This window comes from Thermothelomyces thermophilus, chromosome 4 (assembly GCF_000226095.1).
Source record: "Thermothelomyces thermophilus ATCC 42464 chromosome 4, complete sequence".
NCBI lineage: Eukaryota > Fungi > Ascomycota > Sordariomycetes > Sordariales > Chaetomiaceae > Thermothelomyces > Thermothelomyces thermophilus.
In genome coordinates, this window is record NC_016475.1 from 1,071,240 (window position 1) to 1,185,876 (window position 114,637).

Here is a 114,637-nt window from a genome sequence, read left to right on the forward strand (position 1 = left end):
CAAGCAGACAATACTTAGGGGAAGGCATGTCCTACAGATCTACCACAAGAGACGGATAATAGCAGGCAGACTACTACGGACTCTAGAAGAGGCGGTATAATGACATCGATATCGCGATAGGAGGAACGAGCTAAACCACCAATAGCTATTCTCTCTGTTAATGAATACGGAGCACTGTAATTAGAGTAGTAGGTTGAGATAGGAGAAATCGCTAGCATTGCTATAGACGGAACCAAGTTCGTATACTATTAGAAAACCGAGAGATAAGACAAGACTAGGGAAGTACCGAAGGAATATAAAGGATACCTAGCATTCGAACCGAAACATCTAGAAGGACTACTAGAACACGGCCTATAGGATTATAAGATTAAGCTTAAGGAAGGAGTATAACTAAAGTTCTTTAAGATCTATTATATAAGCTAGACTTAGAACAAAGAACTTAAGCGATATTTAGAGGAGAACCTTCGAAGAGGATATATCTACCTATTAATATTGCTAGTAGGCTACCTAATCCTATTTATGCCTGAGAAAGACGGAAAGCTATAGTTATCTATTGGTAACTTAACGAATAGACCGTGAAAAACTAATACCCGTTACTACTAATCTTACGGCTCTAAGATTAGTTAGCAGGAGCCTAATATTTTACACGTCTTAACTTGCTATCGGCTTATAACTATATATAGATTAAAGAAGATAATAAGTAGAAAACGGCCTTTAGGATACCCTATAGCTACTACAAGTACCTTATCATACTATTTAGACTTATAAACGCGTTAGTAACGTTCTAAGCCCTAATTAATCAAGCTATCTACCCCTTTCTCGATAAATTTACGGTATATTATCTCGACAATATACTTATCTTCTCTAAGATAATAGACAAACACTAAAAGTATATAAAAGCAATGCTAGACGTGCTATATATATATAAACTATTAGTTAACAAGGAAAAGAGCGAATTCCACGTTAGGGAAATGGTATTTTTAGGATATAAGATATCCCTAGGACAAAATCGGATAGAACCTTCAAAGGTTAAAGCTATTAAGAATTGGCTATGACTAACGTTAGTCATAGAAGTACGAAGCTTTATCGGATTTACAAACTTCTACCAGATATTCATTAGAAATTTCAGAGCGATTATACGACCTTTATATAAACTTATTAAGAAGAGCGCTAAATTCTAATAGGAAGAGTAATACGAGCAAGCATTTATATAGATCTGTAATGCTATTACCGAAGATCTAGTACTAGTACTACTAGACCCTAAGAAGCTATTTGAGGTAAAAATAGACGCTTTAGACTATACTATCGGGGGATAATTAGAATAACGAGACGAACAAGGAAAGCTATATCCTATAGCCTTCTTTTTAAAGAAGCTCGATAGACTACGTCTTAATTATCTAATCTATAATAAGGAACTATTTATAATTATTAAAGCTTTTAAGGAATGGCGATTATACCTTAGTAATACAATTAAACTAGTACAAGTATATATAGATTATAAGAATTTACGATACTTTATAATAATAAAGGAGCTTAATAGATAATAAATACGATAGGTAGAATTCCTTACGGAATTTGACTTTAAGATCTACTACAAGAAGGGCAAAGAGAACGTATAAGCGGACATCTTAAGCCGACGAACAGATTATACGGAAGGACAAACGGAAACAATACTACTATTGTTTAAGGAACGAATAGACAGAACGCTACATTACGAAACGTAGATACCTATAGAAGATAATCTACTTGACTTGTTCCTAGAATGTTACGTAATCTTTCAAGAAGAAAGGATTAACAAGATATAATATTAAGTAGTACCTAGACTAGTAGTACCTAACAGAGTAGAAGAAAGAGATAGGAAACTCTAGTACCGAGGTAAAGTATATATCTATAATAGGGATCAATAGCTATAAATGATTTGAGAACTCTATAAGTCGAAACTCGGAGGATATAAAGGAGTTATAAAGACTGTTATATAAGTTAGGAAATACTATGACTTTCTATAGTTAACGGTACAAGTTAAGGAAGTCGTACGGAACTACGACATTTGTAATCGAAGCAAAACGGCACAATATAAGCTATATAGGCTACTTTAGCTACTGCTAATAGCTAACAAACTATAGAGTTTAGTTACGATAGACTTTATTACGAAGCTGCTAGAATCTAAGGATATAGCTATAGGAGTAATCTACGATAGTATTCTTACTATAGTAGATTACCTAACTAAATAGGTATACTTCTTTCCCCATAAGGAGTCCTAGATAGTAGAATAGTTAGTAGACGTAATCTATCGGCAAGTTACATTAGTATATGCTTAGCCGTAAGAATAGATTACTAATAGAGATACCAAGTTCGTATCGAAGTTCTAGTAAGTGTTAACATAACGATTAGGCATTAATAGTAAGCTATTCATAGCATATTACCTATAGATTAATAGACAAACGGAGCGACTAAACCAAGTTATTAAGCAGTACCTCCGCTTTTACGTTAACTACTAGCAAGACGACTAGGTTATACTATTATTAATAGCATAACTCACTTATAATATAATACTAACGGAAATGACTAAAGTTACACCGTTCTTTGCGAACTACGGATATAAAGTAGACCTTAGGCAAGGACTAGAGGTTATAGTGCCGAGAGCAGTAGTTAAAGCAGAACAAATATATATATTATATAAGAAGCTCAAAAAGGAACTCGAGTTTATTAAGACTAGAATAAAGAACTACTATAATAAATATAGACTCGAGGGACCTTGCCTAGAGAAGGGAGACAAAGTCTACCTAATTATACGAAACTTATGAACCAAATAACTAAGTATAAAGCTAGACTTTAAGAAGGTCAGACCCTTCCTTATCAAAGAACGAATTTTGACATCTAACTACCGACTATCGTTACTATTATCTATATAACTATAGACGGATGTTTTTCATATTTCACTTCTTGAACTAGTACCAAAGAACGCTAAGGTTACTATATATATCGAAGCAGAAGATAAGGAAGAAGAATAGGACGTTAAAGAAATTCTAGATTTATATATTATTAATAGGGAACTATAGTATCTAGTCAAATGGCTTAATTTTAGACTAGAGAATAACTTATAGGAACTAGTTAAGAACTTAAACTGCCCTAAGAAACTAGAATAGTTCTACTAGCAGAACCCGGATCGACTATAGGCACTAGCTTAGACAAAACGGCCAAGTCGGCCTCTGACAAATCTAGGCCTAAAGAAGACTAGTCAAATAGGACGTTAGCACCTTAGGACTATACGTCACTAATAACGCGTGCCTTGGAATCCCGTACCCTCCGTTCTTTTGCTTCTATTTCCTCTAGAAACTATATACCTCGACGAAATAGCTCGGAACCCTGCTCCTTTAAGAAACGTTTCTAGCGACGAAGACGAGCTAATCGACCGATAGCTATCTGAAGTTAAGTCTGAAGAACGAAAAGGGCCTCTTTAGCATTAGCCTCTTCTTATTCTATACGTTTTTGTTTAGATATAATCTTTGTTATTATAAAAGATTAGCTATAAATATAAGGTAACAAACTAGGTTACAAACAAGCAGACGCTACGTTAGAACTATTATAAGAACGACCCTGATATACGTACTCGTTATAGCAAGAAGAGCCTAACGCTATACGATAAGCCAAGTTCTACTTAAAATACTATAAACACGGTATAACGTCTACGCCAGAAGAATCAATAAAAGAAGCAAGCGCGGTACACTATTAGGATTTTAAAGATCGGCGCTTAGAGATATGATCTACTATCTTGTTAGCCACTAGTAGTACAGAAAAAAAGGAAAAATTATAAGGTATATATAGAAAAGGATATTAGCGCTATTTAAGACAACCTAAAGAGGGCTTTCAGGTCGAAAGCCTTAGAGGGAGGGCATCGTGTCACAAAAATATATATATAGATGCCGCCTAAGCCACTAGCATAAACGGGCCAATCAAGCTAAAGGAATGATGGACTAATCAAGATAGGATCACACTTAGTAAGAAATGATCCTAGCAGAGGATCACTAGCTTACGATATAAGCTAGGTAAGCCAGTATAGAGGATTACCACAACTGCTAGTAATCCTAGGATTATATATATATATAGATAGTCACTTGTTATAGTAGACTCTAAGAGTTTACTAGTAATAGTAACCTACAATTACAGTACTTATACTAAGCATCGCTAACTACTGTAAGAGACAACTCTAGTGTTGTTATAAACCCTTTGGCTTTACCGAATCCCTTAGACGACCTGCCCGCTTGTCCCGCTTAATCTACCTTCGTCTGAACCCTTTTAGAAGAAGTCTGAGTTAGGTTCGTCATAGGACTATATAGGCCCTACCGACCTCCCTAGCCTTCTCTCCGAAGGCTATAGCCACCTATCACTTGTTAGCCGAATACTAATCCTTAGTAGCCTTATCTTTAAAGACTACTACTATATCCTATAACGAACCCGGCTTAGACTTCTTCTAAAAGGGTTTAGACGAAGGTAGATTGAGCGGGACAAGCGGGTAGGTCGTCTAAGGGATTCGGTAAAGCTAAAGGGTTTACAATAATACCAGAGTTGTCTCTTATAGTAATTAGCAATACTTAGTATAAGTACTGTAATTATAATTATTACCACTGGTAAACTCTTAGAGTCTACCTAACGAATGACTAGCTAGCTATATATATACAATTGTCTATCCTTCTTTAATAGTTATTACTAGTACTATTTCTCCTTTTACCCTATAATTCCGCGTTATTAACGGTAACATGTTATTATCACTAGTGAAGACCTTAGTCTTAGCGGTGATAATCTTCTGATTGGTCCGTTAAGTGATTGGCTGTCGGAATGTCCCGCGTCCTGGCTATAGCCTGCTAGGCTGTCTATATACTTATCTATAATACGATGCCCTTCCTTTAAGGCTTTCGACCCGAAAGCCCTCTTAGGCCATTTTAAATAGTACTAACACCCTTCGCTTATAAGTACTATATTCTTCCTATTTCTACGTTATAGTCGCTATGTTGACAAAATGCTAATAGAGAAACGAAAGTCGTATTTTACACGTTACTATGCTTCCTTTGCTCAGAACATTACTAAGAACGGTTTTGTTATTATACCTTGCTCTTAGTACGTATTATAAGGCCTTGTCTATAAAATGATTACGTATATAAAGCGTTACGAGGCTTATATTTATCAAGGTTGTTCTTATAATGGCTTTAGCATCCCGCTTTCTTCCTATAAGCTCGTCTCCCCTTTCTTTTTTTTTTTTAAGTACTATAATTCCTAATATTCGTTCTAGTAGATTATATTCTTTAGGAGTAGCATTATATTAAGGATGCTAAACGTTATACCGAACTTAAGCTAGATAAATCCTAATACTATCTAGAAGAAGCCTAGTACGAGTTATCCGAAAAGCTTATACGGCTCCGGCGTCTTCGTTAGCAGAAGGAGTTTTTAGTAGAGAAAGGTGCCGATATAGTAGTATGTAGTTTATCGACCTTAGACGAGTTAGAGGCGGTTAAGCGGTAAGAGCAGTAAGAGGCACCTATTATACCCTTATTAGAGATTAATAATGCTATCGATGCTATTGACTAAGGCGTCGTCTTTGGTTCTGTCCTAGGTTTTCCTTTAGTCGATCCGGGTTCTGCCGGTAGAACTGTTCCAGTTTCTTAAGGCAGTTCAAATTCTTAACTAGTTCCTATAAGTTATCTTCTAGTCTAAAATCAAGCCATTTAACTAGATACTACAGTTCCCTATTAATAATATATAAATCAAGGTTTTCTTTAATATCTTATTCCTCTTCCTCATCTTCTACTTCGATATATATAGCAACCTTAGCGTTTTTTAGTACTAGTTCAAGAAGTAAAATATAAAAAATATCCGTCCGTAGTCGTATAGATAATGGTAACGATAGTCGGTAGTTAGATGTCGAAATTCATTCTTTGATAACGAAAGGTCTAACCTTTTTAAAGTCTAGCTTTATACTTAGTCATTTAGTTTATAGGTTTCGTATAATTAGGTAGACTTTGTCTCCCCTCTCTAGGTAAGGTCCCTTAAGCCTATATTTGTTGTAGTAGTTCTTTATTCTAGTCTTAATAAACTCGAGTTCCTTTTTAAGCTTCTTGTATAGTGCGTACATTTGTTCCGCTTTGACTGCTGCTCTTGGCACTATAACCTCTAGTCCTTGCCTAAGGTCTATTTTATATCTGTAGTTCGCGAAGAACGGTATAACTTTGGTCATTTTCGTTAGCGTTATATTATAAGCGAGTTATATTATTAGTAATAGTATGACCTAGTTGCCTTACTAGTAGTTAACGTAAGAACGGAAATACTACTCGATAACTTGGTTTAGTCGCTCCGTTTATCTGTTAGTCTATAGGTAATATACCGTTAATAACTTACTATTAACACCTAATTGTTATATTAACGCTTGCTAGAACTTTGACGCGAACTTAGTATCTCTATCGGTGATCCATTCTTATAGCCAAGTATATACTAATGTAACTTGCTAATAGATTACGTTTACTAGCTGTTTAGCTATCTAAGATTCCTTATAGGGAAAGAAGTATACCTATTTAGTTAGGCAATCTACTATAGTAAGAATACTATTATAGATTACTCCTATAGCCATATCCTTAGATTCTAGCAGCTTTGTAATAAAGTCTATTATAACCAAGCTCTATAATTTATTAGCTATTAGCAGTGGCTAAAGTAGCCTATACAGCTTATATTATACCGTTTTGCTTCGATTGCAAATGTCGTAGTTCTATATGACTTCCTTAACTCGTGCCGTTAACTATAGAAAGTCATAGTGTTTCTTGACTTATACGACAGTCTTTGTAACTCCTTTGTATCCTCCGAGTTTCGACTCGTAGAGTTCTCGAATCATCTATAGCTGTTGATCCTAGTCGTAGATATATACTTTGCCTTAGTACTAGAGTTTCCTATCTTTTTCTTCTACTCTGTCAGGTACTAGTAGTCTAGGTGCTACTTAATACTATACCTTGTTAATCCTTTCTTCTCGAAAGATTATATAGTATTCTAGGAACGAGTTAAGTAGATTATCTTCTATAGGTGTCTATGTTTCGTAATATAGCGTTCTATCTGTTCGTTCCTTAAATAACGGTAGTGTTATTTCCGTTTATCCTTCTATATAATCTGTTTGTCGGCTTAAGATATCTGCTCGTACGTTCTTTTTACCCTTCTTATAGCAAGTCTTAAAGTTAAATTCCGTAAGGAATTCTACCTATCATATTTGTCGTCTATTAAGCTCCTTTATTATTGTAAAGTATCGTAAATTCTTATAATCTATATATACTTATACTAGTTTAATTATACTATTAAGGTATAGTCGCTATTCCTTAAAAGCTTCGATAATTATAAGTAGTTTCTTATTATAGATTAGATAATTAAGATATAGTCTATCGAGCTTCTTTAAAAAGAAGGCTATAGGATATAGCTTTCCTTATTCGTCTCGTTATCCTAATTGTCCTCTAATGGCGTAGTCTAAAGCGTCCGTTTCTACCTCGAATAGCTTCCCAGGATCTAGTAATACTAATACTAGATCTTTAGTAATAGCGTCGTAGATCTATATAAATGCTTACTTATGCTGTTCTTCCCATTAGAATTTAGCGTTCTTCCCAGTAAGTTTATACAAAGGTCGTACGATTGCTCTAAAGTTCCTAATGAACATTCGGTAGAAGTTTGTAAATCTAATGAAGCTTTGTATTTCCATTACTAACGTTAGTCATAGCTACTTCTTAATAGCTTTAACCTTTAAAGGTTCTATCCGGATTTATCCTAGGGATATTTCGTATCCTAGAAATACCGTTTTCCTAACGTAGAATTCGCTCTTTTCCTTATTAACTAATAGTTTATATATGTATAGCATGTCTAGCACTACTTTTATATACTTCTAGTGTTCGTCTATTATCTTAGAGAAGATAAGTATATTATCGAGATAATATACTATAAATTTGTCGAGAAAGGGTCAGATAGCTTAATTAATTAGGGCTTAGAACGTTACTAGTACGTTTATAAGTCTAAATAGTATAACAAGGTACTTATAGTAACCATAGGGTGTCCTAAAGGCCGTTTTCTACTCGTTGCCTTCTTTAATCTATATATAGTTATAGGCTGATAGCAAGTCAAGACACGTAAAATATTAGGCTCCTGCTAACTAATCTTAGAGCCATAAGATCAATAGTAATAGGTATCGATTTTTCACAGTCTATTTGTTAAGTTACCAATAGTCGATATATAACTATAGCTTTCCGTCTTTCTTAGGCATAAATAGGATTAGGTAGCCTACTAGCGATATTAATAGGCAGATATATCCTCTTTAAAGGTTCTCCTCTAAATATTACTTAAGTTCTTTATTCTATGTCTAGCTTATATAGTAAATCTTAAAGAACTTTAGTTATACTCCTTCCTTAAGCTTGATCTTGTGATCCTATAGGCCGTATTCTAACAATCCTTCTAGATATCTTGGTTCGAATGCTAGGTGTCCTTCGTATTCCTTTGGTACTTCCCTAGTCTTGTCTCGTCTCTTAGTTTTCTAATAGTATACGAACTTGGTTCTGTCTATAGCGATGCTAGCGATTTCTCCTATCTCAACCTACTACTCTAGTTATAGTGTTCTACATTTATTAATGGAGAGAATAGCTATTGGCGGTTTAGCTCGTTCCTCCTGTTGTAACGTTAGTATCGTCATACCGCTTCTTCTAGAGTTTATAGTAGTCTGCCTACCACTATCTATCTCGTACGGTAGATCCGTAGGATATACCTTCCTTTAAGCATTGTCCGCTTACGATCCTTACGCGCTTCCTATCTCGCTAGTTAAATATGACTCCGTTTAGGGTTATAGGTAGCTACTATTCTTCTAGCTAATGTCTAGGTTATAATCTTCATACTATAGTAACCCTAATATTATATCTTCATCGTTACCTATATTTATAATATTAAATATAACTACTATAGTCTTCCCTACTATAGTGATATTAATTAGTTTGGTCTCCTTACGTACCTATTATATCGGAAATAGCCCTTTAATTATATTATGCTTCCGCTTTATTCTCTAGGGTATTTATAGCTAATTTATAAGTATTAGCGAAATTAGGTTTATCTTTGCTTTACTATCTACTAGTATAAGCATTTCGTATTGTTTCTATTATACTATTATCTATAGTCGCTTGTCTTGCCGCCGTTGTTCAAAGATTGCGGCGATTTCCTATATTTCTGCCGGGAGGTCTTAATATAGTAGTCTTTTACGCTAGTTCCTCCTATACTACACTACCACTTGCCGCTATATAGGCGTTAATAGTTCCCGGGCCCCTCGAAGGGCTCTAACCCGTTTCCTAGGTCAGTACTAACCTCTTTAGTTATTCGGCTAATAGTAGCTTCGTTAATTGTACTTATTTCCATAAGCCATTAAGTGCTTATAGCTTCCTATTATTAGGTCCGTTCTGCTTTCCATCATATATACTATAGCTTTATCTAAAGCTCCTAAATTCGCAACTTCTTTTCGTCTATATAATAGAGGCAATCTTTACTCTAGTACAAGTCTTATATGTCTTGTTCTATTCTATAGTACCTAGGCCAGGCTCGTTTTAGAACTATTATAATGCCTTCTAGACTCCGAGCTTCGATTTTCTAGAGTAACTTGGCCGCTCTATTCCCTACGTCATAGACCTATTCCATAGGGCGTAAGCTTCTGTCCCCGTTTTCCTATTAGGTCGGCTAGTAATTGTTTTCGAATTTGTCGCGGAAGTAGTATCGGCATTCGTATGCTATACACTAGAACTAGGGCACTTGTGTATATGCCTTATGTCGAGGGTATAGTCGCGTAGCGTCGCCTAGGAGGTATTAGAATTCTTTCCCGAATCCTTCTTACTATATATAGACTATAGGTACTCTAATGCTAAGATAGGAGTATTTCTTCTAGTAGCTTTCTTATATATGCTCGTCTTTTCTACGGCTCGTATATATAAACTAGTATTCTAGGTTCTGTACGTCATTATTAAGTTGCTAGTTATCAAGGTACTCGGTATAGCTATTAGGCCTATTATATATTATAGGCTATTCTCCTTTAATAGTTTTTACGATATATTAGAGTTCCCTTATCTTGTCCCTTATTTTATCGCTCTACTAGGCAAGTCGAGTTAAGCATCTATCCTATTTGTGTAGCTCTATATTAAGTCGGAAAACTTTATCATAGTACTATTCGATTCGTTCCTAGAGAAATAGAACATTAGGTCTAGGTCTTTCGTTTCCTTAGGTATCGGTTATCTACGATCTATCCTACCTCTATATAACTATAAAACCCTACTACCTTAAGGCTAGGAGAATCGAAATTAGTAGTGCGTACTCTCTTACTATATCCTATTTAGTAAGACCTATCTTTAGGTCTATAGTAACCAGTTCGGAGTACGGTACTTATTTGTCTTTACCATTGCTATTATATCTAAGACTATCTATATTACTACCCCTATCTTTATAGCTTGTGGCCGCTACTTTGATAATATTCTTAGTAGTTTCGTTAATAACTGTAATTTCCTTTCTAGGGACTGTCTTCTACTCTTTCTTCGGGCTTCAACATTCTCGCTTATAGTGCCCTTTCTTTCTATAGTTATAGCAGGTAACATTAGACTTATCTTTAGTCGTCTTCTTCCGGTCCTACTTCTATGCTATGTCTATATCTATAGCTCTAGGGTATATCTTATATAAGGTACTAATATATACTCGCTTTTTCTTATCGTTAGCCTTAACTATAGTTCTATTTATTTGACCTCGTTTCTATTACTCCTATATATAGAGTCGATCATCGATTCTAATAGCCTATATAATATATTTATCTAGGGTCTTAGGCCGATCGTACTTATATAGCTTATCTTTAACCTTTTCCTTTAAGCTATTATAGAACAATTATATTAATGCCTTATCATTAAGCTAAGACTTAAATATATTCTATCTAAACTATATAGTATAAGAGGCTACTAACTTAGTCCGTCGGAGATTAGTAAGTCTTTCTTATATATAAATCTTCTTATCTTTATTACTAAAAACCTTCTAAAGCTCTTCTTCAAAACGGTTATAGGATCGAAAGACTACCTACGTAAATACGTCTTAGTCGTCTTTGTCTTCCTTAGTAAGATAGTCATTCTATATAGGTTTAAACTATCTAAATGCCTTACCCTTTAGTCTTATAGCTATATAGAGGATTTTAGCTTTATCATCCGGAAACTTGTTATCATTAAGCCGGAAGTAGGATTAAAGGTTTGTTAAGAATCCTACAAGATCTTCCTTAGTTCCTCTATATTTACTAGGTAGTTTGATCTTAATACGGCTCGCTTTAGTAGTCTCGAGTGCCTTGATTTTGGTATAGGCCTCGTTAACCAACTTCTATAAGTGCTTTTCGCCGTTTTCGAGTTCCTTAATTCGGGCTTAAGTAGCCTTATCTCTCTAGTCTAACTCCTAGATCTGCTACTAGAGTTGACTAAGCTAGGCGAGCAGCTATTTGGCTGTAACGTTAGTAGCTATGTCGATGTCAAGGTCGAAGTTACCTCCATTCTAAACTATAATAGAATAAAGGGAGTGGTAATAACGTATAACGAACCTAGCTTAGACTTCTTCTAAAAGGGTTTAGATAAAGGTAGATTAAGTGGGACAAGTAGATAGGTTGTCTAAGGGATTTGGTAAAGCTAAAGGGTTTATAATAATACTAGAGTTATCTCTTATAATAATTAGTAATGCTTGGTATAAGTACTATAATTATAATTATTACTACTAGTAAACTCTTAGAGTCTACCTAATGAGTGACTAGCTAGCTATATATATATAATTGTCTGTCCCTCTTTAATAGTTATTACTAGTACTATTTCTCCTTTTACCTTGTGATTTTGTATTATGGACGGTGATATGTTATTATTACTAGTGAAGACCTTAGTCTTGGCGGTGATAATCTTCTGATTGGTCTGTCAAGTGATTGGCTGTCGGAATGTCCCGCGTCCTGGCTACAGCCTGCCAGGCCGTCTATGTGCTTATCCGTGACACATCCCTACTTAGGAGCTTCCTAGCCGTGACGGCTCCCTAGCGGCTAGAGGCCCCATTAACTGCTTAGACAATCTCGGCTGGGGTTTAGGCTTTAAGGTCCTTCTATAGGCCTACGTTCCGTATTATGACCTCCCGCAAGGCCTATAACAGCACTACCTTAGCCGACGGTAGGCCTCCTTAGGGGCCTATTATCCTCTATTACGGCCCTACGGCTACCTACGCCTAGGTAGGGTAGGGGGTGGCCTTAAAGGCTTCTTTAAGCCCCTTTTTAACTTCTTCGGCTACAAGTTTCTATAAGTTCGGAACTAGGCCTATAATAGTGGTCGTAAGGCCCTATAAGAGCCTATCGGCGAGGTCCTATACATTACCCCGTTTAAGGCCCGGTACAAGGTCGACTAGTTACACGACAAGACCCCTTAGCTCCTTAATATCTAGGGCAAGGTAGGCCTACGGTAGGCCCCCCTTTAATTGGTTCGAAGCTATAGGCCTCCCTACTTAGTAGCTTAGCGTTAGGCCTTAAGTTAACGTCGCGTTCAGGGGCGCTAGGTGGTCTATGCGGTGAAAATTTTGACGGGCGCGTAAGGTACGGCCGGATTACGGTCGGGTCCGGTTCCTACGCCTGCGATGCCTGTTGTATACCCGTAACGGCTCGCGCGTAGTTGAAAGTGGTACCGTTAGATAGCGTTTTTCGAGAGTTGTCTAGCGATGGTAGTTTCGTGTGTTTTGGTAGGGTATTCGCAAAGATATAAGAGAAGCTCCTTTAGCGCTAGGTAGGTCCAATATATTCTACTAGTTAGGCAAGATTAAGGAAGCTTATAATACTCGCGTTAGCGTGTCCGATGATACGTTAGGTATTATATTGTTACCTTGCTAGGATAAAGGTAAGGGTAAGGCTATTAATCCTAGCGATAGCTAATAGCAGTAGATAGGGAGTATTAGGTAGTATTTTATTCAGCGAATTTAACTTATTTTCTACCCCCTAGTTATATAAGCCTATAACTAATATCTTAAAGATTAAGGAGAGCCCTCTAGCACTCGAAGGCTCATTAGCTAAGTCGTTTGGTAAGCCTATTTATTAGTATCTAACTAGTTAATAGATATATAGCTTTAAACGTTCCTTTTACTACTTCCTAGTATAACTATATATTATAGATATCTATATACCATAGGCAAGTATTAATACGTTTGTTCTTAGCTATGACTAGTTAAATAGTTTGCTAATTATTATAATAGATGTTCTAAGGTTCCCTAAGCTCAAGATCAATATCTATAAATAGCCTTTTAAATGCTATAGTTTCTTTTACTATAAGGGAAAGCATTAGAAGTTCTACTTTAGTGCTTAACATTATAATAGTATCCTAGTACGACGCCTTCTATATAATAAGACCTCTAAATGGGAAGAAGATATATCCTTATAATAAATACTATATATCTAGATTATCTACGTACGAAGCGTCCCTAGTAATTATAAGCGTTAAACTTTCTAGCGCTTGCTCGCCTCTATACTAGATTAATAGGTAAGAGCTCCTAAATAGATATCTTACTACTTGCTATACCTCTAATAAGTAGTCTAGTCCTAGGTTAGTTAGATATTAAGAAAGTACTAAATAGGTATATATAACGTCTAGATATAGTATAACTATATAGTATAGGATTAATCTAATAAGCTCCTGATACTCTTTAATCTATATATTAATAATGCTCCCTTCGAACTTTTTAAGTTCTTCATAGCTTAAAAGAGTTAGTTTATATACGCTAGGTATATCTAGTCTATGTCTTCTTACTACTTTTCTAATATATTAGTTATAGATTAACTATATCTTATATATAGGTTGATCTCGAATCACCCTAATACTAAGAAACTAACTAAAATTACCCTGCTTATAGACATTATATTAAGCTTTAATTCCTTCTATTACTAGCTCGGCCGCTATAGTATTACTTTCATAGAAGAAGACCAAGAAATCGTCGATATAAAAGATTAGGATAACCCGTTTGTAGTAGCTTAAGAAGAGGCACTTCTCTTCGCCTAATAGTTCTATACCTAGATCTAACAGCGTTTTATAGAACTCCTTATACTATAAGAGTAGCAAGTCTCTCAAGCCGTATAGAGCTCTCTATAACTCTATATATTTCCTTAGCTACTTAAATCCTTCTAGCAATTTATAGATAATAGGATCGTCTTCCGGCCGTTTAGCGTTAAGAAACGCTTACGCTACGTCGAACTGCTTGACCTCTAAGTCGAAGTATATGGCGATCGCCATCATTATATGGAATAACTATACCGCTAGAGTAGCTATGTATATACTTTCTACTAAGTTAATATCTTATAGATCTCCTTATATATAGATCTTTACCTTATACTTCTCTAAGAAACCGTCCTTGTTAAACTTATACGTAAAGACCTATTTTAGTAGGATGGGTCGTACTTTCGCCTACTTATATGGTACGATCTTCTATATTCCCCTACTCTCTAAGTTATATATCTCCTTACAAGCCATATCTTTAAACTATTATCCTAATAGGTAGTTATATAGGTCTTGCTAGTTAGTAGGAATACAGGTAAGATTGTTAATATACTAACGTAGCTTGTTTAGGGCTGCTCTAAAGTATATAGTATCCTTCTATTATATAGTAGTAGCAAACACCGTATATATTATTTAAAAGCTCTAGTCTCCTAGGTAAGCTTCCTATTAATTAGGTAGGTAAGTCTTATAGAACTATTACTAGAGTTCCTTCGTTATATAAATAAAGGAGTAGTAGTAATTAACCCTCTCTTTATTTTATAGCCATTCGCTTAACCAGATAGGGTCCCTAGGCTTACGAGCCCTCCTCCTGCCTCTGCCTCTCCTTATGGGAGGTTACTAAGTAGCTTCTCCTTTGCTTCTACCTTCTAAAGGATATATTAGCTGATCTAGACTTCGTTTAACGCTCTACTCCTTTATCCTAGCTAGATATAATATATTAGTAGTACTATCCCTAGCTCCTAGCTCTTCTGTCTACTTATCGTATATACTAGATTCTTTCATAGAAGGTATTCCTCTATTAGATTTAACGGCTCCCTTGCTCTCCCTAGCATCTAGTTAGCTAGCTAGTGACTGGGAAGGCCCTAATTTAAACCTTCCTACTTCCTAATAGATATCCCCTTTATTAGCTGGTATAAGGTAAGTTACTAAGGGCTTAAGTATATATTTAGGGGTTAAGAGTCCTCTAAAGCTTTCTATCTATTTAGTAAGTTTGTCTATTACTTACATCTCTACTATAAGAGTCTCTAGAACTAATTTCTTACTTATAGGCTATATATTAGAGAGCTCCCTTACCCCCGAGTCTTGACCTTATTAGAAAGGTTAGTCTACCACCAGACTCTCTTACGATAGAGGTAGCTAAGCCACTATAATAGAGTCTTCTACTAGTTACTAGGTCTATTATAACACTTCCTAGAGAAAGTCGGTATCCTAGGAATCTTTGCTAAGATCGAACTAATTGACTTCCTAGCTCGCTACTACTAGTAACGACTCTATTAGCTACTCTTTACCTAGACGGTAGAAAGTCTTTTTATCGAAGTAAACGTTATGAGTTATAATGACCCCATCGAGCTCGGGTATTTAAACGTAATAGATACTAGATATATAATATCCTATAAGATACCCTATTAGCCCATATAGTAGCACCTTAAAGTCCTTTATATACTATTTAGCTTTCCTATCCTTATAGAGGATATATACTTAGTATCTATATATAAAGATATTACTCTAGTCTAGATATAAGTTACTAGTTAATATAATTATTAAGCTAGGTTTATACTAACGAAAATACTATTTAAACTAGCTATAGAGTACCTTATTAGGAGTTCTAAATAAGTAAGTATAGCTTAGGCTTATTATATATAAGTATATTATAGCTTATATACTTTCTAACTAGAGCTTTATAAGTAGATTTGTACTATTAAGTATCTTAATTAAGTATAAGATTAGTTCTTACCTTACTTACCCTACTAGTCTATTAAGCTTATAAGTATATAAAGGTAAGAGTTTAAGATCAATACCGCTCTCTATAGCCTAAGTCTAATAATATATTAATATACGCCTTACTAAACTAATCGTCGTAATATCGTTATCCTACTTGATCTTATAGATAATAAGCCTATATTAGCATCTTATCCAGCTCTCGAAATTCTAGATGACTCCCATAATTTGGTCTAACGACTTTATCATTAGGAAGAAAGGGAAGAGCTTCCTATTATACTTATTAACAATCATAAGTAACTATTATAATCTATTAATTGCTTTAGGATAGTCAAATAGATCCTAGGCTACTTACTAGAATAGGCATATAGACTTCTACTTAGGTAGTATTTTCCTAGAGATAACCTTACTTATATAAGTATAAGTATAGCTCTTATATTTAATATATACTATCCCCTTAATATAGACGTTTCTAGCATTATTAATAAGCGCTTTTAACGCTTCTAGTCTAAGGTAGCTAGCTCTTAAGTGCTAAAGATCCTTGGTATTCTCTCTTATAGTAGGTAACGCTTATGTCCGGGACCTTCTACCATACGTAGCAAACACGTTCTATAAGGATATACGAACGTTTATAATACCTACTTTACTAATTAAGACGTAATCTAGGAAGCTCGAGTAGTAGAAAAGTAGCTTATATTCGAGGAAGGTAAGATTATACTTATATTCTAACTTATAAAGGATAATACTATTTTCTAGTGTTCTAAAACGTAGTAAGTAGTCTAAGCTATAGTACTAAGTACCTGCCTTAAGTAATGGAGCTTCTAAGATAATATTAATATAGAATCCTTTAACGATAGCGATATCTTTAAGTATTAGGCTCTTAGTATATAGTCTATATAATCTATCTAAAACGTTCTTAATTACCTAAGTGCCCCTCTTACTAATAGGAAAGGTCATTATACCTACTTTAATAAACTTAGGATCTCTTACCTTGACAAATGTCCTAGGCAAAAGGAACTTCTTGTTATTAACTAAGTAGGTTATACTATATAAGTCTGGTAAAGTGCTTTCTAAAAGAAGATAGTATTATAGAGCGACTATACTAAACGCCCTATAGTAAATTAAGAGCTTACCAAGTAGTTAAAGGCTAATAATTAATATATTAAAGGAACTAGGGTATCCTACCCCTAACTACCTAGAATAGGATAGCTCTCTCTACTTAGCAATAAGTTAACTCTTTAGTCTAGCCTACTTCGGCTTGTCAAGCTCCTAGCAAATCCTCTTATACTCTCTATTAGAAAGGTATAAGCGTTGCTTATTACTATAGATAGCTTACTTAAGCATATAATAGTCTACTAGATCCTATAGATATCTTAGACGCTTATAGGGACATCTCGTATTACATTACTAACCGTTATAAAAGTCTCTATATAAGTATAACGAACCTAACTCAGACTTCTTCTAAAAGGGTTCAGACAAAGGTAGATTAAGCAGGACAAGCAGGCAGGTCGTCTAAGGGATTCGGTAAAGCTAAAGGGTTTACAACAATACTAGAGTTATCTCTTATAGTAATCAGCAATACTTAGTATAAGTACTATAATTATGAGTTACTATCACTAGTAAACTCTTAGAGTCTACCTAACAAGTGACTATCTATATGTATATATAATCCTAGTGATCACTCCTGATCATAGTGATCGTAAGTGATCGTATAGTAGTGATCACCCTAATCGCTAGTAAGCGTAGTGATTACTATGCTTCCTATATTGTAATTAGTCCTTTTGTTCCTTTGGCTTAATTAGCCTATTTATGCCGGTGGTCTAGGCGGCATCTATATATATATTTCTATGATACGATGCCTTCCCTTTAAGGCTTTCGACCTAAAAGCCCTCTTTTAGGCCGTTTCAAATAGTGCTAACATCCCTTACATTCCTTATACGTGTTTTTCTCCTTAGCCCTTTGTTACCCTTCGTACTATTAATTATGCCGTCTGACGCGCGTAGATCCCTAGCGTCTATTTGCCGTAAGCGTTTAGCTTAGTTTATTTCCGATTACGGGTTCGTAGTGATAGTATGTTCCCATTACGCAAAGTATAACCGAGTGTGTAAAATGATTGAAAAATCTCGTCGCTACAAGGCTTATATACGTTAGGGTCGTGCTTATAATGGTTCTAGCGTTTTAGTTTCTTCTTATAAGTTCCTATTTCCTTATAAGAGCATGTCTCTAATCGTAACGTAGTAGATCGTATTATATACGAGTAACGTCATTTAAAGGCTAAAGAGAAAGAGGCCGAAGCCTTGCTACGAGAATATTAACGTAAAGCTTCTAAGGTATTAGCCCGTCTAACTTAGGTTTGTAAATAACGAGAGTTCCTAGTAGAGAAGGGGGCAGATATAGTTATATAGGGTTTATCGAATCTAGATAAATTAGAGGTAGTAGAATAGTAGGAATCGGGGGCCGTCGTATAACTTAACGGTGGCGTTAACGTTATTAACTAGGGCGCTATTTTTAGTTCTGTCCTAGGTTTGCCTTTGGCCGATCTAGGTTCTGCCGATAGAACTATTCCAATTTCTTAGGGTAGTTTAAGTTCTTAACTAGTTCCTATAAGCTATTCTCTAGTTCGAAATTAAGCTATTTGACTGGATACTATAGTTCCCTATTAATAATATATAAATCTAGAATTTCTTCGACGTCCTATTCTTTTTCCTCGTCTTCTACTTCAATATATATGGTAACCTTAGCGTTTTTCGATGCTAGTTCGAGAAGCGAAATATGAAAAACATCCGTCTATAGTCATATAGATAATGGTAATGATAGTCGGTAGTCAGATGTCGAAATTCGTTCTTTAATAACAAAGGGTCCGACCTTTTTAAAGTCTAGCTTTATATTTAGTTGTTTAGTTTATAGGTTTTATACGATTAGATAGACTTTGTCTCCCCTCTCTAGGCGAGGTCCCTTAAGCCTATATTTGTTATAGTAGTTCTTTATTCTAGTCTTAACAAACTCGAGTTCCTTTTTAAGCTTCTCATATGGTATATATATTTGTTTTACTTTGACTGCTGCTCTTGGTACTATGACCTCTAGTCCTTGCCTAAGGTCTGCTTTATATCTGTAATTTATAAAGAACGGTATGACTTTGGTCGTTTCCGTTGGCGTTATATTATAAGCGAGTTATACTATTAGCAATAGTATAACCTAGTTATCTTGCTAGTAGTTAACGTAAGAGCAGAGGTATTGCTTAATAACTTGGTTTAGTCGCTCCGTTTGTCCATTAGTCTGTAGATAATATGCTATTAATAGCTTGCTATTGACATCTAATCGTTATATTAACGCTTGCTAGAACTTCGATACGAACTTAGTATCTCTATTGGTGATCTATTCTTATAGCTAAGTATATATTAATATAACTTGCTAATAGATTACGTTTGCTGGCTGTTTAGCTATCTAGGACTCCTTATAGGAAAAGAAGTATACCTATTTAGTTAGGCGATCTATTATAGTAAAAATACTATTATAGATTACTCTTATAGCTATATTTTTAGATTCTAGTAGCTTCGTAATAAAGTCTATCGTAATCGAGCTCTATAGTTTGTCAGCTATTAGTAGTGGCTAAAGTAGCCCATACGGCTTATATTATACTATTTTGCTTTAATTACAAATATCGTAGTTCTATACGACTTCCTTAACTCGTGCCGTTAACTATAGAAAGTCGTAGTGTTTCTTGACTTATATAATAGTCTTTGTAACTCCTTTATATCCTTCGAGTTTCGACTTATAGAGTTCTCAAATCATCTATAGCTATTGATCCTAGTTGTAGATATATACTTTGCCTTAGTACTAGAGTTTCCTATCTCTTTCTTCCACTCTATTAGGTACTAGTGGTCTAGGTACTACTTAATACTATGCCTCGTTAATCCTTTCTTCTCAAAAGATTACGTAGCATTCTAGGAACAAGTTAAGTAGATCATCTTTTACAGGTGTCTACATTTCGTGATATAGCGTTCCGTCTATTTGTTCCTTGAATAATAGTAGCGTTATTTCCGTTTGTCCTTCTATATAATCCGTTTGTCGGCTTAAAGCATCTGCTTATACGTTCTCTTTACCTTTCTTATAGCAGATCTCAAAATTAAATTCTATAAGGAATTCTACCTATTATATTTGTCGTCTATTAAGCTCCTTTATTATCGTAAAGTATTATAGGTTCTTATAATCTATATATACTTATACTAGTTTAATCGTACTACTAAGGTATAGTCGCTATTCCTTAAAAGCTTCGACAATCGTAAGTAGTTCCTTATTATAGATCAGATAATTAAGACGTAGTCTATTAAGCTTCTTTAAAAAGAAGGCTATAGGATATAGCTTTCCTTATTTGTCTTGTTATCCTAATTGTCCTCTAATAGTATAGTCTAAAGCGTCCGTTTCCACCTTAAATAGCTTCTTAGGATTTAGTAATACTAATACTAGATCTTTAGTAATGGCGTTATAGATCTACGTAAATGCTTACTTATACTATTCTTTCCATTGGAATTTAGCGTTCTTCTTTATAAGTTTATATAAAGGTCGTACGATCGCTCTAAAGTTTCTAATAAACATTCGGTAGAAGTTCATAAATCCGATGAAGCTTCGTACTTCCGTAACTAACATCGGTCGTAGCCAATTCTTAATAGCTTTAACCTTTAAAGGTTCTATTCGAATTTGTCCTAGGGATATTTCGTATTCTAAAAACACCGTTTTCCTAATGTGGAATTCGCTCTTTCCCTTATTAACTAATAATTTATATATATATAGCGTGTCTAGCATTGCTTTTACGTACTTCTAGTGTTTGTCTATTATCTTAGAGAAGATAAGTATATTATCGAGATAATATACTATAAATTTATCGAGAAAGGGTTAGATAGCCTGATTAATCAGGGCTTAGAACGTTACTAGCGCGTTTGTAAGTCTAAATAGCATGACGAGGTACTCGTAGTAGCTATAAGGTGTCCTAAAGGCCGTTTTCTACTTATTGCTTTCTTTGATCTATATATAGTTATAGGCCAATAGTAAGTCAAGACGCGTAAAATATTAGGCTCCTACTAACTGATCTTAGAGCCGTAAGATTAGTAATAACGGGTATTAGTTTTTCACGGTCTATTCGTTAAGTTACCGATAGTTAACATATAACTATAGCTTTCTGTTTTTCTTAGGTATAAATAGAATTAGGTAGCCTGCTAGCAATGTCAATAGGCAGATATATCCTCTTCAAAGGTTCTCCTCTAAATATCGCTCAAGTTCTTCGTTCTATATCTAGCTTATATAGTAAATCTTAAAGAACTTTAGTCGTGCTCCTTCCTTAAGTTTGATCTCGTAATCCTATAGGCCATATTCTAATAATCCTTTTAGATACTTCGGTTCAAATGCTAGGTATCCTTCGTATTCCTTCGGTACTTCCCTAGTCTTGTCTTGTCTCTCGGTTTTCTAATAGTATACGAACTTAGTTCTATCTATAGCAATGCTAGCGATTTCTCTTATCTTAACCTACTACTCTAATTATAATACTCTACATTTGTTAATAGAGAGAATAGCTATCGGTGGTTCGGCTTATTTCTCTTATTACGATATTAATATCATTATACCGCCTCTTCTAGAGTCTGTAGTGGTCTGTCTATTACTATTTATCTCTTATAGTAGATCTATAGGATATGCCTTTCCCTAAATATCGTCTGCTTATAATCTTTATATACTCTTTATTTTACTAGTTAAATATAACTCTATTTAGGGTTATAGGTAGCTACCATTCTTCTAGCTAATATCTAGGTTATAATCTTTATATTATAATAACCCTAATATTATATCTTCATCATTACCTATATCTATAATACTAAATACAACTACTATAGTCTTCCTTACTATAGTAATATCAATCGGTTTAGTCTCCCTATATACCTATTACGTCGGAAATAGCCCTTTAACTATATTATACTTCTACTTTATTCTCTAAGGTATTTATAGCTAATTTACAAGCGTCGGTAAAATCAGGTTCATCTCTACTCTACTATCTACTAGTACAAGCATTTCGTACTATTTCCATTATACTATTATCTATAGTCGCTTGTCTTGCTGCCATTGTCTAAAGATTACGGCGATTTCCTATGTTTCTGCTAGGAGGTCTCGATATAGTAGTCTCTTACACTAGTTCCTCCTATACTACGTTACCACTCGCTACTACACGGGCATTAATGGTTTCTAGGCCCCTCGAAGGGCTCTAACCCATTTCCTAGGTTAGTGCTAACCTCTTTGGTCATTCGGCTAATAGCGGCTTTATCGATCGTACTTATTTCTATAAGCTATTGAGTACTTGCGACTTTCTATTATTAAGTCTGTTCTACTTTCTATCGTACGTGCTATAGCTTTATCTGAAGCTCCCGAATTTGCGATTTCTTTTTGTCTATATAATAGAGGTAGTCGTTGCTCTAGTACGAGTTCTATATGTCTTGTCCTATTCTGTAGTACCTAGGCTAGGCTCGTTTTGGAACTATTGTAATGCCTTTTAGATTATAGGCTTTGATCTTCTAGAGCAATTCGGCTGCTCTATTTTCTATATCGTAGACCTATTCTATAGGACGTAAGCTTCTATCCTTATTTCCTTATTATATTGGCTAGTAATTATTTTCGAATTTGTCACGGAAGTGATATTAGCATTTATATACTATATACTAGAACTAGGGCACTTGTATATATACCTTATATCGAGGGTATAGTTATATAGCGTCGCCTAGGAAGTATTAGAATTCTTTCCTAAATCCTTCCTATTATATATAGACTATAGGTACCTTAATGCTAAGGTAGAAATGTTTCTTCTAGTAGCTTTCCTATATACGCTTATCTTTTCTACGGTTTATATATATAAACTAGTATTCTAGGTTCTATACGTCATTACTAAGTTACTAGTTGTTAAGGTACTTAATATAGCTATCTAGCCTATTATATATTTTAGGCTATTTTCCGTTAATAGTTTCTACGATACGTTAGAGTTCCTTTGTCTTATCCCTTATCTTATCGCTCTACTAAGTAAGTCGAGTCAAGTGTCTATCCTATTCATGTAGTTCTATATTAAGTCGGAAAACTTCATTATAGTACTATTCGATTCGTTCCTAAAGGAATAGAACATTAGGTCTAGGTCTTTCGATTCCTTAGGTATCAGTTATCTACGATCTATCCTGCCTCTATATAACTATAAAACCTTACTACCTCAAGGCTAGGAGAATCGAAATTAGTAGTACATATTCCCCTACTATGTTCTATTTAGTAAGATCTATCTCCAGGTCCATAGTAACTAGTTTAGAGTACGGTGCTTGTTTGTCTTTACCGTTGCTATTATGTTCGAGACTATCTATATTATTACTCTTATCTTCGTAGCTTATAGCCGCTACTTCGATAACATCCTTAGTAGTTTCGTTAATAACTATAATTTCCTTTCTAGGGACTATCTTCTACTCTTTCTTCGGGCTTCGACATTCTCGTTTATAGTGCCCTTTCTTTCTATAGTCATAATAGGTAATATTAGACTTGTCTTTGGTTATCTTCTTCTAGTCTTGCTTCTATACTATATCTATATCTATAGCTCTAGGGTATATCCTATATAAGGTACTAACGTACGCTCGCTTTTTCTTATTATTAGCCCTAACCGTAGTTCTATTTATTTAACCTCGTTTCTACTACTCTAATATATAAAGTCGATTATCGATTCCAATGGCCTATATAATATATTTGTCTAAAGTCTTAGGCCGATTATACTTATATAACTTGTCTTTAACCTTTTCCTTTAAGCTATTATAGAATAATTATATTAACGCTTCGTTATTAAGCTAAGACTTAAATATATCCTATCTAAACTATATAGCATAGGAGGTTACTAACTTAGTCTATCGGGGATTAGTAAGTCTTTTTTATATATAAATCTTCTTATCTTTGTCGCTAAAAACCTTCTAAAGCTCTTCTTTGAAACGGTCATAAGATCAAAAGACTACCTACATAAACACGTCTTGGTCGTCTTTATCTTCCTTAATAAAATAGTCATTCTATATAGGCTCAAACCATCTAAGTACCTTGCCTTCTAGTCTTGTAGCTATATAGAAAACTTTAGCTTTATTATCTAGAAACTTGTCATTATTAAGCTAGAAGTAGGATCGAAGGTTTGTTAGAAATCCTACAAGATCCTCTTTAGTTCCTCTATATTTACTAGGTAGTTTGATCTTAATACGGCTCGCTTTAGCGCCCTCGAGTACCTTAATTTTGGTATAGGCCTTGTTAACTAGTTTCTATAAGTGCTTTTCGCTGTTCTCGAGTTCCTTAATTCGGGCTTAAGTAGCCTTGTCTCTCTAGTCTAACTCCTAGATCTGCTAATAGAGTTAACCAAGCTAGGCAAGCAGCTATTTAGCCATAACGTTAGTAGCCATATCGATGTCGAGGTTAAAGTTACCTCTGTTCTAAACTATAATAGAACAAAGGGAGTAATAGTAACGTGTGACAAACCTAACTTAGACTTCTTCTAAAAGGGTTTAGACGAAGGTAGATCAAGTGGGACAAGTAGGCAGGTTGTCTAAGGGATTTAATAAAGCTAAAGGGTTTATAATAATACTAGAGTTATCTCTTATAGTAGTTAACGATGCTTAGTATAAGTACTATAATTATAGGTTGCTATTATTAGTGAACTCTTAGAGTCTACCGTAATAAGTGACTATCTATATATATATATAATCCTAAGATTATTAGTAGTCGTGGTGATCCTCTATATTAGCTTACCTAGCTTATGTTGTGAGCTAGTAATCCTCTGCTAGGATCATTTCTTGCCAAGTGTAATCCTGTCCTGATTGGTCTATCATTCTTTCGGTTTGATTGGCCTGTTTGTGCTAGTGGCTTAGGCAGCATCTATATATATATTTCTGTAATATATAACGAGGTACTTGTAATAGCTATAGGGTATCCTAAAGGCTGTTTCCTACTTATCGCCTTCTTTGATCTATATATAGTTATAGGCCGATGGTAAGTTAAGACGCGTAAAATATTAGGCTCCTACTAACTAATCTCAGAGCTATAAGATTAGTAGTAACAGGTATCGGTTTTTTATAGTCTATTTGTTAAGTCGCCAATAGTCAATATATAACTATAGCTTTCTATCTTTCTTAGGTATAAATAGGATTAGGTAGCCTGCTAGTAATATCGACAGGTAGATATATCCTTTTCGAAGGTTCTCCTCTAAATATCGCTTAAGTTCTTCGTTCTATATCTAGCTCGTATAGTAAATCTTAAAGAACTTTAGTTATATTCCTTCCTTAAGCTTGATCTTGTGATCCTATAGGCTATGTTCTAGTAATCCTTCTAGATACTTCGGTTTGAATGCTAGGTATCCTTCGTATTCCTTCGGTACTTCCTTAGTCTTGTCTTGTCTCTCGGTTTTCTAATAGTATACGAACTTGGTTCTATCCATGGCGATGCTAGCAATTTCTCCTGTCCTAGCCTACTACTCTAATTATAGTACTCTACATTCGTCAACAGAGAGAATAGCTATTAGCAGTTTAGCTTGTTCCTCCTATTGCGATATTAATGTCGTTATACCGCCTCTTCTAGAGTCTATAGTGGTCTATCTACTACTGTCTATCTCTTATAATAGATCTATAGGATATACCTTCCCTTAAGCATCGTCTACTTACGATCCTTATATACTCTCTATCTTACTAGTCAAATATAACTCCGTTTAGAGTTATAGGTAGCTACTATTCCTCCAGCTAATATCTAGATTATAATCTTTATACTATAGTAACCCTAATATTATATCTTTATTATTACCTATATCTATAATGCTAAATATAACTACTATAGTCTTCCTTGCTATAGTAATATTAATCGGTTTAATCTCCCTATATACCTATTACATTAGAAATAGCCCTTTGACTATGCTATACTTCTGCTTCATTCTCTAAGGTATCTGTAGCTAATTTACAAGTGTCGGCAAAATTAGGTTTATCTCTACTCTACTATCCACTAATATAAGCATTTCGTGCTATTTCTATTATACTATTATCTATAGTCGCTTATCTTGCTACTATCGTCTAAAGATTGTAGCGATTTCCTATATTTCTACTAGGAGGTCTCGATATAGTGGTCTCTTGCGCTAGTTCCTCCTATACTACGCTACCACTCGCTACTACGCGGGTATTAATGGTTTCTGGGCCCCTTAAAGGGCCCTAACCCGTTTCCTAGGTTAGTGCTAACCTCTTCGGTTATTCGGCTAATAGTAGCTTCGTCGATCGTGCTCATTTCCGTAAGCTATTAAGTACTTATAGCTTCCTACCATTAAGTCTATTCTGCTTTTCATCATATATACTATAGCTTTATCTAAAGCTCCTAAATTCGCGATTTCTTTTCGTCTACGTAATAGAGGTAGTCATTACTCTAATATAAGTCCTATATATCTTGTCCCATTCTATAGTGCCTAGGCTAGGCTCGTCTTAGAACTATTATAATGCTTTTTAGATTATAGGCTTCGATCTTCTAAAGTAATTCGGCCGCTCTATTTCCTATATTGTAGACCTATTTTACAGGGTAGAGGCTTCCATTTTCATTTCCTTGTTAGGTCGGCTAGTGATTATTTTCGAATTTGTCACGGAAGTGATATCGGCATTTATATACTATATATTAGAACTAGGGCACTTGTGTATATGTCTCGTATCGAGGGTATAGTTATATAGTGTTGCCTAGGAGGTATTAGAATTCTTTCCTAAATCCTTCCTATTATATATAGACCATAGGTACTCTAATACTAAAGTAAGAGTGTTTCTTCTAGTAGCTTCCCTATATATGCTTATCTTTTCCGCGGTTTATATATATAAACTAGTATTCTAGGTTCCGTACGTTATTACTAAGTTACTAGTTATCAAGGTACTTAGCATAGCTATTAGGCCTATTATATATTATAGGCTATTCTCCTTTAATAGCTTTTATAATATATTAGAGTTCTCTTATTTTGTCCCTTATCTTATCGCTCTATTAGGTAAGTCAAGTTAAGTGTCTATCCTGTTTGTATAGTTCTATATTAAGTTAGAAAACTTTATTATAGTACTATTCGATTCGTTCCTGGAGGAATAAAACATTAGGTCTAGGTCTTTTGATTCCTTAGGTATCGATTATCTATAATCTATCCTACCTCTATATAACTATAAAACCCTACTACCTTAAGGCTAGGAGAATCGAAATTAGTAGTATATATTCTCCTACTATATCCTATTTAGTAAGACCTATCTCTAGGTCTATAGTGACTAGTTTGGAGTACGGTGCTTATTTATCTTTACCGTTACTATCGTATCTAAGACTGTCTATATTACTGCCCCTGTCTTTATAGCTTGTAGCTACTACTTCGATAACGTCCTTAGTAGTTTCGTCGATAACCGTAATTTCCTTTCTAGGGACTATCTTCTATTCTTTCTTTGGGCTTTAATATTCTTGCTTATAGTGCCCTTTCTTTCTATAGTTATAGTAGGTAACATTAGACTTATCTTTGGTCATCTTCTTTCGGTCTTGTTTCTATACTATATCTATATCTATAGCTCTAGGGTACGTCCTATACAAGGTACTAATATATACTTGCTTTTTCTTATCGTTAGCCTTAACCGTAGTTCTATTTATTTGGCCTTGTTTCTACTACTCCTATATATAGAGTCGATTATTAATTCTAATAGCCTATATAATATATTTATCTAGGGTCTTAGGCCGATTATACTTATATAGCTTATCTTTAACCTTTTCCTTTAAACTATTATAGAATGATTATATTAATACCTTATTATTAAGCTAAGACTTAAGTATATCCTATCTAAACTATATAATATAGGAGGCTATTAACTTAGTCTATTAAAGATTAGCGAGTCTTTCTTACGTATAAATCTTCTTGTCTTTGTCGCTAAAAACCTTCTAAAGCTCTTCTTTGAAACGGTCGTAGGATTAAAAGACTGCCTATATAAACGCGTCTTAGTCGTCTTCGTTTTCCTTAGTAAGGTAGTCATTCTATATAAACTTAAACTATCTAAGTACCTTACCTTCTAGTCTTATAGCTATATAGAGGACTTTAGCTTTATTATCTAGAAACTTATTATCATTAAGCTAGAAGTAAGATCAAAGGTTTATTAGGAATCTTATAAGATCCTCCTTAGTTCCTCTATATTTACTAGGTAGTTCGATCTTAATATAGCTTACTTTAGTGGTTTCAAGTGCCTTGATTTTAGTATAAGCCTTATTAACTAACTTCTATAAGTGCTTTTCGCCGTTCTCGAGTTTCTTAATTTAGGCTTAAGTAGCCTTATCTCTCTAATCTAACTTCTAAATCTGCTAATAGAGTTAACTAAGCTAAGTAAGCAACTATTTAGCCGTAACGTTAGTAGCTATATCGATATCAAGGTCGAAGTTACCTCCGTTCTAAACTATAATAGAACAAAGGGAGTAATAGTAACATGTAACGAACCTAATTTAGACTTCTTCTAAAAGGGTTCAGACGAAGGTAGATTGAGCGGGACAAGTAAGCAGGTCGTCTAAGGGATTTGGTAAAGCCAAAGGGTTTATAATAACACTAGAGTTGTCTCTTATAGTAATTAGCAATACTTAGTATAAGTATTGTGATTATAAGTTGCTATTACTAGTAAACTCTTAGAGTCTACCTAACGAGTGACTATCTATATATATATATAATTATAGTGATCACTCCTGATTACGGTGATTGTAAGTAATCGTATAGTGGTGATTACCCTGATCGCTGGTGAGTGTAGTGATTACTATGCTTCCTATGTTGTAATTGGTCCTTTCGTTCCTTTGGCTTGATTGGCCTGTTTGTGCCGGTGGTCCAGGCGGCATCTGTATATATATTTCCGTGATAATAAGTCTCTACCTCTCTCCTTACCGCTCTTTTAAGCTATAGGAAGTATTAACGTATAAGTTATTAAGAAGATTATATACTTCCGAGAGACTCTAGGTTATATATTATCATTAATTAGGATCTTAGCTATTATAATAAGGATACTAAGCTCTAGAAGTAGCTACCCTATACTATTAATAAGCTCGATTTCTATCCTCTTATTCGCTACCTAGGTTAGTAAGATATGTATAATAATGATATTAAGAAAGATATAAAGTCCTTATATACCCTATACTTCTAAGATATTATATTAGATAGCTTGCTAGAAGGTAATATTAAAGTTATAAATCTAACACTATAGATTAACTCCTAAACGCTTAGCTATATTAAGACTAGTTATATATTATACCATAATTATTATATAGAGCGTTATAATAGATAGTATAAGTATAGAGCAAAGCACCTAGATAATCCCCCTAATAAGGTTAATATCCTTCTTCCTATACGCTTTTATAGCTTTATAAAGTTTAGAATCTATAGTATATACTAGCTAGCGTTATAGCTATCCTATCCGCTTACTAACATCTATAGTATATATAATATCTTTATGAAAGGAGTCTTATAATTACGCGAATTCGGCTATAACGGCTACATTAGAAGGTATCAAATCTATAGATATCAAGGGCGATAATCCTTCTTAGATTTACTCCTAAGAAGCTAGGATAAGGTTATTTCTAGCTTATTTACAGGTTAGGCACTATAGAACTTCTAGATCTAGCTCGCGGTCGCTATTAAGGTCAACAAATCCCTATATACTAGTAAATTTAGCCTACAATTATAGTTTAATATACTATAAGTTCTAGGAACTAGGCCCTATAAGGCGTGTAAAAGTCTTAACTAGGATCTTAGATATAATAGACGCGTCGTCGAAAGCGTATTAAAGCAGGGTAAGAGAGTTCGTAATAGAAGAAGCTACTACTAATATTGGAGATACGTCGGTAGAGGAGTAGTCAAGGCGCCGGGCTTATAACTGCCGAACGTAGTAGGAGCTCCGGGAGCGTTAAAAGCAGTCTGTAGTGGGTGGCTGTACGAAGGAGATAGTGCCTTGTTAAACTATCTATAAAGGAGACAAAACGACTAATATTTATAGACAAAGGGACTGGCTAAAGCGTTGGTAACGACGCCTTATATGCTGTGGTATGTATGTGGCTAATACTCTTAGAAGCTCTATAGCTTCTGACAAGTATACTTATTAGTATAGTGGTATAGGATTAATAATAATAATAATAATAATAATAAATAAAGGAAAAGGTTAATGCATTTAAGAGCGCCTTACGTGCTGTGGTAAGCGCGTGGCTGGTGCTTTAGAAGCTGTAGCGCTTCTGACACCTGTGAAGGTTGTATAACGGCAAGCAAGACATGAAATACCGCGAACGTAGGATCCAAAAAGGAGTGGCTTCACTTTGGTGTGTAGGGAAGCTTGTCAGCGAACCATTAGCCGCTAAATTTTTACAACAGCGTGGGGTAATGTCATGTAGTTACAGCTGAGACTGATTCAATTTGAATCGGTCCCGGCACATCGTCGGGAACAGCGCCCGTGCATCCTTATAACTCCAGACACTGCTGTCACGAAACCCCTCTATTCCGAGAGCGGAGTCCACCCAGAAAGTAGAGAGGATCTGCCTCTGACAATTTCCCACCGGAGCGAAAGAGTTGGACCATATCAACGACCATGCAGCCTACAGCGGGTCCGGTGGTCATATAGGGCTTGCCGTATCATCACGAATGCTTAGCAATGCACTCCTTCTTGTGCCGCTTCCAATCTGCCCTCTGACACGTCCGGCCACAATACTTGACCTTCAGGCACTTGGCAAATGCCTTCAGCTCGCCACCTTCCTTCGACTTCTCCCTTGCACAGCTGCGGCACCCGGTGACCCCGTCCCCCTTCTCCTTCCTCCCGTCCTGGCCCAGCCCGGGCCCAAACGGCTCAACATCCGGCATCACATCCTCCACCAAAACACTCGCAAACAAAGGCGAGATCGCCGCTCTTACACAAAACCTCTTCACCACCTCCCACATCGGCACATCCGGCTCCCACCCCGCCGGAAACACCCCTTTGCCACACCCACACACGACCTCTTCGCCCATATCCACCGACACCGGCGCCCTGTACCTGCCCTCCTCCCCAACCCGGTACTCACATCCGTCCCGGTGCGCCCACTCCCCGGCGCGACACCGCTCCACCCACGCGGGCAGCACCTCCTTCCATAGCCTTAGCTCGTCCGCATCGACCGTGATGTATACCCCCCCCCCGCCGAGCGGGTCCGCGACGGCCGCCAGGAAGCCGCGGTGTTCCAGCACGGGCATGATGCCGTGCGTGAGCGGGAGCACGGCGCAGTCGAGGAGGACGGTGCGGCGGGCGAGGTCGAGGCGCAGGGTCGAGGGGAAGATGAGCATTGTTGACGCCGCCGCCGCCCTCGCCTTGGTTGGGATTGTGAAGCGCGAAGATGGATTCTCTTCTTGGGGAGGCGGGGTTGCGTGTATTAGAGTTGAGACCTGCGAACTGCATGAAGAGGCAGTGCAGGGATTCTTTCAGGGCGATGCGGGCCCGCTCTGGCCGGGTCGCGGCGGCGAGGAGGATGGGGTTGTTGCGTAGGCGGGCTTCGCGGGTGGAGAACATTTGGTCGGTGTGGACAGAGAGGAAACTGAGCGCTCTTGGGTTACAGAGGGAGATGACGGGGGCGGTGGGGAGGGAGATTTGTGGGGTGTTCCAGAGGATTGGGACCGGATCGTTGGTGTTGTCGGGACAGTTGGAGAATAAGAGAGGCGAGGTGAAGGTGGCCGAAGGGTGAACGGCAGGGTTGGGCATGACGATGGCGATGAGCTCGATGTATGCAGATTTGCGGGCGATACGCATTGTATAGGACTCGGCGACGACTGGGACGGGGAAGGTGACTTTGACAGGGGTCTTGTTGATAGTGATCGTGAAGGTGCATGGCGAGGTCGTGGTGGATTGGACTGGGCAACTACCGAGGAGGGCAGACTTCAGGGCGTCCGAGACCACGTCCAGCCGGGCTGTCATGCAGGCAATCCTAGCCGTGTTCGGGTTGATCGTGACACTGACTGTTGTCCTGACCTCCGAGTTTTCAGGAGCCGGGGACGCGAAAGCGTCCTTGGCAAACCCTGCAACGACGATTGTCCCTGCCTGGTTGGGAAGATCTTTGCTGATGTATACATGGTTGGTATCTCCTAGATTTGTCTTGAAGATGCACAGGTCGACCCCTAGGCGACGGATGAATCTGCTGGCAGTCGTTGGAGTGCTTTGCATACAGAAGCCCACAATCGCGGTCCGTGGCTCGAGAAGAAGCATCCAGGAAGGGACTCTAAAGGAGACAAACAACGGACAGTTGCCATGCCAGCCCTGGTAATCCTCGGTAATGACCAGCTCGAAGGCATTGCTAAAGGGGATCCCGCTGGGGGAAAGGCTGCCAAAGCCAAGTTGTACAGCGGCGAAGTAGTTCTCCCAGCCAACATATCCACCAGAAGAGTCACGAACCACGCCATGAACTGGTATGGTGCCCACAGTCGAGAAATCCGGATCGGTAAACACCCGGAGTGCGGACCGCGGTACCTTCAGCGTGATGCAAACCGAGGACGGCATGTCTTGCCAGTGGGCAATGCTGGGAGCCCCCTTCGGTGCCGTGCCCATCCCCATATCGCGCTTGGCAAAGCTCTTGAACGTGTCGACGGAGTGGATATCCAGGAGGTGCATGTACAGGTACAGCTCCTGCAAGAAGAGACACCCAATAAGGTGGGTGCGATTGGACTCTATGCGTGCCAGCAGGATGTCCATGGCTCGGTCCCAGCTAGCGACAATGCGCTTCTTGACGAGAACCAGGAAAGAAACAAAGCTCGCTCGGGTGTAGGTAGGGAGCGAGGCGTGCAAAATCGACTCCGGATTCATGGTGGCCATGGAGAACATCCTTCCTATATTCTCGCCGGGGAACATATCGACGTACACTCGGTATAGCAGAGATGCCAGCTGTTCGTCATCCATGTGCAAACGCTCTATGTGGGAGGCCGAACTGCAAGGCGGCCGCTTCCATGTGATTCTCGAGTACAACTGCCTCAGTGGTTCGACAGTCGTTTGTTGCAGGGACTGAATGAAGCCCATCAGCTGCTCGTCGCCGATAGACGAAGGGCATGTGTTTGTCCAGTATTCGACTGGAAAGAGGCCGAGGAGCAGGGAGCTTGTCGGGAGGTGCCCGCCAAGAATCTCGTCGAGTTGTTCCTGGTACGAGCGCTTCCGCTGCACTAGGGTTTCAGTGTACAGACTTGACGAAGCATCACCGTCGAGAAGGGGCGAGGCAGCGGTCAGCAAATTGAGTCCGCCAACGTGGTCGATGAGGTTTGAGGTGTCGATGACGTTGAAGGAAACCGGAGCAGTTCCGTCAGTGCCGTAGTCGTCCTCGACCAGCACGAGCGGATCTAGGCTAGTATGTCGACTCCGATACCAGCACACGGTTCTGTCAAACCCGGTAGCACGCCGATTCTGAAGCGTATAACAGAACGGTATAGCATCGCCGGCGAAGAAACGTAGTCTTACGTTCTCCCGGCCTCGCCCCCTGAATGTATCGCTCCACGTGCAAAGCTCGGCTCTGGCAGCTGCCACAACGTCCTCTAACTTCGACACCCTCGGCTGGTCTTGAGATAGCGGCAATTCTTAAGCCAAAGGGACGTAGGCGGTTGAAAGATGGAAACCGAGCAGGGGATCGATAGCGTAGTGAAGCCTCACGGTGGAGTCGGGGGACACGAACAATGGATTCGCATAGGTGGCTTGGGAGCGGACCATGTGATCCATATCCACGGTTCCGTGCTTCCAGAACTGGTCGTGTAGCTCATTCAAGTCCAGCCCCGCGAGCATGCCGGCGGGTGTGGCGGATCGGAGACCAGATAATATTACGCCGGTGCCGCGTCTCTTTCGGTTCCGTGTCTCGATGGCCGTCTTGAACGTCTTCTTCATCCAGGATTGCCGCTCCGTGGCTGTAGAGATGTAGAAGGCCCAGACCTCGGCAACCCTGGTCAGAGTTCCACGGTCGCAGAACGCGACGAGGTTACCGTAGTCGCCCTCTCGCCAAGCTTCGAACGAGGTGGCCAGAGTGTGCAACTTCTTGGCCTGTTTCTGCAGCCGGTCATGGCAGGCCTTGTTGATAAATACGTGATGGTACAGATCCCAATTGTCGTTGTTCCACTGCCCGTTCGAATCGTCAAGAATGAGGGTAACAAGAAGAACGTTTCGGGTTGCTAAGCGTTAATAGGTGGCCGATGGGCGTGTAGGGACAGAAGCCGCGCCAGGAACTCCTCACCGATGATAGCGGGCTCAATGTCACAGCATGTGATATCCATTCGGCGAGAACCTATGTAAACTCCAAGTCATTGATTAGTCAGTTATACCAAGCTTCCGTCAACGACGACCTACCGTCGGAGTGGACAGTGAAGAAGATATTGCGGACGTCGCCACATCCCAGGAGCAGGATGTTTGCATCCTTCTCTGGGGGCAGGCCCTGTGTCAGAAACACTGCGGGTGTGTTGCCGATGGGATAGAAGTGCACCCAGAGGTTGGCATATCCAGGAGTCAACATTGCAACGGCTGGCTGAAGTTGGTCTCGGAGGCGGCTTTGATCGAACTGTAGGATGCTCTGGAGCAGCAGTTCTGAGGAGCGCGCAGGAACTTTTAAGCAGTCGGTCATCTTCATGCCCCTCTGGATGTTGCACAAAAAACATACAAACAGCTCGAGCCAGTCAGACTTTGGGAAACCGTTTGTTGTTGTGCCAGCCGTCGCACCAGTGAGGCCTACCGCCAGCTGGGCCATGCCATCAATGCTACGGCCCAACGAACTGCAGTCGCCCTTCCGCCCTTTCAACCACTTTCTATAGCGCACTGCCGATTTTGACCGCCTCGTCAACCCTAGATCGCAATCTCGGTCGGCAGCTCCTGCTCCCATATTCGGACCCGCCTGGCCTACTTTGCTGGCTGGCATCCCACTTCAACCTTTCAACTGTGATATCGTCGCCATCTCATGCAAACGCCTGACGGTACTAGTCCAACCTGACGACCACTTTCCTGCAGCCTACCCTATGAGGCACTGAGGCTACGAGGAAGCTCCGTTTGTCTGGCTTCTCAGGGCGACCAGGTGTTCGAATGACTGCGCTGATGAGGATAAGGAGAAGGGAGCAGGTAGACATGACTGCGTTTCGGCGGTCTACGTGTCGCACTCAGCCGGTCTAAAGGCCGAGCTTTCAGACACGCTCAGAGCCACAAGTTTCTCACACATCTACGGCGTGTTTACAGACGCAGTCATGCCTCACCCAGTCGCTCAATCGGCGCATCGAAAGACCTATACGATACCGATTTATCCAGTACTACGAGGCCAACAACATTACCCCATTCGGCCTTCCTCCCCATCTTACCTACCTGCTCCAGCCCCGATCGCTGAGCCGTCGCTGCGATGTCGCCTACGGAGCTTTACTTGGCTGTGCCCCTGGCGAAGGGCTTTAGGTGCAAACCTTGAGGTTCCGTGATTCTCGGCGCACGTCTAACGACAACGAAAGTCCACCATCCGCCAGGCGATGCGAGACGGATGGGAGAAAGCCTGCGAAACCGCCAAGCATGGTAGGCAGCTGTTCTGACTCGCGGCACGGCCGGGCATTTGGAAAGGGCAAAACTTGGAAGTTACCAATCAGACTGAAACACGTCGCGGTTGGTTCTTGGGTATACGTCCCGTTCGTTATTGCTGACCCAAGACCTAGAAGGCACAGCTGTAGGGTGGGCCTAGGTTCCCATTGGCTGAGAGAATAGAGCTCCAGACAGGCCTCTTTGCCTACTTGCCCACCACAGCCTCCTTGATGGAAGATGAGAGGTCTGGTAAAATCAAGATAGTTCAATAGTTCGATGTCTCCAAGTCGTAGGTTCCTGTAAGCTGGCCCTATAGCTAGGTACAAGAACGGGGTACGTATAAAGAGGGCTCCACCCAACAAAGCTAGGACCTACAAAGGCTTATCTAAACATCTGTGTGTGCACTCGTGTGCGGAAGTGCGATGCATTTTGCACAGTATGAGCCATTGAAGAACATACTCATATGCTGATTCGTTGCAAATTTGCCTTGGATGCAATTTTGGCAGCTACAGTTATTATCTAGAGCCCACTTGTGAGTGCCATTGTGTTTCCATGTAGGAAGAGGAAACTTCGAATGACAACATGCGAAGCGAGGCCAACACAACACTATAACAGGTATGTCAATCAACTATATTTCGTTTAACAGGGCCATGGGACTCATGAAACGAGGGAAGTAGTAATTACGGATTAGTGCTCATTGGCATTGGCTCTGCTCCTGCTCGTTTCAAAGTTGACTTGTCCAAGATATCGCATTGCTTCGAACATAATATCGTGCGTAAAAAATGGGTTAGAAACGGCACCGGTCATGTCCCAGTTATACGCAAAACACGATCCGGGAAGCCATGTACTGTACATACATAACCTTTTTTTGTCCTGCAGCCTCTGTTGGGGCTTTTTGTTGCCAGCCGCGGGGCCGTCAGGTAGCCGCAGCGGGGGATATGCAGTTGTTGAACTTGTTGGTTCGTGAACCAGGCAATTACCGCAGCCTAATCGTTTAGTCTCAAAAATTTGCAGGCGGCCTTTGTTCTTCTTAATTTCCTGAATTTTATCTTTTTCCAGATAAGAGAAGGGACCGACAACAGAACTTTTCTCCGGCGGTGCCTCCAAGAACGTTCAGACAATTGCAATGGCCCCGTCAGAAGCAGAAGCCAGTCAAGCGGCCGAGCAACCAGCCTCTCGCTCGCGCTCGCGGGCGTCTTCGGTCGGCGCTCAGTATCGAGAAGGCGAGTACGATACGATCGAGGACGTCCGTACCACGTCTCTCTATTCCGCCTTGTCCGGTCTTCTCACTTCCGGCAAGTTCTCTGACATGATCGTTCGCTGCGGCGGTCGCGAGTTTAAGGCTCACCGCGCCATTGTTTGCCCGCAGTCTTCCTTCTTTGACAGGGCCATTACGGACGGGTTCTCAGTAAGGGACTTTACACAATATTAGTCTTGTCTTGTGTTCTTTTTATTATTCTTTTTCACGATTTTTAGTTCTCTTTTTATCGTCTTCTTTACCTCTTCTTTTCTTTGTTTTCTTATCATGTTCTGATGCTAATACCTAGCGCGAATTAACCGGTTTAATTAACTAATATCTCACCAGGAGAGTACAACAGGTGTCGTGGAGCTGCCCGACGACGATCCAAACGTCCTCGAGCGTTTCCTACAGTTTCTCTATACCGGAAACTACGAGGACGAAACCATCTTGGACTGGCATAAACCAGCCGAGGTCAGCATGATGACACCCGAGGAAGTTGCTGAACTGTTGGCGGAGGTTCCTGGGGTTAGTGTCACCGCCCCCGCTGCTGAGCAGCCCCTCAATGATGCAGCCTCGAGCTCTTCGGCGGCAGCGCCCCCGGAAACCGCAGGTGCCGCGGACACGGCCAATCCTCCTCCACCTGGCGGGAACAACGATGATGATAGTGACACCGAAGACGGAAGCTACCGGTCACGACTGTCCAACGGTGAGCCCGGCGAACCGGAGGAACCCGCGGAGGAATACAACGAGTTCGACGCGGAAGACCCCGAGGAAGACTCCTCCACGGATGACCACCGGAGCAAAGATCAGATCAACCGACGACATTCTCAGCTTCTCCGAGAACTAGGGGATTCGTTCGCGGCCGAAAGGCAGCTCTTGAACGAGTTGCGGACCCGGCAAAGCCTCTTCCTACCGCTGCGGCTGTACGTCATGGCCGACAAGTTCGACGTGCCCGCCCTCAAGCTGCTGGCCCGAGACCGCTTCTACCGCGCCGCCGAGCTGGCGTGGAGGGAAGTCGAGTGCTTCCCGGACGTCGTGGACGAGCTCTACACGACCACGCCCGCGTCCGATCTGGCCATGCGCGAGATTGTCTGTCGCCTGGTCGGATGTAGCATCAAGGACGATGAGCAGAGGGAGAGGATGGCGCCCGTAATGCGGAAGCACGGAGACTTTGCCGTCGGCGTCCTCAACTATTTCATCGAGTCTGAGCGGCACATCTGGACCTGATCTTTCGAGCCCTCCTGTCGCCTGGCTTCTCGCCTGGCTTCTCGCTCGGAAATGGAGGGATGGCAGTGGCGCTCATCTTCTTCTTAAGTATTAGATCTCGAATATTAGTTCGGATATCAGCTCTCTATTATTAGTTGCTATCTATACGTACATATAAATCTCCTTAACAAGTAAACTCCGCAAGACAGACCAGGCCGTCAAGGCATGGCAATTGCGGTTTCACCGTCGCAACACGGGGGAGATCTCGGTTTTCTGCTGGGTGAGCAGCGCCAGCCGCCACGGCAGCGCGTTGTAGTCACCCTCGTCCTTGGCCGGGTCGAGGCCCTGGTAGAGGAAGCGCAGCGACTCCGACACGTCGATCGTCAGCGTCTGATCGGTCAGCTTGCGGATCACCTCGCCGTGGCTGATGCTCCTCATCCACGAACTGTCACGCCAAGACTATATATAATTCCCGAGGACCAGACTTGTTTCGTGATTAAGGTATGTCGCGTAGGATGACGGTGATCGGTTAAACAAAGCCATCTAGGACTGGGATATGCTAGTGGTGGCAGTCATTTCCCCAGAAATGCACGCCAGGAACTGCATGGCTTGCCTGTGGCACGGGCGACCACCCGCTGACGGCGAGCTGGGTGGAAAAGGGGCTCATCAAGACCAACTGGGACACCTTTTCGCTCGACACATCCACCTTTGTCGCCAACGGCACGCGCTACCTGGTCTGGGCGCAACAGGAGCCGTCGCGGCCTGACGAGAACTCGAGCATCATGATCGCGCCCCCTCGAGAACCCCTGGACGATCGGCGGCACGGCCGTTGCCATCTCCCGCCCAACCCTGCCGTGGGAGCGTATCGGGTACAAGGTCAACGAGGGGCCATACGTGATCCAGCGCAACGGCAAGGTCTTTCTGACGTGCTCGGCCAGTGCCAGTGCGACGGACTCCAACTACTGCATGGGCATGCCGACGGCGACGGAGGGATCGGACCTGCTGAACCCGGCCTCATGGAGCAAATCGCAGAACCCCATCTTCGCCAGCAATCCAAAGACCAATCAATGGGGACCGGGTCACAACTTGTTTGTTGTGTCGGAGGACGGGTTAAGCGACATCCTAGTGTATCATGACCGCGGGTACAAGGATATCCGAGGCGACCCGCTCAATGATCCGAACCGGCGGACAAGGATGCAGAAGCTGTACTGGAAGGAGGACGGAACGCCAGACTTTGGGGTGCCCGTGCCGGAAGGGAACACACCAGTGCGGCTGCGGTCAGCCGCAGGGTTGGGCCAGGACGTGAGGTACTACACGGGCAGCGACGGTCCGACGGACACGCCGGCGCTGGCTGATACCCAGTTTCGTATCGCCAGTCCCGGGTTGGCGGGCGGGAGTATGGTCAGCCTGGAGTCGACGAGCAACCCGGGCATGTTTGTGCGCCGGGCGGACGATGGAAGTGCGCAGTTTGTAAGCAGCGATGCGCTGGGCTCGGCTTCTGCCAAAGCATCGGCCAGCTTCAACCTCGTCCCCGGGTTGGCCGACGTCTCGTTCGAAGCGTCGGATGCGAGTGACCAGTATCTTCGGTTGGAAGCAAGCGGACGACTCACGACGGTACAGGCTGGGGAGGATGCCCAGGAGCAGGCAACCTTCTTTTTGGAGTAGCTCGATGTTGAAGCGAGTGATTAGGAAAGGAACTGAAGAACTGAAAGTAGAGAACAAAGTGGGGGAGTGAAGCGACCATCCAAATCATCCCAACTCAGTCGCTCCTATCGCGAGCCCACTATCATTATCGTGTCGCCACCGGCAGATCGGTGACGGCCGGCTAGTTCCTGTAAGACAAGACCGGCTTTTATAGTGGGCGACGCTTCTCGGAGCCTGTCGTCCGGAACCGAGAATACGGGTCGGTGCCATCTCCGATGCCGTTTGCGCAACCTTTCATTATCAAAAGGGTTCCGGTCCGATCACAAGACAGCGCGGAAGGAAAGGGGTTCGGGCGGTCTGTATCGGCTTTCTCGAGGTGTTGCCGTCGTCCAGGTCCAAGGGCCGAGAACGCCGGAAAGGTCCCGAGACGCGCTTGCTTACCCCGCATCACGATAAGCTACGGAGCGGGTCCGGTGGGGCGGGAGTCGGACGGAAATCCTCGGCTCACCACGGGCCTCCTCCTGATATCAAACGATAGGAAAGCCTATCAACGCCTTCGAGACGAGACGCGAGCGATGCAAACATGGTTGGTATAAAACAAAAGGCTGTAACCTTCGAGGCAGTCACGGCTCTTTAGGTTCCTGCGATGGGCGTTTGTCGACCACGGCGGGTCTGCAATGGGGGAGGCCGAGACCCATGTGGTGTGGTGTTATGTGCGAATCCGTAAGTACTGCGTCTTCTCCGAGCTCGAGGTGCTGTTGTGGAGAGTTTGGACCCCACATTGCAGGTCTGCGGAGTATATCGAGAACTTGGAAAGACCTGCCAACCAAGAGGAAGCCGCATGTCCTAGCTCTTACTACCAGGCCACCATCTGGCACGCAGGCCTGCGGTTCGTCTCATGTAGCGCTGTGTTAGGTAACCTAATGCTTCTAACGGACCCAAAACAGGCGGTCACTTGACCTCGGTTGCCGTCATCAGGGGCTAGGCGGACCGGGGCACCTTAAGCCGAGAGACACTTACACCGTGAATGACCGCCACCAATAAATAGCCCACCCGGTGGCTATTGCTTCCCCTGTTTGAACTTTGACCAACACAAACCAGCCCAAAAAAAACCGTTGCTGGGATATCAATTGAAACCCATTCCAACGTGTCTTACGTCAGGGGCATGAGATCTGCCCCGGGCCCCACCTTTGTTTACCCACACACACGTTGCTGCCGGCCGGGAACTCCAGAGACCGGAAGGGGGGCACGGAAATAAGGACCCGAACTCACGGCCTTCTAGAAGTCGGGCCCAGGGAAACGACGTCCGGCCCTTGGCCAGCGGCACAACCTTTGCACGAGACCCGAACCCATCAGACGGGACAGGCCAGCCAAACACGACCACCAAGAACCCACCAAGCATCGGCTTCTCCACAGCACCATTCCCCAAGCCGCTGCATTTGCCGTGATGCCACCCCTGCTCCGCGCGACCCCGCCGCGGGCGACCAGCGCCAGTCGGGCCCTCCAACGGCACCATCGCCATGCCGCAGCGGCAGCCGTGACCGGGATCAGCCGCCCTGGAGCGCGCCGGTTCCTCTCATCAACCTCCCGGGCCCCCGATGACGGTTCGTCCACCAGCAGCACGATAAATCCGGCCAACTCTGTCCTGACGCGGCCGCCCCAGTCCGCCCCTCTGGTATCGGCAACACCCCTGCTCAGCACCAACCCCACGACGCTTACCACCACGCACCCTTCTCGTACTGCTACTACCGCCGCGACGCAAGCCCGCTGGTCGTCGACGGTTGCCACTGACGACAAGCCCAAGATGTACACCGCTTCGTTCGCCTTCTTCGAGGCGCTATGGGACGCAGGCGTGGAGCACGTCTTTGTGAACTTGGGGTCCGACCACCCCAGCATCATCGAGGCCATGGTCAAGGGCGCGCGGGAGAAGAAGGACCAATTCCCACGGATCATCACCTGTCCAAATGAAGTCGGTTCATTCCCGTTGTCTACTTCATTTCCCCCTCAACCCCGTCACACCTTGCTAATAAGCGCAAATTTGAACGCTAACCAAACCCGGTGGCGGTGGTGAATTATCCAGATGGTTGCAATGTCCATGGCTGACGGCTACGCGCGGTTGACCAACAAGCCGCAGGCCGTGATCGTGCACGTGGACGTGGGCACGCAGGGCCTCGGCGCGGCCGTGCACAACGCCAGCGCGGGTCGGGCGCCGGTCCTCGTGTTCGCGGGCATCTCGCCCATCACGCAGGACGGGGAGCTGCGCGGGTCGCGCACCGAGTTCATCCACTGGATCCAGGACGTGCCGGACCAGAAGCAGATCGTCGCTCAGTACTGCCGCTACGCGGCCGAGCTCAAGACGGGCGCCAACGTCAAGCAGATGGTCAACCGAGCCCTCCAGTTCGCCCGCTCCGACCCCCAGGGCCCCGTCTACCTGTGCGGCTCGCGCGAGGTCATGGAGGCCGAGATCGAGCCGTACCAGATCAACCAGGACCAGTGGGAGCCCGTCGAGCTGGGCGGGCTGCCGAGCAGCGCCGTGCGCAAGATCGCCGAGGCGCTGGCCGGCGCCAAGGAGCCGCTGCTCGTGACGGGGTACGCCGGGAGGAATCAGGCGGTGCCGGGGGCGCTGGTCGAGCTGGCAAATACGGTCAAGGGGCTGAGGGTGCTGGACACGGGCGGTAGCGATATGTGCTTCCCCGCGGACCACCCCGGGTGGCTGGGGTTGAGGTACGGCGTGGAGGATGCGGTCCGGACGGCGGACACCATTGTCGTGTTGGATTGCGACGTGCCCTGGATCCCAACGCAGTGCAAGCCGAAGGAGGATGCCAAGATTTTCCACATCGACGTTGACCCTCTGAAGCAGGTCATGCCCCTGCATTACATCCCCGCGCGGCACCGGTATCGAGCAGACGCGCTGACGAGCATCGAGCAAATAACGGCGATGCTGAAGTCGGATGCCGGGTTGAAGGCGCAGTTGACGGGAGAAGAAAGCGACAAGAGGTGGGCGGCTCTGCAGGAGTCATACAAGAAGCGCTTGGAAGCCATCGAGCTCCGGTCTCAGCCGCTGGCGAACGGCGAGTTCGGGACGACCCATCTCTGCGCGAAGCTGAGGGAGCTGTGCCCCAAGGACACCCTCTGGGCCATCGAGGCCGTCACCAACACCCTGTTTGTCCATGACGGCATCCGACCGACTCTCCCTGGGCAGTGGATCAACTGCGGCGGCGGTGGCCTCGGCTGGTCCGGTGGCGGCGCCCTGGGTATCAAGCTCGCGACGGACCACGAGGCTCGGCGCAACGGCGAGAAGGGCAAGTTTGTCGTGCAGATCGTCGGCGACGGGACGTTCCTCTTCTCGGTACCGGGCAGCGTATACTGGATCTCGAAGCGGTACAACATCCCCGTGTTGACCATCGTGCTGAACAACAAGGGTAAGTTATGAGGACAGCCTCGCTTACACCTCTTGTTTCTTTCTTTCGAGAAGCTGCTGACATCTGTAGGCTGGAACGCTCCGCGCAGGTCGCTTCTCCTCGTGCATCCCGATGGGCTTGGCTCCAAGGCGACCAACGAGGAGATCAACATCTCGTTCGAACCCGCCCCCGATTATGCGGGCATTGCCAAGGCGGCGGCCGGCGGAGACCTGCACGCCGCGCGGGTCGACAAAGCGGCCGACCTGGAGAGGGTCCTCAAGGAGGCCATCGAGGCGGTCCAGAGGGGCCAGACAGCGGTGGTTGACTGCAAGGTCGCAATGGGTTGCTAATTCGGTCGCTTATGCCCCGAACGCATGGTTCTGCACCTCATCTCTATATGCAGGATGCCGCGTGGGGGTCGTACAAGATAGCTACTTCCCCCAAGCACCTACGGAATACTGAAGTGGTGTAATCCGTATGCACAAACACTAAGGCGGTGGGAGACTTATAACGGGCCGAATGCGGTGAGCCGGTTCTTCTGTTTCCAAAGTTGCCGGGGGTGTGAACCTCCAGGTTGGGTCCCGGTTTGTCTTTTGATTGTTATCTTCGTGGCTCCGAGTCTTGGAAGCGGCAGTAGCGGTGCAGGATTACCTATGTCATATTGCCTGCTGCATAATTGATGTCGAATCAGCGAGAGGCATGCAACTCGAACCAGCATCGTTGGCGCTGATGAGCCTTGAGAGTTGGGAGGTACCCCGCGCCGCGTGGTATCCATGATTGAACTTGGCTCTCTCTGAGTGGTCCGGAGATCATCACGCCCGGCCGAGACCCTGCAATTTGTTGATTCAGTTCAGCGTTGATCCATGAAATTCGTCCGAATCCATGCTCCACTCGTGCTGTTTCCCTTATCCGTCCTCCTTCTCGGCGCATTTTGGTTTAAAAATATACAATCGTTCCCAGAACTTACGTCAGTTAAACTCGTTTCTGCGAGAGCCAGATCCGAAACCGCAGGGCTCCGCAACGGACGCGGCATTGAAGTGGCAACAGCGCGCCACGGGGCGAGAGTCGAGGCTGGGTTTGGAGATTTGGAGAAGGTCCAGACCTCCTCGGTCGCAGCCTGGAATCGCAGGCGTGACACATCAGCTCTAGCGGCACATCGCACGGACCACGAGGGGTTTCGCACAAATAACCCTGCAAGGTGAATCTGCCCCGCGTTTGACTTCCTGGGATTAAAGACAGTTTCAGGCCTTGGGTCAGTTCTTTACGGATTACCTCCATCCTCCCGAACAGCCCTTAACTCGACCGAAGCGTTCCCCAGGGTAATAGCCCCACCAGCACTCAATCGAGTACATACTAGTACAGTGTGAACCTGGACCGTGGGACCCTGAATCCACCCGCGACCCTAGCGGGCCGGCCAGGAACGACGGACCCCTGTTTGCACTTCAATTTGCCCCTTCCTGGCATGCTAGAACCCCACTTGCACGGCGACGGATTTCTCGTTCGCATCACGAGGCATCCCAAAAGGCCGGTCGGAAACGCGAAGACGATGAGATTGGAGGTGTTATATTGCGGGAGACCCATATCCGTGGAGTCGTACTGGCCGACTTGACGTTGAATGAACTCGTTACGGTCTCGTCTGCTCCTCGGAAGATTCACGGAACATCGATCCAACGATAAAAGGCGACGAGCCCCGACCGAGAATTCCCGCAGCACCACATCACACCACACCTGGCTTTAGGGCAGCCACCGTCATTTAGGGTCACGGCGCGGGGGGTTACAACTTTGGTAAAACGACGCGTTCGGCGAGAAACCGTCCCGTGCTCGTGAGATGGCCGAAGGAGAGACCCAGCCCGAGGCCCCGGCATCGGGCAATGGAAGAGACTCGAGTTCGGCCCATACGCCGCCCCCGCCTCCCATCCCAGCCGCCGACCCGAGGCTACAAGACGTCACCAATACCGGCAGCCATGCGTCGTCGCCTGATGTCGTGGCCGAGATTGACGACATATTCAAGGTTTCCCCGCAGGCCGCCCTGAGGTTGCTCAGTGCGGGCATCGAGGCGCTGGTGAGCATGACGGGAGACATTCCCCCAACACCGCCGCCTCGGAGCCCGACAATACCACACATGAGAGGGATGGAAGCGGAGAAGAAGAGCATTGTGCGGTCAAACTCGGAAAAGAACCTGGCACGACTAGCGCAGCGGGGGAGCGCGTCCAACTCGCCCCTCCCCGGGCGTTCACCACTCCAACAAGCCCAGTCGTCTTCCGAGCCTGTGCCTGCGAAACCGCCACCCGCGACGGCACAGTCGCAGGTCATCGACGGAGTACGCCTCCGCACGACCGGTCCCGCGCCGCGGACGCCGCCGTCCAGCTGTTCGGGATCGCAGTCCTCCCAGCCGCTCGCGCCGTACATCATTGTGGGTGAAAACTCGCAGCCGCTTAACCAGCAGCACAGCGCCATCACCCGCAAGTTCTACTGCCGCGTCCCGCCGCCCATCTCCATCACCGACTACTTGCTGCGGATGCACCGCTACTGCCCCATGTCGACGGGCGTCTACTTGGCTACGTCGCTCTACATACACAGGCTGGCAGTCCTGGAGCGCGCCATCGTGGTGACCAAGAGGAATGCCCACCGTCTACTGCTGGCCGGCCTGAGGGTGGCCATGAAGGCCCTGGAGGACCTCAGCTACCCTCACAAGCGGTTCGCAAGGGTTGGAGGCGTGAGTGAGAGGGAGCTGGCGCGGCTCGAGATAAGCTTCTGTTTCCTAACCGGGTTTGAGCTGGCCGTGAACGCACACCTGTTGAGCCAGCATTGGGAGCTACTCCGGCGGGGGACTGAGTGCTGGAATGTGTTGGACGACGATCTACAGCCGGATGTGGGATTTGTGAAACCCGAAAAGCCGCCTGGCGCGAGCGATGTGAAGGCGGAGGCCTGAAGTGTCTCTTGAGAGAGCATGATATCGATCTCTTTCACCTCGCTCCCCGTCCGGCTCTGGCGGCGCTTAACCACGCAGCCATGTCATATGCGTGCTGCTGGACAGCGTACTTAATATTGGTAATGTCCAATTCCGTGGATCGCGTCCTGGCTGCGTCGGGGATTGTCAGCGATCGATCCCCAGCCACGAACATCTGGGCGACTGTCCACTTGGATCAAAGGAGTAACTACCCAAGTACCAACTCACTCGATCCCTGTTTACGAGGTAGGTACCTTTTACCTCATAGACTGACTTGATAAGTTCGATTGAACAAGCTCGCGAACTGCATCCCGAACACTTGAGAAAAAGCAATGATATCAGCGGTACGTCAGGAAGCGTCTGTCTACGATCCATCAATAATGGCCCAACGTCATAAACCCCTTTCGTCAGGGACTTGCCGATCACCTACAGAAACACTTGGCATATAAGCTCTTGATGCCTTTTCCAACTTAGTCTCTTGACGGTGTCTTTATTGTACTGGTGTTCGAGTATTGCAGCAGCGTAACTCCCTTCTTGAATTTTAAGCCTCATCCTGCCATTCGAAAGAGAAAGGTGAACAGAAACCGCGATCATGGACGAAGGCGATATCCCCAAGGAAGTCCCTCGCCAGGAAGAATTTGCCGGCGAGCCTGAGAACATCGTTCGCGGTCACAAGGCCAACCTCTCCAATCCGCGTACGAATTCCCTTCTTTCGGTCTCCAGTCTAACTCCTTTCCACCGCACACACCGGTGGTGCATGACTGACCACCGTAACGTCGGGTTGAACAGAAACGTCCGACAGGGCCAAGGAGAATTCACGCAGGGTGCTCGAGTCGTATGACGAACCATATGACGCATCACAGGCGAGCCACGGCACCGCGGAGCAGGGCGACAAGGATCCTGGTAATGTGGTGCGCGGGCTCAAGGCGAGCATTAGCAACCCGGGCGTGTCGGAGGGGGCGAAGAAGGCAGCCAGAGAGAAACTGGGCCAGTTGGGAGCGTGATGGAGACTCGTTATTGTTGATGCTATCTGGAATCTTTTGAGATGGATCGACAGGTGTAGTGTGCGATCGTAAGATCAAACCAGATCAACAATTAATATGAAAAGTTTTGATTCATCCGATTGTCATACAGCAAAAATCGTTCTTTTTTTTTTTTCTTGTCGTCTGGTTTCTCTGATCATAGAGTTGCATTGTTAGCGTTTTAGTTAATTATACTTAAACTAGTTAGAGACTCCTATGTTTCTTTTTTTTTTTCCCTTTATTCTTTTGTTCTTTTTTTGTGGTTTCCTCTCTATCTATTACCGCCTACTGATAGCCGTGAACTCCAGCTTTCTGTTTTAGTAAAATGAACTCTTTTATCTTTGAGTCAAATAGATACACCCGAGTGGTCAGCAACTGGAAGCGGTCTCGAGTGGTTCTGAGTGGCAAGTAATTAACCAGACCCTTGAAGAAAATGCAAACACAACAAGTTTAATTAGATCCAATGTCGTAAGAGGCTGACTGGAAACCCATCCATTCACTCTTACCTTCTTACTAATAAAGCCGTGTCGTCAACGTAAAGAACCCCTCGATCTTGCCCCTGGATTGTGATCGCTTGGACATCGAGGATCCATCACGTCACGACGTGCAACCATGACAATACAGCGCTTCTTCGCCATCGTCGATCCCCCAGGCCCAATAATGAGCTTCACGATGTCATCGCACGTCATAGAGATAATCCCCTTCTATAACTAACACCCTCCTCGCAGCGCTATCCAGAAGGGACATCACCAAAAAAAAAAAAAGCCAGCCCGCAATTCCATCAACAGCAAGCCACATAAGCGATCGCATCCATCCAAAACCCCCTTGAAGTCACCAGAGAAGAGAAAATGACCGAGTCGGCCCCGTACCAGAGAGACGACAGGCTCGGCGCAGAGCTGTCGCGCGACGCGCCCTCGGGCCAGGTCAACGACCCGTCCTACAAGACGCGCGGGACCGAGGCCGTCCCCGTGGTGGACGACGACGCGCCGATCGACGACCCCCTGAAGCCTGGCAGCGCAGACTCGGACAGGCAGCTCGGTACGCGGTAACTTTGACCATGGCTGTTATGCTTCTTTTATTATCGAAAGTAGCTGCCGATAATCAAGTCGACTTATTATGCTGATGATTTACGGCGGCAATGTATAGAGCAAGACGAGCGAGAAGCCGTTGACAAAGGCAACGTCTTGAAGGAGCGGACTCGCAAGGCAAAGCCGACGGGTACCTATGCTGAGCCGTCGGATGCGCAGATGGGGTTGAGGGAGGAGCGATAAAGTGGAAAACATGGGCGTGTTATAATAATATTGATCGTCTTTTTCTGGGCTTGGATGCAAATTACTTCGTTTTATAAGAAAAATAACATGAGAAAGATTCCGATGAACAACTATTACATGTTGTAGCGGTCTTTGGCCCCTTGACGAACACGAGTTTTCACGCTAGAGTTTTGCAACGCCTGATTAATTAATTAAGGTAGCTTGAAAAAACAACAGCTGTGGGGGTTTCAGTCACATTTACCAGAGTTGGATCATCCTTCTCTCCGCACAGACGCAGAACGCGGATTAGATTTGATTATGATAATATGCCAATCTAACTGCTAGAGATGAGCCTTTCAACCTCATCTGGGTCTTTCAACGTGGTCGTCAAGTTCTCAGCCCCGGTCTTGGTGATGACGAGATTGTCTTCGATGCTGTGTCAAAAGTTAATTATTAATGCTTGGAGACAATATACACCCCCCCATGAAGCCGAAACTTACCGAACACCACCGACATCCCAATACTTCTCCAGGACGTCCGCGTCGATGTACTTGGAGTGCTTGGGGTCTTTGAGGAAGGGGTCAATGATGAAGTTGCAGAAGTAGATGCCCGGTTCGACCGTCACCACACTCCCCGCCGGCACCTTCCCCCTGATACGCAGGTAGCGGAACAGGGGGTCTTTGTCCGCGTAGTTGGGGTTGCCGCCGGTGTCGTGGGTGTCCATTCCGAGGTAATGTCCCAGGCCGTGCGGGAAGAAGGCGACGCTCGTCCTGTTTGCGAGGATCTCGTCCTTGTCGCCCTTCAGGATCCCCAGCTTGAGGAGGCCATCGATGGCAATCTTGTGGGCTAGCACGTGCACGTCTTCCCACAGCACGTCCTCTTTGAGCGCGGCGATGCACTCGAGCTGCATCTTGAGCACGATATCGTAGATTTCCCTGCTTTCCTTGCTAAACTTGCCGTTGATGGGGAAGGTCCGGGTGATGTCCGAGGCATAGCAGTTCCACTCGGCGCCGGCATCCAGCAGCAAATTGAGCTTGCCGGCCAGCGGCTTGTCGTTGTGCACATAGTGCAGCGTCGCGGCGGCCCTCCCGCTGGCAAAGATGCCGTGGTATGCCTGTTCGCGGGCGCCGGCGGAAATGCTGGAAGCGAGGAAGGTGGCCTCGAGCTCGCGCTCGTTCTTGGCGTGCCTGACCTGCTTCATGACGGCGTGGTGGGCGTCGGCGCTGACGGCGTTGGCCTTGGCCATCAAGGCGAGCTCGAACTCGTCCTTGACGACGCGGCAGACCTCGATCGCCTGCTTGAGGACGTCGAAGTTGGTTTCCCCAAAGCCGAGAAAGGTGACCTGATCTGACACTTGGCCCGGGATCGCGAAGACGGTAGCCTTGGACTTTTGTTTGGCGAGGTGGGCCAGCTCGGCGTTGATCTCGTTCGTGTACTTGACGTCGTCCACGTCCCATTTCTCCAGAGCTTCCTGGGCGGAGACGGGCAGGCCAGACCAGATGACGCTGTCAGGGTCGATTGGGGGGATGAAGAGGGTCGTCTTGGCCGAGTCCATGTCGTGGACTAGGAAGGAATCGGCCAGGGGACAGCCCGTGAGGTAGTAGAAGAAGCGGCGCTGCCTGGGAAGCCGTCTCAGCTCCTCCGATCACAAGGGGGCGACCTTGGTTGCACAGAAAATGGGGAGGGCATACCGGAACGGTTCGGGCTCATCGTTGTCCTCGAGCAGCTTGGTCATGCGGCTTTCGAGGTAGATGACGCCCGTCGCATCCGGCACCTTTGTGCGGATGTAGTCGACAACGCGCTTCGCGTGCCGTTTGGCGGGGTACTTGCCCTGCAAGATCCTGTCGTAGTCCATGTTCCGCAGTCCTCTCAATCCGCTCAGGGCGCGACGCTGTGTGGCTTGAAATGGTCGTGCGGCCCGAAGGATTGGTATTCTCGAAAGAAAACCGAAGGAACCGAAGGCTCGCATCGGAAGGAGGGGCACCGAGGCTGGCCGAGAAAGAGCTTGTCTGTCATCTGGCAGGAGCTCCTCAGCGGGGCATGCGGGAGCTGCGGAGTGGGACGGTGTGTGCCGCACTCCGGTACTTCTTGGCACGGCTTCCCGCGGCGTTTCTGTGGATCAATCGAATTACTGTGTAGGAGCTTCCAAGAACTTTCAAGCGTTAAAAAAAAGGGTTTAAAATTTCCTTGTAGGCCCTTACCTACTACTCGACATATATATATACCCTTCTAGTAGTCATAGTCCATAACTCTTTAGGAAGTCGTCTACCTACTATAATATCCAACTTCGTTACGATAGGTTTCATGAAATGCACCAGCATTCTAATTATAGGAAGATGTACTGCTCTCCGAAGTACCTAGGAATTTATCATAATATGGTACAAGAATAGGTGGTCTTATTCGATAAAACAGTTCAAAGCCTCTCACTAAATTTCTAGTCACGCTAATGAATGGACTGTAGTGCGATGGGAAGTGCGGTGCTTGCTGATAAGATATCTGGGTACGTTAACGTGCGGACAGTACACAGATGATTCGCGAGGAAGAGTCGTGGAAGCAGCTTAGGGTCAGGTATAGCTAGGTAGGGTCACTGAACGCTGCAGCCCAACATGCCGATCTCACCACCATCCCTCAAGCCTGACTGGGCCATATTTGAGCGTGAGACGTGTAAAAGGCTCGTGAACCCGCTGGCTGCTGGATGGATCACCGTCCTCGAAGAAAGAATTTGGTGGAGTGAGGCTGAGATTAATAGCGTTGGATGCCACTTTTCAATGTGACCATGTAATTAATTTACCTGGCCCAGCTAAATAAGGTAACCTGATTTACGTGCCTAACGGGCGACAAGCACGTGGCACTACAAGACAGATTCCACGCTTTCAGTTCTCCTATCCATGCCCGTAGGGCAAGGGGACAACGGAAGAAGTTTCGCGAATGCCCTGAGAGCCGCAGACACAGAGCCTTCCGGTCGGTCCGATCGAGTTATAAATCAGCACATTGCGAGGTCGAACACCAAGACTATGGTCCCTACCTTCCTCACATGGTCTCATAGCCTACCCTTCGTGTCCTTTCAAAGTACGGTCGCGCAGTTCCTTGACCCTCGCGCTTGATCTTCCAACATGTCCTTCGCAAGCTATTCGTTTGATGGGACCGTCCAGGCAATTCCCCTGGTGGAAACCAACCATCAGAGAGCCCTCCGCCCAGTCTTCATCAAGCAGCGCAAACTGGGCGGCAAACGGGGCAAGACTTTGCGAGCTTTTTCCAGGTTCGTCCTAGTACCCGTTGTCGAGATCGCCTTAATCCTCGACGACGACGACGACGACGACGACAGCGACGCCGACTATGACGACGACGACAGCGACGTGTCCACCGTCATCGATATCGGCCTCGCCCACTGGGGTGTACAAGTGGGAGACTATCTGTGGGAGCTTCACACCGACCGGAAGCATGCCAAGACGCTCTCGATGCAGAGACTCACCAGGTCGCAAATTTGGAGGGCGGACGTGGGAGAAGAGGAGGTCGGCAACACCAATATGACTGATGTAGAGATTGACAGAGCAGGTGAGAAGGTGCCCAAGAAACTGAATTCTCCCTTGGGCGTCGTCAATCTAATCACTTTGCCAAACAGCCCATGCTGCACTCGAGAAGATGAAGACGAAGTGCGGAGGCAAATACAGCCAGGTTGGCAATAACTGTCACGATTTTGTACGCTATATCGTTGAAGAATTGAATATCTTCTATGATCTCTGAGGTTTGGGTTTAGGTTTTTTTTTTTTTTTTTGGCGGGGGCGGGGGCGGGGGGGGGGGGGCCTGTATTGTAATTAATAATAGTACAGTACATCCGTACATGCTTCCGCAACAGATGTGGGTGTTCAGGACTTAGGCACCTCAGTCTGCCTACCTAGCAGGTCCGCCTGGTCTCAGAAATGGTCCAAACGGCGAGCGAAATTATGGTTCGCGTCAATCAATACATGTGTATTGCAAGACCTGATCTACCAGTGGAAGGTGCCATTGGGCAAGATGCCTGTGTGAGTGCTGAGTGCTGGCTGATGCCGTGTCACTCTCAAAACGTAAGGGTGGCGCCAAATCTCGAATGCGTGCGTTTTGATGAACAGGTTGGGCCGCAACGATAAACCAACTCATCGACAAGGCTGCGGGATGTTGTCTTCGAGTCCCAAAAAAGCCATCATAGATTCGTAGCCCCAGGTCTGCTATCCGCATTCATTTACAGCCCAAGCCGAAACTCTGTCCTCCTCACGGTGTCGCTCATTAATTACCCACCTTCCTAGTCTACTTCTTAACACAGAATTGCGACCTACCCTTACCTTAGCTTATTTATTACAGGGCGGCTGATGGCGCAGACAGCACGCCGATACAAAGACCGGGTGCGAATTCCCCCATGAGCCCCCCTCCGGCGGCGCAGGAAAACCTCCCCGGATGAACGCTATTAATACCTCTAACGACGGTAGACTCCAAGGGCACTGTGGCGAGCGAGTACGGCCGCCCTGAAACTCGTCGCCAGAGCTGTGACGCTGCCATACTACCAGCTCTTCCGGCAGATGACCCTTCTCCCGGTGCGCTCCATTGCAGCCAGCGTCAGGGATGGCGACGACCCCGAAGTCATCGCCAAGAAGCTGCGTCTATGGAGGGAGAGAAAGTCTGCCGAATTCCAGATAGTTCAAGTCGCTGTAAGTGGGCAATGTGCCGGTAGATACCGTATTGAAGCGTCCATCAAACAATCAGATCTCCTCCGGACGAACGGGGCCACTGATGCCTGGCAAATATTATTAACACGCCCACCGCCAGGGAACCCTTCTTGCCGCCGCCGTCATCGGCTCCTTCTCGTGGGACGGCAGCCAACAGCCGCACTGGATCGGCCCCGCGGCTTGGTATTGCTCGCTCATCCTGTCCTTCTCGGCGGTGCTCCTCGCGTCCTCGCAGGCCTCCATCTTCCGGGCCGTCAGCGACTCGGTCAGCCGCGAGCATGGCTTCTCGCTCGTCCAGGAGCTAGCCTTGGTGATGGCGGTCCAGCGCACGGAAGATGACGCGGAGCTGCCGCTTACTCGAGGCTTGGAGTCTGCTCGGGTGCGGTGGAACCTCGTTTTTATCTGGCAGGCTCCGACCATGATGATGTCGTATTCTATCATCGGGTTCCTCGTCGGGCTGGTAGTCTACGTGACTGCTCCGCTGTACAACCAGGAGTCTTTTCATGGCTCGAGCAAGGTGAGATTCCCTCGTGTTTGCGGAAGAGGCTTTTTTTTGGACGACGTCTTCTAACGCCGGTTGTAATAATTAATTAGGCCGCCGTCGTGTTTCTGCTGTGCGCGGGCATCTCGGGCTCCATGTTCATGTGGTGTTCCTTTTGGGGATACAGATTCGAGGATCCCCAAACGAGAATCTTCTAACTTGAAGTTGTTCGAGTTTATAATTATTGAGACCAAATCCGAGACTTTGCCGGCATTGGCGGGAGGGATTTCATGATGACGGCCCAGTGCGAGGCACGCGCCCGCGGCGGGGTGCAGGTTAGAAGCGAACTAATTACACTCATCGATATCCTATAGGGTATCAACACTTTATATGTTTTCGACAAGCCAGCTGCGAACATGGTTATGTCAGTATTTGATCTTAACTATTAGAAATAAGCTACTGCTGCAATGAACTCTCAGGTGTTGTTCATTTTGAACTCAATATGATGGTCCGGTAGACGTCGGCAATGGCCCATGTTTTGGACTTACTTAAATTTTGGTTTCCGAGACCGAACAACAGCGGAGCATAATTTTAGGTTGGTGTTTCTCTTCGGCCTCCAGGTGGACCATGTTCCGCTGTTTCTATCTTGAGTCCACACAGTTTTCGATTCCCACAGCAATCTTACTCCACGTAGATCTGCCGCCGCAACTTGTCGTTTCCCGCCTAGGGAATCGCGGCATTCCTGCTACCCGTACCTCAGGCAGCTAATTCCACTCTCCCAACCTCGGTGTCATTTCTGCCCGAGGCACAAATGCATACACACTACCTATCTTTTTCTGCCGGCAGTAAGCACCACAGTCTTGCCTCCGTTTCCAAGGAAAACGGCCGCTTGCTTCGTAGCAAAATGCTCACCCTTTTCATAACAACATTATAAACCTCGTTCACTATACGGCGCCAACTTCCCTTTGAGTCTCTCAAATTTCGCGATTCTCTAGCGTAATTATGTTCATTCCCTTTTGAAGTTGCAGGTTTTCCCTCTATTCTCAACTAGCCCTATCGCTCTTCTTTGTTACAACTAACCCCCATGGCCCGATCACCGTATTCAGTCGCTCTCCCTTTGCTCTTTCCCGGAATTACATAGCCCTGGTTCGTAGTATGGAAATTGACGCAACTTCATCGGGGATGCCGTGACTGGTACCTCCCTTTTCCGCCCCCTCAACATTTAAATACCACACTAACACGAGGTTAAAGAAGCAACCTCTAGCTAGCCATCATTGGTAAGTGAAACGTAGGAGATTCTGGACAAAGTAGAATGTAATAATACCTTAAGACACTGACGAGATACGCCGGATTATGGAACGCTGATCGCTGACTCTGAAGCTAGGGTACTAAGGCCATTCGCACTCTAACCGAACATTAGAGGGTAATTAACATTAGAGGGTAATTGTGAAATATTCTTCTGATCATTACGTTTAAGTCACACTACACACCAAGACGGTAAAGCCAGCATGGCAGAACCCGGTGAACGGTGCTGAACACGTGGAGAGGAGAGTGGATGGCTAAGAAAGGAAACGTCATTGGCAGCCGAGTATTATCAGGAAGGTGAGGGAATGAGGAGGCAATGGAGGCTTCTCATCCGTAAGAACCAATCTGTGATGCTGAACCTTCCTACCTGGTGTAGGGCAGAGACTCTCCCAGACTGAGACTGAGAATGAGGACGTGTTTGCTGCCAAACCATGATCAAGTCATTGAGTCCCTTGTTGTTGCAATCTTCCTGGACCGTTAGGAAGTGTCCTCTGACAGCTCAACTCCGGCTCGGCCTGGGAGATCGGAACGTCTTGTCAATTATTTATATATACGACGCCCCCACTCCCTCCGGGCCCCCCACTGGCTGTATCAAGAAAATCCAGACACACCGGACATTGGACCGGAGACATCCGAGTGGGGCAAAAACTGGGAGGATAAGGGGTAAGAGAATGACGAATAGTCGTGCAAATGCGAGGCAGGCCCTTTCGGCGCCGCTCCGAGCTATAAACAGTGGCTCGGCAGTTATCTTAGTCGACATCGTAGAACGGAACTAATGATGGAATGCAACATCATCCTCTAAGCAAGGATGGGCGTTACGACAAGGAACCAGGTCTGACGGCGACATGTAGTGTTGTTGTGGCCTCCTAAAGCCGCTTCGGGTTCTGGCAACAGCAGGGATGATGGCGCAACCGTTCCGCTGCCTTGGCTTAAGCGAGAAATGGCTTCCCCCCCCCCAAGGTGTCACCCCCTTTACCTTCGGCTCTGGCACACACACACAAACAGTTGGGGCCCTAGCCCTGCTGCTCCCCCCCCTTCTTCTTTTCCTTCTGGCACTCTCTTACTCGAGACCATACTCCTTCACCAGCTTCTCAGCGCATGTGGCGCCGGTGATATCTGGGCCCCAACGTCCAGGTCAGTGTTTTCTGCACACATCACACAAGAAAAAAAAAAAAAGGTTGGACCAGAAATGAGCACTGTTATACTTACACGCAACAGCTTGCACGTGGCAGCTCGCCAGCACAGGGACGACGCTCATATCGGCAACGCGCAGGCCGTCGATGCCCATAAGCCGGAAGCTGTTATCCACGACGGCGTCGGCGTCGCCCGGCTTGCCCATCTTGACGGTGCCGGTCATGTGCCAGCTCGATCCGATGGTCTGCTCCCAGTAGGCGAGCAGGTCCTCGTCCGAGTCGGACTTGGGCGCGGCGATGGTGGAGACGATGTCCTTGGCGTAGGCCTCCGTCCTGGTGAAGCGCAGGACCTCGCGGAGGGCCTCGATGGCGCTGCGGCGGTCGAAGGGGTGCGCGAGGAAGTTGGGGTCGAAGAGCAGGGGCACGTCGGGGTCGGACGACTGCAGCGTCACGGTCCCGCGCGCCTGGGCGTTGTACAGGAAGACGAGGAGGCACGAGTAGTTGAGGTCCTCGTTCCGGAAGCCCGGCAGGAACCAGTGGATGGGGAAGTGGGTGAAGACCTCGTAGTGCGGCACCGTCTCGGCGTTGAGGTACCGCTGCTCGTCCGCGGGGAGCGACTTGAACTCGGCCGAGGACGCGATCGCGTCCGACTTGAAGTAGCCGATGGCCATCTCGGTGGCGAACTTGGTCCAAGGCCCCGTGCGGTGCTGCTTCCACTCCTCCAGGGCGGCATCCATGGCCGCCTGGTTGCCGTAGAAGCTGGCGCGGTCCGTGCTACCCTCCCTGCGGGTATAGACGAGCGGGACGAAGGCGTGGTCTCGCAGACCCTGGCCGATAGCGGCGCAAGGATGGACGACGGGGATGTTGTACTTCTCGAGCTGCTCCTTCGGCCCGATGCCGGAGTGCATGAGGATCCGCGGGGTGTCGAGCGAGCCGGCGGTCATGATGACCTCCTTGGAAGCCAGGTACCGCTTCCCGTTCGCCTCCACGCCGACGGCCCTCTTGCCGTCCAGCAAGACGCGCTGCACGGGCGCCTCGGTCACGACGGTGAGGTTCTCCGGGTATGGTACCAGCAAGTCGTGCGACGTGGAGCGGAGGCCCTTGTGCGCCGAGCTGATCAGCAAGGACATACCGATCGGGTTGCCGGAGTTGTGGTCGGGATTCAGGGGATAGCCGGCCCGCTCGAAGGCGTCGAGCAGCGGGACGAGGTCGGCCTCACACTCGGCCGCGTAGCCGACGCGGAGAGGGCCGGCCGAGCCATGGTCCGAGGGCTTGGGTGCCGCGTACTTGCTGCTGACGCCCGCCGGGGGGTTGGACTGGAAGTTCTCCAGGCGCTTCAGCCGTGCCTGGGCGTGCTCCCAGCGGAAGGCGTCGTCGCCGACGATGCGTGCCCACTCATCGTAGTCGTCGCGGGCGCCGACGGTGAAGACGCCAAAGTTGATGGCGCTAGATCCGCCGAGACCGAGACCCCTAGAGTAGTCGAGCTCGCGCCCGGCGCAGTGAGTCTGGGGTGTCGTCTTGTAGCCCCAGTTGACGTCTTTGTTGGTGAAGGTCAACCAACGCTGCCCGTCGACGCGGAGGTTGGGATCTCCATTTTTGCCACCGGCCTCGAGCAGGAGAACCTTGGGCTTTTTAGCCGAGTGAACCAAACCGTACGCGAGCGCACAGCCCGCAGGTCCGCCTGTGTCGCACGGAATGGTTAGGTCCCCATTTAACGATCAAAGGTAACATGGAAGGAAACCCAGCAAAACAAAGTATTAACCTACTTCCAACCACCACGAAATCATATTCGGAAGCCATCGCGTTAAAAGTCGACACGTTTTTACCAGGATATGCTTATTTTGTCCTTGAAGGGCTATGATCGTAACTTTGCTTTTTCTCGGTTTCTTAACCGAGGATGAGAGGAGGTCGATGCTTGGAATCAAGGAGGACAGACAAGGATGGAATGTTGGGCGATATTGGGGGCTAAAACCTCAAACGGCAGAGATCAACGATCTCGCGAAGGGGAAGAAGCCAACCACTTCCGCAACGTTCTACTATAGTACACTAATATGCGCAGTCCGGGGTACGTGCATGTGAAACGTGCAGTTAGGTCGACTAATGTAACCGTACGAGTAGTTACTAGTATGTGTACCCGAGTTCTCGGCCAGATGGAAGGGGGGCTTTAACTAAATGACTGGGGCCATTACGTAGTACACAGTAGTGTAGGGGAGCAAGACTGGATGTCAGCATCATCGCCAAGTTCATCTTTTCTACCTAAATAGGTACCAGAAACTCAATAGTTTGCCGACCTTAATCGATTGAGTTTCAATTACCATGCCTAAAAATATCATCCGACTCGACGGAGGAACCAGCATCCAACGAGTGCTTTTAGGGCCCTCTATAACAAGGAACTCCCGAGTATGCGACAAGCGACCTTACCTACTAGGTATCTGTCGTTCTGCGCACAACACTCGAGTCTACAAAGTAAGAGGGGCTTCGTAATCGCCAAAATGCACGCGTGGGGAGCAACGGAATAGTACATAGTAACGCTTTCCGCCATACCCGAGGACTCTATTGTCAAGGGTATCCTCGTGCCTGATGCATGGGACTAGCCAGGTTCAGTTAGCGAATTGAACGACCTCGCTAGCGTGTTTTCGTGGTTTGTTGATCCTTATGTACTGTACAGTACGTACAATACAGTACACTATTGGTCAATTGGCAGTGTAGTATTCGGCATTCGTTTCTCGGCATCTACTGATACCGGTGCCCATGTATATGACGTTCCAGAGCACGGGATCAAACCGTGAGATATGCCCTGGACTGCAAGATAGCCGAACCGTGTTTCAGTTTGATTCAACCCACTTGGCTACTGTACGACATTGAGGGCAAAGATAACTATCTACTGCGCACAATACACAGTCTGGATGAAAAGGGCTGTAAAGTACGGAGGTATGGAAGAGCAAACGATGGCTCCACCTTGCTCCACCTCTCTTTTTCGAAGCTTTCGGGAGGTCTCCCCGGGCTCACAATTAAACCTCCATCCTTTCCTCCTTAGAGGGGATCCCCCGGAGCCCACACTACACTAGACTACATCCGTATAAATAGTGGATAGAGTCCGGTCTCCTCTCACACCGGTTCTCCGCAGGAGAGAAATGCGCTAACGCATCACGGAGCAACTCCGTAACGTTAAGTGCCGACAGACAACCGACCTTGACCCTGTCTGTGGTGGAGCTTGCTGAGCGAGCTTATTCTGCGCAAGTCCGTTTACTGTAGTAATCCAGGGGACCGAGAACAACGCTGAAACCCCGCCAGAGCAAGAGCGCGCATGAAAGTCAAGACGCCCTGGTCCGAATGCCTGTTGAGGCAAAGTTACCCAGACTTAGTGTTAAGCCCAACATTATGTGAGTATCTTAGCGTAGTGCATGCTGCCAATGGAAACTTGACGGGGAGACCCACGCACCACGCTATAATTCATTACACTACTCGGTATGCTACCCGGGAGAAGTTGAAAACACACAGACAGCCGAGACAAACGAGAAAGGTTTTGTTCATGCAGATCTGCGAGTCTCGGCCCCAGCGACACAGCTTCCTCCTCCATACTCGAAACCGCTTTATGTATCTCGAAGGTCGAGAGGAAGAAGCGAAGAAGGAGGCGGCAGAGCTTCTTCGTCTTTTGTTGCCCGTTCGTCGTTCCACGGATCGCAATCCTTAAGCCAGCCGAGCACCACACGAACAGCCATTGCAGCTGTTTGGGTGTCCTTCTTTGTCCACCCGCAAATGGCCCAGAATGCTGAAGCTTTCACGCTTCTCTCATTGGTTCTGTTCATCATCGCTTGCCGGACCTTAGTGCGCGTGAGAAATGTCGGCTTCCGCGGATTGCAGCTCGATGACTATCTTATGCCGGTGGCCGGCGTAAGTCAAAACTGCCTTAATTCCCTCACCTACCTAACCTCTACCCAACGTTGCTCTGCAACGGCCCAGCCCCAGTGCCTCAATTGGCCAGCCTCGACTAACCCCGCGACAGATCCTCTGTATAATTGACTTGGTAGCGGCAATTTTCGTCGTCGAGAAGGCCCATGGCTTGACCAACAGCTACATGACCGACGAGCAGCGTGCTTCTCTCTCTCCCGACTCCCAAGAATACAAGGACCGCGTCCTGGGATCCAAGATCCAGGTTTTTGGCTGGGTCCTCTACGCCGCCAGTCTTTGGTGTATCAAGGCCTGCGTCGCCGTCTTTTACTCTAGGTTAACGTGAGTAATTAGATCGAGCCCCCGGTTTCATGTCTTTTCTTTTCTTTTCTTTTCTTTTCTTTTTTTTTGGTGGCCCTTTGACATCCGCGCTAATCAGTGAGAGACAGTACGAACCTCGCGCACCTGCAAATCCGCGTCTATATCGCATATGTCTTTATCGGTGTGACATGGGTCATCACAACTCTATTGCTCCTTTTCGGCTGTCGGCCCATGTCAAAGTACTGGCAGATCTATCCTGATCCGGGAAGTAAGGTTTATCCTTCGACACCATGAACATCGGAACATTTCATACTGACGTGGCAGTCTGTCAACCCACCAACTCTAAACTCTACGTCCTCTCGGTCTTGATCCCCGATATCCTCACAGACCTGTACTTGCTCTCCATCCCCCTGCCGGTATGTGCTGCTCGACCATCTTTTCCCGTGCCCGTGGCCAGCTTTCGCTCATCACTTGAACCTCAAAACAAACAGCTGCTCTGGTCTACAAACATCAGCGTAAAGAAGAAGATCTCCTTGACCGTGCTCTTCTCTGGAGTCCTCTTCGTCATCATGGCGGCCATCATCCGTGGAGTCGTCATTCTCACTGTAAGCCGTCCCGCGTCTCATGTCGACCCACCATAAACCCTTCAGAAGACTCGGGACCAAACTGATGTGCCTGCTTCTTGCAGTCCGGCCCCGAAGGCGCCGTTACCGGTAGCGAGTGGGCAATCCGGGAGGAGTTCGTCTCCATTGTCGTCTCCAACCTGCCGATACTGCAACCACCAATCCGAGCCTTCTGCAACAAGATCGGCCTCAGCGTCTTATTTTCCTCGCACAAGAGCAACCACGTGACGCCCTATGAAGGCAGGACGATCGGTGGAGGTGGAGGCAGCTACCCACTCCGAAGTCAGAGGAACCGGAGTAACAAGACCGGTGCCCATGATGACACCGTGACTGCCTGGGACAGCGATGAGCGGATCCTGTGCGAAAACGGGGCGCAGACCAACGGCAGAAACATCGTCGTGACCCGTGAGGTTGCCGTCGAGTCTGAGTCTGGATCGGTCAAGGAACAGGCCGGATGGGGTCCGTCACCGTCGGAGTCGGGTGTGCCTGCTTCGCATCCCAAGCCCGTGGCTCAACGTGGATTCGTCGTCGCATAACGACCGACCGGCGTCTAGAGGCTCCGACATGTACCTGTCGCCGCTACTGGTACCGGAATTTCTTTTTGTTTGTTTGTTTATTTGTTTGTATTCTCGGATCGATCGCCGTACAAGACCGTTGTTCTTCAACTGCTTGAGCCCGCTGATATGCAGGTATTGGGTGCAGGCCGCCCTGAAGGCTGGGCTTGTTTGTGGCCAGCCGTTCCTAATCTAGTAATTATACGAATACCCACCCAGAATACTTCGAGTTCGTCTGTCCCGAATTCACCCCCTTCCCTACCCCTGAGATCGATCAGCCCAGACCGGACCCCGACATCCGTTCCCGCATCTGGTCACATTTAATTAAAACCTCCTGGATCCCCGCCCGGGCTTCTCTGTGCCGGAGATCATCGATGAAGACCCAGCGTGTCAAGTTGCAAGCGAAAGAGTAGACGAAGCGAGCATAGTCAAATAGAGGGGTTGGAGCGAGAGAGAGGCCAAGGGCGTCCCTTCTTTCCCATGACCACCTTTCGCCTGGCACACTAGAGGCGAGGCGCTCGGTGACGACGACTTAAATTTAGCGTTTCTGGGACGAGGAGGAGCAGGAGGGAGGTTAGGGTACGACGAACGAGGACGACTCGAGCGTACACGACGTAGAGAGCGAGGATATGGGGGTCTAGCTAAGAAGACGAGGACGCTTCGACGTCGGCCGAATCCGTGTGACCAAGACGCCCTGTTACAGCTCACAGGCTTCCTAGCTCCGAACCGATCTGAGACGGCCAAGCTCGCTCTCACTTGCCTGTCTACTTCGGCGGCGTCATGAGGCTTCGCCGAGACGGATCTCCGTTTGAGAGACCCCTCGCAGCATACTTGGAACCTCTCCGCCCTGATCTATTGCGCACGCCATCTTCTCTTACACATCGATCTCCCGCGTCTTTCCCACGACTCGATCCGAATACCGGCCCGATCACACCGAGATCAGCTTGAGAGCCTGATCAACGGCAGGCTTCTCGGGCAACGGAGCGGCTGTGCCTTGAACACTACGGCGGTACTTCGACAAGTCGGGCCGTACATACCTATATACGGCTGTCGCGTCTTTCCGTGCGCAACCATGTCAAGCCCTGTATGGGCACCAACGTCGAGTTCCCGGTTGCTCGTGTGCTGCCGGATGCGGTCGGACACTTTGTTTGCCAGCACCTCAGATATCCAGGTGTTCATATGTATACTAATTTTAGTGGTGATCATGAGCCTTGCAGTCTAAGCTCCGAAGATGTAGACTGAGTTGTTGGGTGGCCTTGGCAACATCGCAGCATAAATAGCACGAGCGGCAGGTCTAAGGTGAGGCATGTTTGTACTTCTTTTCATAGATTCAATCGATCGTAGATATGAGGAGAGGACGAGAGCGAGCTGGACATCATGTCGAGCGATTCAGTTTTAAGGGCGATGGGAAAAGAAAGGAAAAATGGATCGGTGGACGGTCAGGGGAACTCGAGGGCGATGGGTACTTACTTTAATTATAAGTCCCTTAACAAGGAAAGGAAATAAAAAGAGAAAAAAAATTCAGCCCTAACACTCCATTGCACATCTGCCTCAGCTTTGAGCAATGGCCTGTTAGACGATCGGAGGAGCTCTCGACAGCAACAGGGGGAAGCCGCTGGGACTGAAGCAAGTCGCCAGGCGTGAAAGTCATTAGCCTAATTAGTTCGCTAGACTCGGTGTTGTGCACCATCGTCCCCAAACCAAGTTTTAACCATCCAAAAGCTTCTCCTTCCGGTCCCCTTCGTAATTAATTAAGTAATAATTAGTCGCTAACATGTAATTATTTGCAACTGGGCCTATCGACGACTCTTCTTTCCTCAGCTCGCTGCAGCACCTCGAGACGTATCCAGGGTGTGGTAGCCTTCAGGCCTCGTCCTTCCGACTTCACACCACATTATCCTTTGCCGACGTCTTGCTCTTTCACTGCCGCTAACTTGCATGCTGATCAGCCTCTAGGTACTGGTTATACGGCATAATTAGGCGCTCGAGGTTTGAGTCTTCGTTCAGATCCATGGATTCCGTGAACAGATGCACATTCCTCCGTGTTCTGCATCAGGTTTGCAAATGTGTAAATGCCCTGGGCTCGAGACACTGCGCCTTGGTTGGGACGACTCCCAATTCACCGGACGCGTCATGGACAGGGGCCAAGAAGAAACCTTCACTGGAACCTTAATTTTGTTTCTTGACTTGGTTATTAGATGCCACTCGACATTTTCGGAATGTGGAGTTGTGCCACGCACTGATGAGTTTGCGGCCAATTGCAGTAGCCGCAGAATGAATCTGGTGATTTATCAAGAACTTGGCAAGGGTGTGATTGAGTTGAACCGGCTGAATTCTCTCTGTCTCTGCTGTGTGCGCCTGCGTTCTGGAGATGCAGTGGTTTCGGTTCAAGATTGTTCTCGGATAAAAAAGTATGGCACGAGCAGGAGTAACACGGAATTTAGGCAGTTGCCGCACGCGCCAATCATTGCCGTGTTACCGCTCGGATGGCAACCTAAGGAATATACGGAGTACGTCTGGAACACCTTGGGATTGGGAACCAAACACGAAAACTACCTCCTCCGTAGTTGCATTATAACCCTCGATATAGTATGTCTAGGCCACGTTGCCTTATGCGAGCCATGTAACGTCATAACCCGCCGGATTCCTCATGTTGCAAACAATTCAAAGGCTGACGCCGGGAGAGAGCTTGATGTCCGACAGGTCCAAGGAAAACTAATCGCATTCCCGTCTCACCATCCGCAGGGCCGCTTCTAGCTTTTGTGAGAATCTGGTAACCCACTCATTCCGACAGTTGGGGATCTCAACTCAAAAAAAAAAAAAAAGAAAAAGAAAAAGAAAAAGAAAATAAAAAGAAAATGGCGCGGCGCCAGCTGTCGTGGGCCCGGGTGCTCTTCTTCGGACTGCTCGCACCGCTGGCCACAGCAGCGGATGCCAATGCCGAAGCAGAAGGGGGCTCGGCAGACGGCCTGGCCTACGAAACCATCCAAAACGTGGACATCTACACCGATAATGCCACAGCTCCCACCACCCAAACACCCCCGGTCGAGGGATGGTGGGATTCGAGAATCTGTTCGGGATCCTACTGCGTCTACACCAACCGTCGCATCGCCAATGGGCGAGGTCTCGTGGCCGTCACCAGAACCGACGATTTCCAGAAGTTTGAGCGCATCGAGCAGCACCTCAACCGCGGCGAGAACAATTACCTGCAAGATCCCGTCCCCTTCAAGACCACCGACATACCCAACAAGGGCTCTGGCGTGACCGCCACGAAGAACATCCGCCGCGGCAAGCCCCTCATGGCCTGGTCGCCCGTGCTCGCGGTGCACAAGTCCTTCTTCGAGGACGTCACCAAGCGAAAGGAGCGCGACCGCCTCCTCGAGGCCGCCGTCTCCTTCCTGCCCGAGGCCACCCGCGCCGTGTTCGACAAGCAGCGCGCCCGCCCCGGCGACAGCGAGGGCACCAACCGGCGCTCGGTCGAGGACATTGTGCTGGCGCACCCGTTCGAGATCGACCTGGGCTACGTCAGCTACCGGCAGATGAACTCCGAGGAGCACTCCCGGCACTACGTCAACTACCCGGAGGTGGCCGTCTTCCAGCACGACTGCCGGCCCAACGTGGCCACCTTCATCGACGCCTCCTTCGCCCTGCGCGCCACCGTCGCCCGCCGCGTCCAGGAGGGCGAGGAGCTGACCGTCGCTTACGTCGACCCCTTCCTACCGCGCGAGCAGAGGGCCTCCTGGGTACGCCAGTACCGCGGCTTCCCGGACAGCAAGGGGTGCCCGTGCAGCGCGTGCAGCCCGCCCGGCGGGCCCAAGGGGGGCAAGGCCGCGCAGGGGGACAAGCGGCTCAAGGAGATCCTGAGGATCCGCGGCGAACTGCGGAATCCCGATAGCACCAAGGTGGACTTTGCCACGATCGAGCGCTTCCTAAAGCTGTACGAGGAGGACCGCCTGCACGCCAAGCTGGCCGAGGCGTACGAGCTGGCGGCGCTCAACTTCAACTACCTGGGCGACGACAAGAGGGCCAAGAAGTACGCCGATCTGGCGGTGCAGGCGGGCATCATCGAGCAGGGCGTCGACGCCAACGACGTGATCGCCATGAAGATCATGGCCAAGGATATCAAGGGACACTATTCGTATCGGTACACGCTCAAGAGACGGGGAAAATAAGGAACGTGAGAGCTCATCGACTGCCAATCCTGTTGAAGAGATTTTAAAACAAACCTAAGAATCGAATAAAAAAATGAAATGAAAACGAAGAGGGTACGGTATTAACCTTGCGCCAGTTCCAACTTCTGCTCAATTGTCCGGTCGTCAGTGCGTACGTATCATGTGACGAACGGGCAATGTGCGAGCTTGCCGCGTACCGATCTTCGACAGGAGCAGGCTTTGTAACAATGGGGGGCCGTTATATCATAGTAGTGAGCGTTAATCCTAGAAGGTAATACTCAGAAGGCAAGTCCTGGTAAGTCAAGCGCGATGGCAGGATAATCTGTGGTCAGGAAGGGAGAACAGACAAATAGCTATCTACAAATGTGGCATTTCTACCTAAGCTATCTAGTGTTGCTTGTCTTTCTATCGGTTCCCCTGTATCCCTTTTGTTCCGTTGTCTCCCCCCTCTCTCTTGTTCCCCTGTAATTATGTGCCTCAGTTGCGATCGGCGGCTTCAGGTCCAAAGTCCAAAGCAAGATACCCGTCATTTGTCACTCCGAAACGCAGGGCAAATTCGAACGAATACGATGCAAAAAAAGGCACCGATCTATTTGCCGGTTCTTCTCCAATCCGAAACACCATACGCCATAGCCAAATCAGAAAAAAAAAAAAAAAAACGCCAGTCCGTATGCTTATCCATGTATCCGTATCTCCAGAGCCGCTCCAAATCCCGTGGGTATCATCAAGCCAATCACACACTCTTACCCAAGCCCAAAAATTGAGACAGAACCAGAACCAGAACCCTAAGAAGGGAATGCGAACCACCCCGCCAACTCTCACCACCTTGTCACCTCACCACCTGTCCTAGCTAGACCCCGCCATATACCGGGCATAGAATCGCTCGGCCTTCTCGCGCTCCTCCCTGGCGCGCTCGACCCTGGCGCGCTCGGCCGCGAGCTCGCGCTGGCGCCGCCTGATCCTCTCGAGGTCGTCGCTCAGCCGCTTCCACTCCCGCTCGCGCTGCCACTCGTCCCCTCCCCGCGCCGCCGCCGCCGCCGTCGGGGGCTCGTACCGGCCGCCACGGCGGTCCTCCCTTTCCTCCTCCTCCTCGTCCTGCTCCTGCTCCTGCTCCTCCCAGCCGAACCCGAGGCCGAGCGGGTCCACGCCGAGCGAGACGGGCCGGCGCCTCTCTCTCGCGCGCGCGTGGCGCTCGCAGTGGACGTCCTCGAGGCGCGCTCCGGCGCGGCACCCGGCCGTCTTGCACGTGTGCGCGAGGCAGTAGAGGTACGGGGAGTCGTTGGCGCCGTTATTACCGTCGGCGGCAGCGGGGGAAGCGGGGGTATCGGGGACGGCGCGGGCGCGGGGGCGGTCGCAGCCGGGGCGGCGGCAGCCGTGGGCGGAGCAGTAGCGCGACGAGGCGCGGCGGGCGCAGTTGGGCCAGAGGCAGCGCTGCGTGCCGTAGTGGGCCGCGCACATGGTGTCGAGCGCGCCGTCGCGGTGCTGGTAGGCCGGGCGGGCGCAGGCGGGGACGGCGCACTTGACGAGGTGGGCGGCGCAGCGCTGTTGTTGGCGATCCGTCGCGCGGAGCCGGCAGTCCGGATAGGTGCAGCGGTGCTCGCGGCAGAACCAGCGGGCGTAGTCGTGCGCGCCGGGCCACTCGCCGGTCCTAGCGCAGTCGTCTTCGCCGCATTTCATGTCTGAGGACCTGTTAGCAACCCGGCTGCTTTAATTATTTCCTCGTCGGGGTTGGCGGGGTGGCTCGCTGTGGAGGCTAATTATGACTTACGGAATGCGCAGTACCGGTCATCGGAGCCCTTGGGGATACTGCAGTAGTAGCCCTTGCCCTCCTCTTCCGGGTAGGTCACCCAGCAGGTATCTGCGTCGCATGTTAGACGGACGGGTCATTCGCATAGGTCAGGGCCAGAGTGCACACGTACGTCGAAAGCAGAAGTCGGAGTACACCTTCCGCTTATTGTGCTGAGTGTGGCCGGTGTGCTTCTTGTGGCAGCCCGGAACCTGGCACTTTCGCCAGTCCTCGCTGGTGGTGTCCGAAAAGTCCGACCAAGTCATGGGGGGTTGGCGTAGTGGTGGTATGTGGTAGTAAAAGGTTCCCGTTCTCAAGAAGAAATTGAGATGGTCGAGACGGGGTAGCGAGCCCAAAGCTCTAAACGTGAGGTTTTGGTGCTGAGGTGGGTGGGGTTGGGCGGGTTGTGAACGGGAAACGGACAGTCGGCGGGTCCTTCTTCTAAGGTTAATTGTGACTGGAGCTTACTAGTAGAAGCAAGTAAACACCAAGGAAGATCGCGGCGGCTTTCTGATGTTTGCTGGTGCAAAGTGATGAATATGCTGCTGGATGGACCAGTCCAGAAAGCGCAACGCAGCAAATTTATATCAATCGAGTGTCGTACAGATGGAGGCTGCAGTGCCTTGCAGGTGGGTGCAGGGTGCAGGGGCAGGGGCAGGTGTTTGTGTGCAGGGGAGCGGGAGCGGGAGCCCAAGCCAAAAGTGCATGCAGAACTGCAGCACCCCGGCTCCCAGAAAACATGGCCCCTGCCCCAGGTCGGATAACTAGCCGCAGCACCAGATGACCTGCAGCTGCGAGAGGGGCGGAGCAGCGAGGCGTCCACTCAGGCGCCGTCATCCCCCCTTCTCGTGTCACCTAAAGCCACCACAAGATCAAAAAGGAACCGTTCGTAGCCGGGGGAGGGTTCCGCTTTCCATACTGTCGGATCCGATTGACGAATGACCTCGCTGATGTCCGGAGGAGCCCGCAGCGGGCAGCAGCAAAAATCGCCATCATTAAGAGACTCCGGGCAGCACGAACCGCGCCGGAGCCAGGATGTTCTGCCTCGCCGGATCCTGGAAACACCAGAAACGAGTCAAAAAAGGGCCAACAAGCGGCCGCCGCCGTACGAGATTATCGGCGCAGGTGTTTCACAATCGCCTTAATGAGACGAACAAAGGCTTTTTTTTTGCTGTCGGACAGGCCCGGCCAGATGACCAAGGAAACCACCAGGAACGCGTCACCAGACAAGGCAGCAACGGGGAGATGGTGTTCCCCGCCATAGCAAACATCGGCGTCATGTCGTCGCAAGCAAACTGCCGGGCACTCACCACACCGAGCACACCGAACGGTGCTTGCGGAGCTCGAACTTTGGACAGCGGCCGCCGAATATGTCAAGTGGTTTGGTTGCCTCTTCCGGCGAAATGCAGGTTGGCGGCACAGTGACGACCAAGGCCTCCCAGGTGCCCCACACACACACAGCAGTGGCCCGATGGGGAAACCGCCGCTCGAAGCTTACTACCTCCGGATTGCAAATATGCATCCCCTACACACACACACAAAAACAAATTATTTTGCGCACTGCTGACTAACTCCTGAGCTGCTGTTAATTAAGCTGCAACGGAACTAGCTCGTCAGCGAGAGGGAGCCTAGTTGCGGGCCCTAAGCTAACCCTTCTCTGTCCACATTGAGCGAAGTTGGAGCATGCATCGCACAGAAATGCTTGTGTATGTAGAAATCCTTGAGCGGTGTGCGTGTTTTGGTTACTTCGCTCTCTTGAGCTCGACGCCTGTCTTCCAAAGTTGGCTCTAGACTGCCTGCCTAGGTACAGTATTACCTTACTGGGGAGTCAAGGACCGAAACAGCTACTACCATGATGAGTCGCCAAGTTTTTGCCTTCAGTGTCCTGATGCCTTTTTTTCACGGTAGGCGAGTTGTTCAAAACACGTATAACTCCACTGCGTACAGGTGCGACGCTGTCTTGGTAACAACCGCCACAAGATAAACCGTGTTGTAATTATGTGCGCTCGGTATGTATCACTACCGAGAGAACGGATGCGGGGGGTTGATGGACGTGTCGCATCGGTGCAGGGTGCTGGGGTAGCACTGCATTCTGGTAAGGTGCTCACTCTTCTGGGCCGCGAAGAAGGGTCGCACAAGACTTCCAGACCGAAACGACTTAGCATCACATCATATTACGTGGCTCACATAATATATGCTAATACATTAGACAAACTGGTGTGGTTGTTCCTCAGACCAGCCAACCACTCGTTACAAATGATACCTGAATGGCTTGTTCTCCTTGTCGGTGAGATCCTCCAGGCTGTGAACATCGTTGGGCGGACCATACCGCGCCTCTCGGTTCTTATTCTCCCTGGCCAAGAAGAATCGGAGGATCTCGGCACATAAGAAGCATATGACGAAGCAGATCATGACGCCAGTGAAGCTCTTGTCGTATCGGGGAGCATACGATCTGATAATCATTCAGCATTGTTAATTAGATGATCTGTTCTCTCGTTCCCATAACTTGGAGGGCTTTGTCCATCACTTACGCGTCAAAGATGAGCGGCCCGATGATGTTGCCGACGGAGTACGCAATGAAGGTGGCTGCCGCATAGACAGCCTTCTTGGTATGTCCGGCCACATTCGAGGTGCCCAGGCCGATGCATTGCATCCAGGCCGATGAGAAGAAATTGATAAGGTAGTACTGCCACGGCTGCATGGAGCCGCCCCGGATGTGGCCCATTCCGTAGTTGATGAGCGGGGAGACTGGTAAGGAGCCGCCCGAGAAGGAGTACCACCAGCTGGAGCGCGAGATCTGCTCCTCGTGGGTGTACCAGAGGCCGACGACCAGCATGATGATGGGCGAGACTCCGGCCTCGACGAGGCCGAGGAGAAGCGGTTGATGAGGAAGTTTCTTCGTGGGCTCCGTTTGCGCTAATATATGTCATGGACGTTAGACTCACCACTGGCATCACACGCCAATGAATCCTCCTCAGTAGCTTGTTGTTGGTCTCCGGATCAAGCACAATGCGAGCGACGCCATTCTCCAGCTCGGGCTGTGCTGACCTTCTCGGAGATGAAAGCCTCACTGGGCTTCTCAGAGTCTGCCGTCATTGTCTTCTTGAGCACTCAATGGCCAATCTTGCTGCAGCACTTTTTGAGGCAGAACAATTTGATGAAGCAGAGGAGCTGGGAAAGCGAATGTTAGACGAGAGGGTAGAGGTCTTGGGAGACAATCACCCTGACACGCTCGTGTCTATGTCCAACCTTGCTACGGTATATAAGAGCCGGGGCAGAAGGGAAGAGGCAGGAGATCTGATGGTCGAAACAATCCAAAGACAGAGCAGTCAACTTGGAGAGGAGCACCCCTCTACACTCATTAGCAAGTTCAACCTGGCCTTGATACGCCTGGAACAAGGGCAATGGGAATTAGCAGAAGATGCATTGGTCAGAATTCTGGGAAAGATGGAGACCGTGTTGGGGAGGGAGCATGAATGTACAGTCCGCTGCAGGAAGTATCTGGCCATGATGGCAGCCAGGAATCAGCATAACTAGGAAAGTATAAATAATAGGAGGAGACATCAATTTCTGGCTTCCTTTATGTTGGCAGTTTTTTAACCTCTAAAACCCGCTTTTGGCTTCTTGAGCGGCTCCTTCTCAGGGGTCACACTCCAAACATTTTCTTATCACGGGCAAAGCAGGCAAAGGGCGATTCTAGCAAGTATATCAATAGTGGCAGGTGGAGTGGAAGCTGAGAGAGCGAGCTCCACCTACGCGAGTCACAATGGATCATTGGGGGTCTGACACTGGTATGGTCATCCTAAACGGCTGGCAACTGCCGTTAAAGGAACTCAAGCGCTCCCTCCTAGAGGGGAGATGCATTGCCACAGACAAGTCAACCTTTTGGTCGTTGGCTCATATGGTTACTGAGCACGCCTGTAATACCCATCTAGAAGTTGGAAGTCTGACAAGCTACGTTGCAAGAGCACCAGCCAAGGGCTGCGCTGCCGTGACGAAGACGTCCAAGGGAAGAGGCACAAGAGGCAGCAATTGGCCGGGGCTCGTTCGCCGTATTCCGCCGGGGACTCAATCCTAGTAGCGACCCGCAGCTACGTCAACTCCTCTCCTTCCTCCGCCTTGCCTTTGATGTGGATTGCGCCTTACGGTAATACGGCCATTCTACGCTGCCTTCCCCATGGCTGCGTCCCCTGAAAGTTATCGATGTGGGTTCCAAGAACAAGCCCCTCGCAAGCGCATGATCCGAGAGGCTGACTTGCTGAAAGGCGAGCGCCCCTGCTAGCCGGCCTGAGATTCGTAGTATGGATGCGTTCGGTAAAGGCGGCACTCATGATTCGCTTCAGGAGACTACGACTGGTGGAGCAATTTCAGGCCAAGTCAGACCTGATGCCATTCCAATATACAGCAAACTGTCACGTAATATATTTGCCGGCTTCGTAGGGAGGGAGGAGGTAACGGCTCCCAAGGGCTGGCTCGCAGCTAGCGAGACCCAAGGTTTGGATGCCTAGGACTCTAGGTACATGATCCCCTCTTCGCCCCGTCCTCCCTTTTTATTCTTTTTCCTCTCGTTCTTCTCCCCTCGTCCGTCATTCTTCACCTTCCCCAGCTAGCGACCCCTCTCCCTCCCTCTCCCTCTGTCTCCCTCCCTCTTCCTCCCTCTCCCTCCCTCTCCCTCTCTGTCCCTCTCCATCTCTCTCCCTCCCTCTCCCTCTCTCCCCCTCTCCATCTCTCTCCCTCCCTCTCCCTACCACATGTCGTCATTAGACAAGGGCAGTCCCGAGGTTAGACAAGAGCGTGCTGTTGCCGCTACAAACGGCCGTCATTTCAAGTCTTTCCCCTCTTGTCGGAGAATGTCTCTCATTTGGGCATAAAGCTTTTCGTCTTCCCGTTCCCACGGTTTATCCTTGGGAAAAACAGCTTTTCGTAGCCTGTTTAATAGTGGGATGAGTGAAGCGTAGTATGGCGTGAAGTTATCGGTAATTGTCTTCATGAAGATGGCCTCTTCCACCACAGTTCCCAGTTTCAGTTTTGCCAACTCATCAGTATCCATGTAATTCCACCTGTCAAACTGGGTAACAACCTCGCCCTTGCCAGGGCCATTATAGTGGATACATATCCAGAACAAGACCCAGAAGAATGACTCGAGATCGTGCATGAACGAGTGCTGCTCGCCGAGAAGGGCCCCAATGGCCATGAAAGCTCTCGTTCCGGTCTTTGCCTCTGAGGTGCCGTCTCGTTTCTCTCTGATAGCGAGATCAAGATCAATCAAGAACGAATGCCAAGAGGGGTTGTCGTTATCTTCATTGATCATAAGATTGTTGATCGAGATATCTCTGTGGAGGATACCCGCCCGGTGCAAGGATTCGTGCCCATTAATACAGCCTTCCAGCGCAGCAAGCAGCGCCGATAGAGAGCTCGCCTTGTAAATAGGTTTTCCATAGTCGCGGAGGATAACACGTCTATGTACCCGATTTGGCAGCGCGCTGCTATCAGCTTTCGTAGGAGACGCTAAACAAGATCTCTTTCTGGGCGGCAGAGCGGCGCCAGTCTGGCTAGATGACCGCTTGAGGCTAGCGGTACTACTACGGCCTTTCCGTGGAGCACCTACTACACTCATCCCTGGTGAAACTTCCGATCGCCCCGGCCGATAATTTGTTGCCTCCATAATGTTAAGGCCATATCGAACATTGCTTCGGATCTCGTCGATTTCGCCACGGACAAACACGGTCTCGTGGTGGTAGTACCGGGCGACGTTGACCACACCCTTGTCAGTCGCCTCCTTCAGTAGATCGCCCTCTTCCTCACGCTCTGTGTACTGCCAGGAATCCTTGATCACAAACTTGATCCCTGGTTCTCCTTCGCGATGCGCTACCCAGCAAGTCGTTGCCCGGCCGGCGATGCAAGGTGCCCGTCTCACCAATTTATCAATGACGAGCCGCTCTGTCTGACCGTTCCGCTTGATCGTAGCAAGTCGTCGGCCGTCCTGCGTAGTGATCGTTGGGTCGAAACCAAGCTGTTCCTCGTTCATCCAAAGAAACCCAAGGACCGTAGAGACAAATTGTAACCCGTCTTTGTTAATGTCAAATCTCTCGGATGCGATCCCCCCTAGGCGGTCAAACTCCCATATCCTCATCAGAGACCCGCAGATTGTAAAGCCCAAGACGAACCGACGGACGTCTTGAGCAGCGAGCACTTCCCTGGCATACCTCCCGAGATCGAGCCACGCCTTCGAGGCTGTATCGGCGGACGGGTTGCTCTTCAGCTCTCCAGGTATAAGAATCTGTGACCAGTGGCATCGAGAGTCCTTTCCTGCCTCGGGGTCATCCACGAATCCAACGTCTAGTTTCCGTTCCGCTGTAGAACCCTGGATCGGCTTGTTAGGCTGGGCCAACGGCCGTCGCCTACGTGTCGGAGTCAACTTGTAGCCTTCTGCCAATACTGCCAGCTTCTCGCTCATGTCTGCAAGCCAGCTGAACACATCGTCCTGATTCGCATCACTCGGCCACCCGCTCCACCCCACCCTTCACTGAAAAGGGGATTACTGCCTTCCGTACACTTGTGGAAAACTGCCTTAGATGCTGCTTCAAGCCCTGCCACGCCTCCAAAGTATCTTTCGCGAAAATGAGGAATCCCGACATAAATGGGACCAAGCTCCGCCTTAAGGACCTTATCCACATATTGGCGGTATTCGGAGGAATTCGCAAAGCTGCTCGTCTTATGGAGCCATGGGGTCTGTTGGAGGGAAGAGGCTATCGGTCGTGGAGGCGGGGTGGATTCGGTGACGGCATCGTAGACTCGGCTCCAGACGAGCTCATCGTCTAGATTGTCGGCAAGGGCGGCTTTTAGGAGAGGTCTGATACGGTCGAGGTCGCAGTCGTCGGAGTAGACGGCGGAGGTAAGCCGTAACAGGTCGCCAAAAAGATTCTTCCCGCTGCCACCAGAGCGGAGAGAACGCGGGGCTCGAAGGGTCAGCAGTGCCGAGAGAAGACTAACAGCGAGAATCTGGACATCTGAATGTCGGTTAGAGGAGCAAGCGGCATAGAGGCTATACTGATCCTACCTTTGTGGTCGAGTTGATCGAGTGTATCTGGCGCGTATGGGATGCTCTTGTTATCGCAGGCCGATCTGTATAAAGTTCGAAAGCTCTTAAGCCCGTTCCCGATTGGATTTTGCTTAATGATCTCCGATCGCGATAGGTTTGCCATTGCGCTTAGCATATGCTTCTCAATTGGAAGTGTAAGTGCGAAAGTGCCCAACCGTGAGTTTGCCGTTGCGATCACTAGTCAGCAATTGGTCGGCCAAGGCACATGAAAATGTCGTGTGGCCTGGCGGACCCACGAGACATGCTGTGGGGCAGCCACTCACATGTTCCTGCAGCCCGACTGCTCGTCTTCCTCAAGGCACAAGCATCGACGGTCATTCATTGAGTTCCGCGGTTCTCGATTGTTCCCCACAGAAAACCACGTTCAAGGTGATCGCCGAGGCACAACCCGTGCACGAACGACGAGCGAACCTCTCGATCTACCTGGGAGGGAAAGCGCCAGACCCAAAGGAGTGGTCACCAGACGTGAAGGCAGTCCGGGCAACGATCAAATCCAAAAACTCTCCATCTTGCTCTGGGCGACGCGCAGCGGGGTTTGCTTGCGTAGTAGGCAAAGACCGCAAACAAGCGAGAAATTTCGGACGAAGATAAACCAAAAAAACACCTCTCACGATGACTCTGGCGAGAAAATGGCAAGGATTGGCGTGAGCATGACTGAGATCTCATCGCATTAATATTACTTCACATGGCATACTGCTCCTCTAATTAGGGCGCCGGGCTATATAACTGCTCGCCGTTCTTCTTGAAGCCCTTGATAACGTCCTGGCCGGCCGGGCTGACGAGCCAGTCCGCAAAGCTCTGGGCGGTCTCGGCGTTGGCCGCCTTGGCGCCGATCAGCAGGTGCGCTGGGTTCAGCAGCGGGTCGTCGGCCTCGTCGGTCGAGGCCTTGTACACGGTCGTCTTGCTCATCAGGTTGGTGGGCAGAGAGAGGAGGGTGCCCCTGTCGGTGAGCGTGTACTCGTCGAGCAGGATGGCCGCCGTCAGGGCCTGGATGGGAAACGTGATGTATTGGTGGTACCAGGTCGAGTAGGCCGTTGCCCATGGTACCTGTGCGGCCAATTTTATTTTCATTAATAAAAAGCTTCTCGTCCGAATGTCCGCCAACAAATGGGGATGGGATGCAAAAGGGACGTGGCAAGAATCCGTCGACTGCATACCTGTCCAATGCTGGCCCACAGGACCGACTCCTTGATGTTGGTCGCTGACTTGTCGTAGCGGCTCAAGAACCTCACCGGCGGAGTCGAGTTTGCCGCCTCGGCAGCCTGGTGCAGGTCGGAGAAGATGGTATAGACGTCAGACTCGGATGAGATGTTGGCCGGGTTGGATGGGGGGCCGACAATGAGAAAGTGGTCCCGGAAGGCGTAGTAGCTGGGTTCGAGCGCGATTCCCTGGTCGATGGCGATCTTTTCAGCCGCCGGACTATACGTGATGGCCACGTCGATGAGTCCGTCCTCCAGGTTTTTGATGCTGTACGTGGTGTCGCTTTGGTACCACGCCACTCGGAACGGCTCGGATCCATTGGAGACGCTATCTTCGATGAAGGCGTTGGCGAGGGCTGGAGCAGGGTAAGCGATTGGACCAAACTACTCCCTCAGTCTCTCTCTCTCTCTCTCTCTCATCTCTCTCTCTCTCTCATCTCTCTCTCTCTCTCATCTCTCTCTCCTCTCTCATTCTCACAAAACACAATGTCTCTCTCACAATAGAGTGCACTAAGTGGCTTTGATTACCTTCGATCAGGCCGCTCTGGCCGGCGCCTCCGTTGCCGATGCCGAGGTGGATGGGCCAGGAGGTGCCATAGCCAGCATCGTAGACAGCCGCAGGAGTGAGGGCGGCACCGATACACGGCAGTGCTACAGTTGCGAGAAATCGAAGTGACACCATGACTATGACGCTCCCAGTGGGCTGGGCCAATGCGGGTTTTGGGAACGATGTTAAAGGGCGAGCGCTGGTGCCTAGACCAATCTCCTGGCATCCGAGCGGGTCAATACCTTACTTATAGACCGTACAGAGTATTTCACTAATTACCCACAACAGAGATCTGCGATGACGACAGACACCCATCACCGTCGCCAAGCAAGAGCGGTTGCTTTTCTATGCTTCCCGTGTGCTGCTACGCCCGTGATGTGGCACCATCCTTGCCTTTTTAGTTCACTCGGAGACACAGAGCGGCTCAGGATGGCCAAACCCCGGGAAACTCCGCTCTCGCGTACCCGTACCCGACGAAAACGGGGGACCTTCGCGTACTTGTAGTACTCACAGCTGACCAAGGTAAGATATGATCTGCTGAAGTCGGACGAAGTCGTGATAACTAGTGAGATCGATCGGCAGTGGCGGTGAGACATGCTGCTACACTACAGCTCGGTGGCTGCAAATCACTACAGCTCAGAAGGCTGCAACAATACGACACCACAGCGGTATTTGCGCCGTATGCGGCACTCCTGGACCAACTGGTATAGGTCTGCAGAAGTGGTGATAGAATGCGTTGATTGTTCTAAGTGCCTCCGGCACTTAGAGATGCTGTCTGAATACATGTCAACCCTGGCTTGCCATCCCTGTTGGGGTGTCAGCCAGATCTGACCCACTGGCAGCCAAATCCTGTAACACATGCCCGTGATTAGGCCAAAATGCCTCAGGAAGACATGCCTGGGATATTAATACATAGAATGTGACCTGTGCTATGCATGACTACTAGGTATATGTACTGTACCGTAATTATGCAACACCACGATTGACTAGGTAGTGAGCAACTTTGTTCGGAACTCAGAATTGTATTATAATTAAAAGAAACCGAACACCGCTACCCAAGCAACGCCTGCCAGTGCTCTGTACAGAGCGAGAGCATCATGAGGCCCAAGACTACCAGGAGACTGCCGGTGCAGAGCAGGGAGCGGAGGTAGCCCCTGTCGTAAAGGGGCCCGACGATGATGCCGGTCAGCTGGAGCAGGAAGGACTGGATGGAGCCAATCCAGGAAATGTTGGACGAAGAAGTCTCGAACAATTCGCCGGTCTCAACGTAGGTTTGGAATACGGGGAATGTAGATAGCAAGCCCAACGTGTTGAGAGAATTAGATCACGAAGCCCGCGACGACCTGGAGCCATGCGACAAAGCCGCCATTAATTAGGAGGAGGATTTTGTGACGCTCCGACCTCGTGGCCGGGAGAAGGCCCTGCCACCTCTGCCAGCTTTCTTGAATCATTGTCGGAATGCTTTGTGCCGCCGTCGCTGTCATTGTGTGGCGATGCGGTCTCGCCTCGGAACGGGGCGTTGTCTTGAGTGACTCGAGAAGCCATCTTGGTCGTGCGATCCGGGCGAAGGTAAGATGCAAGCCGGGGTCAATTTGCCATCATTTTCTCGACTCTTCCCCAGCAGCGGCCGAGGAAATCAGGCATCGCGCTTATTACAAGCCCTTATTGCCGGGAAGCGCTCTAGAGGTATTAAGTCAACCAACAATCTAACACCTCAAATCCATCTTTTCTTCTTTTAACATACCTCTAGAGCTCAGGATTGGACAGCCCAATCACGAGAGAACATGTAGACGGTTTTCCACAAGAACTGTCGGACGATGTCGGACGAGGTCGAAAGAGACAGGACCCTCCGTCACCTCTTTGCAGCCCTGCCGAATCGTGAAGATTTGGAAATTCTACTTAGAGAGAGTGGCAAGCCTGCCCGCTACACTCTCTCGGCCAACATTCAGCCGACCAGCAGAATGACACTTGACGCGCTTGCGGCACCGTATCCCTTGGCTGAGCTTCCTCAATCCGGCCTACATCCCGTCGTCTTGGCCCGGCTGATGCTCATTTTTGCCATCACGCTGCAGGGTCCATCCGGTAAGGCCGGAACGGTAATCAGAAGTTGAAACGCCGTGTAGGTAATACAGGAGCAACCTCGACTCGCCCTCTTCGATTCTTCTTACAACGCCAAACAATCGATATCGTTAATAACGGCTATAATGACCGTACGAATTTATAGATCTGCACTTCGCCTCGCATCTCACAGTGGTTGTGAGTGAAGATGGTCCGGGTCGAGCTAAGCATCGTTTGGAGTAAGAAGAAGGCTGACGGCGAAGCATGCGACGAAGGAGTGGCCTATGAAGAAAGGAAGGGAGGCGACAGGCACCTACCTTGTGTATGTACATACATACATACCCCTCAGACGCAGGGCCACCAATTCGGCCTGTGATTAAACAGCAACCCTGTTTCTTCACCCCCACCATTTTTGCTCGCAGCCTTCGCGACCCTGTGCTACCTTCAAACCCAACCGACCCTCGGATTCTGGCACCTGGACCTCGAAAAATGCCAGACACAGAGCCGCAGATGGATCAAAGGGCACAGATCATTCGCGCGCCCTCTCGCCCTGCCATCACGGGGAAGGTCGCCGTCTTCCTCGCTGGCACCACCACAGGCACGACGGCGGCGGCGGCAGCAGCAGGCGCGGACTGGCGCGAGACCGTCACGCTCGCCGTCTCGCATCTGCCCGTCACCGTCCTCAACCCGCTCCGGCCGGACTGGGACGGCTCGTGGCGCGAGGACCCCTCGTTCGCGCCGTTCCGGGAGCAGATCGAGTGGGAGCTAGACATGCAAGAGCGCGCCGACCTGGTCGTCGTGTACCTCGGCCCGGGAACGGACGCGCCCGTGAGCTTGCTCGAGCTGGGGCTCTGCGCGCGCTCCGGCAAGGCGGTCGTCGTCGCGTGCTACCCGGGGTACAGGAAGCGGGGGAATGTGCAGATCGTGTGCCGGTGGTTCGGGTTGGAGTACGTCGATGGGGAGGACGACCTGGCGGGCCGGGTCGTGAAGAGGATTGAGAGGCTACTCGAGCTCGGAAATTAGCTAATTAATTCAGTGGAAAGGCGTGGTGCGATCTCATGCTGGGCGAGTTCCTCTATTGCGGGTGCTCGATGGGTATGGATTGAAAACGATGGGAATCAAGTTCGTGGAGTGCCGAGCCGGCGTGGCCTAAAGTAATTATTCCATGAGAAGAAAAGTAGGCGACCATATTATTCTCAATCCTTGGGCTTGTGTAATTAGTCGTGGGTTTGGTCGCAGTTTTTTTTTAGCTATAAGTGGTCCGTCTTGTTTTATTCGCCGGTTCTCTCTGGCGCACGTATTCCTTGATTAAATCATCTCTCAAGCTGATAATTACTTCTGCCTTGCTCATTGTCTGTACTGTTCTGTAATTACAGACAGCAAACCTATCTGAACGGTGAAAAGCTGTGATGCTAAAGAGAGAGAGCACTCAACACTGCCTACTTGCCTGTTCTCGATAATATGTACAGTACCCTTTTCAGTAAGAGGGGCTAGGCGAATGAACGTTTATCACTACACAGTAGTCTCAACAAATAAGGGTGGATCATTCTTGGTTAGGATAAATGATCTCCAACGAGTGAAGTCGTGCGGCCCGTGCATGCCCGTAGATTGCGCACGCCATCGAGTGGTAGTGGGGCGCCTCACTTTGTGCCCCGCTCCTCTACAATCTGGAACCAACCGTAGATTTTTGACTCATCAAAAGCTGCCACGCAGACCATTTTATAGGTCGCCCAAGACTATCACCCAACCCCTGCTGACGGCTGGATGCGCTCCCTCGCCAGGATTCGACCTTTCTTCCCTTCGTTCAGACCCCTTGTATTCAAGCCCCGGCTGTCACGGGGATTTTCTTCTTCAATGGCAGGCATCACAGTCCACAACTCGCTGAAGCCCGGCGCGCCGGTGCCCTTCGTGCCCAGGGAGGAGGGCAAAGTCTCATGGTATGCCTGCGGTCCGACCACATACGACCTAAGCCACCTGGGCCACGCTCGCAACTATGTCTCCACCGACATCATCCGCCGCATCCTCATGCATCACTTCGGTTTCAAGGTCAACTTTGTGGTAAGTGGCTGCAACCCGCGACTGAAAACGGAATAACGCGCTGACATCGCTGCCAGATGAATTACACGGATGTGGATGACAAGGTCGGTGTCCACACTCGGGCAGCCGCGGCAGTAACTGACCCTCGCAGATCATCATCAAGGCGAGGAGAAAACGGCTGCTCGAGCTCGAGAAGGAGAAGCCCTACACCCCCGAACAAATTCGGGACCTCGTCTTCAAGGCCTTCCGGGCGTATGCTGAGAGCAACCTCCCTCTCCTGACCGCAGACGGCCAATCAGCCTTAGACGAGAATAATTACCTGGACCGGCGAGATGCAGCCTACGGCCGTGTCCTGGCGGGTGGCACGCTGTCCGGGGAAGGAAAGCCGAGCGATGCCGAGGCCAAGGTGAAGATGCATCTCAGCAACATGGACTCGGCAGCCAAGTCCCTGCGGGATGCGTCCGGGTTTGACGGGGCCGAGGAGGTCCTCCTTCCGTACCTGGACTCTTTGTACAAGGAGACGATCGACACCAGCGACCAGACCATCTTCACCAACCTCACACAAGCAATGGAGAAGGCGTTCAACGACGACATGCGCGCGCTGAATGTGCTCCCGCCCGATGCCGTGACGCGAGTCACCGAGTACGTTCCGCAGATTGTCAAGTTCGTCGAGCAGGTGATGGCGAAAGGGTTTGCATATGAGGCCAACGGCTCGGTCTACTTCGATATCGCCGCTTTCGAGAAGGCCGGGAACACGTATGCCCGGCTTCGTCCCGAGAGCAAGAACGACAAGGCGTTGCAAGAAGAAGGAGAAGGATCGCTGTCAAAGAGCTTAGAGGGGAAGAAGCGGCCCGGCGATTTTGCCTTGTGCGTTTGTTTCCTCACTCGGTTGATAAATGGCATTGGCGCTAACGAGGGACCGCAGGTGGAAGAAGTCCAAGCCCGGCGAGCCGTACTGGCCAAGTCCCTGGGGACCGGGGCGCCCTGGCTGGCATATCGAGTGCTCAGTTATGGCCTCGGACAAGCTCGGTGAACAGATGGATATCCATTCGGGCGGCATAGATCTGGCCTTCCCTCATCACGACAACGAGCTGGCCCAGAGCGAGGCCTACTTCCACGAGTGTGGAAAAGGCGAGCACACCTGGGTCAGATACTTCTTGGTATGTTTGTCCAAACCGCCGAGATCAAGCCACGCCTCGCTGTTCGCTAACGAGCAATACAGCACATGGGTCATCTCTCTATCGCAGGAAGCAAGATGTCCAAGAGCCTGAAGAATTTTCAGACCATTCAAGATGCCTTGGCGACCACCTACACTGCGCGGAACATGCGCATCGTGTTTCTGATGGGTCGCTGGAATGACGGCGTTGAAATTTCGCAGGACATGCGGAAACAAGCGGATAGCTGGGAGAGCACGATCGATGTGGGTTAACCCGTTGCCCGTGGATATTCTCTTGAGTGCTCGACCGTTACTAACCGTCGTAGAACTTCTTCACAAATGTCAAGGCCAAGCTGACAGAGGCTGGGTCGATGACCGAAGGTGTCAAGAATCTCTCTTTGACTGAGGGCACCGGGGATAGCCTGATCGCAGAGCTCGAACAGGCCAAAACGGACCTTGACTCAGCACTGCGCAACTCCTTCGACACCCCCGGTGCAATGCAGGTGATCCTCCGGCTGGTCAAAGAGGCCAACATACACATGAACGACAAGTCTGCCCAGCCTAGCTTGCAGGCCCTCGAAGCCGTCGCTAGGTGGGTCACCAAGATCGTCGGCATCCTGGGACTCGACGCGAACGCGCAGCCGCCCTACGATGGGCTTGGGTGGAGTTCCACCAGCGCCGCGGCAGCTGCCAACCTCGACCCTCAAACGGCCGTCAAGCCTTACGCGGGTGTATATGCCAAGGTGAAGGCGGATATCGAGGCTCTCAACCTCGCCGCCCCATCAGTTCAGAACCTCCTCCAGGGTCAGACGCCGGACGCCGAGTTCGCCGAGCTGGAGAAGATCGGGGAGCGTGATGTGGAGAAGCTTGCCATGCCGTATCTCAGGGCAACTTCCCGGCTACGGGACGAGCTGCGCAGCATTGTGGCGACTCTTGAGCCGGCGAGCAAGCAGGCCGTGCTAGCGCTGAGCGACCGCATTCGTGACTACGACCTGACCGATATAGGAGTTCAGCTCGACGACCAAGCTGACAAGCCCAGCTTGATCAAGTTTGTGCCGGCGGCCAAACTCATTGCCGCGCGCGAGGAGAAGGCGGCGCTGCTGGCTGAGAAGGCGCGCCAGAAGGAGGAGGGTAGGTGGTTCCCTTTTCTTAAGTGAGCTCAACAGTGCTGACCAATTTGAAAAATAGCTCGAAAGGCAAGGGAGAAGGCAGAGGAGGAGAAATGGGCCAAGGCCAAAGTGCCCCCCCAAGAAATGTTCAAAGGAGACCCCAAGTATCAGGAGTGGGATGCTGATGGGCTGCCCACCAAACTTGCCGACGGGACCGAACTGCCAAAGAGCCAGGCCAAGAAGCTAAGGAAGGAGTGGGAGCGGCAAGCGAAGCTACACGAGGAGTATCGTGTCAAGTTCGGGATCGGGAAAGAGTAGGGGCCTCTCGTACCGTCTTGGAGATTATCACTTGATTGAGTATCTGCGAGGCAAACCTGGGTTGGCATTATTTCATATTCGGTGCGCAAGTGATGGAAGATGGTTTCCAATAGATGGAAGATGGTTCCAATAGATGGAAGAAAAGTTGGTAAGTTATAAATAGTTCAAAAGTACGATGTCCTCTTCCTATATTGGCTAGCCCTATTGGCTCTATATAAGTAGAGGATAGGAATAAAGAACACTCCGTTTGCCAACCTGTTTGCCAGATCTACAGGGCTTATCTTATCTAACCTTATATAATGGACGCGTCTGTAGATAACGTACTACATCAAGTCCCCTGCCTAGAAGGAAAAACGTAATGCCTATATTATAGCTCTAAATAGCTCTTAAATGTGCCTTCTTTCTATAGTAATATTGTAATAGAAAGTAATAGTGTTATCTTACTATTATAGTATCCTATATATCTTCCTCTTAGCTACTTATAGCCTTACTTTAGTATCTTCTATCTATAGCTTCCTTTAGGGGAGTCCTTAATACCTTCTTACTAGGGTATCTATATAGGCGTTTGCCTTATATTACTTAAGCTACTATAGGTTAACCTCTTTAATATGCTTAATATTTATTAACTAACTTATATATATAGTATAGTTAAAAGTTAGTCTTCTATATATTATATTTATAGCTAAGTCCTTTCTATTTAATTAGATATTTATACTTATTATATATAAACTTATAGTTTAAAATATATTTGAGTTTGTATTTGTCTTTAGATTCTAAGCTACTATTAGTATAGCTATCTTTAATAGGGTTAGGAGGTAGTATAGCGCGGTTATATAGGTCAGTTCTAGGTAGAGTAGGTAATAGCTATACTATAGATATTATAGGATAGATATCTATATTTGGCAGTAGTTAAAGACGGTATACTAGGTGGATAACGTGTTTAATAACTTTAAAAGGTCTAGTATACTATTAGGATAGTTTATATGACGGCTGTCCGGGTAAGTAATAGCTATAGTAAAGGTATAGATATACTTGGTTGCCTAGTTTAAATTCGATATTATAGTGGCTAGCGTCGTATCTACGTTTGGCATAGGCTGCTATAAAGTCTATTGCTATCTAGGCATCTTAGTATAGATATTCGTATAGGACTAAGATATCCTATACTGTTTTCGATAGCACTGTTAACGCTTCTAGCAGTCTAGCTAGTTTAAAACCGTATAGTAGCTTATATAGAGATACGCTAATAGAAGCGGTATATATACTATTTAAATGCTACTAGAGCTATAGAAGTATAGTAGTCTAATTATTATCTAGTTTCTTATAGACGAAGAAGCGTAGAGCGATTTCTACTATTTAGTTCTTTCGCTCTATAAGACTATCTCCCTATAGATAGTATATAGTAGTTATTAATAGCTTTGTGCCTAACGCTTTCTATATATTAGTCTATAGCTTAGATATAAATTTATAGTTATAGTTAGATATAACGGCGGTTAGTACTCCCTAGTTAGATAAGAGCAATTGTCATATTAATATATAGCCTTAGTCTATAGTAGTATAGTTAGAGTAGCTAGGTATAAAGAGCGTTCGTTTAGATGATTTATAAGATATAGTCATTATCAAATTAAACTTATTATACCTATTTAAATGCTATAGCGTTCTAGCTAATAGAACTAATAGTAACATTACTATAAAGTTAATAGCAATTACTTATATAGGTAGTATATCTAATAGGCAAATTAGCTAGTAGTTACCTATAGGAAGATTATAATCGGTAGCGTTAACTTGACAGATAAGGCAGTACTTTATATAGTCCTATATATACCTAGTCTTTCTATCGATCGCGATACTACGTAAGTCGTATATTATTCTATTAGTTCCGAAATAATGCTTCTTATCGTAGGCCAAGCCTAGGATATATTACACGAGGCTTGACGGAACGTATAGTATACGTGTTCTATCTAGGCAGATATAGTAGAGGAGTTTGTCAATCAGGACGAACGGTAGCCTATAGTGCGAAAAAATAGCGATACCCTTATCGTCAATAGTCCTATCTGTACGCTTATTTTTAATAAGGTCCTTAATAATAGGGGCGTACTTGGTATCTGCCTTGTAGCCGTTAACAAACTTTGCCTTGAGTTTAGGATCTATCTATGCCTCGGCAAAAGCGAACTAAACGTTATCAAGTATAGCCAATCCATCTAGTCGTTTAGAAGGTTCGGGGTCCCCTAATACGCTTAATCTGCTTAATGTATCTAGTATAAAGTTAAGTCTCCTAGGTAGATGGTAGACTTTAAGGTTATATTATAATAGGTAGATAGATACGTTAATTAGGCGATGGTTAGCGTGGTTAGTTAAACTTGTATCTAGGTTAGTTTGTTCTATAATACTATATATAGCGGTATAGTTAGTTAGGACGATAACTAGTATATATGCCAAATAGATTATTATATATAGTTTGTAAATTGCCTAGACTAGATAGGTAACTTCTTATTTAGAAGGTCTATATTATATCTTAGCCTTTGTTAATAGTTAGCTTAAAAATATAATAGGTAGTACCTAGTTAGCTAGGATAAGGTTACCTAGGTACTAGTTATATCTGTCGCGAGTATAGAAGACTATAACGCTAAATCTACGTTCTAAATAGCTATCAAGTTAAATATATAACTACTTATTAGAATTAAAGTAATAGAGAATTATCAGGTTTTCGCGATAAATGGCCTCCTATAGGGTAGTAAAGGACGCTTTTTCCTATTTAGTTAGCTCGAAGGAAGTATGGCTATAATAGCCTATTCTTCTTATACGATTTCTAACTTCTAGTTCGCTAGTTTTCCGGCCACGTATAAGTAGGTTAGTCTTACATTTCTAGAGCGGCTTAGCGATCTTCGCGTAGTATAAAATCAAGTATTGTGGAAAACTAGTAATGCCTAAGTACTATTCTAGCGCCTTTAACGTATATAAAAAGGACAACTGCTTAAACGCTTTAACGCGCTAATCTATATTAGTAAGGCCAAGACTATCTATATAGAAGCCAAGCAGTTCTACATTTAGGTAGCCGATATATGATTTAGTAAGCAAGATAGCGATATTCTTCTTCCGGAATAGGTTAAAGATAGTCTTTAAATGCTATATATAATCCTCGGCTATATCTAAAAAGATAACGATATCGTCGATAAACGCGTAATAGTAAGAGGAATACGGTCGTAATAGCTAATCTATAAACCATTATACGTATATAGGCAAATTATAGTATCCTATAAGTGTTATGGTTAGCTATTCTAGACTACAAGGGCTAATTAGCGTAAACCTATTACGATATAGAGGATATATACCAAACTAATGGAAAAATAACGTTACATCAATTGCTATAATGAATTTCTTTCTATATAGCGCTATGATAATCTCTGACTATAGTAGTAATGGGTAGTTATCGGGAATAGTAACCTTATTTAAACTATATAGATCGATGATAACGCGGCCCTTTATAACTCCCTTAACCGTTTACTAGACAACGAAAACAGGATAGACAAAAGGAGTAGCGTCCTTTGTAAACCGTAATTTGCCCTATTAATAGAGGGCGTCAAAGGTTTTGTCTAGGACTTCCCTATCCCTTTAGCTTAATAGGTATACGCGGAAGCGTACTTTCTAGTGTTACTAGCCTTCCATAAGTAGCACTTTTATCTATTTGTCCTATAGGATATCGATTAGACTAGTGTCGTTCTAGAGTTATAGGAATTCGTTAACTAAGTTAGCGAACTTCTTAGCTAGTTTTACGTCGCTAGTATATATATAAATACTATTATCCATAACGATCTTAGGTAAGGAGCTAGATATCTTTAATCCTAGTATAGAATACTTCTTAGGTATATATAGCTTATATTCCGCTTTGCTAGGAACGTCGTTAGCTCCTAAGATCGCTTCTAACAAAATATCCTATAATAGAAAAGGTTAAGATTACTAAGTAAGTTAGAAGACAAAGTCGCTAACAAAAGTGCCTAGATTTACATTATCTATAATAATTAAGTCGTTAGTAGTTATAATAGGTAGCTTTATAAGTGTCAAGAGGGCCTACCACTAAGCTAACTTGTCAAGGAGGTAGTACTATTATAGGGCCTACTAGATAGGTTCAGACTAGGTTCGTAGGTAGGGAGAGTCAAGTATCTTTCTAGGGCAGGTAGGTAGGTTGTTCTAAGGACTAATCCTTAGGGAGCCAAAACCTCCCTTTCGGATCTATAGTCTAATAGGTACATTTTATACCCTAAATTAGCCGCTCGTTCCTCTAGCCATACCCCGACCGTGTCTATTACTTACAGGGTCATACCTGTTAGTGTCTAGGTATAGGCCCTCTAGCCGCCGTAGCCTGGCCGTAAGCATAGGTTAGCTTATATTCGTAACAACTTACTCTCCCCCTTAGTAGGCCTATCTATAGGCCTATAGGCTCTGTTAGAATAGCTTTATCTTAGATATTTATTCTATAGTAACGGATTGCTATTGTTTTAATGCTTTGTTATTACGGCTTTATTCGCGATTATATATAGAATAGGTAGGTACTAGGTGCCTTTATTTTCAAATATATATTACTATTATTATAGTTACCGTTTAGGTACTTTTATCTAAAGATTCGCTTTGTTATAAATATATCTAGTGGTTGCTATAGCGCTAGGAAGGTATCTACTATAGTGATAGAAATAATATTTAACTTTCTTAGAGGGCCGCTCTTCACTCTCGATTTTCTTTTAATCTTTAACCTTATCCTCCCTAAAACGTTCTTATTTTAGCTACCTATAACATTTTTTCAATCTTCAAATCTTTATTCTTATATTTGTGGCAATATTATAGAGATTTAGTAGCTTAGTACGGCTGACTTGCTACTATATATACGGTGCTTATATAGCGCTATTAAGGAAATTAAGGCAAACGACGAGGTTCCTCTTGACGTTTAGTATACGTTCCCTATTACTAGCTCGTTTAGGTGTTTTTAGTACCGTTAGGGCTACTAGACGAGCTGCCTCCTAATAAGTATACGTTTTGGGAGCGATCCCCTAGGTATTAATGATTATTTAGGCTACTAGTGCTATAACTAGTAATATAGTTAACCTTATAATTATTATTTAATCTACCTATAAAGTTACTGGACGAGCTGCCTCCTAATAAGTATACGTTTTGGGAGCGATCCCCTAGGTATTAATGATTATTTAGGCTACTAGTGCTATAACTAGTAATATAGTTAACCTTATAATTATTATTTAATCTACCTATAAAGTTATTTTAGCCTTAAAGCTAGATATAGCTAACCTTAAGGATTTGCTTATATTTAGTAAGCGCTATTACTATTATATTACCACGCTTATAAATAATATAGCTATTACTTTTAAAGTAGTTAAGAAGTATTACTAGTCTAATATAGGCCTTATTAATAATAGTAGTAAGAAGATTACCTTGGTAAGAACCTATTCGTTTTCGCTTACAATTTAGTATAGATACTAATATATTTATAGGAGTAATAGCTGGTATATAGTAAGTTTATAACTAATTATAAGTATATAATCGCGGCTACTAATCTATAGCCTGAGTTTAATACTAGTATAATACGTTTAATTACGTTTTAGTCTACCTAATCATTTACTAATATAATATAGGTACTAAATAATCTTATAATCTAATAGTATTTGCCATTACCTTACCTAAAGCCTATTAACAAGGGTTATATTACTTAGTAAATAGCTAAATATAAGTTCATTACCAAACTAGGTATACTTATAATAAGGGCCTTAGGTAGTAAGGGCAAGGTAGCCTAATTCTTAGGTAAATACGTAATAGACTTAGAGTTTATCTCTTACAATAGATTTTAGCAAGGTTTTTAGGGTAATGAAATTTTATCCTATTTTTATTTTTTTTAATTATATAAAGTAGATACCCTTTTAGCCCTAAATCGGTATTATAGATTCGCTCTACCAATTTGTAATACTATAATATAAATATTTGTTTTTTACTAATTTTAGTATCTCTAATAGGGCCTTCTTTACTATAGTTTTAATATAATGTCGATTCTAAATATAGTTCTTCATAATATAGCTTTAGGCCCCTCCTAGGGCGCCCTTCTCTAGGCCTTTTCTATAGTGTTTCGATCGCCGTCTTAGGGCGTATTACTATAGTAACGCGCCGCTCTACCCTACATGCTTTTCCTTAAGGTATATATCTAGGTACTTCCTATAGGCGCCCTCTTCCTAGCCTCTTCTTATGCTTCTCTATACCGTATTATAGGCGCTCTATGATTATAGTACGCCTCCTAAACTTATATACTTTACCCTACGTATTGGCGATGTCTTCTTTGTCTACCTACTAGTTAAATTTAGAGGGCTACCCCTTCTATTTTACTAGGAACTATTAAGTCCTACCGTCGGCCTGCTCTACCAAAACTTCCTTAACCTCCTATTCTTTATTATCCTTAAGTTTAGGCATTAGCATTTATTCTGCCTCATTTCAGCTATATAGGTACTATAGTTTAAGTAGGGAAATAGGGAAGACGTTATATAATTAGGCGTACTATATAGGTAACGTTAGCTAATATATTAGTAAACTAACTAGGTCGAGTACCTAAAATAGGCTAACAAATTTAGGGGTTAATTTTTTAGGTATCTTTAACTTAAGATTCTAGGTAGAGAGTAGGACAAAGTTACCTTTTTAAATATTCTTTCTTAATGTTTTTGGTTATAATAAATTTTATAATCTTAGATGGCTTTCTCCCAATATATTTCTAGTTATTTTTATAATACTTGTAATTTTCTAATTTGTTCTATTATATTAGGGTGGTACCTCCCTTTTGGCAAATCGTCCTTAATTTATAACGAAATCGTAGGGTTATAGCCTATTAATGCTTAAAGAGAGGGTAACCTAGTAATTACATTAATAATATTATTATATATAAATTCTACTTTTAAGAGGATTTGTACCTAAATTGTAAGGTTTGCTATAGCAAAATAATGGAGGTATTATATAAGTATTTAGTTATTCTACTTGGTTTAGCTATTAGTTCAGGGGTAAAATGCTATAGAAAGCTTCCTATTAATGTAGTTTAGGTAATAGAGATCTACCTAAAATTACGAAGTAAATATAAAGCTATAATTACTTATATAGCCTTCTAGTATACTATATTTAAGTTTAATCTCCCTATAAACTAGCTTAGTAAGCCGTTAGCTTATAATATCCAAATTAATGACAAAGAATCGGTTTATCTTAATATATTAGTCCATAACTATAAATACTATATTCTTTTCTTAGGCCAGGGTCCCCTAGGGGTCACCCCTCTCCCCTATACTATTCATCCTCTACATAGCCTCTCTTTACCAGGCCATTCGCCAGGCTTGCCCTACGGTCAGTTTAATAGGCTTCGCCGACGATACCAACCTTCTAGCCTTCGGGAGGGCCGAGGAGGCCTATAACGGTCAGCTACAGAGGGCTTAGAAGGCCTGCCTATAGTAGGCAAAGACCCGGGGTATAGCTTTTACCCCGGAAAAGTGCGAACTCATCCACCTCAACAGGGGCCGGAAACAGTGGTCACGACCGCTAGAGCTCCTACGGCCCGGAGGGGGTACTACCACCATAGCCCCGTCAAAGTCGGCCAGATTCCCAGGGGTCTGGCTAGACTGGAGGCTATAGTAGGGCCCCTACTACGTAAAGGTAGCCAAGAAGCTAGAAACCCAAGAGTTTGCCCTGACCAGACTTGCTACAAAGACCTAGGGCCCCGGCCTCCTACAGGCCCGCGAGGTCTATACCAAGTGTATCTGTAATGCCCTAGCTTATAGGGCCTCGAACTTCTACAAGCCTACTAAGCCAGGGGGCAAGCCGGAAGGCCCTGCTAGGGAACTATCGAAAGCCTAGTACCAGGTCCTTCGAGTAATTACCAGGGCCTATAAGGCTACCCCTATCTAGTGCCTCGAAATGGAAGCCTAGGTACCACCTCTTAACCTCTACCTTAATAAGAGGCTAGCTGACTTCGAAGCCAAACTCGACTAGCCACTCCTATAGACCGGGATAGGCCTAGGGGCCCCCTAGGTCCCTATAAGGGCTCTTATCCAACAGGCCTATAATAGGCTAAGCTAGAGGTTCCGAAAGAGAAGGACTAGGGCAAGAGGCTAGGAGCCGAGGCCTACGGCCCTAGAGGTAGTAAGATCGACAGTCTGGTAGTAGGTTTAGGAGGGCTATAGAGAGGGTCGACCCCCCCTACAGACCTTATAAAGAAGGCTATAGGCCACGGAACTGGCTGTAGTAGCAAGCTAGAGCAACCGCTAGAGGGCCGACCAAGCCGGCAAGAGGATATAGCATGTATCGGACAAGGACCCTCTATGCCTAGTTTGTATAGGGGAAGGCCTACAAAGGTACTAGGGCCTAACGAAGGCCTAGAGCTCCCTATTAGTACAGGCCCGCATAGGGGCTATCGGCCTCTATGACTTCCTTTTTAGGGTTTAAGTCCCGGGGGTTAGCACCCCCTACTATGCCTATAGCCAGGGGAAGGAGACTGTCGAGCACCTAGTCGTATAGTGCCCGAACCTACTAAGAAGCCGAACGTAGGAATCCTGGGAAATACGGTCGCAAAGGGACCTAGATCTCGTTTTACGGGGTACAGGGGCTTGTAACTATCGTTTGGCAAGGAGGGTTCTATAGTAGCTAATGGACCTAGGGAGGCTCCTAGAATACCGCCTTACGAGGAGGCTAGACCGGGAGGCAAGGCCTCTATAGGGCTACTCCAGCCGCTTTTCCTTTTCTTTGTAGTGTATTAGTATTCTAGATCGGGCGTTAGAGGCGTGACAGAGGTTTTTATCCAGCCTATTAGGTACGGTTTCCTTTGTATATAACTAGAGAGGCTCTGGCATGCTTATTAGCATAGTGGTATAGGATTAATAATAATAATAATATATTCTTTTCTTTTACTTGAAAATTAACTATAGGAAAACCTATAATTATATCTATACTAATCTCTTACTAAGGTCGGCTGGGGATTAATAGGGATTCTAAGTTACTATAATCTTAATACTATCTTAGCTTATTTGTTTAGTAAAAATAGCAAGTTTGGCACTAATTCCTAATGTCTCTTACTAGGCCTTACTAGTTAAACTTCCTTTAAATAAGTTCACTAGTTCTTCTAGAGCTAAAGTGCCTAGCTCTAGCATTATCATAATATAATTAGAGAATTTCTTACCTTATAGTTTCTTCTATAGGAACGGAAAGCGCTCTCTTATAGAGTAGCTTACTACCGTATCCTAAGGACTATAGTTCGGCTTCGCTAGTACTTCGCTAGCTTTTCATTATACCTTTTTCTAGGCCTTCTCTTACTCTTTAAGTTAAGGGGTCTGATCTTTAGAGCTCTAAAATATACTCTCTAAGTATTTATAATAGCTAGGTAGTAGAAGCTAATTCTAGTCTTACCACCTCTTTAGCCTATCTTTATAATATAATTAGCTTTCTTTTAAGGTATATCTATTTTATATTATATAATTCTTTTAGATTAACTTTTAACGACTAGATTCTAATTTAGTATTAAAAAGATTATAAAACTCTTTATACTTCTTATACCTTCTTATAGTTTACTATCTTGTTCTAGATTATAAGTAACTATTCTTAGTTTCTAAGAGAATTATCTTCCTTATAATCTAGTCTTTTTAAAGGGCTATCTATAGGATTTTACTTCCCTAGCTAGTGCTTAATAATAAAATCAAAGCCTAATAGATATATATACTATCTAGCTTAGTGACTGTTAAGTTAGGTCCATCTTATAAATCCTTATAAATTATTATAGTCCGAATAGACTGTCTTTTTATAGGGATTCCCTATTAGATAGTATTACTAGTGCTTAAAGCTTTCTACGATTGCTATCATTTCCTTGTTAGAGGTACTATAATAGTAGGCTAGTCCTAAGAACTTAGCTAACTAAAATGTAATAGAATGTTTTTAAGAGTCCTCTATTTATTATAATAAGATAGCCTCTATTGTAAATATAGAAGCGTCTGTTTCGATAGTTATTAGCTTTTTAGGATCGAAATACTAGAGAACTAGTGCTAATTTAAAATAGTTTTTAATTTCTTGAAATACTCTTTATTCTTTAAGGTTAAACTAGACTCTTCCCGGTTTCTTCCCCTTTTCTAGCCCCTTTAGTAGACTTATTAAGGGGTAGGTAATCTGTGAAAAATTACAAATGAACTTCTAATAAAAATTAATAAATCCGAGAAACACCTAAATGTCGCGATAGGTCTAGGGTTCTAGCTACTTCTCTACCGTTTCGATTTGTACTAGGTCTATTATAATTCCTTATCGATTTATTATAAATCTAAGGAGTTAACTTAGTCCTTATAAAATAAATATTTACTAGGTTTATAATATAGCTATATATTTTATAGTCGTTTAAGGACGTTTTAGATATATTTTATATATATTTTATAATTAGGTGAAAAGATTAAGATATTATCTAAATAAACTATATAAAATTCATTAAGTAGTCTACCTAATGCTTAATAAATATAATTCCAGAAAGTAGCTAATATATTTATTAGGCTAAATGGTATAACTAGGTACTTAAATATTATTATTATTATTATTAGTCCCATGCTACTATGCTAATAAGCATGCTAGAGCCTCTCTAGTTATATATAAAGGAAACTATACCTAATAGGCTAGATAAAAACCTCTGTCCTGCCTAATAGGCTAGATAAAAACCTCTATCCTGCCTTTAATACCTAATCTAAAATACTAATACACTATAAAGGAAAGGAGAAGTGGCTAGAATAGCCCTATAGAGGCCTTGCCTCCTGGTCTAGCCTACTCGTAAGGCGGTATTCCGGAAGCCTCTCTGGGTCCATTAGCCACTATAGAACCCTCCTTACCAAACGATGGTTACAGGCCCCTATACCCCGTAAAACGAGGTCTAGGTCCCTTTGTAACCGTATTTCCTAGGATTCCCACGTTCGGCTTCTTAGTAGGTTCGGGCACTATACGACTAGGTGCTCGACAGTCTCCCCCCCTTGGCCACAGGCATAGTAGGGGATACTAACCCCCGGGACTTAAACCCTAAAAAGGAAGTTACAGAGGCTAATAGCCCCTGTATAGGCTTATACTAATAGGGAGCTCTAGGCCTTCGTTAGGCCCTAGTACCTTTGCAGGCCTTCCCCTGTAAAAACCAGGCGTAGGGGGTCCTTGTCTGATATATGCTATATCCTCCTGCCGGCTTAGTTAGCCCTCTAGCGGTTGCTCTAGCTTACTACTACGGCTAGTTCCGTGGCCTATAGCCTTCTTTATAGGGTCTGTAGGAGGGGTTGACCCTCTCTATAGCCCTTCTAAACCTACTGCCGGACTATCGATCTTACTACCTCTAGGGCTATAGGCCTCGGCTCCTGGCCCCTTGCCCTAGCCTTTTTCTTCTGGAACCTCTGGCTTAGCCTATTATAGGCCTGTTAGATAAGAGCCCTTATAGAGACCTAGGGGGCCCCTGGGCCTATCCCGGTCCATAGGAGTGGCTAGTCAAGTTTGGCTTCGAAGTCGGCTAGCCTCTTATTAAGGTAGAGGTTAAGGGGTAGTACCTAGGCTTCCGTTTCGAGGCACTAGATAAGGGTAGCCTTATAGGCCCTAGTAACTACTCGAAGGGCCCTATATTAGGCCTTCGATAGTTCCCTAGCAGGGCCTTCCGGCTTGCCCCCTGGCTTAGTAGGCTTATAGAAGTTCGAGGCCCTATAGGCTAGGGCGCTATAGATACACTTGGTATAGACCTCGCAGGCCTATAGGAGGCTAGGGCCCTAGGTCTTTATAGTAAGCCTGGTTAGGGTAAACTCCTAAGTTTCTAGCTTCTTAGCTACCTTTATGTAATAGGGGCCCTACTATAGCCTCTAGTCTAGCCAGACCCCGAGGAATCTAGCCGACTTCGAAGGGGCTATAGTAGTAGTCCCCCCTCTAGGCTGTAGGAGCTCTAGTAGCTATAACTACTATTTCTGGCCCCTATTAAAGTAGATAAGTTTGTACTTTTCCGGGGCGAAAGATATACCCCGGGTCTTTGCCTACTATAGATAGGCCTTCTAAGTCTTGTATAGCTAACTATTATAGGCCTCCTCGGCCCTCCCGAAGGCTAGAAGGTTAGTGTCGTCGGTAAAGCCTATCAAACTGACCATAGGGCTGGCCTAGCGAATGGCCTAGTAGAAGGAGGCTATATAGAGGATAAATAGTATAGGGGAGAGGGGTGACCCCTATAGGACCCTAGCCCTTACTACTATATCCTCTGTTTCCTAGCTATCGAAGTAAAAGATAGCTACCCTATTCTATAGCTACTCCCTAACCTAGACTACTAACTACTTTGGGAAGCCCTGGCTCTGTAAAGTGGCTAGTAGCTAGGTATAGTTAACAGTGTCGAAAGCCCCTAAGATATCGAGCTATAGGAGGGAGGCGGCTACCTTATACCTCTAAGTCTCCTAAACCTAAGCCGTAATAAGCCGGATAGCTAGTTTGGTAGACCTATGCTCCTAGTTACCTATCTACTTGGCTAGGAGAAGCCTATAGGCCTCTACGATAGCCGTTACCTTCTAGGCGACTATAGCCTCTAGCACCTTACCTACTATTAGTAAGAGTGCTATAGGCCTATAGCCTCCTAGGGTAAAGTGGGCCTATAGGGGTTTACCAGGCTTATAGAGGACTACTGTCTTAGCCCTTTTAAACTAGGCTAGGAAATAGCCAAGCTATAGGCTCTCTAAGACTAGTATAGCTAGTATCCGGTAGAGCAGCCGCCTATAGGCCTTTAGTAGGCCTATAGGGAGGAGGTCCTCCCCTAGAGCCTTCTATAGGGCCGCTGCTAGTACTACCCTAACTTTACCTACCATAACCCCCTGGCTTATCTCGAACTTCGGCTCCTAGTAGCCGTTTAGTTCCAGGTCATCGATATCCGAAAGGTCTGCCTCTAGGTTCGGAAAGAACTTATTGGCCAGTGCTCTAGCCTTTTATTAGTAGGTTATAAGCCCTCCTTCGAAGGCCAGAAGCTTTAGGGGGTCGACTAGTAGGTGGCTTTGTAGCCTTGCCTACCGCTCTAACCTCTATAGCAGGTCCGGCCGGTTAGTTACCTCCTGTAGCGTAGCTCTCTAGCTCCTGGTCTTCGTAGCCGTAATGGTCTTGGCCTAGTCCTATAGGGCCTGCCGAAGTACCTCCTGCGTATAGGGGTTCAGGGTACCCCTATAGGCTCTCTCTGCCTCCTTGGCCCTCTTCCGGGCCTCTCGAACTTCCTTCGTCTACCATCGAGCTCGCTTACTACCTACACTAGCCTTCTTTACTAGGGCCGAGACTATAGCTATCTCCTTAAGGGCTTCTATAAGCCTGTCGAAGGCCTGTAGAAGCTCCTCCGGGCCTTAGAAGATAGGCCGCCTGGCCGGGGCCGATGCCTATCTACTAAGCCGGAGTAGGAGGTAGGCCGCTTCGGCCTATACAACCTCCCTATCTAGGCTATTCTAGTCCTACCCTTTGCTAGCCGGTATAGGTCTACTAGTCCCCTAGAAGGAGACATATAATATAAGTAGTGGTTAGACTTCCCCCGTTCCACGATATCCCTATAGGTTACTTCTAGTCCGGCCGAGGCCTAGAATAGGTCTATTATAGAAGGCCAGCCACGTTAGTCCCCTTAGGGGGCCCTAATAACCTAGCTATAGGGTATACATAGGTTAAGGTCCTACTAGTCTATAAGGCTAAGGAGGTCCCTAGCCTCTAGGCTAAGCCTGTCAAATAGGTCCTAGACTAGGTAGTATAGGTTAAAGTCGCCTATAAGAACTAGGGGGTAGGTTAGCCAAGGTAGGGCTAATAGGTCCTATAAGAGGGCCTACTCTCCCTTGTTATTATAAACTGACTAGAGCTCGAACCCCCTCTCTCCTAGGGCTGGAAAGGTCACCTTACACTAGTTCTCCTCCGCTAAATAGTCCTACTAGCCAACCAGGAAGTACTTAGTTACTAGAATTGCTACTTTGCCTTTAGGCTTGTAAACTAGGTAGTATTTCGAAGCCTAAGGGCAGTATATTGACCCTATAAACCGGTTAATCTACAGCTCCTAAATAGCTAGTAGGTGGTATTTAGCCTCCTCTAATAGGACCTCGAGGGCCTATTTATTACCTTAGGTATTCTACTAAAGGATCTTAATTTGTATTCAAGGTAGCTAGGGCGGAGGCCGAAGGTATAGTTATAGGCTCTGTAGCCATTACCCCCTCGGCCGGTTATAAAAAGGAGGGGGTTCCAGGCTATAGAAAGGAGATACGGGTCTGTTAGGCGTCAAATAAGGCACTCCTAGCCGCCTGCTGGGCCAGGGTAGGCCTTTTATAGGGGCGTTTAGCCCTGGTTTGGTAGTAGTTATCATCTTCTGGTTAGCTATTAAACTCGAAGGCTACCTTCTAGTATAGTTACTCCGGTAGTTAGAAGGTTTAGGGTCTATACTAGTAGGCCTCCTTAGCCCGTTCCTAGGCTTCGATTTTCTTTAGGCAGCCTCTATACTAAGCCGTATAGGGGCCCCTACAGGCTATATACCTACAAAGGAGTTAGTTAGAGTAGGTAGGGCACTAGGCCTCCCTAGTCTTCCCCCCCTCCTTATGGGCCTTTGTACCGTAACGGCTATAATAGGCCAGCCGCTAGTAGTACCACTAAGTATAGCCAAAGCTCTAGTACCTATAGCACTACCTTAGCTCTAGAGCATCCTAGTAAGGCTCGTAGTCTAGTACCTAGGCATCCTAGACCACGCCCTCGTTATAGGCCTTCCGGGCCTTTTCGAGGTCCTATAGGCCTAGGAGTACTATAGCCTACTTCCTTTACAGGCTCTTTAGTAGCTAGAACTTGACCGTTTCGATTGAGTATAGGCCTACAGCCCCCTTAAAGTCTTATTTACTAACCCCCTATAGCTCCTCCTTCTAGACTCCTTTGGCTAGGACTATATAGGCCCTACTAACCTCCCTAGCCTTCTCTCCGAAGGCTGTAGCCACCTATCGCTTATTAGCCAAATACTAATCCTTAGTAGCCTTATCTTTAAAGACCATTACTATATCCCTGCTTAGGAGCTTCCTAGCTGTAACGGCTCCCTAGCGGCTAGAAGCCCTGTTAACTACTTAGACTATCTCAGCCAGGGTTTAGGCTTTAAGGTCCTCTTATAGGCTCGCGTTCCGTATCGTGACCTCCCGCGAGGCCTGTAACAGCACTGCCTTAGCCGATGGCAGGCCTCCTTAGGGGGCTGTTACCCCCTATTACGGTCCTATAGCTACCTACGCCTAGGTAGGGCAGGGGGTAGCCTTAAAGGCTTCTTTAAGCCCTTTTTTAACTTCCTCGGCTATAAGTTCCTATAGGTTCGAAACTAGGCCTATAATAGTAGTCGTAAGGCCCTGTAAGAGCCTGTTAGCGAGGTCCTATACCCTGACCCGTTCAGGGCTTAGTATAAGGTCAACTAGCTACGTGACAAGACCCCTTAGTTCCTTAATATCCGGGGTAAGGTAGGCGTATAGAGGGCCCCCCTTTGATTGGTTTAAAGCTATAGGCCTCTCTACTTAGTGGCTTGGCAGTAGGCTTTAAATTGACATTATATTTAGGGGTGTTTAGAGGCTCTGGGTGGTCCGTACGGTGAAAAGTTTGACGGGTGTGTAAGGTACGGTCGGGATGCGGTCAGGTCCGGCTCCTATGCTTGCGATGCCTATTGCATAGCCGCAATGGCTCGCACGTAGTTGAAAGCGGTACTATTGGATAGCGTTCTTTGAGAGCTTCCTAGCGATGGTAGTTTTGTATGTTTTGGTAGGGTTTTCGCAAAGATGTAAGAGAAGCTTTAGTTTATATAATTAGAGATTAGTCATTTAGGTACTTAAATAATCTATAATAAGTTCGGAAGGTGGTTTTCTACTTATCCCCTTCTTATACTCGAATCTAGTAGTAAGCGTCCTTAATATCAAGCTTAGTGAAAAATTAAGCGCCGGAAGTATAGTCGAGAATCTCCGAAATAAGGGGTAATAGATAGCGATTTTTCTAGGTAATCTTATTAAGCCCTTAATAATTAATACAAAGACAAAGGCTCCTATCTCTTTTAGGTATAAATAGGACTAGACTAGCTGCTAAACTCTTAGAAGGTCGAATCCTCCCTTTGGCAAGGTTCTTATCTAAGTATTCCTATAGCATGCCAAGTTCGTACTAGGATAAGAGGTAAATCGGTCTAACTAGAGGAGTTATCCCTAATTATAGATCGATTTTATAGTTAGTTACCTTAAATAAAGGAAGGATACTCGAATTTAATATATCTATTACGTTAGCGAAGTCTTATAGTTTAAGGGGAATTTCTTCCGGGTTTCCTAAGGGTTTTAGTTCTTCTTTGTTAGGGAATAGATCTATAGAAATATCCGAAATAGTAGTTAATATAAAGACTTAGGCTCCTCTTTAGTAGTTCTTTTCTATTCTTTTAGAGTACTAGAGTTAGGCTATCTTAGTTTCTAGTAGAAACTACTAGCAATTCTCTATTAGAAACAATAAAATTGTAAGGTTACTAAGTACAGGCATTTCTAATAGGATCAGTAAGGTTTTGATATTACGGCTAATAGTAATATAAGGGTAATTATATTAATATATAGTTCTATACTCGTCGGTTAGTATGATTAGTACTTGATATACCCCCTAGGACGTTATAACCATTTTGTTAAACTACTAAATCGTAGGTAGAATATAAGCAAGTCGTTTTAATTAGTATTTCTAAATAAGGTCGAAGTCTATAATATTTACTTCTATATAAGAATCTAGGTCTACCGTTATTAAAACGCCCTTATATATATTTATTATAATAGCGGTATATATACGCTCCCTTTTTAGGTTATCCCCTATAGCTATTTTCATAGTATTAGGGTCTATTACAAATAACTCCAATTTCCCTAGCAAAAATGGCCTAAACCTCGGTAACTAAGGTATTAGCCCTATTAGTAAGAGGTAACCTATAGCACTTCTAGGTAATCTTTTGTAAAATGTCCCTCCTTCCTACATTAGAAGTATAAGCTACTACCCTAGTATTAAGAGGGCCTGCTACTAGGCTAACTTATCAAGGAGGTAGCATTATCACAGGGCCTACTAGATAGGTTCAGACTAGGTTCGTAGGCAGGGAGAGTTAATTTTCTTTCTAGGGCAGGTAGGTAGGTTATTCTAAGGACTGATCCTAAGGGAGGGAAAACCTCCCTTTTGAATCTATAGGCTAATAAGTACATTTTATACCCCGAATCGGCCGCTCGTTCCTCCGGCCGTACCCTAACCGTACCTATTGCTTATAGGGTCATACCTATTAGCGTCTAGGTATAGGCCCTCTAGCCGCCGCGGCCTGGCCGTAGGTATAGGTCGGCTTATATCTATAATAACTTACTCTCCCCTTCAGTAGGCCTGTCCATAGGCCTATAGGCTCTATTAGAATAGCTTTATTCTAGATGCTTATTCTATAGTGGCGGATCGCTATTATTTTAGCGCTTTATTATTACGGCTTTGTTTATAATTATATATAGAATAAGTAGGTACTAGGCGCCTTTGTTTTCAGACACGTATTACCATTATTATAGTTACTATTTGGGTACTTTCATCTAAAGATTCGCTTTATTATAAATATATCTAGTGGTTACTATAGCGCTAGAAAGGTCTCTACTATAGCAATAGAAATAATATTTAACTTTCTTAGAGGGCTGCTTTTCGCTCTCGATTTTCTTTTAATCTTTAACCTTATCCTCTTTAAAATGTTCTTATTTTAGCCGCCTGTAATAAATTTTCAATTTTTAAATCTTTATTCTTACGTTTATAGTAATACTATAGAGATTTAGTAGCTTAGTACGGCCGACTTACTACCGTATATACGGTGCTTATATAGCGCTATTAAGGAAATTAAGGTAAACGACGAGGTTCCTATCGACGTTTAGTGTATATTCCTTACTACTAGCTCGTTTAAGTGTTTTTGGTGCCGTTAGGGCTATTAAATGAGCTACCTCCTAGTAAGTATACGTTTTAGGAGCGATTCCCTAGGTATTAATGGTCGTTTAGGCTGCTAGTGCTATGATTAGTAATATAGTTAACCTTATAATTATTATTTGGTCTACCTATAAGGTCGTTTTAGCCCTAAGGCCGGATATAACTAACCCTAAGGATTCGCTTACGCTTAGTAAGCGCTATTACTACTATATTACTATGTTTATAAACGATATGGCTGTTACTTTCGAGGCGGTTAAGAAGTATTACTAGTCTAATATAGGCCTTATTAACAATGGCGGTAAGAAGATTACTTTTATAGGAACCTATTTATTTTCGCTTACGATTCGATATAGATACTAATATATTTATAGGAGTAATGGCTAGTGTATAGTAAGTTTATGACCGATTATAAGTATATAATTATAGCTACTAATCTATAGCCCAAGTTTAACGCTAGTATGGTATATTTGGTCGTGTTTTGGTCCGCCCGATTATTTATTAATATAGTATAGGTGCTAAATGATCTTATAATCTAGTAATATCCGCTACTACCTTACCTTAAGCCTATTAACAAGGGTTATATCACTTGGCAAATAGCCAAGTATAAGTTTATTACCAAACTAGGCATACTTATATTAGGGGCCCTAGGTAGTAAGAGCAAGGCAGCCTAATTTCTAGGTAAATATATAATAGACTTAGAGTTTGTCTCCTATAGTAGGTTTTAGCAGGGTGTCACAGAAATATATATATAGAACGCCACCTAAGCCACCTCCCCCAACAGGCCAATAGAACAGCAGGTACAAACGGACCAATTAGGAAAGGATCACACTTAGCAAAGTAATCTATACACTATAAGATTACTACCGCAGCCGTAATCCAGACGGCAAAGGATCACTAGGTAAAGAGTGATCCCAAGATTATATATATATATAGATAATCACTCGTTATGGTAGACTCTAGGAGTTTACTAATAATAGTAACCTACAATTATAGTACTTATACCAAGCATCGCTAACTACTATAAGAGATAACTATAGTATTATTATAAACCTTTTAGCTTTACCAAATCCCTTAGACGACCTGCCTACTCATCCTACTTAACCTACCTTCGTCTGAACCCTTTTAGAAGAAGTCTAAGTTAGGTTTGTCACATGTTACTATTACTCCTTTTGTTCTATCATGGTTTAAGACGAAGGTAATTTTGACCTTGACATCGATATAGCTATTAATATCATAGCCAAACAGCTGCTTACCTAGCTTAGTTAATTCTAGCAGCGGATCTAGGAGTTAGACTAGAGAGACAAGGCTACTTAAGCTCAAATCAAGGAACTCAAGAACGGCAAAAGGCATTTGTAGAAACTAGTTAACGAGGCCTATGCTGAAATTAAGGTACCTAAGACTACTAAAGTAAGCCGTATCAAGATCGAACTACCCGGCAAATACGGAGGAACTAAGGAGGATCTTGTAGGGTTCTTGATAAACCTCTAATCCTACTTCCGGCTTAATAATAACAAGTTTCCGGACGATAAAGCCAAAGTCCTCTATATAGCTACGAGACTAGAGGGTAAGGCACTTAGATAGTTTAAACCTATATAGAACGACTATTTTACTAAGGAAGATAAAGACGACCGAGACATATTTATATAGGCAGTCTTTTGATCCTATGACCGTTTTGAAGAAGAGCTTTAGAAGGTCTTTAGTGAGGAAGATAAGAAGATTTATATGTAAGAAAGACTTGCTAATCTCTGATAGACTAAGTTAGTAGCCTCTTATATTATATAGTTTAGATAGAACATATTTAAGTCTTAGCTTAATAATAAGGCATTAATATAACTATTCTATAATGGCTTAAAGGAAAAGGTTAAAGACAAGCTATATAAGTATAACTAGCCTAAGACCTTAGATAAATATATTATATAGGCTATTAGAATTAACGATTAGCTCTATATATAAGAGTAGTAGAAATAAGGTTAAATAAATGGAACTATAGTTAAGGCTAATGACAAGAAAAAGCAAGCATATATTAGTACCTTGTATAGAACGTACCCTAGAGCTATAGATATAGATATAGCATAGAAGTAGGATAAGAAGAAGATACTTAGAGACAAGTCTAATGTTATCTACTATAACTATAGAAAGAAAGGATACTATAAGCGAGAATGTCGAAGCCTAAAGAAAGAGTGAAAACTAGTCCCTAGAAAGGAAATTACGGCTATCGACGAAACTACTAAGGATGTTATCAAAGTAGTAGCTATAAGCTATAAAGATAGGGACAGTGATATAGACAGTTTTAGACACGACGGCGATAGTAAAGATAAACAAGCACCGTACTCCAAACTAGTTACTATAAACCTAGAGACAGGTATTGCTAAATAGGATACGGCAGGAGAATATATACCACTGATCTCGATTATCCTAGCCCTAAGATAGTAGGGTTTTATAGTTATATAAAGATAGGATAGATCGTAGATAACCGATACCTAAAGAGTTAAAAGACCTAGACCGAATGTCTTGTTCCTTTAGGAACGGATTAAATGATATTGCGACGAAGTCTTTTAACTTAATATAGAGTTATACGAACGAGATAGACGCCTGACTCGATTTACTTAGCAGAGCGAAGAGCTTAGGAATAAGATAAGGGAACTCTGACGCATTATAGAAACCATCAAAGGGGAATAGCCTGTGACGTATAATAGACCTGACAGTTACACTAGATACTTTGATAATTAGTAACTTAGCTACAACGTATGGAACCTAGAGTACTAGTTTATATATACGAACCGTGGAGGAGATAGGCGTACGTAGGAAAGCTATTAGAAGAAACACTCCTACCTTAGCATTAGAGTACCTACAGTCTATATATAGTGGGAAGGATTTGAAAGGATTCTAATACCTTCTAGGCGACGCTATACGACTATACCTTTAATACGAGGTATATATATAAGTGCCCTAGTTCTAATATATAGTATATAAATGCCGATATCACTTCTACGATAAATTTGAAAACAATTACTAGCCGACCTAATAGGAAAACAGGGACAGAAGCTTATACCTTATAGAATAGGTCTATAATATAGAAAACAGAGCGGCTAAATTACTCTGGAAAATCAAAGCCTAGAGTCTAGAAGGTATTATAGTAGTTCTAAAACAAGCCTAGCCTAGGTACTATAGAATAAGAAGAGATATATAGGACTCGTGCTAGAGCAACGATTACCTCTATTATATAGACGAAAAGGAATTACGAAATTAGGAGCTTCGGATGAAGCTATAGTATATATAACGAAAAGCAGAATAGACCTAATAGTAGGAAGCTATAAGCACTTAATAGCTTATAGAAATAAGCACGATTGACGAAGCTGCTATTAGCCGAATAATCAAAGAGGTTAGCACTAACCTAGGAAACGGGTCAAGGCCCTTCGAGGGGCCTGAAAACCATTAATGCCTGTATAGCGGCAAGTAGTAGCGTAGTACAGGAGGAACTAGCATAAGAGACCACTATATTAAGATCTCTTAGTAGAAACATAGAAAATCGCCGCAATCTTTAGACGACGGTAGCAAGACAAGCGACTATAGATAATAGTATAATAGAAATAGCACGAAATGCTCGTACTAATGGATAGTGGAGCAGAGATAAACCTGATTTCGCCGATACTTGTAAATTAGCTATAGATACCCTAGAGAATGAAGTAGAAGTATAGCATAGTCAAGGGGCCATTTCCGATATAATAAGTATATAAGGAGACTAAACTAATTAATATTATAGTAGTAGGGAAGACTATGGTAGTCGTATTTAGTATTATAGATATAGGTAATGATAAAGATATGATATTAGGGTTACTATAGTATAAAGATTATAACCTAGACATTAGCTAGAAGAATAGTAGCTACCTATAACCCTAAACGGAGTTATATTTAACTAGTAAGATAGGGAGTATACAAGGATCGTAAGAGGATAATACCTAGGGAAAGGTATATCCTATAGATCTACTACAAGAGATAGATAGTAGTAAGTAAACCATTATAGACTCTAGAAGAGGCGGTATAACGATATCGATATCGCAATAGGAGGAACGGGCTAAACCGCTAATAGCTATTCTCTCCGTTAACGAATATAGAGTACTATAACTAGAGTAGTAGGTTAAAATAGAAGAAATTGCTAGCATCGCTATAGATAGAACCAAGTTTATATACTATTAGAAAACCGAGAAACGAGACAAGACTAGGGAAGTACTAAAGGAATACAAAGGACACCTAACGTTTGAACCAAAGTATCTAGAAGGATTACTAGAACATGGCCTATAGGATTACAAGATTAAGCTTAAGGAAGGAGCACGACTAAAGTTCTTTAAGATCTACTACATAAGCTAGATATAGAATAAAGAACTTAAGCGATATTTAGAGGAGAACCTTTAAAGAGGATATATCTGCCTGTCGACATCGCTAGCAGGTTACCTAATTCTATTTATACCTAAGAAAAATAGAAAGCTATAGTTATATATTGACTATTAGTAACTTAATAAATAGACTATAAAAAACTGATACCTATTACTACTAATCTTATGGCTCCGAGATTAGTTAGTAGAAGCCTAATATTTTACGTGTCTTAACTTGCCATCGGCCTATAACTATATATAGATTAAAGAAGGCAATAAGTAGAAAACGGCCTTTAGGATACCCTATAGTTACTACAAGTACCTTATTATATTATTTAGACTTATAAACACACTAGTAACGTTCTAAGCCCTGATTAATCAAGCTATCCAACCCTTTTTTAACAAATTTACGGTATATTATCTTGACAATATACTTATCTTCTCTAAGACGATAGACAAACACCAGAAGTATATAAAAGTAGTACTAGACACATTATATATATATAAGCTATTAGTTAACAAGGAAAAGAGTAAATTCCACGTTAGGAAGACAGTATTTTTAGGATACAAGATATCCCTAAGACAAATCTAGCTAGAACCTTCAAAGGTCGAAGCTATCAAGAATTGGCTACGACCGACGTCAGTTACGGAAGTACGAAGCCTCATTAGATTTATAAACTTCTACCGAATGTTCATTAGGAACTTTAGAGCGATCGTATGACCTTTGTATAAGCTTACTAAGAAGAATGCTGAATTCTAATAGGAAGAATAGCATAAGCAAGTATTTATATAGATCTATAATACCATTTTTAAAGATCTAATACTAGTGCTACTAGACTTTAAGAAGCCATTTAAGGTGGAAACGGACGCTTTAGACCATGCCATCGGAGGATAGTTAGGATAACGAGACGAATAAGGGAAGCTACATCCTATAGCCTTCTTTTTAAAGAAGCTTAATAGACTACGTCTTAATTATCTAATCTATAACAAGGAACTACTTACGATTGTCAAAGCTTTTAAGGAATAGCAACTATACCTTAGTGGTACGATCGAACTAGTATAAGTATATATAGATTATAAGAACTTACGGTACTTTATAATGACGAAAGAACTTAATAGATGATAAATACGGTAGGTAGAATTCCTTGTAGAATTCAATTTTAAGATCCGCTATAAGAAAGGCAAAGAGAACGTACAAGTAGATATCTTAAGCCGACAAACAGATTATACGGAAGGACAAATAGAAACAACGCCACCATTATTTAAGGAACAAATAGACAGAACGTTATATTACGAAACGTAGACACCTATAGAAGACGATCTACTCGACTCGTTCCTAGAATATTATATAATCTTTTAAGAAGAAAGGATTAACGAGATATAGTATCAAGTAGCATCTAGACTAGTAGTACCTAACGGAGTAGAAGAAAGAGATAGGAAACTCTAGTACTAAGGCAAAGTATATATCCATAATAGGGATCAATAGCTACAAATGATTTAAGAACTCTATAAGTCGAAACTCAGAGAATATAAAGGAGTTACGAAGACTATCGTATAAGTCAAGAAACACTATGACTTTCCACAGTTAACGGCACGAGTTAAGGAAGTCATATAGAGCTATAATATCTGCAATCGAAGCAAAACAAGCTTAAAAAGGAACTTAAGTTTGTTAGGACCAGAATAAAAAATTACTACAACAAACATAGGCTTGAGGGACCTTACCTAGAGAGGGGAGACAAAGTCTACCTAATTATATAAAACTTATAGACCAAATAACCAAGCATAAAGCTAGACTTTAAGAAGGTCAGACCCTTTATTATCAAAGAACGAATTTCGACATCTTACTACCGACTATTATTACTATCATCTATATAACTATAGATAGATGTTTTTTATATTTCACTTTTTAAACTAGTACCAAAGAACGCTAAGGTTACCATATATATCGAAGCAAAGGACAAAGAGGAAGAGTAAGACGTTAAAGAAATTCTAGATTTACGTATTATTAATAGAGAACTGTAGTATCTGGTCAAATAGCTCGATTTCGGACTAGAAGATAACTTATAGGAACTAGTTAAGAACTTAAACTGCCTTACGAAACTAGAACAGTTCTACTAGCAGAACCTAGATCGACTAAAGGCAAAGCTAGGACAGAATCAAAGACAGCGCCCTAGTCAATAACGTTAACGCCACTATTAAGCTATATACCTAGAACCGCCCCTAATTCCTACTACTCTACCTCTTCTAATTTATCTAAAGACGTAAGACCCCGGTAAACCATCTCCGACCCTCGAGATAATAATAATCGCTTTTGACGACAAATACGGTCCAAACGAGCTAGAGACTTGTCTAGATAACATTACACTTTTACTAATAAATCGTAATCGGTATGGAGAGCCTCCTTAGTATTTTGTTCTAATTAGTTGAAGCGCTTTAACTTGTCTACGATATAGGACACCATAGAAGTCAGTATAGGAAAAATATACTAACAAGGGAATATAGACAAGATAAGACTAGAACCCTAGAACCATTGTATAACCTCTTATAACAAACGTATTCGCCGTAACAAGAAGAACTCTCTATTATATAGCAATAGAGGCCGCGAGAAAGACAATAAGAATAAGGCATCATTTTAAACCCTAGCTCGTTAATGGCAGCAGCTAGGGCAATACACTCCTCGGTCTTTACAGACCTTTTTATTAAATACTTTACTATATAAGATATGTTATTAATAGTATACAGAGAAAAGAGGGAAATATAGGAGATAACTTACTAAGGATTGTTAGTACTATTTGAAACGGCCTAAGATAGGCTTTTAGGTCGAAAGCCTTAAAGAAGGGGTATCGTGTTACGGAAATATATATATAGGACGCCGCCTGAGCCGCCTCCCCCGACAGGCTAATAGAACAGTAGGTACGAACGGACCAATTAGGAAAGGATCACGCTTGGCAAAGTGATCCATACACTATAGGATCACTACCGCAGCCGTAATCTAGACGGCAAAAGATCACTAGGTAAAGAGTAATCCTAGGATTATATATATATATAGATAGTCACTTGTTATAGTAGACTCTAGGAGTTCACTAGTGATAGTAACCTACAATTACAGTACTTATACCAAGTATTGCTAACTACTGTAAGAGACAACTATAGTGTTGTTATGAACCCTTTGGCTTCACCAAATCCCTTAGACGACCTGCCTGCTTATCCCACTTAACCTACCTTCGTCTAAACCCTTTTAGAAGAAGTTTAAGTTAGGTTTGTCATATAGGGTTTTTAAGGTAGTGAAATTTTGTATCATTTTTATTATTTTTTTTGATTATATAAAGTAGATACCCCTTTGGCCTTAAATCGGTATTATAGATTTACTCTATCGGTTCGTAGTATCATAATACAAATGTTTGTTTTTTACTGATTTTAGTATCTCTAGTAAGGCCTCCTTTACTATAGTTTTTGTATAAGGTTAATTTAAAATATAGTTCTTTATAATATAGCTTTAGGCCCTTCCTAGGGCGCCCTTTTCCAGGCCTTTTCTATAGTATTTCGATCGCTATCTTAGGGCGTATTACAATAGTAACGCACCACTCTACCCTATATATTTTTCCTTAGGACATATATTTAGGCGTCTTCCGCGGGTATTCTCTTCTTAGCCTTTTCTCGTGCTTCTTCATACCGTATCGTAGGCGCTCTGTAATCGTAGTACGCCTCCTAAACTTACGTACTTCTCCCTACGTATTAGTAATATCTTCTTCGTCTACCTACTAGTTGAATTTAAAGGGCTACTCCTTCTATTTTACCAGGAACTATTAAGTCCTACTATCGGCCTGCTCTACTAAAACTTCCTTAACCTCCTATTCTTTATTATCCTTTAGTTTAGGTATTGGCATTTGTTCTGCCTTGTTTCGATTACATAGGTGCTAGGGTTCGAGTAGGGAAACAGGGAAAACATTATATAACTAGGTATATTATATAGGTAACGCTAGCTAATATACTAGTAAACTAACTATGTCAAGTACCCGAAATAGGCTAATAAATTTAGGGGTTAATATTTTTAGTATCTTTAGCTTAAGATTTTAGGTAAAGAGTAGGATAAAGTCGCCTCTCCCAAATATTCTTTCTTAATGCTTTTAGTTATGATAAATTTTATAATTCTAGATAGCTTCCTCCTAATACGCTTCTAGTTATTTTTATAATACTTGTAATTTTTCGATTCGTTCTATTATATTAGGGTAGTACCTCCCTTTTAGCGAATCGTCCCTAATTTGTAATGAAATTGTAGGGTTATAGCCTATTAATACTCGAAAAGGGGGTAGTCTGGTAGTTATATTAATAGTATTATTATATATAAACTCTATTTCTAGGAGGATTTATGCCTAAATTATAGGGTTTGCTATAGTAAAATAGTAAAGGTATTATATAAGTGTTTAATTACTTTGCTTGGTTTAGCTATCGGTTTAGAGGTAAAATACTATAGAAAGCCTCCTATTAATGTAGTTTAGGTAGTAGAGATTCACCTAAAATTATAAAGTAAATATAGAGCTATAATTACTTATATAGCCCTTTAGCATGCTATATTCAAGTTTAATTTCCTTATAAACCAGCTTAATAAGCCGCTAGCTTATAATACCTAAATTAATAGTAAAGAATCAGTTTATCTTAATATATTAGTCTATAACTATAAGTATCATATTCTTTTCTTCTACTTAAAGATTTACTATAAGAAAACTTATAATTATATCTATACTAATCTCTTACTAGGGTTAGTTAGGGATCGGTAGGGATTTTAAGCTACCATAATCTTAATACCGTCTTAGCTTATTTGTTTGACAAACGTAATAGGTTTAGTACTAATGCCTAACGTCTCTTACTAGGCCTTGCTAATTAAACTTCTTTTAAATAAGTTCACTAGTTCTTTTAGGGCTAAAATGCCTAGCTCTAGCATTATTATAATATAACTAGAGGATCTCTGACCTTATAGTTTCTTCCATAGGAATATAAAGTACTCTCTTATAGAGTAACTTACTACTATATCCTAAGGACCACGGTTCAGCCTTGCTAGTGCTTTGCTAGCTTTTCATTATACCCTTTTCTAGGCCTTCTCTTACTCTTTAAGTTAAGTCGGACCCCCTATATACCGACCACCCCCATTTTCCGACCGCTTAGCAAACCCACACCGCTTCCTTAACCCAACCACTTCAACTTACCACAACTCTACCAATTCCATACCAAACAAGCTCATCTTTTGAATATATATTCGTTAGCTTACAATAGCTTATACTAAGCAGAATTTGTAGGATGCGATTATACAATACCAGCAGGGTATTCGGTCATAACGAAGTATTTACAAGGAATTCGGTATTCTAAGGACAACTTTCTACGACCGCCTCCGTGGCTCTTAACCACATTTAATTGCTTCCGAACCATAGCAATCTCTTAGCCAGGTATAAGAAGAACGACTTACCGAGTAGGTTTTGATCCAGGCTGCCCTAGGTGTCCTACTAACGTATACACAAATTAGGGAGTTCGCTAGCTATATCCTCTAGGCATAAGGAGCAAGCTATACGATAGTTAGAAAAGGCTAGTTGGCTAAGTTTCTTTATAGGAACCCTGTTCTTAGAACCTAACGAGCCTATAAGATAGATTTAGTCTGCATTAATGGCGCCACTAACTTAGTCATATGTAGTTAGTGGCTATGGCTAAATATCCTAGCTATTAAGGGCATCTTACTAGCTAACCGTTGAAATATAGACGAATACAGCATTATAGAAGGACAGGGAACTAATAGTCTAGTAGTTAGAAGTATCTAAATGTATATAATTTAGCGTAAAGCTCTTAGTTCGTATATCTAGACTTTATTCCTTAAGTATATCTCTATAATAGGGATATCCCTCCCCCTAGTCGTCATCTTTAAGGGCAAGAGTCTTTAATAATAGTGGTTTCCTATCGATAAGACGGAACTAAAGGACTAGAGGTTTATAGTAATAGAGATAGGCTAGACTAATCAAACTATTATAGTCGAATAGCTCTAAGAAGTCTTTATTTTTTTTAGCTAGCTAGAGGATAGTTCCTAATGACGACTTCTAATACTAGACGGCTATAATAGCTATATAACTAACGACTTTATATAACTATATCATAAGAATAATATCTAGTTGCTCTTTTTACCTCTATATACCTCCTACGTCTCCTAGCTATTAGATTTATTAGTCTTTTCCCCCCTAAAGTACACTTACCGGAAGCTCCTTAATAATATAATATCCTAGGTAGAATCATCTATCTTAGGCAAACAGACGATGATCAGGTGTATCGTTAAGGCCCGGAAAGAGGCTATTATAGCCTAGAATATCAAGGCAAGATAGAAGGCATCTAGGTTATAGCTAGTCAATATGGCCAAACCCCTGATGAGTAGACTTCTATTGGAAAATTCGAACAACCCGACCAATCCTAACGAACAGCCAGCTTCCATATAGACTCCAGAACCTGTTTAACACTTCTAGCCTTCGAAAGGAGCCGTTGACCCAATTTTTAGTACACCACAGAGGAAGTCAGACTTACGTAGTCAGCTGACCAACCTGGCCACCAAGACTTAGCACCTCTCCATACGCAGGCTCCTATTTAGGAAGGTTGAAAAAGCGTTCGACTGGAAGAACTTCGAATTAGCTCAGTTATAACAGGAAAACGAAGCTCTAAAGGCATAGTTAGAAGCAGCCTGGCCGTCGAAGAGGAAGAGGGTAATGGTAGATCCAAACGAGCAGTTTGCGATGATTAAATAGATCCACCAGGCCTAGATAGAAGCCGGCTATATAGAGGACCCTACTGCCAAAGAGAGTGGCTTAGAAAGTGTAGAATCAACGGCTTCCTATATTATAGTTGGTTGAACAGGTCTGTAATATATGTGGTTAAAGAAGATAGGTAGTTATAGGTGCTAAGGTTTGCCAAGTGGTCGGAAAATGGGGGTGGTTAGTATATAGGGGGTCCGACTTAAGGGGTCTGATCTTTAGAGCTCTAAGATATACTCTCTAAGTATTTATAATGGCTAGATAGTAGAAGCTAATTCTAGTCTTACTATCTCTTTAGCCTATCTTTATAATATAATTGGCTTTCTCTCGAGGTATACTTGTTCTATATTGTATAATCCTTTTAGATTGACTTTTAACGACTAGATTCTAATTTAGTATTAAAAAGATTATAAAACTCTCTATGCTTCTTACACTTTCTTATAGTTTGCTATTTTATTCTAGATTATAGATAACTACTCTTAGTTCTTAAGAAGATTATCTTTCTTATAATCTAATCTTCTTAAAGGGCTATCTATAGGATTTTACTTTCTTAGTTAGTACTTAATAGTGAAATCGAAGCCTAATGGATATATATACCATCTAGCTTAGTAACCATTAAGTTAGGTCTATCTTATAAATCCTTATAAATTATTATAGTCTAAATAGACTATGATTCTATAGGGATTCCCTATTAGATAGTGTTACTAGTACTTAAAGCCTTCTATAATCACCATTATTTCCTTATTAGGAGTACTATAATAGTAGGCTAGTCCTAAGAACTTAGCTAACCAAAATGTAATAAGATTTTTTCGAGAGTCTTCTACTTATTATAATAAGATAGCCCCTATTGTAAACGTAGAAGCGTCTATTTCGATAGTTATCGGCTTTTCAAGATCGAAATACCAGAGAACTAACACCGATTTGAAATTATTCTTAATTTCTTAAAATGCTCTTTGTTCTTTAAGGTTAAACTAGACTCTTCCCAGTTTCTTCCCCTTTTCTAGCCCTTTTAGCAGACTTATCAAGGGATAGGCAATATACGAAAAATTACGAATAAACTTTCGATAAAAATTAACAAATCCGAGAAATACCTAAATATTATAATAGGCCCCCCGAGTCCCTACAAGGGCTCTTATCCAACAGGCCTATAACAGGCTAAGCTAGAGGTTCCGAAAGAAAAGGACTAGGGCATGAGGCTAGGAGCCGAGGCCTACAACCCTAGAGGTAGCGAGATCCACAATCCAGCAATAGGTTTAGGAGGGCTATAGAGAGGGTCGAACCCCCCTATAGACCCTACAAAGAAGGCTACAGGCCACAGAACTAGCCGTGGTAGCAAGCTAGAGCAACCGCTAGAGGGCCGACCAAGCCGGCAGGAGGATATGGCGTATATCAGACAAGGACCCCCCACGCCTAGTTTTTACAGGGGAAGGCCTACGAAGGCACTAGGGCCTAACGAAGGCCTAGAGCTCCCTACTGGTACAGGCCTACACAGGGGCTATTAGCCTCCGTGACTTCCTTTTTAGGGTTCAAGTCCCGGGGGTTAGTACCCCCTACTATGCCTGTGGCCAGGGGAGGGAGACTGTCGAGCACCTAGTCGTATAGTGCCCGAACCTACCAAGAAGCCGAACGTGGGAATCCTGGGAAATACGGTCGCAAAGGGACCTAGACCTCGTTTTACGGGGTATAGGGGCCCGTAACCATCGTTTGGCAAGGAGGGTTCTATAGTGGCTAATAGACCTAGGGAGGCTTCCGGAATACCGCCTTGTAAGGAGGCTGGACCGGGAGGCAAGGCCTCTATAGGGCTATTCTAGCTACTTCTCCCTTTCTTTGTAGTGTATTAGTACTCTAGATTGGGTGTTAAAAGTGGGATAGAGGTTTTTATCCGGCCTATTAGGTATGGTTTCCTTTGTATATAACTGGAGAGGCTCTGGTATACTTGTTAGCATAGCGGCATAGGACTAATAATAATAATGATAATAATAAATATTATAATAGGTCTAGGGTTCTAGCTACTTTTCTACTATTTTGGTTTGTACTAGGTCTATTATGATTCCTTGCTAATTTATTATAAATCTAAGGAAATTAACTTGGTCCTTATAAAATAAGCACTTACTAGGTTTATAATATAGCTATACGTTCTATAGTCCTTCGAGGACCTTTTAGATATATTTCATATACATTTCATGATTAGGCGAAAAAATTAAGATATTATCTAAGTAAACTATATAAAATTCATTAAGTAGTCTACCTAATACTTAATAAATATAATTCTAAAAAGTAGCTAGCGCGTTTATTAGGCTAAATAGTATAACTAGGTATTTAAATAATCTATAACGAGTACAAAAGGTAGTTTTCTACTTATCCCCTTCTCATATTCGAATCTAATAGTAAGCGTCTTTAATATTAAGTTTAGTAAAAAATTAAGTACTAGAAGTATAGTCAAGAATCTTCGAAATAAGGGGTAATAAGTAGCAATTCTTCTAGGTAATCTTATTAAGCCCTTGGTAATTAATATAAAGATAAAGGCTCCTATTCTTTTTAGGTATAAATAGGACTAGACTAGCTACCGAACTCTTAGAAGGTCGAATCCTCCCCTTAGTAAGATTTTTATCTAGGTATTCCTATAACATGCTAAGTTTATACTAGGATAGGGGGTAAATCGGTCTAACTAGAGGAGTTATCCTTAGTTATAGATCGATTTTATAGTTAGTTACCTTAAATAAAGAAAGGATACTTGAATTTAATATATCTAT

At 45.0% G+C, this 114,637-nt stretch overlaps 20 protein-coding genes across 20 annotated transcripts; 12 read left to right on the forward strand and 8 right to left on the reverse strand.

Annotated features, from left to right (window-relative positions):
• Positions 1 to 30,669: 30,669 nt before the first annotated feature.
• On the reverse strand, positions 30,670 to 35,136 carry MYCTH_95272 (uncharacterized protein; the record flags this gene model as incomplete). Its single annotated transcript, XM_003663826.1, has 6 exons — positions 30,670 to 31,057; positions 31,092 to 33,589; positions 33,686 to 34,194; positions 34,257 to 34,307; positions 34,370 to 34,907; positions 35,026 to 35,136. The coding sequence occupies 6 exons, from the start codon at positions 35,134 to 35,136 to the stop codon at positions 30,670 to 30,672; spliced, it is 4,095 nt and encodes a 1,364-aa protein (XP_003663874.1).
• A 1,431-nt stretch (positions 35,137 to 36,567) lies between these two features.
• On the forward strand, positions 36,568 to 38,318 carry MYCTH_2306100 (uncharacterized protein). The gene is made up of 2 exons (XM_003663827.1): positions 36,568 to 36,974; positions 37,152 to 38,318. Exons 1-2 carry the CDS (start codon positions 36,693 to 36,695, stop codon positions 38,031 to 38,033), a joined length of 1,164 nt encoding a protein of 387 aa, XP_003663875.1. The 5' UTR covers positions 36,568 to 36,692; the 3' UTR covers positions 38,034 to 38,318.
• A 209-nt stretch (positions 38,319 to 38,527) lies between these two features.
• Positions 38,528 to 39,677, forward strand: MYCTH_2127683 (glycoside hydrolase family 43 protein; the record flags this gene model as incomplete). Its single annotated transcript, XM_003663828.1, has 3 exons — positions 38,528 to 38,533; positions 38,597 to 38,746; positions 38,814 to 39,677. The coding sequence occupies 3 exons, from the start codon at positions 38,528 to 38,530 to the stop codon at positions 39,675 to 39,677; spliced, it is 1,020 nt and encodes a 339-aa protein (XP_003663876.1).
• A 1,182-nt stretch (positions 39,678 to 40,859) lies between these two features.
• Positions 40,860 to 43,485, forward strand: MYCTH_2306101 (uncharacterized protein). The gene is made up of 3 exons (XM_003663829.1): positions 40,860 to 41,625; positions 41,737 to 43,078; positions 43,148 to 43,485. Exons 1-3 carry the CDS (start codon positions 41,104 to 41,106, stop codon positions 43,405 to 43,407), a joined length of 2,124 nt encoding a protein of 707 aa, XP_003663877.1. The 5' UTR covers positions 40,860 to 41,103; the 3' UTR covers positions 43,408 to 43,485.
• A 1,125-nt stretch (positions 43,486 to 44,610) lies between these two features.
• MYCTH_2306103 (uncharacterized protein) lies at positions 44,611 to 46,072 on the forward strand. The gene has a single exon (XM_003663830.1). It carries the CDS (start codon positions 44,886 to 44,888, stop codon positions 45,987 to 45,989), a length of 1,104 nt encoding a protein of 367 aa, XP_003663878.1. The 5' UTR covers positions 44,611 to 44,885; the 3' UTR covers positions 45,990 to 46,072.
• Positions 46,073 to 46,345: 273 nt separating this feature from the next.
• MYCTH_2315464 (uncharacterized protein) lies at positions 46,346 to 47,129 on the forward strand. Its single transcript, XM_003663831.1, has 2 exons — positions 46,346 to 46,702; positions 46,797 to 47,129. The coding sequence occupies exons 1-2, from the start codon at positions 46,600 to 46,602 to the stop codon at positions 47,009 to 47,011; spliced, it is 318 nt and encodes a 105-aa protein (XP_003663879.1). The 5' UTR covers positions 46,346 to 46,599; the 3' UTR covers positions 47,012 to 47,129.
• A 748-nt stretch (positions 47,130 to 47,877) lies between these two features.
• Positions 47,878 to 48,300, forward strand: MYCTH_2063631 (uncharacterized protein; the record flags this gene model as incomplete). The annotated part of the gene is made up of 2 exons (XM_003663832.1): positions 47,878 to 48,067; positions 48,176 to 48,300. 2 exons carry the CDS (start codon positions 47,878 to 47,880, stop codon positions 48,298 to 48,300), a joined length of 315 nt encoding a protein of 104 aa, XP_003663880.1.
• On the reverse strand, positions 48,291 to 50,315 carry MYCTH_2306107 (uncharacterized protein). Its single transcript, XM_003663833.1, has 3 exons — positions 49,971 to 50,315; positions 48,780 to 49,898; positions 48,291 to 48,713 (listed from the first exon to the last, which is right to left on the reverse strand). Exons 1-3 carry the CDS (start codon positions 50,132 to 50,134, stop codon positions 48,614 to 48,616), a joined length of 1,383 nt encoding a protein of 460 aa, XP_003663881.1. The 5' UTR covers positions 50,135 to 50,315; the 3' UTR covers positions 48,291 to 48,613.
• Positions 50,316 to 51,392: 1,077 nt separating this feature from the next.
• Positions 51,393 to 53,678, forward strand: MYCTH_2127689 (uncharacterized protein; the record flags this gene model as incomplete). Its single annotated transcript, XM_003663834.1, has 5 exons — positions 51,393 to 51,834; positions 51,902 to 51,978; positions 52,743 to 52,961; positions 53,080 to 53,496; positions 53,574 to 53,678. 5 exons carry the CDS (start codon positions 51,393 to 51,395, stop codon positions 53,676 to 53,678), a joined length of 1,260 nt encoding a protein of 419 aa, XP_003663882.1.
• A 1,887-nt stretch (positions 53,679 to 55,565) lies between these two features.
• On the reverse strand, positions 55,566 to 57,935 carry MYCTH_2306112 (uncharacterized protein). The gene is made up of 3 exons (XM_003663835.1): positions 57,665 to 57,935; positions 55,975 to 57,579; positions 55,566 to 55,881 (listed from the first exon to the last, which is right to left on the reverse strand). The coding sequence occupies exons 1-3, from the start codon at positions 57,696 to 57,698 to the stop codon at positions 55,826 to 55,828; spliced, it is 1,695 nt and encodes a 564-aa protein (XP_003663883.1). The 5' UTR covers positions 57,699 to 57,935; the 3' UTR covers positions 55,566 to 55,825.
• Positions 57,936 to 59,403: 1,468 nt separating this feature from the next.
• On the forward strand, positions 59,404 to 61,506 carry MYCTH_2306113 (uncharacterized protein). The gene is made up of 6 exons (XM_003663836.1): positions 59,404 to 59,792; positions 59,905 to 60,131; positions 60,239 to 60,378; positions 60,435 to 60,526; positions 60,602 to 60,715; positions 60,799 to 61,506. The coding sequence occupies exons 1-6, from the start codon at positions 59,658 to 59,660 to the stop codon at positions 61,267 to 61,269; spliced, it is 1,179 nt and encodes a 392-aa protein (XP_003663884.1). The 5' UTR covers positions 59,404 to 59,657; the 3' UTR covers positions 61,270 to 61,506.
• A 2,639-nt stretch (positions 61,507 to 64,145) lies between these two features.
• On the forward strand, positions 64,146 to 65,459 carry MYCTH_53112 (uncharacterized protein; the record flags this gene model as incomplete). Its single annotated transcript, XM_003663837.1, has 1 exon — positions 64,146 to 65,459. The coding sequence occupies one exon, from the start codon at positions 64,146 to 64,148 to the stop codon at positions 65,457 to 65,459; it is 1,314 nt and encodes a 437-aa protein (XP_003663885.1).
• Positions 65,460 to 66,305: 846 nt separating this feature from the next.
• MYCTH_102878 (uncharacterized protein) lies at positions 66,306 to 67,511 on the reverse strand (the record flags this gene model as incomplete). Its single annotated transcript, XM_003663838.1, has 3 exons — positions 66,306 to 67,138; positions 67,228 to 67,317; positions 67,379 to 67,511. The coding sequence occupies 3 exons, from the start codon at positions 67,509 to 67,511 to the stop codon at positions 66,306 to 66,308; spliced, it is 1,056 nt and encodes a 351-aa protein (XP_003663886.1).
• Positions 67,512 to 69,495: 1,984 nt separating this feature from the next.
• On the reverse strand, positions 69,496 to 70,081 carry MYCTH_95259 (uncharacterized protein; the record flags this gene model as incomplete). Its single annotated transcript, XM_003663839.1, has 2 exons — positions 69,496 to 69,697; positions 69,777 to 70,081. 2 exons carry the CDS (start codon positions 70,079 to 70,081, stop codon positions 69,496 to 69,498), a joined length of 507 nt encoding a protein of 168 aa, XP_003663887.1.
• A 275-nt stretch (positions 70,082 to 70,356) lies between these two features.
• On the forward strand, positions 70,357 to 70,731 carry MYCTH_2023245 (uncharacterized protein; the record flags this gene model as incomplete). Its single annotated transcript, XM_003663840.1, has 1 exon — positions 70,357 to 70,731. A coding segment is annotated over one exon (375 nt), but the record flags the coding sequence as incomplete, so codon positions are not given.
• Positions 70,732 to 71,998: 1,267 nt separating this feature from the next.
• Positions 71,999 to 73,999, reverse strand: MYCTH_2306119 (uncharacterized protein; the record flags this gene model as incomplete). Its single annotated transcript, XM_003663841.1, has 1 exon — positions 71,999 to 73,999. A coding segment is annotated over exon 1 (1,633 nt), but the record flags the coding sequence as incomplete, so codon positions are not given.
• Positions 74,000 to 75,036: 1,037 nt separating this feature from the next.
• MYCTH_2306121 (uncharacterized protein) lies at positions 75,037 to 76,313 on the reverse strand. The gene is made up of 3 exons (XM_003663842.1): positions 76,075 to 76,313; positions 75,507 to 75,902; positions 75,037 to 75,396 (listed from the first exon to the last, which is right to left on the reverse strand). The coding sequence occupies exons 1-3, from the start codon at positions 76,226 to 76,228 to the stop codon at positions 75,053 to 75,055; spliced, it is 894 nt and encodes a 297-aa protein (XP_003663890.1). The 5' UTR covers positions 76,229 to 76,313; the 3' UTR covers positions 75,037 to 75,052.
• Positions 76,314 to 77,144: 831 nt separating this feature from the next.
• Positions 77,145 to 77,408, reverse strand: MYCTH_2065257 (uncharacterized protein; the record flags this gene model as incomplete). Its single annotated transcript, XM_003663843.1, has 1 exon — positions 77,145 to 77,408. A coding segment is annotated over one exon (264 nt), but the record flags the coding sequence as incomplete, so codon positions are not given.
• A 1,253-nt stretch (positions 77,409 to 78,661) lies between these two features.
• MYCTH_53171 (uncharacterized protein) lies at positions 78,662 to 79,174 on the forward strand (the record flags this gene model as incomplete). The annotated part of the gene is made up of 1 exon (XM_003663844.1): positions 78,662 to 79,174. One exon carries the CDS (start codon positions 78,662 to 78,664, stop codon positions 79,172 to 79,174), a length of 513 nt encoding a protein of 170 aa, XP_003663892.1.
• A 659-nt stretch (positions 79,175 to 79,833) lies between these two features.
• On the forward strand, positions 79,834 to 83,023 carry MYCTH_2306123 (uncharacterized protein). The gene is made up of 7 exons (XM_003663845.1): positions 79,834 to 80,209; positions 80,266 to 80,292; positions 80,340 to 81,055; positions 81,114 to 81,348; positions 81,411 to 81,608; positions 81,671 to 82,475; positions 82,533 to 83,023. Exons 1-7 carry the CDS (start codon positions 80,006 to 80,008, stop codon positions 82,769 to 82,771), a joined length of 2,424 nt encoding a protein of 807 aa, XP_003663893.1. The 5' UTR covers positions 79,834 to 80,005; the 3' UTR covers positions 82,772 to 83,023.
• Positions 83,024 to 114,637: the final 31,614 nt, after the last annotated feature.

Bases quoted from the DNA above. Each gene is read 5' to 3' on its own strand.
- MYCTH_2306100 (XM_003663827.1), top strand. From the start codon at position 36,693: ATGGCCCCGTCAGAAGCAGAAGCCAGTCAAGCGGCCGAGCAACCAGCC. The intron at 36,975-37,151 runs GTAAGGGACTTT...ATATCTCACCAG, and splicing joins CCATTACGGACGGGTTCTCA to GAGAGTACAACAGGTGTCGT.
- MYCTH_2306101 (XM_003663829.1), top strand. From the start codon at position 41,104: ATGCCACCCCTGCTCCGCGCGACCCCGCCGCGGGCGACCAGCGCCAGT. The intron at 41,626-41,736 runs GTCGGTTCATTC...TGAATTATCCAG, and splicing joins TCATCACCTGTCCAAATGAA to ATGGTTGCAATGTCCATGGC. The intron at 43,079-43,147 runs GTAAGTTATGAG...TGACATCTGTAG, and splicing joins CATCGTGCTGAACAACAAGG to GCTGGAACGCTCCGCGCAGG.
- MYCTH_2306103 (XM_003663830.1), top strand. From the start codon at position 44,886: ATGGCCGAAGGAGAGACCCAGCCCGAGGCCCCGGCATCGGGCAATGGA.
- MYCTH_2315464 (XM_003663831.1), top strand. From the start codon at position 46,600: ATGGACGAAGGCGATATCCCCAAGGAAGTCCCTCGCCAGGAAGAATTT. The intron at 46,703-46,796 runs GTACGAATTCCC...CGGGTTGAACAG, and splicing joins GGCCAACCTCTCCAATCCGC to AAACGTCCGACAGGGCCAAG.
- MYCTH_2306107 (XM_003663833.1), bottom strand. From the start codon at position 50,134: ATGGACTACGACAGGATCTTGCAGGGCAAGTACCCCGCCAAACGGCAC. The intron at 49,899-49,970 runs GTATGCCCTCCC...ACGGCTTCCCAG, and splicing joins GATGAGCCCGAACCGTTCCG to GCAGCGCCGCTTCTTCTACT. The intron at 48,714-48,779 runs GTAAGTTTCGGC...CTTTTGACACAG, and splicing joins TGGGATGTCGGTGGTGTTCG to CATCGAAGACAATCTCGTCA.
- MYCTH_2306112 (XM_003663835.1), bottom strand. From the start codon at position 57,698: ATGGCTTCCGAATATGATTTCGTGGTGGTTGGAA. The intron at 57,580-57,664 runs GTAGGTTAATAC...CGTGCGACACAG, and splicing joins TGATTTCGTGGTGGTTGGAA to GCGGACCTGCGGGCTGTGCG. The intron at 55,882-55,974 runs GTAAGTATAACA...GTTGGGGCCCAG, and splicing joins CCACGTGCAAGCTGTTGCGT to ATATCACCGGCGCCACATGC.
- MYCTH_2306113 (XM_003663836.1), top strand. From the start codon at position 59,658: ATGGCCCAGAATGCTGAAGCTTTCACGCTTCTCTCATTGGTTCTGTTC. The intron at 60,379-60,434 runs GTAAGGTTTATC...CTGACGTGGCAG, and splicing joins GATCTATCCTGATCCGGGAA to TCTGTCAACCCACCAACTCT. The intron at 60,527-60,601 runs GTATGTGCTGCT...CAAAACAAACAG, and splicing joins TGCTCTCCATCCCCCTGCCG to CTGCTCTGGTCTACAAACAT.
- MYCTH_2306121 (XM_003663842.1), bottom strand. From the start codon at position 76,228: ATGGTGTCACTTCGATTTCTCGCAACTGTAGCACTGCCGTGTATCGGT. The intron at 75,903-76,074 runs GTAATCAAAGCC...ACCCTGCTCCAG, and splicing joins CCAGAGCGGCCTGATCGAAG to CCCTCGCCAACGCCTTCATC. The intron at 75,397-75,506 runs AGGTATGCAGTC...AATTGGCCGCAC, and splicing joins CCTGTGGGCCAGCATTGGAC to AGGTACCATGGGCAACGGCC.
- MYCTH_2306123 (XM_003663845.1), top strand. From the start codon at position 80,006: ATGGCAGGCATCACAGTCCACAACTCGCTGAAGCCCGGCGCGCCGGTG. The intron at 80,210-80,265 runs GTAAGTGGCTGC...CATCGCTGCCAG, and splicing joins GTTTCAAGGTCAACTTTGTG to ATGAATTACACGGATGTGGA. The intron at 81,609-81,670 runs GTGGGTTAACCC...TAACCGTCGTAG, and splicing joins GCTGGGAGAGCACGATCGAT to AACTTCTTCACAAATGTCAA.